General features: G+C 40.9%; 3 protein-coding genes across 5 annotated transcripts in view; 2 read left to right on the top strand and 1 right to left on the bottom strand.

Moving 5' to 3' along the window:
* Nucleotides 1–18,107, top strand: part of NDP (norrin cystine knot growth factor NDP) — a 20,329-nt gene extending 2,222 nt beyond the window's left edge. For all 3 annotated transcript variants that reach the window (XM_082776119.1, XM_082776118.1, XM_082776117.1), the window contains 2 exons: nt 8,528–8,879; nt 15,592–18,107. In XM_082776119.1, the coding sequence (XP_082632245.1) occupies nt 8,706–8,879; nt 15,592–15,819 (402 nt within the window). In that variant the 5' untranslated portion in view covers nt 8,528–8,705 and the 3' untranslated portion in view covers nt 15,820–18,107. The remainder of the gene's footprint in view (nt 1–8,527; nt 8,880–15,591) is intronic.
* Nucleotides 18,108–38,509: 20,402 nt separating this feature from the next.
* On the top strand, nt 38,510–91,987 carry LOC309885222 (amine oxidase [flavin-containing] B-like). Its single transcript, XM_082774936.1, has 15 exons — nt 38,510–38,635; nt 56,252–56,346; nt 57,321–57,458; nt 69,873–69,977; nt 71,025–71,116; nt 74,016–74,157; nt 75,383–75,532; nt 76,201–76,360; nt 77,797–77,893; nt 78,720–78,773; nt 82,898–82,955; nt 83,936–84,033; nt 85,215–85,326; nt 86,895–86,957; nt 87,362–91,987. The coding sequence occupies exons 1-15, from the start codon at nt 38,590–38,592 to the stop codon at nt 87,515–87,517; spliced, it is 1,566 nt and encodes a 521-aa protein (XP_082631062.1). The 5' UTR covers nt 38,510–38,589; the 3' UTR covers nt 87,518–91,987.
* Nucleotides 91,988–97,867: 5,880 nt separating this feature from the next.
* On the bottom strand, nt 97,868–136,277 carry LOC309880851 (amine oxidase [flavin-containing] A-like). The gene is made up of 15 exons (XM_082766208.1): nt 136,144–136,277; nt 124,532–124,626; nt 121,598–121,735; nt 114,374–114,478; nt 113,904–113,995; nt 110,150–110,291; nt 108,549–108,698; nt 107,081–107,240; nt 105,668–105,764; nt 104,232–104,285; nt 103,227–103,284; nt 102,704–102,801; nt 101,162–101,273; nt 99,622–99,684; nt 97,868–99,236 (listed from the first exon to the last, which is right to left on the bottom strand). Exons 1-15 carry the CDS (start codon nt 136,217–136,219, stop codon nt 99,081–99,083), a joined length of 1,596 nt encoding a protein of 531 aa, XP_082622334.1. The 5' UTR covers nt 136,220–136,277; the 3' UTR covers nt 97,868–99,080.
* Between the last annotated feature and the right edge of the window lie 7,902 nt (nt 136,278–144,179).

The raw sequence follows: 144,179 nt of genomic DNA, 5'->3' as shown, positions 1-144,179 counted from the left end.
TTTAAAAGCAAAAGGGGAAGGAATAGAAGACGTTTCAGGCTTACAAAATAGAATGTGATTTGATTTAGTTAAGGCATATAATTAGGGGCTACTGCTGATTATTCCAATTACAAACTCAGATCACTACGTGAATGTGTCCTGTGTAAGTTTCCTGGTTTTGTTCAGCACTTTTTCTTGAGCAGATGCATGTATGCTGATGATTCCTCCTTGCAGAGCAGGACTCTTGTTATGGACAGTCTTGTGTACAGGTATCAGTAGCAATACCCCAGGTAGCCACAAAAGCATGGCTGATGTTGGCAATAGCCATCCACACCACCAGAACAACCTCTCATGTGTCATAGGGGACAACTCCTAACGTGCCATAGGGAACAATCCCTAATGTGCCACGTGTATATTCTTGCTTGCTTGAGTTGCCAGCATTGCAGTGTTTTTTGCCAGGGTGGGAGGGAAGCGAACCACCTCCTTGGAGGTCTGGCACCAATGCCCCTGTGACTCATTTGACAGGGAATCCTCATGGAGTGACTTCATTCCCCATTTCCTGCAGCTGATCCTATCTCCTCCCCAGCCCTCTGCTCCTAGATGCTCTTGGAAGTGACCAAGGCTGTCCTTGGATCTTGAAAGGAGCTGAAGACCTAGGGTGCAAAGTTTGCGTGAAGCCACTGAGACATTTGTTTTTGCAAAAAGTCTGGCAGTTTATTTATTTAATTGACAGTATAATTTATTTATTTATTTTCCAAATACTACTGTTGTAAATGCAATTACAACTATCAGGCAGTTATATTACAAACAGGACAAGTTCCTTTGCCTCTAATGTCCCCCTGAGTACCGGGACAGACTTGCTGCTCTGCGGCTTAGGAAAGTTTTGCTACATGAGCCCGCACCACAGCCCCCTGTTATTTGAGTAATCCACCTCTTGAGCGTGGCTGGAAGCGGCCACATCAAAGCAAGACACAGAGACCCCGGGGCAGGCAGCTACAGGGGAACTTGCTGCTGTGAAGGATTTTCCCCTAACCCCATCAACTGAGCTCTCAGAGTCCCAAGAGTTTACAACCCTTCCCCAAACTCTTTAAAAATAAAACCCTTACGGCTGCAACCCTCTCATACATATCAAGTCCTTTTGCTGCGCCCTGCTAAACTTTTGCCCTCTGCAATATCTTGTTCCATTGGATTGCTGTGGGTTGTGTAAACACGTGTTTCTTTTCATCATGTTAAGCGTTCAGCCTCTCCGCTCCCCTGCCCTTCTACACACCCTGGTATCTTGGGATGGGGTCAGTAGCCGTGCCTGCTTCACCTTTTTTCCATCTCTCTTTCGTTGCTTCCCATTCAACAGCCCTTTCACCAAAGGCCAGCTTGGTGGCAGGAGAAAAGTGGTGCTGCTGCCAGGTCAGCTCGGTTGGCCATCTCTCTGACCAAAAGCACCCCTCTTTGCCCATTCTTCTGTGCAGGCATATGAAGAGATGCTTCAGGCTCTGCTGGCTATGATCAGCTGTTATTTCCTTTTTATATGTGTCAGCGTGGAACATATTAAAATTTCTCTGCAGTGGTATGCGTGGAATCCCTCTGATGCCCCACCTCTAACTTAGCTGAACAATAAAAGCAAGGTTGTTGTAAGCCTTTGAGCAGCTGGTGGTCTATATATTCCTTCTTTTTTCACATAATCTAATTCAGACCATTATCCGGGCAGCAGTGGCACTACCACTTCCAGACACCATCAGCTCTTGTCCCATTTACTGGAATTTCGCTGTGTAGTGTGGCGATCCTTTCTACCACGGGCAAATCCAGCCTTTCTCCTGGTGTCCCAGCACTTGGCTGCTGATGCCATGGAGACACCGCTCCCAGGAATTCCACTGCATCAGTGTTTTTTAGCTGCTCTTTGTTATTTTTTCTATCTGCATCAATCATTGTTAGGGCTTACGCTTGTCACATTTTCATGCTTATTGTTACGGGCCTGTAGAGGCAGCACAGGTTATGTTGCCCTTTAAGACATGTGAGTTGAAGATCTGACTTAATGCCTCAGCTCTGGTTTGGCAAAGGTTAAGCATACCATGGCAGTGACAATCGCATTACTGTCATAGCAGCACGGCTCAAAGAGAGTGGGACCTAGGGGAACGCTGTTCCCCTTGTTAGAAGACAAAATTGCTGCCATGAGCCAAATGTTTAGGTTCCCTAATTATCCGAGGTGTACGGATGGTGGCTGGAATTTTTGCTGTGTGTAAAAGAAGAGAGGACTCTGTCCCTATGGCCAGAAAAGAGGAAACATCCCCTTCGGCTGTTGGTTGTCTCTAGCATGCATAGCTCTCTACTGGTCCTGGTGGCAGGGATGTCTTCATATTAAAGAGTAAGAAACTCATTCCTGCTCCTGCATCTATTGATAACTATGGTTCTTTAGGCTCTCTAGTCAGTGCCTCAAAGCAGCCTCTAGTCATCAGGCATGCAGAATAATAAAAGCCAGAGAACCAGAAATGCCCACTGGTTTGCAGCACACTCCAACAGGTAGAGGACACATACCCGAATGCCCTAGACCTCTCAGCAACTTGTAATTTGGCCAAGAGTCATTCTGCCTTATGTTGGGTCATAAGACCAAAGCAGAGGTAATTACTGAAGCAAATCCTATAGCTAATGCTCGGCTGGGAGTATTTGCATTTACCCAGCAGCCACCACCTTGCCGGTCACCTCCTGAGAGCTTGGCTCTGCACCAGGTGCTTCTCCAAAGGGTGATGCCATCCAGCACCCACTGGATGAGCAAGTGCAAAACTGTCTTCCTCTCGATTCCTGTCCCAGACTCGGGATCAGGACTGTTCTCCTATTCAGCAAGAATAAAGAAAGAATCCGAGGCTGGCATCACCTTGCCATTAAGCGGCGCACTTCAGAGCTCATTAGAGACGGATCCTATGCATGCCTCTAATCAGTCTATTTAAAGTTTCCTGGAGGCAGGAAAAGGAAAGAACAAAAATACAAGCGCTCTTTTGTCCACCAGAAGCTATTCTTTGCGAGTGTATTAAAAACCTTTCTGGATTTTTTGTCCCTGTCTGTCTGCTGGCCGGGCGCCAGCCTGCAGCACCCACTAGACTTTGTTATTTCAACCCAGCAGAAACCTACCGGTGGCTCTCCCCCCTCTCGTAGCTACCTGGAGGACTGCAAGTACGCTTGGAAACTTCAAGAGGGGGAGCCAAGCTCAGGCTGCTCGAGTACCTAATGTGTTCCACCCTACGTGCCGGGTCCCCCATCTTGCCCCCACTCGTGGGGTCTTGCGCAGAGGCCACATGGGAGCGAGCCCCATGCCTGCAGCACTGCATTCTTCCTTTGCACATGCTGCAACTACTGTCTCATTGTTTCCTTTGCTTTAATTACCATGGTCTTTTATTCTTTTTCTTTTATTTGTTTATTATTTTTTTCCAGTCTGCTTACCAGCACAGTATTTATCTCCAGAAATATTAACATACTAGCAAAGCCTCAACAAAGAAGATGAAGTGTAGGCATTTCTCTGGGCTGCCACCAGTGTGCCTGACATTTCTGGCTGCCCAGAGGCAGTGCCCATTTTCTCTTCTTGGTTTTCAAGGGTCAAGGCTGTAGGACAGAGTAGTCTCAGTAGGATCAGAAGATGTGCTTCCCTTCTGTGGGCATCCAGATGGAGAGGCTCCAACCCCTTCTTTTGAGCCTGTTTTCCTTTTCATTGTTTCCTTCCTTTCTCCTTCCTGTTGCCTACAAGCTGGTACCGGCTCCCGTCAGGCCAAAAAAAAAGCCTTGAGGCTTTTTTCTATTTTTTTTTTCCTCCCTGCGCAGAGCTGCACTGCTTTTATGCTGTGGGCATGCAAAGCCCTGTGCTGTGTCTGAGGCTCAGCACCCACTGCCCCTGTGGGCCCACTCCCCAGCCCCATGCCCCGATGGCCACCCCATGGCCCCTCTGCCACAGCTGAGGCAGAAGGGAGGAGAAGAAAACCATCTGAGTGCTGTGTGGAGACATCTCCCCCCCAAACTCAAGTTCACCTGCTGCCATGTGACAGCTCAGTGTCTTGATCAGGTGTTTTGAAAGGTGGCTGTGGAGCAGAGCAAGGCTTTCAAATGCAAGTAGAGGCCAGCAGCTACTTCATTGCTGTACCAGAAACAGACCCAACGAGAAGAAAAACACATTTATTTGCATAGCACAGGTTGCCCATCCCCACCTCTCCAGCCCAGCCCCTTTTGTGTCCCTTCTCATGGCAATGGAGAACTTAACCCTGCAGAACAAATCCTGTAACACTGGAACACAGTTTGACCAACACAGTCCTTTCTGTTCCAGTCCAGATCTTGGTAGAGCGCACGTCCCCCTAATCCTAACCTTTATGATTCAAACTTTTCCAGGTATGACAAAGTTCTGGAGAAATCCATTTTGCCCTCCTAAAGATCGTTGTGGCATTTCTGTCCAAACAGCAGTGGTAATCTATACACACACACACACAGAGTTTCATATGTGGATAGTGACACTTTTTTTAGGGCTGGAGTTGGAGAAACTGAGTAGTCTTGTAACTTTTGTGTTTACATAACAAATTCAGAATGAGGGAACCACATGGCAGGATCCAAGTAATTGTGTTTACTAAATATGCACAACATGCAAGGCCAGGCTTAGTTATATATACACACTGCTGCTCCAACTGGATTTTGGCAGCCTCTGAAACATAAAAGACATTGAGTGAATTGAACTGCACCATTGTCGTCAAGCAGGAGTCTCAAGCATGGAAAATACATGGCAAGTGAAGGCCAAGCTGAACATACGTGCATGCCTAATTCACAGGGCTCATGAGCAGGGAACAGCTTAATAGAAGTACACCAGAAATGAGCTTTTCCACTGCTCCCTTCCTATCTTCCAGAGTAAAAGCTGTGCAGATCCAATAGACCTTCAGAGAATTCCTCAGTTCCTGTTTTTTTCCAAGATACATAGCGAAAGGGAATTTCTGTTTACGTTCTCTCAAAGCAACTGGCTAAATAATTCCAGATGATGGAATTTCTCCACTGTCCTTAAAGAAAACAAAAACCTCCTTAACCTTCACTACTCTTTGAATTATATTAAGACAATGGTGAAAAATCTTTATTTCAGCATTCAAAAAAACAGTTAATGACAATTAAAAGTTGGGAAAGTAACCTTAACTCTGCCCTGATGTTCATGTGCAATACAACCTTGGGTTACGTGTTTGTATGGTCTTGCTTTGGGATGGCTTCTATTTTTCCCTGCAGTTTTTAGGTAACAGCTGTAGCAGTTTTGGATAACAGCTGTAAGTTAGCATGCTATGTCCATATGAATTCCCCAAAAGTACTTATAGGGGAAGTGCGTTGTAAGCCTTTTATTAACAACGTGTATTGCCCGTATCAGTGAATTCTGAAAGAACGGGGAGGAGTGGTTTTCATCCACTGTTGGGCCAAATATTTTTGGAGCCAATTTTCAGCCTAGGAAGATGAAGTCACCGTTGCATCTTTTTCTTTATTGGATGCTGTAAAGCAGAAGTGTTTTAACTTCCTCTTTGGTAGCTTGGCAGGTTGATTGTTTACCACAAATTTTCACATGAAAAGAAACCAGAAAAAAGGCAGCTCAGATAAAATAAAAATTTTCTGTGTGAAATTCTTGATTTTGATAAAATGAAAAGAACACAAAATGTCATCTTAGGAACATACATATTGATTAATGATTACATATGTACTTCTGCTTTTGGATAGAAGGATAGACAGGAAGCTACAGATGCCACTCCTGATATCATGTACTGTGTAGGATTTTATAATTTCAGACAACATTTCAAAAGGATTACAACTTTTTTTTTCTTTTAAAGAAATAAATTTCGAATGCTAATTTAAAGTGAAATGCCAGTGCATAATTTCGGCTGGAAATGGAAATGTCATGTCAAAATACTCACTATGGTGATGTACCTGAGGGAAAATATTTAGACCCTTTTTACCCAACCATTTTTTTTTTCTGCTGCTCCAAATGCATACTGACTTCTGTATGTTTAAATATACCTGTGAGATTTTTATTTATTTATTTATTTTTTTCTGTATAGCTTAATTATATGTGGTATTTGTACTTGAGAAATGTATATGTATGCCTCATATAAGTATGGCAGTAGATACTGGATGTGCAAACATCCCAGTATTGCTCGCAGACCTGCTTCCAATGCAGACAAAGTCATATTGCCAATATGCCCATCAACAGCAAAACCCAGCTTTTTCACAAAAGATGAGTCACAAAAGACACCTCTCTTTTTACTAACAAGTAATGTGATAGCACCATTCTTTTCTTCTTTTGGAGTTTTATTATCAGATCTCACTACACGCCTTTGCCAGGAAAGTATCACAGAGATTTCAAAAGATTGTGAGAGCGCTAATACTTTTTGTACAGATTTTGTGCTGTACTTATCCTAAAGAAGGTACACACATTTTCCTTTTCTCACATTTTTCCCTGCTCCTTTCCAGCTTTCTCACAGTATTTTCATGAGGCAGACTCTGTGTCATCCAATTATTTCCTGAAGAAAACTAGAAAGATAAGCCTTTGAAAGCTGAGCCAGGAGTCCAGATTTCTCTCACTGTATTAGATCACACTGATCAAAACCATAGGAAGATAGAGAAATAAACAACATGATAGTGGGACAGAAAGAGTGGGAAATGGGGATCCCTGGACATAGTGGTAAATGGGATGAAACCATCCAATATCAAGTAAATTTACTTGGACAGAGAGGGAGTTACTGGGTGTGTAATACTGGTTAGCTATGCTGGAGAGAAACCTTGCCAAGCCGAGTGTTTTGGTCAGCCTCTTTATAAAGAATAGGAAAGTAGGTAAAAGGTTAAACACAAAAAAGTGCATCACTCGTCCTGTTAGCTAATGCTTGGACAGCGTCTCCATGAACCACAGTTGTACATCTCGCTTCTGTGGAGGCTCTGTCCCAGCTCCCATGACCGGGAGGTTTCTGTCTTGCCTTGCTAAAATGTTTGGAGGAATATTTGTTGAGATGAAGGAGATTGTGCACAGATGTATCCCAAATCTTGAGTGTTTAATGTTGCTTAAACTCCATATACTGTGAAGATACGGTATTTTTTTCAGTGCCATATCCGCTGAAAAACATTTGCTTAAGGAAATACAGCAGGTCATAGGTAACAGTCTGGAAAAAAATATATATTGTCAGTTAGATGCAGTCACATAATTTTTCCTTTTCTATTTAGGCACTTGGACAATAGTTTGAAACCCAAAAAAGGCTTTTAAATCTGTCTAACACACAGAGTATCCCTAATTACATTTCTTCACAGCGTGAGACTTTGTATGTCACTTCAGCCCGACAAGTCCCGACTCCCAGCTTGGACGAGCTCTGGAAGTGTTTACCACTGCTATGCACTCCTCTTGCAAAAGTGTTGGAGTGAGCCATCAAGCAGTACACAAATCATTAAGCACTCTGGTGGGGAGGCCTCGCAGTTTCAGACTGTTTGGGAGATGAGTATCAGTCGTTTTAGAGCATCGCCAGCAAAGCAGAGAGCAGTTTTGAAAGAGCTTGTGTAAGGCAATAAAGGCACACAGCATCTCTTTAAATAGGCAAGGCACTCGGGAAGAACGTCTCTGCATGCGCGGTGAACTTTTTTACCCCAATTTTCTTCAGAAAGTCCTCACACTTTTAGCTGTACTGACAGCTGCTCTTTGCTCAGTCAGGTTATGTTTGGGTGGGAGATTCACAGCTCTTTCAGGACATAGCTGTCTGTAGTAAAAGCAAAAGTAAATCGCCCATTTAAGACTACCAGCTTTGGAATAATTCCCCAGGGCCTGTGGTGGAGCAGCCCAGGGAGATTCCCACCTGGGGAGCTTCTCAGGGTTGTCCTGTGCCTGTTTTGAGGGGATGGTCTCCAACATGCATCAGAAACTAGATGACCAAGTGGCAATCTGTGTGACCCCACCTGCATATCTATTTTTTCCCCAATCAATAGCTTATTTTGATATACTTTGATCTTAGGGAATATAATGTGATTTTTAAGATCCTGCTCTAACTAACAGGCACTGCTCTGCTCATGCCTGGGCTGGGACTCAGTGCATCCCTTGTCCCTGCAGGAGAGCGGCACACGGCCGTGGAGCATCCTGTTTACTGCCTGGGAAATTCCCCCTAGGGCTGCAGGAGGCAGCCTGGCTGTGCCCACCCCCCCCCCCAGCTCCCCAAGCATCTTTGACGTTTTGAGAGAATAAGCTCTCCTTGCCATTTGCAACATGCTCTGATGTGTTACTGATCACCAGCTTTGAGGGGATCCCATCAGGGACATCACCAAGTTGAAAAGATGGGTGTTGCAGCACTGATGATATTACAAGTTAAAAGGTTCTCCCTAGTAGAAAGACAGAGCAGGGCTTAAAGGAACAAGGCCTTGACATCTCATTCCTAATGTTGCATGAAGTACCTACTGTGGGAATGATGCTTGCTCAGAGAGTGTATTTTGGCAAGCAAAAATCCTATGAGCCTTATTATTATTTATGTCAGTTTTTCTCCAGAGCTTTTTTTGGTTAGGTTTGTGATTTATGGTGTTTTTATTCCAGCTACTCGGGAGATTCTCTGATGGATTACAATCTCAGTAAACTCTAACTCCAGAAGAATGACAGCTAAGAGACTTAAACCAGACTTTTTGCTATCCTGGAGAGGAACTGGGTCCCACGACTTGGAGTTTTTTTAATACTCTACCTCCCTCTGCTGTTATCACCGCGAAGTTCCTCAACAATGGGAAATCATGTACTTGCGGCTTCTATTTCTATGCTCTCGCTCCTGGCAATGATGGGAGATGCGGACAGTAAAACAGACAGTTCCTTCATGATCGACGCTGACCCCAGTCGCTGCATGAGGCATCACTATGTGGACTCCATCAGCCACCCCCTGTACAAGTGCAGCTCGAAGGTAAGGGCTCCTCTCACCCCCCTCACTGCAGGGGAGTTGTTAAAATGAGCCATTTTGTGTGAGTCCCTCTGCATCAATTCCTTGTGACCAAAATGCAAATGCAGAGATAGAGACACCTGAGCATACATGTCAGGTGGAGAGGAAGTCTCCTGGGTCTTTTCTTCTTCACCTTTTCAAAACGAGAAACACACAGTGATGGGTCAAACTAACACGCACTAAGTGAATCAAGTCAAAGGAGCAAGTTCGGGGCTCAGCTGCCAGCACCAAGGAGATGGGCAAGTTTGGAAGAGTAGATCATCCCAGTCAGACCTCTCCTGCAAGTGAGTCTTTAATCCAGAGCATGTAAACTTACAGCTTGTGAGACTGAGCCCTGAGATAAAGAATCAAGCTATAAAGTGGTAATGAAAAAAGAATGTGAAAAACACTGCTGATTTTTTTCCCCCATTTAGTTTCAAAGCCTTTGTTTTCGTGAAGAATGCCAATTGGATGTTTACTTTAGGGCTTCACAGAGAGAAATACAAGCTTGCCTTTCCTTTGAGATTTCAAGCCTGAAAAATCTTGTGTTGAAACGGTCAGTATATGTAGCCCACAGTCATTTATTTCATTGTGAGGAGAAAAAGAATAGGGAGAAACAATGGGAAAATCCTTGCTGGTCCCCTTTGTCTTGTCCTCATTTGTTCCAAATGAACTAAACCAGTGTGTATGCTGTCTCCACATTAGCCGTCCTTCTGTCCCTCAGAAAGGGATTTGCCTCACACACCCAGCTCCCTGGGTTGGCAGAAGGGAGCAGCAGCACTTTTGCTGGCTCTGGGACACGTAGGAGAGCAATCGAAGATGAGTGCATGGTAGGTTTTAGGGCAGGAAGGCTAGCTGTGGTGTTGCCTAGGAGCAAAGCCCAGCAGCATCAAGCCTGGGAGATTTGAGAAGGGAGGAGTCATGCTGGCTGCAGAGACCCCTCTTCCTTCACCTGAGTCCCTTTGCATGCAGAATATTTGTTTCTTGGGCTCAACATGTGCATGAGGCAATACCACTGGCAGCAGAAGGCCATAACGTGTAGAATAAAGCACAGAGAGAAGCATCAACAGAAAATCATCCCAGCCCAGTGCCCAAGCACCAGGAGGTGCCTGTGGCAGTGGCTGGGCACCATCAGTGGGGCTAGGGGGCCTGGCAGCCTCCAAACTGGGCACGTGGGAAGGCCAAGCTTGGGGCTCCCTTACACCCATCTCACAGCCTGCTGGGCTGTGTGGAGAATGGGCTCCCATGTCCCAGTCTGTCCTCTCCTGTGGGCTGGCACCCCTGTGATCCCTGGCTGCAGTGAGCTCCCACAGCACGGCTTTGCCTCTGCTTCTTGCCTCTTCAGCAGCCTCTCCTGTCCCCAGGACTGGTGCCTCTGTGTTAAACACACTCCTGCATCCCTCAAAACAGCCACCGCAGCACCCCATCTGTGGTTTTCTTATTTGTTCAGGGCATTGCTTCCTGCACAACTCATGGGCTGGGCGTCCCTGTGGCTTTTAGGGTAACTGTGTTAGGTAACAGCCAATTCCTTGGCTGGGCGTCCCAGTGGCTTTTAGGGTAACTGTGTTAGGTGGAGCCTGTGTTCCTGTGACCAGGAGTTGTGACTGCACCTCTCCAGCATGCTGTCATTTGTTTTGCACCATGGCTGAGATGTGCATGCTCCTGATCACCCGAACAAAGCCCTTTTACTGTGTTCCTGCCTTCCTTGCTCTGTTTCCTCTCCTAGTTTTTCTTAAAATCCCAGCTGGTGCAGGCATCAGATAGGGCACTGGTTTTGTGAAGGAAACACGAACACTTCCTTCTCTTTGAGAGACAAGGAAGGAAGGAAGGAAGGAATCCCATCACCAACTCAATTTCTTATCATCCCTATGACAGAGAAAAGCAATCAAGCTTGTAGGAGTAAGACTGATGGAAATAAGAACAAGGAAGACAATCTAATGAAAAACATATTATTTTAAAACAGGGCTTTGAGAAAAAAAAAAAAAGAAAAAAAAAAGCTGTTGACATAAACATGATGTAACTCTAACTGCGAGAATGTCCGTGACATTTTTTTGAAATCAAACCTTTAATGGAAATCATGTTTGAAAATATTATCACATCTTTTGTCTTCCCAAATTCCACAACAGTTTTAAGAAATGTGTTTTAACAATACTGTAAGTTGTATGGATTTTCTCATGAAGTGGAAAATGAAAACAGTTGAAAAGTTTCCATACAAAGCAGAACAATTTTGACTTTTCCTAGAAACCTTCTTTCTGCTTGTTAAGTCAAGCTTTTTTTTTTTTTTTTTTTTTTTTTTTTTTTTAAGGTCTCAGGAATCTGAATCATTCTGCTAGACATATGGCTTCTGTTCTGGATTTAGCATATAAACGCAGATCGATATTAGACTTGCTAATGAAAATTAGACACAATGCCTGCTCCTATATATATATTGTGATAAAATATAAACAAGCCAAAAAAAGGCAAGTTCTGCTGGCATAGCTGTGGGAATTGTGGTACCTCTTGTTTCCACTGAGTTTCTATTGTGGAGCTTGGACAGACAATTTCTGTCAAGCAGAGACTTTGCCCATTTTTGGCATGACACATTGGTTCCACCAAGCCGTCCCTTTTCACTCTGTATGTTTTCCCTTTTAGTGCAGCGTAGAATTACAGAAGTTAAAAATGGCTTCAGAAATTGCAAGATGCATTGCATTTGCTGCCTGTCTTGGTTAAAAAAGGATTGTGTCCGCCATAACTCTCTGTGGAGGCTGCCAATTGTACCCACATGGGAAGTAGTTGGGTTACATTTGGAAATGTCCAGCTAATGTAATTTAGCCATTGAAATCCCTCTTGCTTGTGACTTCGAGCAGATGTTGAAAACAGGTTTCCAAAGCCTTCGGAAATGTAGTCCATTATAGTAACAAAATGTATAGAAGATGCAAAGGAGGGATGAAAGAAAGTAATTTGTTCCTGAAAAAACGTGTTTTCCTTTGACTTCAAGGAAATATGTGTGTCAGCCTATGAATACTGCCTTTCCGGACCATAATGGTTTCTGCCTGACCTCTGTCACTGATCTTAAATGTGCTGGATCATCTCACCAGTGCAATCAGATCCTCGTAAATTACAGTATTGGCTGTCACAAGTGCTTCCTCCAGATGTGCTGGAGGAGTGCTACTATTGACAGCCTAGGAGCAAAGAATCCAGGCCAGAGAGACGTGCCAGATGAAGAAAGATTTAGGAAATGGATGAAGACGTTTGCTCAAGAGGTGGCTTGTGAGCTTTGCAGCTATTCCTGTTTGTGGCTAGGCTGTGTGCAAGTCAAGCCTTTGCTTGTGCATTTCAGCACATCTGTTCTCTAGGCCTCGGTGTGCTGCTGAAGGGTGTGGAGTAGAGGACTACAGACACCCACTGTAACAAACCAGTTCTAAATTTCCAGCACATGGTTGCTCTACAGCCATCAGATGCTTATGAGCTTGCTGACTTTAAGTGTGAAAATATATTTTTCTAGCTGCCAAACAAGCATGCAAAATCCCTGCTGCTCTTGTCTTGCATCACACTGCGCTCCCGTGAATAGCACCGCAAGGTGACATGCACAGGCTACTATGTGCGGGGGAGCAGGGGAGCCGAGAGGCACAGATATCAGGTTATAAAGTACCCACACATTTTTACTATATATACACTTACTGTATTACTGTGCTATGCCATCAGATCATTACTAATTATTCAGGCGATAATCTCTATTGCGCTATGCTATACGCTGCAATAAACAGCTGGTGCAATTGATTAAATGGCAAAGCAAAGCTTTTAAAGTACATGCTATTTCCAGCTCATTTGCACACCTGCTAAAATCTGCTGGTGCTGTTTGGGATCTATGAGGAGGAGGTTAAATTATGCCGAGGGCTTCAGGTTAGTCCAGAAGTTTAGAAAGGCATCAAAATGGGAAATCTGAACAGATTTTCTCCTGCAAGCTTGACTAGAGGGCCATGGAGTAATGCCTTTTGTAAAAATTTACACTGTAATCCAAAAATAAGGTGTAAAACCAACACTGTGCAATTTTATGTGATTAATTCTAACCATCCTCTTCTGAGGTATGGTAAAACTAGGTAGCCAGAAAAATCTGAGGTTGAAATTAGAGTCTCCAAAGAATGAAACATGTTTTAAAAGGCAAAGCTCACTAAGCAATTATAAATGCAGTGGTGTATTGAAGAAATATTGATTGGTTTTGCACTAGAAACGCTGAGATAGATATTGATATTATTAGATTTTTTTATTTTTTTCCCCTGGTGCTTCTGATAGTACCTGCCAATACAGGAGCAGATGCATGCTATAACCTCCTTAGGATAAAAGTGCCAGAAGTGACTAATTGTTCCGGCTCCAGAGGCATCAAACATTAGAAGTCATGACCATCATACAGAAATGTGTGCTGTCACGTTCAGTCCGAAATCACAGAATCATAGAAATGTTGGTTGGAGGGGACTCTGGAGGTCCCCTAAACCTTCCAAAAAGCAGCTGGTGGCCATTTTATGTCCCCTATTGCCACTCCTGAAGACCATTTGTCTGTGTTGTCTTTATAACTCTCCTTTGAGTGGTTGCAGGCTGCAGCCGGATTGCTTCTCGGTCTCCTCATCGGCCAGAAGCTGGGGAAGAGACTGCTCATGTTCTGATGACCTGCTCAGAGTGGGGGGCCTAAGGAGGGCTGTCAAGATGCAGGGAAGGAAACTGATTGTCTTAAATGTCCTAATCTGCTGTCTTTCCTTTGCAATGCACACAAGGTTAGACACCCATGTCGCTCTTCACCAGCCGCCTGACTCACTATGGGAAGGGAGTTTTGTTTGCCAGGGGATAAAAGTGGATGTTCATCTGTCAGTAACGGGGTGCTAGGACTGTAGTAACTGTCCCTTGCCCTCTTCTCATACACACTAAATACAATGGTATGATGGAACCTGATGTTGATGATACATCCAAAGCTTACATGTGGCTCAATATTGTACAGGAATTTCATTCCCATACCTGTATTGCTAGCAGTTGAAGTGAATTTTCTTATGAATAGGCAGAATTAAAGAAAGGGGACAATAAGTTCATACTAAGAATCAAGAAAGATGGCAAGTTTATTGGAGAGCAGCAAGAACCTCTTTCTTAATTAAACTGAGGAAGAAGGTGGTAGGTACCAAGCCAGCACATCAGCTCATGAAGGCAACTTCCTTGTGATCAGCCCATGTTGACTGAAGTGTAATTGTTAATATATTAGTGCATTTCCAAGTAACCATTTTAGCATGCAACTATGCTTGGAAGAGACATTTTAAAGTACTGTACAAAGTGTGTTCATTATGGATGATAAGTGCCTTTCCCGAGGACACCGGCAGTGATGGTATATTGTACTTGGTGTTTTGTAGCCAGTCAAGTATGAGCAGTGAAAGAATTTCAGAGGTGTTTAACATTGTAAAATATTTGCTATCATATCTGTAGTTGTCCTTTTGGATTGTCTAGAGAAGTCATGAGATGTGTGCAACAGAGTTAAAATGCAATTATCTTCTTTGGTTATAGGATAGAGTTACTACTCTATTAGTGGATATTTTATAACCTTTGCTACATTTTTACCTTGCTTGGATGTTACAAAAAGTTGATATTGAACTTTGTATTCGTTAGCCAGAATTAGCTGATTTGGACTTAAGTAATATTTAATTCCCCAAAAAGGTATGAGAGGTTGTTTATAGCTCTACAAAACTTAGCTCTGCAAGGTGATACCAGTTGTTTCTAGCCACATGATCACCTGATCATGAAGACATCATTTCTACATTTTATATAGAGCTTGGGAGACTGTAGCTATCTCACCTGCTCAATGAGGGATTTTTGGGAAGGGAAGCAAGTGACTTCCCATGGGATTTCATTCCTTAGCACCTCCCATTGTACAGGTTATCCTATCCTGGTTACAGTTCACTTGGTGCACCCAGGAGAAGATCCATGGAGCTTGTACTGCTTTTGAAAATCTCACTGGTGAACCCTCACACTTAGCAAGGAGTTCATATCTCTTTACATTTTCACTGCCTTATGCTATGCAGTGCATTTTATACAGACACAACTGATATAATTATATATAACATACACACACTCAATTGCAAATACATCTTCCAGGTGATCTTTGCAGACAACAGAGCTAGAAACTTACTGCTTTAGAAGCCATAAACTAAGCTGCTTCTTTATATTGCTAATTTATATGTTTATATATCTAAGCATTTGAGAGATTTACTGGCCCTGAGGACCAGTTCTGCTGATCACTACTATATGAACTCAAAACATTGGAAAATATCCAGCTGAAGCATCGGTTTGGCTGATGATTTAAGGGCTTGGCTGCCCCAACCCCAGGATTAACAAGCCATGCCTGCAGTCACTGTGCCTGGAAAATGGGGCCGGCTGCAACTGTTTGGAGTCCTCAGGTCAGCTTTCAGAAAGCCAGGCACTGTATTTCTTATCAGTAATGGTGTCTGGGTGCCCAGAAGGACCTTTTCCTTTTTCCTCCCGTCCACGTTATCTTCTCAGCTCACTCGGGCATAGCTCCAGGGCAGTGTATGCATGGGGCCGGGTTCCACCACCCCGGCAGGGAGATGCAGGAGGTGAAGGAAGGTCAGCCAGACTGGAAGGACCTGCCCTATCTGCAGGTGCTAGCATGTGCTCTCACAGCCACTGAGGCATGTTTCCTAACCCGTTGTCTCTTCCTTCGCAGATGGTGCTGCTGGCTCGCTGCGAAGGACGCTGCAGCCAGACGTCGCGCTCGGAGCCGATGGTGTCTTTCAGCACCGTCCTAAAGCAGCCTTTCCGCTCCACCTGCCACTGCTGCCGGCCCCAGACCTCCAAGCTGAAAGCCATGCGGCTGCGCTGCTCGGGTGGCATGCGGCTCACCGCGACCTACCGCTACATCCTCTCCTGCCACTGCGAGGAGTGCAACTCCTAGGGGCCTGCCCGCCACAGCAGGATGCTGCTGCTGGGGAAGGCTCCTGAGAAGTAACCCTGGGTGAGGCCAGTGCTCCCAGCATGGGGTTGCAGGAAGGACACGACTAACCAAGCTGGGCTGGAGCCAAGAGCTAACGCAGAAAACCTCCTGGGGCCCTGGATGCTGCCAGTACCAATGCACAGTCTGTGACAAAGGCAAAAGCACGTGGACTTGTTTTTGAGAAACCTTTTTTTTTTTTTTTTTTTTTTCCTGAAAGGATATTTTTGCCAGTTTCTTCTTTTTCAGGCCCAGCCCTGACGACAGAGGGGTGCCTTCTCTATAGGCCCAGGGCAGCAAGGGAACAGGGAGGAAGGTCAGCTGGATGGCAGCACTGCTCTCTGGAAGTCGGCATTTGGGCAGAGGGTGGGCATCAGTCCCACACACCACCTCTTAACCTGTCAGTGTATTCTCAGTCTCCTCATTATATTGGTTTTCAGACAAACTATGTCGTTGGCAAGGGTTACCTGTTACCGATCTAGCAGACAACTGCTGGATAACTTTAACTGTGGTTTAGCAGAAATTGCAAATATATAATTGAAAAGTGAACCCGGTATGAAATGTAGCACTGGGATTACCCCGTGCCAGCTAAAATGATTATTTGTGGTATACAGCACCACAGTTCAGTGGCTGAGGAACTCTCTAGAAATGAAAGGTCATGAGACTCATTTTCGCCCTCTAAAAACCTGGAAATGTGACACATGGCAACTGTCACAAAAGCCATTACTCGAACACTAGAAAATAAACAAAAATTAAAATGATACATAATAAGTGGAGTATTTTCTTAACTTGGGTAGAACTCTTGATGTGCAGAGCCACTAAAGTAATGACCAAACCTAGAGTTTATTTTCATCTATAGACCACTGAGCATCACTTTTGCTTGGTGTGCCCATAGGAGTTTTAAAGCCAAGTTTGAACCCCAGTGTTATCCACTGGACCACAAGGGTTGTGTTTTGAATTACCTTATGATCTGCTACCTGGGGCGCTGGTGGATTCACCATCCAGCTTGGCAGCTGCTGGATGGGCTGTAGGCCCACAATGACCTAGATAAGCCATTATTTGGGTAGAAATGAAGATGCCAGAGGCATCTCTATCAGGTAAGGACTCAGGTTCAGTGCAGTTTCTGTTCTTTGGTAGGATCGGCATGCACTGTCCCACAGTTAATCTCTCAGACAGGCTGGAGCAGCTCTCCTGCTCAGCAGTGTCTGACGCACCGTGGTGAGGACGGAAAGTCCTACCCAAGCCCAACGTTTGGTCCATCTGTTCAGCTCTATCCTGTCTGTCTGTAGCAAATGCCACATGCAGCAGCTCAGAGACACACACTGATGTAGCAGGAGGTCCCCGAGGTCTGCCAGGGATGGCAGCTGTCCTGTGGTCTACACAGGAGTAACTGAGACTGCTAGGGCAAAGCCAAACTCCTCTGCGACTAACTCCTTGTGGCGAATAGGCTTGGGATGTGAAGGCAGGTGGGTGACAGACATGGACCTCACAAGCCAAATCCTTGAGCAGTATGGCAATCAGTCCTAAGTGGAAAATTAGAGGGGACAAATACACCTGCAGACATTGGTTAGGGAGGAGTTTGTGTTGCCTGAGATGAACTCTCTTTGTCATCATGAGATGGCTTGGAGGTGGCCAGTTCTTAACATCACAGTACTGCATGCAAACAAACAGGTGAATCAAACTGTTAGAAGCTGGGGGGCTCGGATTAAAATGTCAAAACCATGTGTAACAAGCCCCAGTGAGCTCATTAGACACCATGCATTGTTTCCACGCTGTCAGCCATTCTTCTCACCTCTGAAGAATGGTTTGAACATCAAAGGGTGAAGGCTGGGAGCATGAGCTGGGCATTATCAGCAGACTGCTTTATATAGAAGATCATATGGGCACCCCTTTTTGACTCTTTCAACCTCCAGCAGCTAAAAACCCCATCATCCAAAAAAGCACCAACCTCTACTGTTCATTAGATAGAGAAATTTCCTGTCGTTATCCAAAACATCAACAATAACCAAGTAACTGCACTGCAAAATATGTGAAACCTCAAAGCACACAAGCAGTCCTAAGGAGCTGTCTGAGGAATGGGAAATGTTTTAAGGGTAGCTGCTATATCTAGCCACCACTGGCCTCCTCTGCCAGTGCAAACGGGAGGCCACAGGGCTGTGACACAAGGTGTAGGTGACAATTAGCCTCCTGGTAGCTCTGCTGGCTGGGTGGGCAGCATGGCACCCTGTGACGGTCCTGAAATGGGGTCAGAAGAGGACTTTGAGAAGAGACCCCCCCGCTCCTGGGCCAATTTAGAAAATAAAAAAATAAAAAACTATTTATAGTAAGAGAAGAGTTTGGCTAGTATTTATTTCCACATCCCTTCACTGTCACAGTGTAAGAGCTATAATTGCTCAAACAGGTCGCACAGAAGTTATTTGTGTATTGGTGTTTCAACCAAAGATATTTATTTTTTTTCCCCTCTCACACCCTACATTCCTTCCCCTTTTGCTTGATTCCTCTAGTGAAATCATCACCTTGTGATCATAAAGTCTGTTGCTGGGCGTAAAGGTGAAGTGAATTCCACATCATCTAATTTAACTGCTGAGTCAAATAAATGCACAGAAGCAATAAAAACAGAAATTAGGCATCATGAGGCAAAACATGCTTGTAAATAGCTAGAAATGGATATTAAATAACAAATCAAACTTCCAAATTCTTCTTTTAGCTTTGTCAGGCAATCTTTACATTAACATTAACAAAAGGTGGAGCTATTCTGCCAAAAGACTCTCATAAAACTATATTTTGGTACATTTTCATAAGAATATTAGGCAAGTGAGTGCTGAATGAAGCACACAAGGTTACTCATGGTAAAAATCAATTTTTGATTCAAAAATCATTTTGAAACAAAGGAAAATGAGGCTTCAGGTAAAAACTACAGGGTTTGGCTCAAGAGAAGGCGTCTAAATGGTGTTTGGAGATGAAGCTTTTCTTTGCTTTACCCCACTCTATGTACTTAAGCTCTGCTTTTCAAGTGTGACTACTGTGTATGTGCTTCTTAAATTGGGTTGGTTTTGAACAACAAATGGAGGGAGAGGTTTACTTGTCCAGATAATACCGTAGAGCTTTTTCTTTGCTAAAGCATCTTCTCCCTGAGACTCCAATGACACAGCTTTCTCCTTTCCCTCCCCTGGTTGTGCCTCACTCTTCAGGCACAGAAAGGCTGGTTCAACTGTGGTGGTCCTGCAGTTTGTTCAAGATGTGATATGCAGATTTTTAACTCCCGTGCCCTCTATTTTCTCAATTAAGTTTCTGAGTCCAGCTTGATTTGCTTTTGAAAGCCACCCATCCCAGCAGTGAGGGTGTTACATTTCAGATGCATTGAATGCACTCATGGAGACCACAGGAAACACTAAAACGTTGCTGACCTCCTTTGCTTGCAGAAAAAAAAAATATAGTCCCACTGCCTTTTGTGTTTATCAGAAATAATCAGTGATTTGACAAAGAACCCATGATCTTGCATATTTTAAGTATTCTGCCCCTTCTCTGTAACAGTGTGTGTTGGGTCAAACATTCTGTTTGTGTGTAGGAAGGTCTGAAGTCAAAGTCTCTACCAGCTTGGGTGAGTATGCATTGTAGGCTTTGCAAAAGAGAGGCAGCACAATCATTGACACAGTTGTCACTAAATGCAGTGCAGTCTGAGTAAGCTAAGAATATCCTGGACATTGGCAGAAAATTCAGTCTTCTCTTTGGGCTTCAGTGTTCTGTGTGCCAAGTGACCTCATGCAGATGCAAGTTCCTGGGTAGTCCCTGAAGAAAAGGCAGAGGTAACCTCTGCTGGTCAGAGAGGCTTCTGTCCAAAAGGCTGAGGGCTGAGAATATCTCAGGCAGGTGTCTGAGTATATTAGAAATTCTGGTTGCAAAATTCACACGAATCGTATTGAAAATGCATTGGAAGTATTTCAAGTACTGAAATTGCTGACTGACCTCTTTGCTCTTTGAAAATGAAATAAATATGCTCTTGCAGAAGTTAAACATTAATAAGGGTGATCAGCCCCACAGATTTATCAAGGATGAATCTGGTGCTATTAAAATTAAGAACTCTTGATCTTTTTGTTATATCAATGTGTAAATGCAGATGTATATATATGCATAAAACAGCTCTATTTCACAGCCATGTCTCTTCAACCTCACAGCCTTCTACCCCTCCTTGAGAGGCTGCTAGTTAGAGAGGACCAAGCACATCTCCTAGCTCCTCTCTACTGTTCTTGGAAAGGAGCTACTTTTCACAACCAATGGCATGGACAAAATTTAGCAAGCAGGTGGCCTGAATCTCTCTCATAGATCTCCACAAGTGAGACCTCAGAGTAGGAACCCAAGGCCACCAAAATCCATCAGCTGCCTCTCAAATACAGCTCTCTGTGGTCACGTTAGGAGATGCTTGCTGTAGCCAAATAAATATTCCAGGCACAAAGCCCTGTTGCTGCCTTTATAAAGGGGATCAGGGTCATCCCATATGAAGCTGCGTGTCTACATTTACTCTTTTCACCTGTACATTTTATTTAAATTAAGATTAATATAAATTGCAGATTTTCCCAACTCTAGCTTTGGTCCATTTGGGATATGGACAGAGAGAATTATTAGCACAATTAGTTTTTAGAAGGGTGTTTAGAAATTGTGTTATTTCTCATTTCTGGAATTTTTTAAAATTTTAGTTTTTTTCTACAGGATGTAACTACAGATGAGAATGAAGCAAAGCAGAGGAAGTTTGGGGGAACAAAGACGCCATATTATGTACTTTGCTAAAACTACAGTAGGGCCAGGGGGGAAGTGAGGGAAAAAGGATCTAGCTCTGTAATGCACGTGCTCAGGATGTTGTCAGCCTTCAGCATCAGATATTCATAAATCAGCTGCCATTAACTAAGGGAAACTCAGAGTTTTGCTCATCAAAGTTTCTTCATTCCTTTCCCCTGCCCTGCTTCCATTGAACCTCTAACCCAAGGGAACAATCGTGATGCTGGGATCTAGGCGCTAATATTAGAGACATCTCCACAGTGTCACATAGAGGGCTCATCCAAACACTCAGTAACTGGACATGGAGGGTGGCAGAAGAAACCTGTGACCTGCTGCAGCAAGACAGTGCAGACTTAAAAGCCGCACATTTTAGTATTTAACCATGATTTTAATAATCATAGCTTTGTAGGAAATGGTTTGTCTTACAGTCTTTCAACTAGGTGTAAAAGAGAAAAATACAGAGACACACAGATCTACCTTTATATATTCATAAATGCATTTGTATGCATTTAAACCTTAATAGTACCATTGCTGCCAGACAAAATTGCTGCGTGAATGACCTTGAACTGCTTAGATACCGAGAACACAATAAAATCAAAAGCCATAAATACAAAATGACGCTGGATCAGCAGCATGCCCAGTGCGAGGGAGGCAAAGGGCATTACTGACTCTGCTCCTGCGTTTTGCAGAGTCATGCACGTTTTCCCCTCGCACATCGCCAGGTCCCTGCGGCTTCCCCCTCCTTTCCTGGGCGGCAGCTGGGGCTGGGGCTGAGCCTTTAGGTGGAGCTCACGTACTGCAGCTCCTGCTGGCCACAGCCCTGCGAGGAAAGAGCCAGGCAGCAGTGCTGGTCTCCTGATTTTCACAGTTTGTGTTAAAAAAAAAAAAAAAGGCTTCTGGAAGCTGTTTGCGGAGGACTTTTGTCCTGACTGGGCGCATAGGGATGCTGGTAAATTCTTTATTTAACTTGGTAAAGTTCAACGAGGCAAAGTGCAAGGTCCTGCACCCAGGGAGCTGCCACCCAGCTGGAAAGCAGCTCTGCAGAAAAGGCTGTGGGGTCCAGGTGGACGCCACGCTAAACATGAACCTGCAACGTGCCCTTGTGGCAAAGAGGGCTAATGGTATCCTGGGCTGCATTAAGCAAAGTATTGCCACCAGGTGGAGGGAGGTGATCCTTCGCCTCTGCTCAGCCCTGGTGAGACCACCCCTGGAGTGCTGGGTCCACCCCTGGGCTCCCCAGTATAAGACAGCCATGGTCGTAATGGAGAGAGTGCAATGCAGGACCACCACAAAGGTGATGGAGTGTCTGGAGCACCTCTCCTGTGAGGAGAGGCTGAGAGAGCTGGGGCTGTTCAGAGGGGCTCAGGGGGGTCTTATCAATGTCCATAAATATCTGAAGGGAGGGTGCAAAGAGGAAGGAGCCAGGCCCTTTTCAGTGGTGCCACAAGCAAGGCCTGTGGCAGCTCAGGAGAATGAAGAATGTGGACATCCTGAACAGTATCAGGGGATAGCTTAGGACAGCAGAAGGGGATAGGAAGAGTCCTTGAACCTGCAAGACACGAAAAGGCAAAAACACTGCACTCCACTTTTCTTATTTCTCCTAAAGCTGCCAGAAACATCAATCCATACTCTCAGAAGAGCCTGACATAACCTCGAATCTTGCCTACCATGATTTTATACTCCCCAGCCTCCTGGGATGCAGCACTTTTTTTTTTTTTTTTTTTTTTTTTTTTTTTTTTTTTTTAAGCAACTTTATACTGAGGGCATCCTCTGGTATCTGTAGAGTGGTGAGAACCTTACATGGGCATCCAAGAGGTATCAGCAGGTGCCCTGTGTCCCATTGAAATACTGGCAGCAAATGGAAAGGTGAGGTTTATAACAACTGACCCTAGCTTGTTGCCCCAACAAACTAAAAAGTTTGATGGCTAGAGTGAGCCTGGGCTGTGGGGTCAGCATGCAACAGACTCTTGCATTTGTTTCTACAAGGGTGGTGGCATGAAATACCAGCAGTGTTTCTCTAACTCCACTGTCATTTCATATGAAGTACTGTGACTTTGAGCTCCCGCTCCTTCTTGCACCTAACATAAGTTGTTGTGAGGTTTTGTTGAGCGTCAAACAAGGTTGATACCACAAGTCTCAGACAATTTCAGCTGGGATAGTCTACCTTCCAGCATCCTAGCTTTATGTAGCTGGGAAAATAAAAGTGAAGCAAAGCTCAGACACTCAGCAGCCAAGGCTTTTGAAGAGCAAATTTTGTGATACAGCTTCAGTTTCATACTTAAATGATATTTGAGCCTTTACAGGTGAGAATCACTAACAGGTAGAAGAGGATACTTAAAGTGATGCCTCCATGGAAGAATTGGGTGCAACCACATTGTAGACAAAGGAGAGTCCAGAAGGGTGAAAGGTACTTTGAAAGCAAAACAAAATAAAATACAAAAACAAACAAGACAAAGACTAAATCCAAACTAAATAGGCTTAATAATTCTGCATCCTACAGAGTTGCTCTTTCCTATTTTGGCGTTTATTTATTTCAGCCGCATTTTCATGAATTCCTGGCCTTATGCCACTTGTGCAAGAAAAAGAAAAAACAGCAACAAACAAACAAAACCTGATGGTTGTGAATAGCCATAAATATAAGCTGTTTTCTAGACAAACTTGTCAGCTGAAACTACATTTGCACCATATAACCTTCTGCATTTTGTGATCTCTCCTACCAGCATCCAAACCTATTTCTCATGCATGTGGTAAGAATTTTTAAAAGGAAATCCAGTTGTAAGGAAAACAAATTTCAACTTTAACATTTTGCTGATACATGCTTTTCATTCTGTTCTTATTACTTTATTTTCTTGCCTGATCCCCTGTTTCTTTCACAGGATAAAGCCCAATTATTACAAATGTAAACACCATTAGTAATTTAAGATGATCTCATAGGTCATGGTTAGAAAGACTTACTATCCCTTTCACATGACTACTGCTAATTACTGTTAGGGGTTACTCAGATCAGCTTAACAAAAATTCCAGTGTTGCAGCATTACCTCTGTACTGTAACTATTATCCTCCTCACTTCTTTTCTCCTGCACTCTAAAAACATGTACCAAAACATGGCTAGAATATACCAAATAGTGTATATCATCCTGTGTGTTGCACAGAACTTAGCAGGTGGGATTTGGATCACAGACCAAAATACCTCGATTTAGACCTGTGTCTTAGCCAGATGTCTGGCTTCCCACCGCAGTCAGCAGAGATCCAGCTGAGATGACCAAGTCTGGAGTCAACTCACCTGACATGGACATGATATGAAGCAGGAGGGACTGCAAATATACTGGAAGAGAGGATTGGTATTCAAAGAGATCCTGACAAACTGAAGGTGCTGCCTAAATTAGAACAGAATTGTTCAGTTGGAAGTGACCTTCAGAGATCAATTGCCTGACCACTTCAGTGCTACCCAAAAGTACATTAAAAAAAAGCACATTACTAAGGGCATTGTCCAAATGCCTCTTGAATATTGGCAGGCAATAGGCATCAACCACCTCTCTAGGCAGCCTGTTCAAGTGTTTGACCATCTTCTCAGTAAAGAATTTTTTCCCAATGTCCAACCTGAATTTTTCCTAATCTCCAGAACAGAGACCTGCAAGCTGCAGCAGTCATGAAAGAATAATCAGCTGCACAAATACAAGCCTTCACAGCAATTCTCCAGGAAGAGATAAAGAGCTTATGGTGGGTTACTCCAAAGCATTATTCAGTAACACCATGTTGTTATGAGAAAACTACATGTGATACTTGAAGGCATTGTGAGGCATCTGAAGCAATCCTTCCAGTTTACTCAGCATTAGCAAAGCTTCATCTGTTATAGAGGAGAGAAATTCCAGTAGACAAAGGGAATGAGAACAGCCTATAAGAAAGAATGCAAAGACGTGGGTTGTATAAACTAGAGAAAAGAAGGCTGAGGGAAAATCTGCTGAAAATATTAAAATATGCAAAAAGAATCTGCAGAGGGTAGATTCCTAACATCTATAACGAATAAAATAAAATAAAATAAAATAAAATAAAATAAAATAAAATAAAATAAAATAAAATAAAATAAAATAAAATAAAACCTTGCACAGAGGACAATGAGCTGGAAAAAAAATGCAGTAGGTGGTTGTGAAGAGATATCCTTGTGTGTCTTTAAGCACAGTTTAGATAAATGTCATTCTAGAGATGGTTTAAGTACTGCTGATCCTACCTTTGGATAGTGCAGTGAAGTAGATTATCTCCTTGGGCCTCTTTCAGGCTCCTGAATCCATGCCCCTGTATGTAACAGGGCAATGTGACAATTTCATCACAGTATCTCTTCTCCTGGATGAGTTCATGATACATGACTCCTGAGAAGAAGGCTAAACAAACTGTGCCACTAAATCAAGCAGGGGAGCTCAAGGCATTCTTCCTCATCATGGAGGCTCCCACAAAATAATCACGTTGACTTCGAAGTGATTCTCTGATCAGCAGGCAGAGAAGGAGAATCGCTCATAAGCTGCATTCAAAACTGAGATAAAAAGGCAGCAGAGCTGCAAAGTTTTGAGAAAGTAAATATACCACAAATTTATTTCACATAATGGGGCAGCCTACAGAGGCCCGGCAACATTTGACTTGTTAAAGTGTAGGCTAAGTAGAATATTTGTTCTGACTGCTCCTTGGCAAGAGGAAATCGAATGTTAGATTGCAGCTGTGAGCATGAGCTCTCAGCACCCACTGCAGATGCCTGAAGAGCTGAAATAGACTGGATTCAAACCCTTGAACATACCTTTCTGCATCTGTTTTTACCTTTTTTTGCCCTACTTTCTCTCTCGAAGAGCGACTTAATTCTGTTTCTTCTGGTTTTCATTTTCTATTCCCATTCTTCTTTGTACTCTGCACTTTCCAAAGTCCTTAAAACTCTTGTCACGTAGTCAGGAGGCTTCGAAACCTCTAGAGGACTGAAGTCAGGGAATTCCAATGTGTCCTTGACACAGCCAGTATCAGTGCTAATCCTTCCTTACTATGATGCTCCAGCAATAAAAAGATATGCTATTGGTCTCAAATGCACTGTCAAGGCCAACAGAAATAAGATATCTTGGTTTTGAAGACAAGTGTAGAGAGGCTCAGTCTTTACGGCCATTAAGGTATACAGGGAAGGCAATGGAAAAAAAGGTAGGGGGAAAACGTGCCCTGAAACCTCAGAAAACATTCCCCCCCCAAAATATTTTGATGGCAGAAGGTACTGGTGAGGAACAGGGATATGACCTGTAACTACAGTGCAAGAAAAGATGGATATGCAGGTTCCGCTGAGAATAGACATCCTGAACTACAGTGGGAATCAAGACAGTAGTCTGCCTGGGGTCTCCAGTAATAGCAAGGAGCCCAGGTTGAGATGTGTGAGGAATCTCCACCTTTCCCCACTGGAATACTTTGCTTGTATCTCATTTAATTGCCATGGCCTTTTTAAATGCCAGCATTGAAAATTTTTCTGTACTGAGATCTAAGTACTGGATGTGTGTTCAGACTCTGAGGCTTCCAAGGAGTGCAGTAATAACCATAATATCATTTTAATTGTATTCCAAGGTTTATTTCTGATTTCACTGGATTATGAATCATCATTGAGTGGCAGGCAAAACTACCAAAGCTAGACACATGTAGGAAAAAATAATATCATTGCTGAGATTTTCCATTTTGCTGCCTCATACATTTAAAGTATGTAGTTCTATCACTTTCATTATAAAAAAAAATATCCAGCCTCTCTGTCTCCTGGCAGGCAGTGTATGAGTGTATGTGCTTCTAGCCCCCTTCCCTCTCCCTCAGGGAGTGATACTTTGATGAGAGCATGATTAGATATTGGAAAAAGAACAGAAATCTTGCTACAACAGAACCGATGTCAAAAAAAATGTAATAAAAGATCACACTGTTCACATGAAAGAAAACAAACAGGTTCTTCATAGCATAGCTGAGACACATCAACCATTTCCTTGCTTTTTCAAACAAATAGTGACAATACAATTTGTCTTACAGTGAACACAGATCAAAATGCTAACAAGATGAAATAACTAACAAATCATGAAGCCTGAAATGTAAACTGTTGCTCCTGTGATATTCCCCTTTGGTATTTATTGCTGTTACAAATATTTAGAGGGAATTTCTATTGTAGAGCATTGATAATGTTGAAATATATCTAAAATTGCAACACCTAATGAATAATATTAGCACAGAATAAGATAGCATTAATGCTAGCTGCAGAATATATGCAGCGAAAACTCTCCTTTGAAATAAGCTATCTGATTTTGCATGTGTCATGTATGGAATTCATGCTGTAGTTTGCATCTGTAAGCACTCGAAATATTCCTTCGCAATAAGACATTGAAGTCTTACACTGTTTCTAGTGGACAGAACTGAGACATGCACTTCTCATCAGCCAAAGAAAGTCAGACATATATGGACAGAAAAGCTTTCTTTTTTTAAAACGTCTAATCATAATCAAAACAATTCCTCTCAGAAAGAATGTTGTCCCATACTTAGGAATTAATGACATCATTTCAATTTTATGCTGTATCGTTAAGCTGTCCACAGACATTAATATTCATTTATATTTTATTGTCACTTTTCTTTAGCACCCAGCGGTTAAGGTCTCTGGCATTTTTGCTCACTGATTTCCAGATCTTTTCTCCTTCAGGCCCATGTCACCTTGCACAAGTTCTGTAGGCAATCACATTTTCTGTAGACAATAAAAAAAAATAAATAATTCTCAATGCTGCTTACAAGGCATGAGTATTGTTTAGTTAACAAATGTTAGCACAGAGTTCTAACTGCAAATTCTGCAAATGTGTTAGCTCAGTAATCACTTGCCACAATCTCACAGAACACCATGCTCTGAAGACAAACAGTTCCTCAGAATTCATTTACAAGTTAAGGAGAGTCATTTAAAAGCTTTTAAAATTCAGAATGACATTATTTGGTGACTTATAAGCAACCCTATTACCTCTGGAATAGGTCCCTGTTCATAATGCATTTCATAGTCAGTGGAATGATAAAGGCCATCAGGCTATGAATTTTGGAAACCATTTTTTTAAAATTGCAGTTGATGCCCATGGCATCATATTATCTAACCTTTGTCATTTGGGGAAAGATTATTCTGAAGAAGTGCTTGAATGCTCAAAGCCATCTTAAAATATAAACCCCAGAGCCAGACTCCAATGTCTCCAAGGTTGAAAAGCTCTCCAAATCCATCAGCAAGTGTGCCCTGGCCACAGAAGACCCACTATATGCCCACAAGGCATATATCCATAGAGGAATTATGTTCTGGGCCTGCAGAGTCTCCACAGTTATCTTTATTAGAGCATGTCCTATCCACAGGTGACATACCTGTTTCTGTGGTCAACAGTCCTTTGGAGCTCTGGATACTTTGCACAGGCTGGTATCACGAACACTTTTCAGAGGGAAGTGAAAAACAAATTACAGCTCTTCCTAATGAAGAAATCAATCAACATCAAACAGCTGTCATGTCTCTATCCCATGTCTGCATCAATTAAAAGTCATTATATTCACACCTCTTCATACCTGTGCCAATAGATGTGCTATCTTAAACTCCTGTCACCATGAAGTCCTTCACCTAAGCTTTACGTGTACTTCACTGTGTTCTGTTCATAGCCAAAGACTTGTACATCTGTGATCTCTTCTTCAAGCACAGCAAGCCACTGTGAAATTAGGTATTACAACACTGCCGTATCATAACAAGATGAGAACTAGAAACAAAATTTCTCAACAGTTTATAAGGCATGCCTACTGTTTACTTTACAAAGGCTTATTGCAAAGGAAAACATGCCTTGGAAAATTCTCGATGTGATCTTGAGAGATGAACTTTTAAGATACAGAACAGCGCCCTGGAAGGACTCTCTGGTTTAAGACATCACTGCCATCTGCCTCCCCATTCAGAGCAGCAGGAAAGATTGTTAAGGGGAGTAACAATAATGCATATTTTCCTGAGTTCCTCTGTACCTTCTGTCTTACTAGTTCCTCACATGAAGTAGCAATGTATCAGCAGTATCAGCAGTACCAGCACCACCTGCAATAGTATCAATGTGGCCATCATCCTGCCTTACCGAGGATCACTCTGGTCCTCCATCAACACATTGGTAATGTAAAACCCGCAAGTTTATTTCTGGCCTTTTGATCAGCCCAAGTAAATACAGACACTACTGGTCAGTCCAGATCTGCAACACAGTTTGCACTAGCACTGCAACCTAGAAAACCAAGGTTTTAAGGTTCTAAGCATAGTGATGCCCTAAGGGCATGAAAATGGTGCTGGCTTTCTCTGGGATACAGTTCAAGGGTAGAAGCAGAGGGTTTTAAGAATTTGATTCGAAGGTGTATAAGGAAGTGGTTACATGCTGGATTCTGCATGATCTTTCACCATGTACCGTGGGACCAAGTCTACAGAGCACAAAGCCTCACAGCTGTAGAAAGGAACGCTAATCCACATTGTGCAACACCTTCTTTAGAGGAAAACCGGCAGCTGTTTCTCAAGGAAGTGCTTACTTGTAATGCTGTAAAAGCCAGCGTTCATAGGGATGCTGGTTAAAAAGGTACAAGTGTGTCAAAGAATCTCACTTCAGAATAAATTCCACCATTAAGCAAGCCTTGTGGTTACAGTTCCAGAGTCTCCTATGAAAATGTCAGTTAATTAATCGTGGTGTGTTTACTTTGCTTATTCTCTACTATTTTTATTAATCAGTCAATCCCAGACAAGATAAAGACTATTCTAATGACCTCAGGGTATTTGAAATCACTAGCCAATATTCAAAAGGCCATTTCTTTCTGCCATTGACAATACATATCCTCCAAGTAGGAAAGTATGCAAATATACTTGGTTTATTAAAATCTTAAGTCAGTGCTAAGGCTTTTATGACCGTGAATTCATAAGACCTGACTGACATAACTGCTTCAACTGCTTCACCTGATTGACACAACAGAAAAGTCACATTTGTTTGCCATAGTAATTACCAGATGTGGTATTTCTTGTATGTCTGTCCAGGTATCTCTGGGCAGGTATCAGTTCCAGAAACCTGGCTTAAACAAAAGTCTGTCTAACTTCAGTTAATTGCTTGCACACATTCATATTATTTTAATCTAAAATAATACAAGAGCAAATAATTTTATTTATTTATTTATTTAAAGCCAGGAGTTTTACAATAGCAAGAAAGACCCCAACAAAGGCTATCAGAAAATAGTCCCTGACTCCAGTATGAATCTCGCACTGACTCCAGCAGTCAGTGGAACAAGATTTCAAAATAAGTTGGTCATTAAAAAATATGACAAGCAAAAGATGTGGCAGAAGTTGCAGGTGACTAGCACCTTCATACTGCAGCCTGCAATACTAAAAAAAATGCGAACAATCAAACTTATTTTATGACCTGTCTCCAAACTAGCAGAGAGTCATAGCAGGTGAAACAACCCACACCTGAACTAGCTATATGCACAACATAAACAAAAGCAGTAAGCAGTGCTACTGTGCTCAGAACTCATACAGGAGGAGTTTTCCTGACTGCTATGCTTACACTGCAGATACACACAGGTAACAAGAATAAGACTGAGAAAGTTCAGGCTCAGTCAGCAACAATAGAGAATGCCAATGATGGGGAACCTGAAGACAATAACACAAAACAAGACAGACCAAAAGGGTGTTAGGGAAGCAGACAAGATTTCAAAAAGTGTAGAAACTCAAATCAGTGCATGGTCTGATCCCAGAGCATCATTTGGGGTTCCGATAAAATGCTTAAAATAAAAAGATGTCTGTCTGAACAGACAAAGCAGATGCAAATAGCCTTGCTGAGCACCCTACTGAGGTGGCTGCAAGTACCTGCATATGGTGAGTTACAAAGGAGAAGCCCGACACACCACCACTAGATATTAACCACCCCCAAAATGGCATGAGAGAAAGCAATGGCCATAGCACACTGAAAGGGGGCAAGCAGTGAAATCCGTGTGGTGGGCCACCACACAAGGTTTAATTACAACAGAGAAATCACAGAAGGCATGCCTTGATTTTTTATTTCCATCTGCTGTTAATTGATAATTGCCAGAAGGCGAAGCATCACTGCAGTTCTTCTCCCAGACATGCAGACAGTAGGATTAGGTATGTGAACATGACATGCTTCACCCCTCAATATCAAAAGAAACTGTTTTCACACCACAACCTATCTAGATGATATTATAAGTTAAGAATCTAGCTTATGAAGATAGAGCTGGGTCAGGAGAGGTTTTTAGGTAAAATAGTTGAACATGCTCTCCATCCTTGACAAATCCATTCAATGTATTCACCAGCAATAAGAAATTAGATTTCCTTGCACTGAGAAATAGGAATGAGTCCCCTAGTGTGGTCCAGCTGGTTTCTCACAGTGAGAACTGTGATACACCTAAATTCAAAATATTTTGAATTTATTGAAACTAGAAGAGAAGATGGGCTTTGGAGATCTATAAACATAAAGTGAAAGCATCAGGCTCATTTTGCAGAAAAAAAAATACTTATGACTGATCCTGGCTGCAATGCAGGGCAGTTTCAATAAAAACTTAATCTAAATTTGCAAACTAGACTTATTAAAATAACCACGTGTTTCAAAAGAAGCAGGCTATAAAATTGAAGACAATAATGCAAAGACAGACCTAAATACATACACAAAAGTTAAAAAGAAGACAGCACAATAAGCCCTACTCAATCTTAGATTTAGATTCTAGATTTTAAACTATTGTACAGCTAGCAAGTGCATATTTATTTATTTAATTATTTATTCTCTGGAGGAGGTTTGTCATTTATGAAAATGTTTTAAAGGAAGCATATAAGGAAAAACTGATGAAGAGCTGGACTTGGGACTTATAAGGCAATTAAAGATTTTGAAGAAAGCCTAGGCCTGAAAAGAATAAAAACTGCATAATGATAGAAAGAAAAATAGTATGAGTATGGAAAATCTATCCAAAACCTCAGGGAATGGGATCAAGTCCTGACCCCACAGGATTTAGCACAGAAATACTTGGATTAAACTCAGCATTTTGCAGGGCTGGGATTTTGAGTGTTTAGAAAATGCAGAGTGCAAAGGGCAATTACAAGATAAAAATTTGACTCTGGTCCAGCGTACAGCTAATGCTGACTGTCTGCATCATGGGTGCTTAAAATTTTTGCTATGATGTTAGTAATTAGCAAGGCCCTTGCCTTCCTGTATAAAGGGGATCTCCACGCCTGTTTAAGAAGCTGTATCAACTTTGCCTCGGGACACCAAAGGACACTAATGAAAGGCATGGAGGGTGACCAGCACAACACAGAGCCTTTGCAGGGGTAGTCCTAAAGTTCATGGAAGTGCCAGGAGTTAATCCAATCCTGAAATCACAGCCACCTGATGCTTTTCAGGAACAATGAGATCCTATGGTCTATACAAAATAACCCAAGCAGTAAGTTTCCAGGGAAGATTTGCACTGATTTCTCCCTTTGTTCTAGGTTAGAAATATTAGTTAGCACTTCTATCACAAAGAGCTACTCTCTGAGTAGCTCTTTACTCCCAAATTACATACTTGGCGTGGAACTTAGTTTACTAGTTTTAATCATCTGAAAGGTTCACTAGTCTAACTCAGTTAGGTGTCCTTGGTGGTCAATGGAGAGAGACAGGAGTCTTGGGAGGATGCTTGTCTCATCTCTCTTGATTAATTATCTTAGCATAGCACAAATAAGTCTCAAGACCTATGTATCTCTTCCATTTCACAGAGACGGTGTTTGTCAGCCAGTACAGGTGGCTAGCATAAGACAAAATGAACTCTACCTCTAAAAACTATAACATTTTAACCCTTTCCTCTTCAAATATAGATTTTGCACTAGAAAGCTAGAAAGCACATTTCCCTAACCATTAATTATTTTCAGAGCTCTTCACTGAAGCTATTCCAATTTACACAGAGCATTCTTGGACTATGGAAATGTGTATGGAAATGTGAACAACATCCCCCTAGTAGTCACAGCAGCATTACCATATAGATATATGTTAATATTTCATATATACATACATAGTAGCCTCCTCAGTGATAATAACCCTCATATTGATATATATATATTTAATTTTTTTTTTCTGCAGAAGAAGAACATGAGTCTTGTTACTGATGCTGGACTATTTTACCACTGCTATAACATTTAGGGAATGAAGTGTTTGAAGATTTACTGGGGACAAGACCTAATTAGACAGCGAGGATATAGGACAATGGCTAAAAGTGTATTATTTCCTTACGTGCTCTGAGTTATGTCATTATTAATTAATGCATGTTACATAGGACACTGTAGATTTATGTGAAGAAATTTCACTGCTGTAATCTGCTTTGCATCTTTAGCCTTTGCCCATCTAGGTCAAGAAAACAACAAAAAAAGTGCTCAGACAGAAAAAAAAAAAAGATGTTACATAGCTAAGACTGTTGATCTTTAAGTCAGAAAATATGTCTTCTGCTTTCAAAACTCTGATTATTTTGGAGTAGTATCCTTTGATTACAAAACTAAATCTGTCTCTGTCTGAAGCAGGAAGATTATTTATTTGGACCACTCTCTGCCATTCTAGGTCATGCCCTGCCTGATGGTCTCTTTAACGTCATTTAGGCTAGAGGTAAACTGGAGAGCTTGGGGCACCTCATTCAGACTGATACCAATAGCAAACATCACCACAAACTTGCCAGTGAATTTATTTTGGAGTAAAATTTTGCAAAAGACAAAAATAATAGGAAATTGGACCACCCTGAACTATAGCTAAGTCAGAAACAGATTAACATAGTGAAGGGATGATCATGTGATAATGAAAATAATTTATGTTGGAGTTTAATGTTTTTTCCTTGCTTTATATTTATTTATATTTATATTATATATGACTAAATATGTATATACATGTATCATGTATAATTGTTAATTTATACCCCAACTGCCCATGCCCAGGCCCCCATTTCAGCCCCAGAGATGCCAATCCCTGCCCCAGCGAGGCCGCAGCAAGACCCAGCTCCAGCTCCCCACAGCCCTGCTACACCATAGGCCCTGCCCAGCAGGGCATATCCAGGCCTGTCCTTGACCAGCCCTTGGGGAGGTGCATGGTGCTGGGGTTGGGGCTGCCCCAATGACCCCAGCTGCCATGCTCCTGGTGGGGTGTTGGAATGGGCCCCGGATGCCAGGCTGTGCCCTGATCAACCCCATGGGGACCACCAGTGGTCCTGGCCCCAGGGGAGTGGCTGGCCTTGCTGTGCCTTAGTACTTGGACCCTTGTCCTGCTCTTGTGCTGTGGCTCTGTGTACTCCAGAGAAACAAGTTTATATTTGTTCATCACATTTACTAATGGGATTAATGCTATAGTTTTATGTTTAATGATCAGTCCTACTTTGAATGGAATCTGGCTGATAAAATATTCACGTTTTGCTTATTAGCTCTAGATTAATGTCAGACTGTTGTATGTTGGATTAAAAATCTTGGCTATTAACATTTAGGCTCTTAGGTTAACATTCTGTGTTAATCAAAATACATTTTGGTCTTGGCTGATGCTGCTTTAGGGTGAAGTGATAGACCAGACAACCTCCTGAGACTCCTTGCAGCACTTTTCATTTATTGGAAAGCCTGGCATGGAGCTTATGCTCATTTAATTGCACAGCATTTCAAAAGCACTGACATGTGCTCTCACAATTTCTACACTGATCGTTGTAGAGAAATTTGAAATTATGTAACATGTATGCTTAAAGTGTATTTAAACATGCCTGTCTTCTGTAACATCAATACTGAACAGAAACAAAGGTGCTAACTGGAACAGCTGCATAACCTCACTGCAGAATAGCAAGAGGTATCAGGCAATGTTCCCCATGCCTTCAAAGGTAATGAACCATAAGAACCAAGTTTACCAGGTGCCTGGAAGCACCAAGTCTCAGTATACGCTCGTGGCTGATGGAAGATGTAGTCTCACTCTTCACAACCAATCACTTTGTTATCTTTCTCTTCACGCAGTTTTCCTGTACATGACTGTGACTCCTTAAGACTGTGTCTAGACTTACGTGTGCTCCTAAGCCTGATCCTCTGACCTTCAGACAGCTTAAAACCTATTGGGTCCTTGTGCCCTGTCTGCAGTTATGAAGGTCTGGGAGCTGTGCCAATAGTGTCCATCTAGCCTGTGTGCTTGAGCTGCCTCCCTGTGCTGTAGAGGATGGTGGGAAAGGGTGGGAGGCAGAACAAGTGCCCAAGGCTCAGAGATATGGACCTGGTACACTGAGGGTTGACATCTGGACCCAGGGTTTTAGAAGAATTCTTGGCTCTGATCATATTGCTGGTGCTGAAGCATGCTGGTGATGCAGGTGCTAATACAGCTTGCTGATAATGGAGGAATCTATTCTGCCTCTTTGGTTAAAGGCAATGTCAGTGTGTATTACCTGCCAGCAGGACATTTCAGCAGTGAAAACTGTCTCTTCCTAAAGCAGATACTTTCCAGCTAAAGACGATGAAGAGCAACGGTAACATAAATAACAGAAGGCTGGCATATTAAAAGCACTGCTATATAAGGAGCAGAAGCTGAGAGAATGTGTAATTTAGAATGCCACACTGGGTTTTCACCAGCCACTGACCAGACGGTCATGAATCATGAGCCTAAATTCTACCTCTTAGTCTTTGCAAATTTGGAGATCTTTGGCTTTGACCTCTACTCCATCATCTTTCCACTAATTTCTCAAAATGTAGTCCAAGGCTGTCAGTACATTTTCTGCCAGACAGTATAGCTATTTATGCTACCTCATTACCACAGTGTCTAAGCGCCTAACAAAATTTATGGTAACAATACACTTTGTACACATCTCAGACGAGTTCCCTTCCAAGCTGAGAAAATGTGGAGGCTTTCAGCTGCTCTGTTTTCTCAAAAAGTTTTGCTTTGCTTGTAACATCATGTATTCAAAGGATAGTGCACCAAAATCCAGGTAGAGGATTCTTTTGTTTGTTTAATTAGTTAGAACCACATGGGATTTGAGAAGTAATAGGGCCATTAAAAAACAGAAACAGAATACTAATGTGATTAGAAGGGCTGTTTCTGTGCATAAGCAAATCTTTTTGCCATCAAAGAGGCTTCATTAGAATTACATCTCCTGTTCTGGTCATATGTGTCGAAGATAAATACACTTGGGCTAAGACAGGTGTAGAAAAAGTTTGCTAGGATCAGCAAATGTGTCTACCTCCATGGGAGGATACTAATGGGTTTGACTAGCAGCAACCTTGTGAATAGGAAAACAGAAGGGAGAATATGATCTCTGTTTAAATGCATCGTTGTGTAAACATTTTTGAAGCAGAAGAGTCGTGGATGAAAAAATGAAGCTTTGAAATGGATTTATTGCAGGAGAGAGGAGGAAAAACAACCGACCTGGCTGTAGGAGAGATTGGCTTGCTCTAGACAGAGATAGATTTATTCACTAGAAGGATTATGTGTCCTTGTTGTTAGGAAACCAGACTTAATGACCCAGATGTTCACTGTATTGTACCTCAGCAACAGCCTTTTGATGGCTTGTGCTATCAAACACCCCCATGGACCTGCACATGACTCTAGGGCATGGACCATATAACCCAACTGCAGGCAATACAGCCCTTTCTTGTTCCACATACTCACATTTAAAAAGCATTAATTATTCCTTGACGTTCCATGAGGAAGATAGAGACCAGAAGAACACCAGTCCTAAGTGCTATGTATAGTGGACATTGGGAATCTGGGGCATTTGGTATTAGGCACATAAATGTAACCATAGCTATCCCTGCTTATTGACCAAATAAAATGATCCACTTCTGCTTTTGCAATAGCCTCCCTCACATATCAGTGTTTCACATGGGACTTGAAATAATCTCTGCAACTATTATTTCTGACAACTGTTTGATAATTTTATGTCTCTCAGCATGAAGAGGTCTTGGAATTTGATTTCTCCTTGAATCAGAGAGATTCTTTTTTAATCAGAATACATATTTCTGAGAAGAAACTCAACAATGGCATCTTGTGTTAATTCAGCCTCAGCAGCTTCCCATGAACTTTTTGTTCAGGTTGCTTGAATTTCTCTCTTCAATGTTAATCACTTCTCTCAAAAATAATGAACTTCTCATCAGTCAGGCAGCACTGTTTCAGACATGGCTTGTATCACTTGGAAAAACTGTTTTCAGAGGGAGATATTTATGGTACTTTTAATGAGGTAAATGTTCATATCTTCACATAGCTTCTAGGAAGAAATAAAAAAATAAAAATAAAAATACATAGATGGTCTCATCAGACTACTTCCTTTTGCAAGATGATAAGTATATGGCTTTAACAAGGAAGAGTTCACTTCTTAAAGGACACAAGGATGGTAAGTAAGCAGCTAGGCAAAATCTAGAGAACCTGGCGTAAGGAAATAGAAAAATAGAGAAGAAGTGAGGTGAGGAGCTGTGAGATTTTTTTTTCTTATTTATTTTATTTTATTTTATTTTATTTTATTTTATTTTATTTTATTTTATTTTATTTTATTTTATTTTATTTTATTTTATTTTATTTTATTTTATTTTATTTTATTTTATTTTATTTTATTTTATTTATTTTTACTGCAGGAGATGGGCACATTTACTGCTATCCATGCTCGCAATGACGTAAAACTGTCAGAGACAGCTGATCAACAAGAATGGAACAGAAAATTTCCTGGGCCCCACGTAGGGTATGTGAAGGTGTCACAGCTCTGCTGGGCTGGCAATTAGATGCAAACATCTCACAGCATCTCTCTGAATCATACACATGCCTGTCTTCCTACTGCCTCTGACACACACCAGGATCCAGTGCCTCCTCAGCCCCCCTAAAACACCACATCAAGGCCTCACCAATAAACACAAAGGCAAAGGGAAAAGAGAAGATGAGTCCATAAGTGATGAACTTTGTAGGTAATTGACCTAGACCCATCTTTATTCTGCCTCCAAACTCCCACATTTTCCTCATTCTCCTTAAAAAGGCAAGACTGCACCTGCTGTAGTCAATATTTGTGACTCCTATCATATCCGTCCCTGTCTCTGCACACCACAATCTATCACTCGAGTTATTATGGAAGAGGCAGAGGGAACCCTGTCCAGACTGCCTTTGCTTACTTCCAATGTATGGCACCAAGAAAGAAGGAATGGCATAGACTGCCAAGTGTCTTTGGTTCGGAAGGGTCTTAGGGCTGGATCCTTTCTGCCTTGAGCTAGCTGAGTGTGGAAGGTCAAGTATAACTGACATAATTTCTAGATGTAATCTGTATGGATATATCTGGGGAAGCATGTTTGCGCACACCACCTCCAGTCTCTTGGAGCCTCAGTTATCGAGTAAAAACCCAAGAAATGGAAAAGCCTGTTGGATCTCTAGGGAACCAGCCTAAAGGCTCAAGGTGAATTTGTTGACGGAGTTATTTCTGGATGGGCCAGCCTTTTTCTCTCCGGGTCTGTCTCCTGAGGGTCTAGGCAGACGATGCTCAGCATATAGGCTGACCCCACCTCTCAGCAAGGCTCTCTTGCACAGGTCAAACTGCAGCTGGCATGAGGTGCAGTTTATTTTGACGAGCTTTCAAGGAAAGCCCTGACTGGGGAGCGCAGTCACTTGATCCTACAGGTCCTCCAGAGGCGACAACTCCAGTGTTGGCTGCCGCAGGTTCCCGCTGGTGGCCCTGGTGCGTTGAGCAGATGCCGAGGACCCAGACCCCAACATAGCCTTAGGAGAACCAGCAAACCCACGGTGACTACAACCTTGGGGCTGCGCTCTGCTACACCAGGGGCTTCTCTCCCCTCACCCTGCGGGAGATAGGCGAGGGAGAGCTGTATCCACCCCTCACCCGGGGCGGTGCGGTGCGGTGCGGGGCGGTGCTGCCCGCCCACCACAGCCGGCCGGGAGACACCGCCGCCGCCACAGGGCGGGAGAGGAGCGGCCGGGCCGGGGGGGCAGCGCCATGGCAGAGAAATGCGACGTGGTGGTGGTCGGGGGCGGCATCTCAGGTGGGTCCGGAGGGCCGGGGTCCCGGTAGCCACCCTGGGGGGATGAGATGAGCCCCGGCGGCCGCTCGGTGGGCTGCGGTGGGGATGGCGGCGCCGGGACTCCGCCGCCCCGGGAGCTGGGCGCTGCCCGGTGCCGGTGGGGGAGAGGGGCTGCGCTGGTGGCTTGATTTACCTGTAAAGTCACCGTCATCCAGGCTGAATGTCACATTGTACAGGTTTTATGTTATTTTATGTTATTTTATGTTATTTTATGTTATTTATTTTATTTTATTTTATTTTATTTTATTTTATTTTATTTTATTTTATTTTATTTTATTTTATTTTATTCATTTCATTTCATTTCATTTCATTTCATTTCATTTCATTTTTTTTTTTTTAATCATATCTTAGCCTATTTTATCCTATCTTATCTTATTTTATCATACCTTATCTTATTTTATTTTATTCTTCCGGTTCTTCCACTGTCCAGCCCCAGCATCCCCCAAATCCCCCCCAATTCCTGCCCCTGGAAGTTCGGGGCAAACAAGGGATAGGTGCTTCTACACTATGCCCAGGAGCATTATGCAGAGCACCTCAGTCACAAATCACTAGTTTAAAATCCTGGGGTCTTTTCTGTTTAGAGCATTTTCCCATAAAGGGAAAATGCCAAAAAAGAGCTGGATCATTTTGCAAGTTTCAAGTTCCTCCCCCAGCACAGGTATGATGGATTTAAGACTGTGAACGGCCCTGCAGAAAGCAACAGCAGGCCTGGAAGCCGTGTTGCACCGGGTGGCAATCTACTGCTTTTAGCCTAATCCTGCTGGAAGACCTGTGCATGCTCACAAAGAAACTCTCGTGCATTTTATTCACAGATGCACGTGCCCAAATAGATCGTGTTATGTGCAATTGTTTCTTTCTTCTGTGCCTTCGCCATATCAAACAGCTGCTTTTTGGCCTGTGTCTGTTGGGAGGTATGCAATATGATAGACCTGGTGCTAATGAAACGTTAATCTCATTAGTGCGTAGCGAATGTGCAGCTGTCCATGGATCCAAACAGCATCTCTTGCCAACCTGCAAACAAATTACTCAAAATGTGTCACCAAACATACGATTTAATTCATACTTTTTCTTTAATTGTGGCTTTTAATTTTTCCACTACTTATTCCTATACAGAATTTCTATGCAACCATTATATTAAGGTGTGCAGCATGGGATTATGTAGTGAATAATGCTGTGTTAGTTCCCCAGGCCTTACCCACAAGCTGCCAAGCCACTGATTATTTCCATAGACAGTTTGGTCCTTTAAACTCATTAGCATCATTTTCTAAGGATGGTTCCCAGATAAGAAACTGCTGAGTAATTATTGAATGTTTGAAGTTTGTTCATGTGGTTAGCAAAAATTAACTGACACTGTTTTGTGAAACATAACTGTAAGCACAGCATTATGGCTAATTTTTAACTTGTTTGACAATGACAGTATTACAGAAAATTAACCACTGGGAACTATCTATTCATGTCTTCTAAATGAAAACATCTTCAGTGGCATGTTTTTGTACAGATGCAACGCTACAGGTTCCTTCTCTTTAATGAGTTGGAGTCAAAGAGTTAGTGTAACAGATTTTAATAAATCGTTTTTCATTGTTGCCATGGGAATATTTTCATGGCAGGCCTGCGCTGCCTCCGTATGTTTTCCTGAAAACACTCTTGGAGCAGAACAGAGCAGCAGTACTGTGTCGTGTTCAGTTGTGTGCTTTGCTCTTCTCTACCTGCAGCTAAAAGCAAGTGGCAGGGTGTTGTGAGGAACCAAATTTCTATTCACTTTCTTCTAAACAAAATCTTTTCCAAAGCACTTTGCTCTCATGGTGTAGCAACTTTTCTCCTGCCCCCACACAGAGGCTGGAAAAATAGATACACATAAAAATCAGTAACTGCCTTCAGTGGCTTTCCTTCACCTTTTATAAACCACTCCTGATTCACCTCTGTCTTCTATCCACAAGTTTCTTTGTAAAAATCATTGGTCTGGCAGCCAGGTGATAAAAATATGGTTTTCCATCTCGTTGCTCTTATTGAAAACTCCTGCAGACATGCCAGACTGCTGCTGAGATCTTTCTCCTGTTGACTGGAAAATGAAGCATATGATTTTTGAAATGGGTCACTCTTTGGAGACCAGGTTTGTTATTGCTCCAGATTTGATTTGTGCATTCCTTTGGAAAGTCGCTGTTTCTAAGCTGACTCAGGAGCAGCCAACTGAGACTTTGCTGTTAGTGCCTTTAGGTGAGGGAGGCATCAGTAGCTGCACTGATGTAAAACAGCGGACTGCTCCCTTGACCTTCAGAGTAAGTGTTCTTGAGCTAGCTGTTACTGCCATGAGCACAGAAGTTAATCACAGAAGAAACAAGAAGTTGCTGTGCTGATGTGAAGATGTGAATAAACATGCCACAGACACACCATTCAGTTTTCTATTTGTTTACTATTTTAGGGTAATACAAGCTCCATTTGCACTGCTCTCACCCTCTTTGGCAGCAGTTCTGTCCATCTATTACTCAGATTTAGGTAGTATCATTTAATATATTAGGGAGGAAATATATTTCCTATATTTCCTATGTAGGGGAGGAAAAAAATGGCTGTGAAAAACCTAACAACATAGATGGTGGGATTGGGTGCACCCTCAGCAAGCTTGAGGACAACACTAACCTGAGTGGTGCAGTTGATACGATCGAAGTAAGGGACCACCCAGACCATCCAGACCACCCAGAGGGACCTGGACAGGCTTGAGAGGTGGGACCACGTGAACCTCATGGACTTCAACGAGGCCAAGTGCAAGGACCTGCATCTGGGTCAGGGCAGTCCCAAGCATGAATACAGGCTCAGTGATCAACGGATGGAGAGCAGCTCTGCACAGAAGCACTTGCAAGTAGTGGCGCATGAAAAATTAGACATGAGCTAGCAGTGTGCACTTGCAACCCAGAAAGCCAACCATATGCTGGGCTGCATCAAAGGAGGTCCCGTTTTATTGGTAAAATGTCTTCGGAAGGCTTTGACATCTTTTGTGAATGGCCTGAATTAAAAAGTAATATTTTATAAGAAAACTTCTCAACTTAAAAAATGCATATATATACAAAAAAAAACATATCCCACAAACTGTATGCAATATGATAGGTACTAAGGAATATTTAGTTTGGAAATGTAAAAAGTAGTTAGTTCCTCAGAGAGTTGAAACCTGCATGGTGAAAAAAAAATAAAAATCTTCTGTTTGTTCAGAAGCATCTTTTTTAATTTTTATTTTTTATTTTATTTTTACCATTATTATTGTGAAGGACTCCTGAAGCACGAGGATGGAAATGATTGAGAAAAGTATGGGGTTGTGTCATCAAACTTGCTTATCTTCTTAATTAATCAGACACTGGTGACAGAAATTTTCTTAAATCAAATTTTGGAATCTGTTCAGATATTTCATTTAAAAACTTCCTCCACATGTTTTCAAAACTGCCTTCCCGTCCCTGCTTTTGCCATGGAGACCTCTTTCCTTTGTTTATTTCAAAAGAACTTAACAGATTTTAACCTAGTGTTGCTCCAGTCATACTTAAGAAAATGCTTCTTGTAAATTACCAGTGTGTAGATTTTGCAATCAAAGTGAGGTTAATTTATTTTTCCTCAAAAGTGAAATCTTTTTTGAGTTATTCTGGTGAATAGCATTTGTATGCGTAGTGTTTTCCTGTTCTCAAGAAGCCTGATGTGTTCTTGTAAGTTTAGAACCAAAACCTACTGTAACGTAAAATATTTCTGTTTAAATGTTAGGTTTATAAAACATTTACATACCTATCATTGTGTTACTGAGATACAGTTTGCTCTGTGCTCTTCGTAAGTCTTGCTCTTCATTTGCATGAAGGCTTAATACACTGTAATTACTGTATCTCTCACTCCATCTGTGAGACAATTTCAATTTACTTAAATAAAACAGGTCAAGTGTTTTGGGGGCTATTATCTGAAGATGTTCAATCTGTTTTAAAAGAGACTGAAGCCAAGGGCAAAATTCTTATTTGAAACAAAACTGAGATGTTGCAAGAAAAGTATCAATGAGATTCATAGCCTGCACTACTTAATTGATGTTTTCTTTTTGCTCCCTGGAAGAAATTTATGCTGTCATAGTAGTCATCCTTTGGAAAGATACAGTTTGCCAAACAAAGCACTATTTTTGGAGAACATACCTAATATAGTGGTCCTATACTAAACACCTATTTAAAACAAAACAAAATAAACACAGGCATGGATGAAGTAGCGTAGATGATGCATTGGGTGGGATGATGCATGTGGGAGGACTGTGACCATCTCCAAGTCCCTCTCAGAGGGATGCTGCTGTCTCTGGGATGCATCAGGCAAAGAGAATCTGGGATGTTTCTCTATCAGCTGGCACTGTGAAGGTCTTTGTTGATATTTTCAGTTGCCTGTCTCTGCTACCAGGAGTTCTTCCTTTTGGTTTCAACTATGTTCTTGGCTACTGCAGAAGAACATGAGGCAATTAGCTGGAGCTTACCACTTGACTTAGATTTATCACACAGTCCTTGGCAATACACAGCAAAAGTACAGAAGGCAGCTGTGTAATGTTTTGAGATAGTTTGGTAGCCTAGGAAGCAGGGGCAGTAGTTGTAAGTCACTGGCCGATAGATACCTCCTAATAGGTTTGAAAGTTGATTTGATAAGAAGCTTTCTGTTCTGTCTGCAGGAACAACCTCATCTCCTAAGGCTCAAAGCTGTACATCATTAAGAAAAGCTTTTCCATTAACTTATTTAACTGTTATGAAAGGGTGGTATTAGGGAAAGTTTGTTGTGTTTACTCAACAAAATGTGAAAACCACCTTGAAAGGAGCAATAAAGGTAAATCGGGATAACAAAACTTTGTGTAAGCGATTCCTGAGTAACTAGTATGTGAAGAACTGCTGGAGAACCCAAGTTTGCGCATAGCAGTTGATGTCAGTGTTACAAACTGCAAAGTTCACAGGGTTTTCTTATCTGTACTGCTGAATTAGATGTTTTTGACAAACAAGGTTAGACAGAGAGGCTGAAAGTCCTTTGTAAGAAAGTTCAGTGCATTGTTTACTTAGGCAAACACCTGCAGTGGTGCTTTTAGTTCAGTAGACTTGTCTGAGTCTAGTTTAGCACTGGACTACCACCTAACCACACCAGAGGTGGTAGTAGATATTCATATACATTAATGTATGGGTCCAGCTCAGTTGTGTGCCTTGAGCAGATTTCCTGATTGACCCTACTTACTGCTCTATGGCATGTATCACAGAGAAAGCTCCAAGCATGCACATTGGATTCCTTTTTGCATAAGACCACATGCTCTAGGAGCTCACCATTTGAACTCCAAGCCCTAATGGGATGTTCAGCCTGTAGTCTATGAAGTCTAGTCTGAAATAAAGCACCTTTCATGGATATGACACCAGGTATTCAGGATACAACTGTTTTGCTCTGCAAATCTTCTCCTGTTGTCCCATATTATTTACTAGCATAAACACTGCAAACTTGCTTTCTTGGAATACTTTAATTTTTGCAGTTCAAGTGTAGTAACAAGGAGAGAGAAAACTGTTCAGTTTAGTGCTCTTCTTCAATGAAGGTGCAGTCAAAAGTAATTTAATTTGCCATCCTAACCACAGATGTGCACGTGCATCCCGTTTCCATCCTTAGTGTCTTCTCCTTGCCTACTTTTTTCTCTCCTCCCCTTCTTCCTTCTTTCATCTTGTAACATCAAGAAATTGCCAAAAGATCAAGTTCTGCATATTTATGAATTCTGATTTGTCAGTTTTACTTCTTGCCTTCATCAAGGACAGGAGTAATTTTAAAGACACATAATTCAGCCTGCTTACCCCCAAGCAGTGAGTGACTGTAGGGTCTGTCTCCAGCAAATGGAAGATGTTACTCACCGCAGAGATAGAAGTCCAGGTCAAACTCTGGTGCCCGCAGTCCCAGAGGTTGTGACAAGGAGCTCGCTGCTCTGGCTCCATTCTTGGTGTGCTCAGGATGTCTGACATTTGTTTGGGAGTGTGCAAGGATTTATGGATAGCAGGTGGGTGCTGGTTGTCTTACCAAAAGGTGGAAAACTGTGGCAAAAAGCCAGATAGGCTCATTTTACTGCTTTAGTAGACAGAAAGCCTGAGCAATGTAGGCTTGCACAGACAGCCCCGGTAGTCCCAGAGGTAAGCTTATAGCACCGCTTGTAGTATCATAAACCAGCAGAGAGTTTGCTCTATATTTGCATATCTCACACAGTAGCTAATGACAATGAATTAGGTCTTATGCATAATTTAGTCAATCAGGAAGGCTTTTCTTCTTCAGAAGTTACTATTGTGTATGTAAACGATCTGTGTGATTCTGGCATGCTTCCCACCACTCCATTTTGCTTCTCTGTAGCACAATTGACAGCTGTAGTGAAATAGTTGTGTTAATTAAAGATAAAAAGCAATAATGTGTCACTGCCCTTCTCCAGGAGGAGCTTGCCTTTGTGTTTTGTCTCCCTTCTGCAGCAGATACTTCACAGAGTAATACAGTGTAAATTTTACGTTGGTTATAGAAGTTTGCTAAGCGAAGCCATTGTGCATTGAAAACCTTTCTTTAGTTTCCCTTTACAGAGAACGTATCTTGATGTACTTACAAAGCACTCAGTTATACGATTTCTGAAATCAGTCATCATTCAGTTGGGCTTTAATTTCATGAGGAAATTGCATTCATTTCATTACAGTTTCAATCATTTAATTTTTATATAGCCATCTTCGAACTTAACGTGATTTTCCTCCTGGGCCGATAACCTATTTCATCCTTGGAAACTTATGTCAGATATTAAGGTTCTTGCAGCCTTATGAGATGGTTTTTCAAAATGTGATCATTCATCCAATTGACTGGTTTATATACAGACTGATGGGTCTAAGGTTTATAATTTTGTAACGTATGATCCTTGTTTAAAGACATATTTTGCTGATTTCAATGGTCAGTAGGAGCACACTATAGTACCTTGTTATATGAATCATTAGTGTCTTGTATTATTTTAAATAACCCATCCATGCACTTGTACGTTGCCCAGCTTCTGTGCTGTCAGTTTTCTGTGTCTCATTTGTGGAGATCCTGAGTTCTGGGTGGCCTAGCAAAAAAGTTAATGCTGGAAAGCGCCTGTCAAGCCACAGAGAAGTTGCCTTGCAGCTCTGGGTGGAGAGCAGGGGAACTGCTTAAGGACATGATGGGCCTCAGAGTTTTCTCAGGGCATTTGTGTCTGTTTGCACAGAAGAAGGAAGGGCAGGGGATGGGATGAGGGAACACAGAGTATAGACCATCCCTGGAAGAAAAGGCAGTCCAGTCTAGAGAGTTGAAGCTACTTTTGGTCATGTTATATATGGCTACATACATCTTAGATCTGCCGATTTTTAACACCGGCTTTTATAATGATGTTATACTCCAGAGATTGCATTAGTGAAATGGTTGATTAATTCTTTATTTTTATTTTTTACTGTTTATTGGTGCCATAGCTAAGAATAAGGAATGCACGGTGTAACACCTAGTCTCAGTGTGAGACAGAATGGTCCCTGCTTCGGAAAGCTTACTATGTAAGGATGAGATGAAACACAGACCTAAGCCAAAGCATATACGTCATCTGTGAAGTTGTACTGGCCTGGTGAACAGGCAGCACTGTTGGTGAACTGAAAAGTCTCTGGGTGAAAGCTAGTGGCTTGGTTAATTTCCATCTGAGTGTGCCTCAGATATGTCTTAAAAAAAAAAAAAAAATAATAATAATAATTTCAATGTATAATTTCAATGCTAAAGTTATGCTGTTATCTTGTATAATGATTTATATCTGAGCAAGGTGAGTATGTAGCTTTGCCCTTACTGCCTTACCTTTGCTGTGCTTACTCTATGTGCTCAGCAGCAGATGGAAGAGTCTGGCCTTGGTTCATTAGGGCCTCTGGCACCTTGCAGTTACAATGATTAGTTTATGATGGTGACCATTGTTTGACATCTCATACTTCGAGAGGTTAAAGAGTTTCATGAAGTTTTAATCCATTTGAAGCCTCCCTATCTATTAGTTTATGTCTGTACTGTTCATCACATTTTCTACCAATATACTCAGCTGAGAGTGAGAAGCAAAAAAAAACCTCAACCAAACAAAAATCCTTTGTAACCTCCTGCTGCTCAGCCAGCTAGTTTTTATATATGAATTATACCATCAAGCTAGAACATCAAATGTAGTCTTCTTGGTTGACTGCACACAGGAACAGCTGATTAAACAGCCAGTTCATACTATACATCCTGATGACCTGGGTAGTGTGCGTGTAAACTTGCAGTGTTTGCTCTAGTGATAGATCTGTGTTTGAACACATTGAATACTGGAGCAAGTCACCTCTTTTGTTCCAATATGAATTAATATTTATGAAGCTAGATTGCCCAGAGGCTAAATCAGTAACTTATGCTAAATAATGAGCACAGGTGAGGAGAGGAAAGAGTTGTAAAGTATTTTATTTTATTATCTGGGTGCTTCTTTGTACCTCTGTACTTCCTTCACCTTTCCCCCCCACCCCCGACATGTTCTATCAGAATGGTTCAAATCTGATGATAGTATTTTTTTATGTCGTAGCATAGATGTAGAATAAGTTGCTTAGCTCTTGTGCTTTCTCTTGCCTGCAGTTAGAGATGGAGGGAAGACAGTCACTTGGAAATCTTACTCAGTTTTTGTCTTTTGTGCTTCTCTGGATGACATCTGTGTTCTTAGCCCTTGGTATCTCAGCCCAATTGGTCGTTTACTTCAGCCTGGGAATAGTTCATCCTGAGCTGGCCCTCAAAAAATGAAGTGATCTCTTGGAATATCAGCAAAGAGCTGGCAGGCATGCATGGTGTTTATACAAGGATGCTGGTCAATAGTGGGTTTCTTCTTCATTTTTCTGTTGTTTAAATAGATAAAATGTTCACTAATCCTTGTAAACTGTAAAGGCTAATATTATCTAGGCTGTGTGTCCATGTGTGTACCTTCTTGTACACGTGTTATGTATAAGTAGATGATACAAGCTTCTATAGAGTTGCTAGGGCATGGCACAGTGAATATTTCAAAGTGACACTGACACTGGGACATGCTCTGGAAACATAAATCCATAATTATTAGGTGCAACTGAGTGACAGAAGTTCACTGAAGATCAAGCAAAAGATAAAGTAAAATGAACAGCCACAGAATGAGGATGTAGTTGCTTAGCTTTGCTATCTGCCCTGTGACTTGACCTTCTCTAAATGGATGCCTGTGAGTAACCAGCTGTGAGAGCTGTGAGAAATTATGTGCTACTCCTTAATGTCAAGATATGAGAGTGGTAGTCTGTTTTTTTCTTTCTTATTTTTTTTTTAACATCTAAATTCAAATCTATTTGATCAAGTGTTTTGAGCATTTATATTTTTCCTTAGGAGACTGAAAAAAAAATAGAGAAGAATTCTTTGCTTAAGAACATGCAAGATTTAACAAAAAAGCATTTCTCTTTTGAGGCAGCTGCTCATAATTTTGCAGAATTTTCCAAACTTAGGTTAGTCTTTTTTTTTTTCCCCATTTTCCTGTGTATGGAAGGAAGACGTCTTCTCCAGAGTAAATTTGGCTGGTATTTTATTTGCTTTTATATCTTTTTGTAACAGTAATACCTAAAAGGGTACTTTTAGTAAGCTATCTTTGTAGTGCCTCAGCCAGGAAGGGACTGAGTTATGCCCCGGTCATTGTGCTAAGCTTTGTTTGTTCTAATGCTAGGATATGTTTGATGTAGTACTACCTTGTCTTTCAGTTATCTGCGTCTGCTTTGCTTCTTTCCTCTGCCTGTTGTATTCAGAAGCAACCTAAGTTGTAAAGTAGTAGGATAAGGGATGATTTAAGCTGAAGGAGGTCCTGGCGTTGAAATTGTGAGATAATACTGCACTACAGATAATAATAATAGTAATAGTAATATAATAATAATAATAATGCAATTGACATGAGCTCTTCAGCATATCTTGGGGCCGTAACAAAGGACATGCAGAATATTTATATTTATAGCCCATAATATGAACAAAATACTGAGTATATGATTATTCATCCTAGAAATATTCATCCTTTGAAATGCTGGAGTGCCCAGTTTTGTCAAACTAAAATTTCACTGAAAACTTTGAGTGTAAAAATATAACAGGAGCTTAAGAGAATTCCTGGTCAAGGGCAGGACAGATATGGTTTCAGTGTTTGAGCTGAGGCAGAAGTGCACCAAAGGCACTGGGTTTCCACACAAATGCCATGAACTGTCCTCATATGGCAGTGTTTGAGCTCAAGGGGCTACCACTTGGCTTGTCTCACTCATCGCTGGCTAGGCTCTGTATCACTTCCAAGGTGTGATGCCTGGAACAAGTTTGTATAGAATGATTTTAATGTTAAAGAACTCTACTTAATAAACACAGCTCCCTGCACTATGGATATGAATCATCTAGAAGCACTGCCAGAAGGAAAAGATCACAGAAAGCTGAGGGCTGGGACTAGAATTGATGCTCACGTAAAGTCGCATTAACTCAATGGGATGCTCATTCTGACCTCAGTGACAGGTTACAGAGCCAGCTCTCAAATGGAAAATCTCATAGCCTCAGCTCGACAATGAAATGCTAACAAAAGTAAATTATATTTATTCATGGAGTTCTGTATCCTAGTCAGAAATGTTATGTCCTGTGTACAAATATTTTAAGTAAATGTACGTTTTAAACAGATAGGCAGATGGATAATGTCTTTTTTTTTTTTTTTTTTTTTTTTTTTTTTTTTTTTTTTCGTTGGGATTTCAGAAACTGTTGCTTTAAGATCTTCAGTGTTGTAGGTGAATGATATTCATGTTAATGCTATCAAGCATTACTACACAGTGATAAAGCTTAGGAAGACAGAGTATCTCTCCCCACACTACAACTACTTGCAGCAGAAGAGTTGCTTTGATACCTTTCACTGTGCTGTTCAGTGCACGGAGGTAAGGTATTGAGAATAACCAAGTTGACAATTTACAGAGACCCAGCTCTACCTTGTGCTGAGGTTCTGAACTATGATTTTGTCTCTTTCTTCCATGAGATTGAGTAAAATATCTAAAATACCTTTGTAGATATAGCCCAAATTGGAGAGGTGAAAAGGGTACCTTCACCCTGAAAGCATACGTGATCGAAGAGAAAAACTAAGTTAATAAAAGGTACTGTTGGGTTGCGGTACCTCATTATCCTTGTTGCCCTTTGCTTTTCAGAAGGATTACCATCAAGAACTCCTAGAGGGATCTGGATACTGCAGACCTTGTCTGCACTAAGGATTAAGGTTGCAATGAAGAAGGAAAGCTCACTCTTGTGCATTCTCACTGTTTCTGAAAGCACTTTGTCGGTCTGATGTGAACTGAGTTTCAAGCATTGTGCTCTTAGCTGTCTCTGTAGACCTCCCATTAGGATTCTGAGCATGTCCCTTGAATTTATAAAGGGAAAGTATTTTTCACAAAAGCAAAAATCCCTTGACCTTTCTGTGAGGCGAGGAAAGCTGCAAAAAACGCCTGTATCACCTTATCTCACCGAGACCCGGACCAAAGTCTTTTTTTTTTTTTTTTTTTTTTTTCCCTTACAGTCTTTACCTATACTGCCTTACAGGCATTACATTGTCTGAAGCCATTATTTCAATTAAAATATTTTAGCTGACTAATGATGAGTGACGGAGTTAAAGGTGACCAGTGCCAGGTTCAATCTCTCAGCAGCGGAGCAGTAATCAGATTGTGCTCATTAGAGTGGTCAACACAAACAAAAACAATGCTATTAAATTGCAGTTTCTGACACACTAATGCAATAAAGAAGCCATAGAAGGTTTCAAGGAGAAAAGCCACTGGTGCAAAATGGCTGCTTGGATGCAGATAAGAACACGTCTCTCCTCCGGTTGTAGTCTCCATCCCTTCTTTTACTTCAGTATCGCAGTGACATGCAAACTGTGTCCTGCTAATGGCACTGAAAATACAGGATGAATTGGGGACAACTCTTAAAAGGAGGTCAGAGAACCCTAAGGATAAGCAAGGAGGCTTTTTTTAATTTGAATTTTAGAGTAATTAGTTCTAAGCAGCAGCAAACAGAATTTTTCCATTAACTGATCTAATTTTTAGATGCTAGGAACTTAACACAGGAGATTTTCTGGTTGAAGGAGTGTTTCTCTTCTTCCCCCAGGATTTACCCTAACCGCTTAGGGCATATTCTTCTTTATTTCTTCCTATTGCCCGTAGTCAAACATGGCAATTATGCTAACCACCAACAAAGGAGTTCTCCTTGAAATGTCTTCTGTGGTGTATTTTGATAGTCAGGTGTGTTTTGTTTTACTGGACACAGAGCACCATTTTGGTCAAACTCATTTATTTGCCATGTGCATTTTGTATGTATTCCTGAGAAATACAACACCAGACCAGGTAGATAAGGGTTACTGTGTGAAGACATCTAGAAGCAGAGCAGTTGTTTCCCATTTCATCCCACAGCACTGTTGCTACCTTTGTAACTTTGTGGAGGTTTTGACAGATTTGATGTTTTGTTTGTTTGTTTGTTTGTTTTTGTTAACATTTCAGCTAGAATCATAGAATCATTTAGATTGGAAGGGACCCTTAAGATCATCAAGTATGACCATGAACCTAACAGTCCCAAGCCCACCATGAAACCATGTCCCTAAACACCCTGTACACTTAAATACCCCCACGGATGGCAACTCCAGCACTTTTCTGGGCAGCCCATTCCAATGTCTACTCACTACTTTCACTCTTTCTGAGAAGAAAATTCTTCCTAATATCCAAGTAAAACCACCCCTCGTGCAACTAGAGGCTGTTTCCTGCTGTCCTATTGCTCCTACTTCAGTTTTCATGATGATCTGAAACTCATTGCTTTCATTAGGAAAATAAAATTTCTGTGTCTCTGCTCAAAATAAGACTTCAAATCAATAAGACAAGTGCAAATTTTGAGGTTTCTAATGTAGCAGATTTTGAATGTCCATGGACCAAGGTGGTCTGACTAATATTTTTGAATGTCTCTGTTAAGAAATACTTGAGTTCATTGACCGTAGCAACCCTGAACTCAACTTTTACTAGTTTATATATAATCAGTTATGGTATTTTTTTATTTTTTATTGTTTTGTTTTCTGTTGGTCTCATGAAGAAGAGGACTTAAAGAAACATATCTTCAGCTTTGGACTGGAGGATGACTTGCAGTGCGGGCACACCTGCAAAAACACAGTGGAAAAATTAGAATTTGGCCCATGTTAAAACACCCATTGTCAAGGAGTAGGTACACTGTCAACAACGAGCTGAGCTAGTGTAGAGCTTGTTTACTATGTATATCCAAGTTGTGGGGGCTCAACAAAGGTAAAAATCAGCTCCTTGCCTTTTCTGGAGGCGGTGAAAATTTCTAGCTTACCTGTACAGATAAGGCTTGTATGCAGTGGCAAATGTCTGGTATGTGTTACAAATTTTAAAACTCCCCTGGCCAGTAGTGTGTAAACATACCTTTGATGCCAAAATAAATAAGTAAATAAAGAGAAAGGAATGTCAGCGATATTTATGAATTCAGGGAAATCCAGGTGTGAGTTGTGTAGGTGACTATGCAAAATCAGCGTTACAAATTTTCCAAGCAAGTACAGTACAAATATGATGGCAGCTGTTCTTCATTCTCAACCTATAGTTTTAGTTGGAGAGAGAAATTTTTAAGGTTATAAAAATAAACAACTTTCTGACAGTCATGTTGGAAAGTATTAAGTGAATGCCATTGGTTTAGAGACTTTTTTTTTTAATGTCTCCACACCCGGAATAAAAATTAAGAATTTGTGGGTGATTTTTACGATTATGTATATGAGAGAAGATAGATGCTTTGTTCCTAGAAGAGAGATAATATGATCTCTCATAGGATGATTTTTCATCTTATGAAAAAAAATAATGGAGGAAAAAGCAAATGTAATTTGGAGAAGTATCAGAGATGCAACTTCTGACATTGTCCTTTTATTTTCAATTTGTTTTATTTTATTTTATTTTATTTTATTTTATTTTATTTTATTTTATTTTATTTTATTTTATTTTATTTTATTTTATTTTATTTTATTTTATTTTGTGGAAATGCTAAGGTTTAAAAGGTATTTCAGTAAATTTGCTGATTCCAAGCAGAATCACAGCAGTGATACAAGATTCGGATCCATTTTTTAAACATGTGCTTAGAAATGCTTTTAAATAGATCTGTTTGACTCTAGGACTTCATTGCAGTCCATAATTCGTGAGGTCCAGAGGAAAAATGTGACTCTTGTCACACTTGTCAGTCCAAATCTAAGTATGGATTCTGTCCTAGTACAGAAATTCAAGATTACCATTTAAAAGACCAAATACAAATTAATTGCTCTCTTACTGTAAGGAAGGTGTGAAGGTTAGGAAGTGAGGTGGTAATGAAGCCGTCTAATCCAACGGTGCAGTTAGGGTGCTGAGTAGGCACAGAGATACCAGAGGGGAAAGAAAGAAGTTGGAAGTGGAGATGAAATAATCCTAGCGATTATTACATCTGGGTAAGATCTGCATGAATGCTAAGTGCTGCGTGATGGAGAAACAATTTTCATGGCTTGAACTTACGTTATAACATCCTCTGGAAGGCAATCGCTTACCAGTATCTCCAGTGGGAGCATTTAGATACCGGATTGCCATGGTAGCTGACGAAGGCTTCCCTGCTTTAACATAGTCTGAGGCTTCAAATAGGACCGTGCATCTTTGCTTCTTCATTGTCTGCATTAATTGCCTGCATGTTGCTTCTCTGAGCGGAGCTGCAGCTGGGGCTGCTTAACCATATACCATAACCACATACCATATACGTATTCTGTATATGAGGTTATGTTGCACTTCTGTGAGCTGTCCTGCCATAGATGCTGGACCAAATTCCTGTCCTCGGCCAAGTGGCAGAAGTGGTCCAGGCTTACATTGCAATTCAGATCAGGTTTGGTAGAAATGTTCCCGGGGAGGAGAGCATGGTGTCACTGTGTGGCAAAACATTATATAAGAAATGGGAGTAACAACAGCACTAGTCACATTTTTGGATAAGCTTAGCATTCAGATGTGGTTGGTTTCATCCCTTTTTAGCAATGTGGACAATATAAAGTATATAAATAAATTTAATCTTCCTCTTGCTAGTGATGGAGAGTGACAGGTGAGCCGGGGACAGCACTGAAACATCTGAAAGATGTGCAGGATTAAACTTCTCAGGATGAGACCTTACCTACAGGACAGTTGTGTGACAGATTTTTCCAGACTTCCTGACAGGCTCGGTGCATGCTTTATGGTTACTGGAGTATTGAGCAGAGAGAAGCCTCTCGCCCAGCCTCTGGCTCTTGGCCAGAAAAGAGATTGTAGTTTGTAAGGAGTTTCCCACAGCAATTCTTAATTTCTGAGGAGTGAGCCCCAGCCACGTGCCTGATGCTTGTCCACCAGTATTCATCTCCATTTTAATAAGCTTTTTTTTTTTTTTCTCTTCTGCCACCTTATCTGTCCTTGTATCGCTGTGGCTGAGAGCTCTCTCTCTGCAGCACCCAGCCCTCTCGCTGTTACTGCAGAAACACCCAACAGCCCCTTTGGGGGTCTATGGTCCAGCTCCATGAGAAAGAGTGAAGGGGCAATGTGGCTGTACCTTGGCAATACCAGGATGACAAATGTATGAGATATGAAAAACAGCAAGATACCTAGCTATTGATACTGTGCTGAAATGTATTTGCAAGAGCAGTCTTGCCTTATCCAGTCTTGTCCTGCACATGCCGCAAGGTCTGATCTGGTTCTTTGTAGTGCCATCGGGACCTCCGGAGCCCCTGCCTTCACTTCTTCCCCCTTTATCCCCGGTGTTATGTGTTTGGCATTTCTGTTAGTGCTGTGGGAAAGGAGCTGGAGGGTGGCTGTGTCCCCTGCCTTTGGCAGCAGTTACCTGTGCAAACATCGACTTGAGTCTAGCCAACTCTCCTTTCACATGCTTCTCTGTTCAGCTCCTGGGAATAATCTTGCTCTGTTCCCAGCTGTACTGATATGTTTATTCATTAGATTTTCATAAAGAAAGTCAAATCTTATTCTGCTTAATCAGTGTTGGTCACTGACTATTATTAATTGATTAGTCAATATCAGTTAGCGTGATAAGCCAGCAGAAGCCTTTCCTGATAGCAGCCTTCAAATTACGTATTCATTCTGTAAATTATTAATAAATACTATTGGTCTTGTCCTGGCTGATCAAATATTTGTCTTTTCTAAAAAGCAACATTTTTACTTCTTTCTTTGCATAGTAAGCAATATTATTTAGGAGTTTTGTTGTCTATTTTTCCTTCTAGAACCAATCTCTTCTCAAAAGTTGATAGGAGATCTTTCCCATGTTTGCACACCATGACTATTTTAACTGTATGTTGTTCTTCCTTGGCATCCTCAAATATTTGTGAGGGTCGTCAAGACTACTGGTTCAGCCAGATGTTTTTATAATATAATTTCCTCAATAAGGAAGTATGGAAAGACCTTGATAGCAGTGTCATTATTGATTTTCTCTACTCACTAGGACTTCTGTGAAAACCTAAGATAAATAAGTTCATGAAGCTGGAAATAAAAGCAGGATAAAATAATCTTTTAATGGAAACATCTACTGCCTTTATTTATTTTTTTTTCCCCAGAAAATGCGAAAGTCCTTTAAAAAGATAGGTGTACAACATTGTCTTTCTTTACAGGTGGGGAAGCGAAGAGCTTAAGTGATTTAACCAGCTTAGCTTGGTTGGTTCACTGCAAGTGCTGGGAACAGGACCTGGGTCTCCTGGTCCCAAGCCACTGTCTGACCACCAGGATGTTCTCTAGCACCTTTAGTAGCTCTCATTAATACTCAGTCTATCTAGGGTTGCTATATAAAGGCTGTATCATCGTCATGCCATTTCATTCAGTCGTGCCATGCTAGCTTTGCCCATCTGTTTTTCCTGCCAGTGCTTTTGCTGTTTCTTCCGTGGCTGCCTTACGCTTAGAACAATCTCCTTTGACTCCACTTTTACCTCCACCTCCTCAAAAACTACATGTACTAGGACATCAAGAGGAAACCAATCGCCTTCTGATGGTGACGAAGCAGAGACCCAGAAGGGATAAATAAATTATGCTGTGTGAGTGTGGCTTCTAGCCTGGTCTGTGCTCAACTTTATTCAACGTATCCTACCAGTGCAAGAGGACCACACTACCTTTCAGAATGCATCTCTTGCTGTCCCACCAGAAAGTCATCTACATGTGACCAAAATGAGAACCTTGGTTGATACAAATCTCTGTTTATTTGTGATGAAGTGGAAGACAGATGTGATCTTATGGAGCTGAGAGATGGCAAGTTGCATTCCCTCCGTGTTATACATCCTGTGTAGTTCCCATCATTCCCATAGCGTCTCGACTCTGTTTCTGGAGGGCCTGACTGATATTTTCTCTGCAATTGTAAGGATTTATGCCATCAAAACTAAAATGAGATGTTCCCTCATGTATTTCCTTTGCTTCTTTTTTTGGTGTCTCAGCATCAGGAATAACAAGATGAAAGAAAAATGTGTGGAGAAAATGGATAAGGAATGAAACCAGTTCCTAGCCCAATTTTTAATTGTTTCTTTTCTTTCAGGTCTCTCGGCAGCCAAACTGCTGACTGAGTCAGGCTTGAATGTGGTGCTGCTGGAAGCCAATGACAGGGTTGGGGGAAGAACTTTCACCGTAAGGGTAATTATCTCCAAACCCATTTGTGCTCTATTTATACACACATAGTGTATACTATACACATGTATAATGAAAAATTATGCACACGTATGATATATATCTCTATATTATAAATATGCTATGTGAATAGTGTATATAATTTTATTCATTCATTTATTTAACTTCCCTGCTAGTGGTCCTACTTAAGGGAAAATTGCCAGAGCACTAGCAGGTGGGAAATTTCCTGATACTGTACAAGCAAGAGTAGAAAAAGAGAAGCAGAGTGATGGGACAGACTGTTCCCATGTGATCTGCAGGCTCTGGATTCATCACTCTGTTCCTCTGGGAAGAAGAACATGATTAGCTAAGTTTCAGAATCCTCTCCCAGGGAGAGATTCAGGTGAAATCCTTATGAAAAGACACCTTTAAAGCCAACTGTGCCATGAAGATACTCAAGCCGAACTGTAACACACCCTGTGGGGAGCAATGTTGGTTAAAGGCATGGCAGAGGTAGCTGGTGATTAGAACCAACCTGTCTCCTTCACTCCTTTACCGTGTGCCCTACCTGGACTCAGGAGACCCTTTCCCATTCTGCTTGCCAGAAAGCCTCAGCTTTGCTGTTCCCCAGTATAGTCTGTTTGAACTAGTCGCTGGTGAGACCAAGGAAGAACTGCACAAACCTCTCTAACTATTTCTTTGTCTGCCTGCCAGGGTCTTCTCATTTTTGTTGAATAACCCAATTTTACATTACAGTCTTATAACAGCTGGTTATGAGCTCCATATCTGAGATTCTTGGTAATTGCCACTCCCGAACCCTTAACAAGAAAATGGAGTTTTCCATGGGGAGAGGAATCTTTGCCAAAATGCTCTAGGAATGTTTCCATTGAGTAATTCTTCTGGAATGCTCTTTTAATTTGTCTGGTATTTGCAAAAGGCTTATTTTTCTAATCTTTTTTTTTTTTTTTTTTTCCTTTTGTGTGTTGTGTGTGATAAACTAGAATAAGCAAGTTAAATATGTGGACCTTGGAGGAGCCTATGTGGGGCCAACACAGAATCGTCTCCTGCGGTTATCTAAGGAGTTGGGAATAGAGACATATAAAGTGAATGAAGTTGAGCACCTGATACACCATGTCAAGGTAAGATGCTCTCAAGCCTGCTGCTGTAGACAGACAAGTTGTAGTGATCCCCTTTCTCATCATTTACCAGCTGTGCTACATTGGAGTATACCAGTTTCAGTATGCATCTTCTGAGTTTCTTGGAGAAAAATAAGTGTGCTGGTAAGGAAGAACTCGTACAAATTACTATATGCATGCACGTCTGGATGTATATGCATCCTGGTAACTGATGTTTTGGTTCAAGTCTGAGCTACTAGTTAAAAGCTATCAAAAATCTTCAGTGTTTCTGAACAGTACAACTGTGACTGTTGTGTACATGCCAGCTTTCATATAACATGCACAAGGTATCTGAAAGGTCCTTTCACAAGTCTGGGAAATGAGAGTATCTGGAATCAGGCTGAAAGTTTCTGAGGGTAGGCTTTCTAAATCAAGGGCAGCTATTATCCTGACTGAAATAAACATGTCAGGATAAATCTGTTTTGTGGATGGGGAAACTAAAGTCCAGAGTAGCAAAAGGCATTGCAATTGGAATAGTGAATGTCTCTGGCAATCCAGTGTTCTTGCGTGGGCAGATCCAAACAGTCTGGGACAGGAAGCTACAGTAAGGCTGATAAAAAGCCTACATTTTCTTAGTCTTCATCCTATGTTTTATCCAAAAGTGGATTCTTCCTCCTTTTCTGTTACAGAGCAGTGTTGCACTTCCATAGAAAAGATACTTTCTAAGTTAGTTCTGAGGAAGTTAACATTGAGTTTCATTATATCCTTATGAAAAGACATTGTGCAATGACTGGCAAAATATTTGTCAGATGGTAGTTGGTATTTGATCAAAGGTTAAGGAAAATGTTGACATATTTAAACTGACAGTGATAGAGAAAAGGTGTTTTACCACCTGTTTTCAAGAACTTTTCCCTCTCAGTTTTTATATGTATAAAAAAAAAAAAAAGAAGTATGTTCTCAAAGCACTTTGGTACGATGACTACCAAAAATTACTCCTGGTGTGGTAGAACTGATGGGTACATCCTCACTGTTCTGTTAAGTGTGCTTCTGTTATCATCCTCAAAGACAATTTTTCTGCTTGTTCACACTATTTAGCCTTCAGAGTCTCCTCCAGCAGGAAGTTGTGCCATGAAGGGAAAATTAATGATAGAAGACAACTGACATGGCCAGTTTGGATGACCATCTCTTAGGACAACCTTGCTGTCCTAGCATGGGGTTTTCCAAAATACTACCAGAAGTCAGAGAATCACAGAATCACCTGGGTTGGAAAGGACCCACAAGGATCATTGAGTCCAAGGGTCATTGGCTCCACATAGGACCACCCAAAAATCAAATCCTGTCTGAGAGCATTGTCCAAATACTTCTTGAACTGTGGCAAGCTTGGTGCTGTGACAACTTCCCTGGAGAGCCTGTCCAAGTGCCAGACCACCTTCTTGGTGAAGAACCTTTTCCTAGCACCCAGCGTGACCCTCCCCTGTCCCAGCTCCATGCCATTAAGTCACTGAAGCATACTTGGTACTGCCAACTCTGAAGCTGACTTGTGGGCCTCATCTGTTGTCAGCAGCAAGCACAAGCATGGCTGCTAGTTTTGTAATTCAGACCCCATTTCCTCTTTGGGTCTCTAGGAAGTAGGTTTTTAGGAGGGATACTGGTATTAGCATGCTGGTTGAAATGATGTTTTGTTTTCCAACAGGCTTTTAGAGTGAGGAAAACAGAGAATGGCACAAAAGTAGGAATTTGGGCTCTTGTCAAGGATAATCTGTCTTTCGCTTGATCACAATTGTCTTATTACATGAATTGCCAGAGGCAGGTCAGGTTGTGCGTAGCCTTTTGCCATCATCTGTGGACACCTTTTAGCCTAGGGCTGGGAGTTCTGGAGTGAGTCAAGGCTCTCAGCCTTCCTCTCTACCCAGCACTGACAGAACTTGCTGGCATTGGGGGATATATCCAGGCTGGCAGAGGAGGATATGCCTTGGCTTTTTCTGTGTGTTGGGCAGAGAAAGGGCTTTGCACTGCTGCACTAAGGCTTATCCCCAGCTGAGGACTGAGTCAGCAGTGTCCTTACAGGCCTTAGGACTCAAGTCAAGAGAACCTATGCATCAGTACAAATCCTGTCTGGAAATCCAGAGTTGAGAGAAGACACTGCTCCAGGAGGCATTAAAGTCATCCAAGCCTGGGGTATGGGATGTTTGTCACTTTGACTGATGCCTGCATCTGTGAGTTATAGCTGCAAGCAGTTTCTGGAGGATGTATGAGGAGGGCCTGGACTCACACAGACACCCATGTGCTTGTGCTGAGACCTGCAGGTAGATGCTGGTAGGACATGGGTGATGTCCTTAGGTATAACAGGGCGATGGGGCATCTGTGATAATTTGGTATAGGCAAGTAGCTTGGCAGAGTCCTGGCAGGTATGTGTGAGATTGGCACCATGGCTACACAGACACAAGAAAACCTTCAAGGTTTCCATTCCAACTTGGGCTTGGATCAAGGTCTACCTCACAATTAGGCAGGTTTCTTGAAACTGTGCCCAGTCAAGTACTGAAAATCTCCAAGGAGAGACGTCTCACCTTTTGGTGGTGGCTGCTTGTGGGAGAACTCCTGAGGGGAGGCAAGAGAGAAGTGGTCAGAAAGAGGAGTGTGTGCCAAGACTCCCTGGTAGCCAAGAAGGAGTGAAAGAGGACATACTACACAGTCAGTAGCTACTCATTGGAATCTCCTAATTCCATTCATTTTTAATCTATTTCATTTTTGCTACTATATTTACACAACTGTGGGGAAAGTATTATAATAGTTAAAGAATTGCAGTTAAAGAATTAGAAGACAAACTCTATACAGTAAATATATGCATCATTGTGTGGCCAAATGAGTGTAATAACCTTCAAACGTCTGCATTTCATGTTACTGTAATCCATTCCTTGCAGGTCTTTCACTTTCAGCCATGTGGCCTGCCCTTACTTTCCCTGCATATGGACAGTACTCTTATGTGCTCCCTGAAATCCTAACGGTACTCTTAAGTCATACCTTATAAAACAGATTCCAAAATATATAATGGTCTGTCACTCTGGCATGAATTTGAATTCACCTGCTGACCCAAGCTTTATGACTAGGGTCAAATTTAATTAAATTCTGGACCAAAAAAATCTCTCCGAATCCAAAAAGGCAATGAAACCTAAAGGTATTAATTCTTCTCTAACTACACTATCAGGCAACACAGTGCATCTTGTAAAATCAGCTGCTGTTTTTACATATACCCCAAGGCAAAATCAAGCCTTTCATAGTTAATTAAATTCATTTTAGAGGCTTTTTAATACAAGTAATATATGCAGCTTCTTTGTACTACAAAATGAAAAGAGTGCATTTTGTTGATCTCTGGGAGGGTCTCTGCTAATTAGGCTTTACCAACTTGATTAGGTTGTGTATTTTCTTCCCCTTTAATCCTTTTTAATACCAGGTTCTATTGCTAGAATATTTTTGGTCTTGCTTATGTTGTGTTTGATATCTTCACAGAAACTCAAAATTATATTTCTTGCCTTTTTTTTTTTTTCATTCCCTCCACTGGTTAAATGGCCTTTTTCATGGTCTTTGAAAGGAGATTAGTATGTTCTTTTCATTTGTGTAAGTGCTGGTTCATCAGCCTCAGTGAGAAAATTAGGATAGCTCTGCAAGTTGTATTTGGTAGGCAAATTGCTGTCTGAACACCATTGCTTTTTGATAGCATAACTGAAGTTAAGTTTGTAAATCCAGATTAAAGAAGTAAAAGCAGAAGTATCTGAGTTGTCAGCATCTCCTAACAGTGATCTCACCGGACTGGTAAGCAGATATGAAATGCTCCTTAAATCAGATAATTTTTCCTTATCTACCTAGGAGAGGATTCAAGGCCCTACCTTAGATAGGTAGATCTGCAGCTTTTGAGCACTTTTTATTTCCCTCTCCAAAATGTCTTCGAAAACCAAACTAAACTTCATGCAGTCCAGGTAACTTTTACCTTTGCTATGTAAAAGTCTCTGGAAAGAGGTGTTAAAATATGAAAGCATATCAAATCATTGTATAGGTTTAATTGAGAACAGATTTACTTGGTTAATCCAAATTGCACTTCACTTTTGTGCAGTCCAAATAGCTATGCAAATTTACTGCACTTTAAAGCACAGACCTTGTGTTATCAAATGTGACACAGGTTCCTTTGCAAAGCAAGGTAACTATGGAAGTGGTTTGCTCTGCTACCAAAACTCTGTGTACAGAAACATTTGTTTGTATGACTGGATTGCTGAATTAATCTTTTTAAAGCTTGATTCCTTCATATACAGTAAGGTTGCTCTGCCTTTTGTCCTGCTGTGATGCTAGCTGAGCACACTCTGATCCCATTTTCACTGATGGAGAGCTTGCATGAAAACTCGGCAACACAGAAGGACGAGACTCCTCTTACTGCCTATGTGAGACCAACAAAACCTGTTTCTCAAAATCTGATCATTAGTCTGTGGTAGATCCCCCACTGCCATTGATGCTCATTGTCGTTTGTTTTTTCCAGATCTTTCTTCCACCACAACTGTCCATGGGGTAATACCGTGATCTTTTCTGGAATTTCCCCAGACAGCAGCATTGTTTTTAGAAAGTCACTGTGTTTTCTCAGTGCAGGTAGTGCTAACAGCTAGCTAGGTGGCTAGTTATTTGGACAGTACATTGCAGGTGGAACATTCATCACGTGATGATAATTGATATAAGCCCTGCTAGTTTTTTCCTTAGCATCGAAAGGCAGACGTAAATACTGTGTATGTCCAGGGAGATCTTTCAAGCCAAAATGCTGGGTGAAACATTAAACATCCCCTCTCTAGTCAGCAGACAGGATCTTGGCAGAGAGTTGCTGGTCCCTCATTACCACAGTTCAGTTTTCGTATGAGGATGGACTTTCGTCATGTTCCTCTGCCAGCAGCACTGGCTAGAGGTATCTGAATGCATGTCATGCCCTCTCCAAGGTTAGCGCAACCTTCATGCGTGTAAATACAACCTGGCAACTCTGAGGAGATTGCTAAGGTGAACTGAGTCTGCAGGATATCACTGGAGATGAATATTTAGTCTTATACACACAATACTTTTAACTAGGACCACAAATCTGCTCTAATGTTAGCAGGCTACATACTGATCTACAATAGATATGCAGAAGAAAAAATTTACAGCCCTCTTGGGTGTCATTCATTTTCAGCGCTATTGTGTTTATTAAAATGCAGTTTGCTGTGGTCTCATTCATGAATAAAAATGTGATGGCCCTGTTGTATTGGGATTTAATTAGCAGCAAGATAAGTGATTGCTGTATCTAAAGTTAGAGAATTTACTGAGGTTTCTTCTGTGATATCACTGATACATGCACTAAAGCTAGGCAACATGATTTATTTAAGCTTCAGCCCTGCTTCTTTGCAAAGCATCTCTTGGTATAGTATATAATACATACTGTAACAGCTTAAATGGATTTTGAATAACTGCATAAAAGCTCTTTCATTTTTCTTTTGTGTATCTTAATTAGAGTGCATTCAGAGAAGAAAAAGTATGAGAGACTGAGTTACCATCAGTTTAAGTGAGGTGAAGTGTCATCATATCTTTTTCTTTTTTTTTTTTTTTTATTTTTTCCCTGACAATTTGTAAGCAAGAACTTAGGGAACTAGGGAGAATCATCTCAATCATGAAGAAGCTGGCCATTCGGTGTCTTGAAAAGGAAGCTAAGTAAATTTGAAGACACTGAAATTACTACTGGGCTTTGGCACGTTCATGTGTACTTGCTGGAATATGGGTCTGCACTGCTTAAACTCTTTCATAGATATAAGTATGCAGGCATTCCTGTCACAAAACACCATGCCATTATTCACTCACTGATAGCCTCAGGAGACGATCTGAGCATTGACTAGGCTGAGGTAGGTGAGAGTATGTGCTAGACTCACAAGGGATGTCCTCCATGCTGTGAATGAAAGCGATCATCAGCAGGAATATAGAAACGGCTGGTCTTGTTGGACCTGCCCTGTACATAAAGGGACATTTTCCCTTTTTTTGTGCCAGCCACCTGGCAGTAATTGCAACAACTTAGTTTGTAATTAGGCCTTTTTCTAATTAAAAATGGATAATATTTGTATTACAGCAGCCTAAAAGGGTCAAGATAACGTACAGCAAATCTGCAAAGCAATCTCTGCCAAAGGGGACCATAAAAAAGGGTCTTACAAGAGATGTTTATTGATCAGGAAAATTGGCTGGAAGGCTGACAGCTGTGACCTCATGGCAGCATGAGGATGAAAGCAGTAAGGCAAAATGAACTGGAAATAAAGTATGCATTTCTTAATTAAAACTGAATGCAAAGAAACTTCCTCAGTTTCAGCCCTCCCAGACCACAGGGTCTGTTTCCTAGGAGATAAGGAAAAGGAGCTCTGCTTCCACCTAGCTTATTTAATTCAGGCTGCTGGGAGAAAAGCTTCAATTGCATTTGATTACAAGAACTGATTTTTGTTTCCCTTGGGAAGCTGATTGAGGTCTACAGAAATACAGAATACATGTGTATTTCATACTGAAAGAACTGGCTGACACTGCTGGGTTTCATATGTCTGTAACATTTTATGGAAGGTTTCATTTTTTAGGTAAGAAATTTTAGAACCTGGAATATCTCAGAAACAAAACCAGTGAGTCCAATATTTTCTCCTGTGTTAAATACAGCATTCTTACAGCATTCTCATTTTGAGAATTTGTGCTCAGTTATGCTATCTGTGGGCAGGCAGAGAGCTGGCTTCATTGTTTTCTCCAAAATAAAACTCCTCTTTTCTCCTGTTCTTATGTATTTTTGTGCACTTATCTGCTTTTGGGAGGGGAAGGAGCTGTGGTTTTTTTAAGACAAACTCTAGAAATACTCAGGAAAGGTTTCTATTGATTTTATCCACTTTGTTGGGAGGTTTAATTCAGGTGTTGAAAGTCTTGTGCAGGTCCACTTTCAAAGAGCATTTAGAACCACAGTCCTTTGAAATATGTACTTCATAAGACACTTGAGCACTTTTTGTAAAAGTGTGTCTTAAATCTGTAAATAAGAAGTCTGGTTCTAGTCAACTTTTTTTCTCAGCTGGTTGGATCAAAGGATTATATTCTGTTTTAAATTCAGAGCAGAACCTCAAGTTTTCTTTCTAAAATACCTCATTGCTATTTGTTTTCCTTATTCTGCCTTTTTTCAGACAAGACGTATTCGAGTTTTTGACTTATGTGGTGGCAGAGTGAAGATGGACTTCATAATACAGAGGAAATACATTGTTCCCAATTAGCTCCTTTCCTTTTCAAGAGGCATGTTTCAGACCAATGTGTCTGGCTATACTACTCTTAAAATGAAATTACTTTTGATGATCAAATTTCACAAAACACACTGGCATCCAGAGCCGATGATCCAGAATTAAATACTGAAATATATTTAGAGGGTATTTTGGCACATCTTAATATTGCATATTTGCACTATTAGTTATCTGGATTTTCTTGCACTGCATTTATATTTTCTGATCTTTGTATCTTTTTATTTTTGTGATACCTGCCAGCATAGTAATCAGCTAAGTTTATGAACAGAACAGTTTCTCAGAGAAGGGAACTATTTACCTATTACTAACGGGATGCTATTTACCTGTCTCAGCTGCTGGAGATTTCATTTGTTCCAGCTAGTTGCCACGTTTTACTGAGAATTATGATTAATCAAAGGCTGAGCCCCAAGGACATGCTATAGATAGTATGGATTAAAAAAAAAAAAGGGAGGGACAGTTTTCCATGGTGCAGCAGATGACAAACTGAGAGTGAGAAGGTCCTGAATTCCAGCCTGATGTGACTCCTTGCTATTTCTCTTTTTTGTTCTCATGACTTCGTATCTTACCATTTCTGCACTTTACATGAATGACAGGATTTTAAGCTGAGAAAACAAGGTGTGTGATGCTTATGAATCAGCAGATGGCACTACATGCCCGTGAAGCTGTGTAACCGCAGATTAACATGCAGACTGACATACTGGTGAAGTTAGAAGCTGCTACTCCAAGGCTTAGAGAGCTTAGCTGAGGGGGTATCTGTGCTCACTCACCGGTGCAGGGATTGCATCATGTGGTCTTATTTCCTACACTGAAATCTGGCTATATTCATGTTCAGTTCTAAAAACTTCACGGATCATTGGCATGAGGGGCTGCAAGTTATGATGTGGAATACAGCTTGGGTACTGCCTGGGTACGCAACATTTAGGGGAGCACAAAGTGGTCTTGTGCCTGCAAAACCAGTCTTTCTTCTGAGATCTCAATGTGCAGTGAGATACTGATGACACTTTCTGTCAGAGGATGTCCTTTCTCCCCTAACCATTCTCTCACTCCCACTCTCCCAGGAGGAGGTGTGTGGGACCCGTCCCTATGACCTCCCAGGTGCTGGGGCTGATACTCAAGGGGCTGCTGGTACTCAGTTACCATGCTGTATATTTTCCCAGCTCTGTAGTAGTAAGCCATTTCTAGTTATGTTATCTGTTTGCCCTGAGGCAGAGCTGATGTCTGTAGAGAATTTATTTCCATACCACTTGGATTACATGGGTCTAGTGTAACTAAGCCAAACACTGGTTGACGTGATATTCTTCAAAACAGATAAATGAGAAAAATCTTTCAGGAATTGTAATATTTGTGACATCTTACATTGGATTCCTCATTTCCCTGTTTGTTTATTCCTGAGACAGCTAGGTTACTAGAATTTGCTCCCTATTGTTTCAGCTCCTTTAGCATGCTTTAGCCCATACTGCGGCAACAATCTTCTTAAGCAGCAAGTGACCCGTGCAATAGCGGGTAGACCTCCAGCTGCCAGTGCTGGTGTTCTGCTTTTGGAAGCATTGCACGTGGCATTATGAATCAGTTTCTAAAAACTATATATGCCTTCTATTAAATGCCACTGAGTGCACAAACAGTATTGGCATTAGAATGTTTTATCAAAATGTTTAGATGGGATGGTTATTATTACGGTTTATATACTGCTCTGATTTGGGTATTAAAAACATTTGAAGAGTAAATGTTTTGTGCATTTTTGAGCATATTTTTCATCCACATGTTTTGTTTTTCATTAGAGATTATGCAGCACCAATAGTTTTGGAGACTGCTATTCCCAGCAATATGATAGAAATTGGCAAATTTTGCCTAAGTATCAAAAAGCTTGTTGTACCTGCAAAAGTACAAATTCATCAGCAAAGCTGAAATGTTTTATTTTCTCAGAAATTACTCAGAAATATGTTGTCTTTCTTTGGTTGTGTTCTTTTTGTTTCTGTATAGATCGTAGTCTTACACTCTCAGACTGAGTTCTGCCTGGCAGCTCCTGGAGTTTTGTCTACATAGGAAATAAGGATCAGGCCTTACATAATGTCTTAGGAGCTCTTAAATGTAACATTCACAGGAGACTCCCTCACTTTAGTGATTATTTTTGTTTTTCCAGGTTGAGATTTGTTCTTGTGCTTTATGAGTATTGTTGCCCCAGATTTCTGCACAAGAGACATACCCAAGTTTTCCCTTTCAGCAGTTCAAATGCAGTGAAATAGAAGAATACTAAAACAAAGATGTGTTTTATGTGTCTCTTAGTCGTGCACTCATGAAAAAACACCACAGGGAATTCATAAGACTTGAGTTAACTCAGAGGGGATAACTCAGGTAGGATTGCCTCTGGCAGAGCAGGAAGCTCAGAACAAAATCAATAATTGGAATAACCCATTCTGATGCTGTCCTGGTTTTTGTGGGCACAGCAGTATACATGTTTCATAAACCTGAATCTGGGAAATGTTAGGTATTAAAAACCAAACCAATATATTCTTTCTTTGGAATACCTATGCAGGTTTGTATGCGTGTGAAGGGTAGCTCCAGTGCTCAGAACAAGGCACAGCAAAACTGACTTCTGGCTGCTATGAAATCTGTATGTGCCCAAAAAAGCTCATTGGTAGTTGGTGTTGGTAATTACCAACATGGTTCAGATTTCACTCGTTGGGGTAGGAGGTTATTTAGTCTGTGACCTATTGCTCTTTCAAAGCCCCTTGACAGTAGATCATGAAGATGTATCTCAGTTCAAATTATTTTCATTTTAACAGATTCCGTAATAGTACCAAAATGTCTATTTCAGGACCAAGTGAAGGATAAACTTGCTGCGGTTCATGATCTCCATCTATAGGCTTGACTCCAATAAGATGTATTTTCATATGGCTGAGCACAAGAGCTGTATAGATACACTTTGTTCCATGTTGAATGAAAGCAAACCTTTCCTGACATCTTCTGCAGTATTTCTGAACATGTGCTGTAATGTGCATTCCAAGATTGGAAATGCAAGGTTTTCAGCCTTGGTACCTCTGCTTCACAGAGTGACTGGGGATCAAATCCAACTATTATGAAACTGCGGATTGAAAACTTTTTTAAAATTGACATTTTGGCATGTTACAAACCATAATCTCTCCTCAAAAGCACTGCAAAATGGAATTGTTGTTTTGCAGCTACTTCTTCACATGTTCTGCAGAATTAATTCCTTTGTTCCTTCACTTTGCTTTCTTCCAAACTTTCATTACCTTAGTGTTTCTTACAAGAATTTCATTACAGTCTCATGGCCTTACAAAGACTACATGAAAAAAAAAAAGCTTCTTCTTAATTTACTCTAACTTGCTGTGTTTTTTGTTGTTGTTGTTGTTGTTGTTGTTGTTGTGTTTTTTTGTTTGTTTTTTTTTTTTTTGTTTTTGTTTTGTTTTGTTTTGTTTTGTAAATTAGTTTCTAAGTTGCTCTTACTCTTATCCCGAGGTTTCATTTCTGGAATTTCTGCTTTTTAAGTTTCTCTCTCTTTGAATTAGAAGTCCTCAAAATTATAAGTCAGCATTTTATAAGGTTGTGTATATTTTTGTTATTTCCAGACCAAGTTTTTAGTCTCTCAAGATCCTTTTACTCTCTCTTCTGGTGTTTGCAGGTTTGAATAATGTACTTTCTGTCCCTTCTTTCGCATTATTAATTAAGTGGCTAAATCAAACCAAGCTTGATGCTTCTTCATGTAAATGGTATTTGTATACTTATCTTCAATGAGACACAGTGTTTTTTGTTTGTTGTAACCTGGCTCCAAATATTTAATCCTGATGCAGCATTTCTTCTGAAGCCAGAGTGATCAGTTGGTGTGGCACTGTATCAATATCTATTAAAAGTTAATGATTCTACCAATTGGCGTTCATACTGATGCAGTGCCCTCTTAAATAGGTAATTTAAGTTTTGAAAAATCAACGATGGAACACAATATGGCCTTTATTGGTCATCAATTTTATGGAGTCCAGAATGTGTTGTGAAGAAATGAGTAGCCATACAATGCTAATGTGCATTTAATTGTGATTTTTTATATCTGTTATGTTGCCATACATATAGTAAGCCAAGGAAATCCCTTGCAAATAAAAAAGCTTTACAAATTAACTGTTGTCTTTTGCCCTTAATTAAACTGGACTTTCTGGACTGATAGTAGTGGCAACATTTATTGAATGTATTAAAACCTAACTATTAAATATATAATGATGAAATTAGGACATTCATGTTGGCCAGACTGTCATTATCGAGAATGTATGGCCAGAGGTATGGTTGTTGAATGGGAGAAATAGTGATCATTAGTAAATACTACATTTTCTATAGGGCTGGGGATGTGCATGTTAGCTGGAAAGAGTTTGTTCCAGGAAGGTCTCTGAGCTATGATTTTAGTGTATAATAAAGCTCATCACAGCTGCTTTGGTCTGATTTTGAAAGAAAAAAAAAAGTCACTAAATGCAATTACCAATTAAGTTTTTTCATGAACAATTAGGAAAATATGTAACATATGTTTCTTGTTTTCAGGAAAAAAATAGCTGTTTTTTCATCTCAGTTGAGCAATACTGTTCTGTCTCATTTTTTCCTCCGATATTAGTGACTCTCCTGCAGGATATTAGTTTTATTGCCCAGAAGTATCCAATTTAAAACTTTCAAGATACAAGGCACTACCGGTTTTGCACACAACTGACTTAACTGCGTGTCAAGTTTAAGTTGCATACATACAATCCCAGAACGGCTGAGGTGGGAAGGGAGGCCACCTACTCCATCCCCTGCTCAAGCAGGGCCACCCAGAACAGGCTGCCCAGGACCATGTCCAGGCAGCTTTTGGAGATCTCCAAGATTACACAACCTCCCTAGATAACCTGGGAGATTGCTCCATGACCTGCACGGCACAGAAGTGCTGCCTGCTGTTCAGATGGAGCCTCCTGTTGCTCAGTGTGGGCCCACAGACATCATCTGTCAGAAGCCATTACATGTATTGATTCAATTTTTGCTTTCGTCTAGTCAGAACTTAACCATTTGGTGTGGTTTCCCGCACGTAGAAACTATCAGTACAGTGATTGTATTTTATTTTTTATTTATTTATTTATTTATTTATTTATTTATTTTCATCTTGTAGGGTAAATCTTACCCCTTCAAAGGTGCATTTCCTCCTCTGTGGAATCCTTTGGCCTACCTGGACTACAACAACCTGTGGAGGACTATGGATGAAATGGGAAAGGAGGTATGGCAGGAGGAATTGCAGCTGACCATTTCAGCTCAGCTTTGTCTCCGTGTGAAGCAGATCAGTGGGGCAGAGTGCAGATGGGACTAGGATGTAGACAGGCAAAGCTGGTCTAGCTTGAACATGCCTAGCTCTTCCCATGAACAGTATTAAAACATGTAATTTGGTATACATTGGTAGTCAGAGCACATTTATAAATGGCATCCTGGCATTCTCATTCTGAAAGCCATGCTGCTAAGCCTGTCTGCAGTCCTACCTCTCTCTTTTTTTTTTTTAATTTTATTTTAACGAGCATCAGGGTTTTTGCTTGTGATTTTAGCATTATGCTAAATTGAGTAAGCAGCATTTTAAGAGGCTTGTAGGCCTGTAAAATATGTCCTTCTCCACCCTCAAATTCATACCAACCATTTTAGTTTGTTACCATTAGTGCATATTTTCCATTGAGCTACAAGATTTTAAAAAGAGGTGGCTGTTACTGGCACAGATGAACAAGAGAGCTATAGAACAACCCAGAACCATTCCTCAGCACTGTGCTTTATCTTTGTAGCTCTTAACTCTAAAATTATTCTCTATTCTTATACCTAAAAATACATATATGAAAAAGAACAATCCTTAAAAGCATCTTCTGTTAAGTTCACTGTACTACCTGTCAGGAATTTGCAGGCAGAGTTATCATGTAAAGATGAGATTATGTCTGCAGTGTTGCAGATACTGAGGATAAAGCATAAATTCTGTTTGCTGCCTCTTGTGTTGCATATTTCTCTTTCATGCAGTCATTCAGCTTCTAATGTTAATTCTCTCCTTTTTTTCTTTGCTTGAACTTTTAATTCTAACCCAAAGAGGTAACTATTTCTTATGAAAATAACACATTCAGAATGAGTTATTAAAAAAAATATACTAAAACACTATATCAAGGTTATTTTGACAATAGACCTAAACAACAGTCCAGACCTCTTATTTTAACCTGAAATCAACCTGTTCATTTTGTTGTCTTTTTCTTATGCCACTCATTCATTTGCTGATGAATACTATTTTATGTTACCTTAGATTCCTAATGAAGCTCCGTGGAAGGCTCCACATGCAGAAGAATGGGACAAAATGACTATGCAAGATTTCATAGACAAAATTTGCTGGACAAAGTAAGAAACTCTTTAATATGGAAGTAGATACAAAAGCTTATATTTATATACCTTAGAACTCCACGTAGACATTACTACTTGGCAAACAGGTATAATTACCACTAGGATACAGCTTTTTGAAGAAATGTGATGAGAAAATATTTTTACAGTAGAACACAACACCTATCAGCACACACAATAGTTTCTGTTACATATCCGTAACTTTTTAGACTAATACAAAGATATAAGGAAAATGGGTTTTGTGGGAGAGGTTACTTCTGAATACTTGGGTAATACCTTCATCTGTTACATATTACTATGTGTTTAAGTATTCAAGGAAAAATGCTCTGGCTACAGAAGGTTTTTGAATTATATTTTTGATGGAACAGCATACATCTATTCTGTAATGGACCAGCTGATTTTTCCAAAGTACTATAACATTTGTCTTGAAATGGCAATAAATCACTCTAACATCCATTGTTCTATTGTTTAACTGCTGCACTATATACCACCCAGGGAAACTGAGAATGCTTCCTGTTTTTATGTATACATCAAAGCAATTTTTCTTTACTTGCCATTCAAGAGCAGTTTGATTGGTTTTCTTCACACTGAAGCAAAAAAACATGAATTCAGCCTTGCTGTAAAGCAGATTGATTTCTACAGCAACAGTGTTAGAATTTCTAAGCATCAAACACCCTGCTGCAGGGAGCAGGCACAACCTTAGTGCAAAAGCCTGACAGCACCCTCTCAGAATGACACTGCCAGCGGTATTGGGGGGCATGTTTATGGTTTCAGCCAGCCTTTAGAGAGGAACATGGGCATTGCTAAAGAACAGGAGGCTCTTGTGCAAAAGCACTCAGTCTTCTGGTCATTTTGCTTTCATTTGCAACAAAAGTTATAGCTGTACACAAACATTTCTCATTTATGCCACCATGCATATTCAGTGAAAGGAAATAGAAATGTATACTGTCCATCCTGCTGGCCTTTTTAACCTCTGATTTGGTAAGGAACTATGCGGGTTAGCAGAACACTGCACGCTGGTAGCTATTCAATATCCAATAGGTCACAGGACTACAGTCATATTTTTTCAGACTCTCTGATGGAATAAGACTTGACATTTTACCTCAATATTGGCATAACTGTCAGCCTCCCTTAATTCCAAGATGCTTTTCAAATTTCATATGTGCATCTCAGCTTGATTTGCCCGGTTTGCTCAAGATGTAGATAACGTTCTGTAGAAACTTCCCACCCCAGAAGGTAGTCATCCAGAAGGGTAATCTTCTACTATTTTCTCTCATCTCTCAGGCTGTACAGATTTGCTTTTGGCTAGACTTGCATGCTGGAAATGCCCTGTTGAAATCATTCTGCCATTACTAGGTAAAACACCAGAAGAAACTGGGAAACTGAAATACTGAAAAGCAGTGGGAGAAGGCAGCAGAAACAATGAAGATTTAACCACTGCCTAGTACCTTCCGTCTATGAAATATTAATAAGTACATACACTAATTCTCCCATCTTTCAGAGCTGATCATATTTTTCAGTATGTGTTTATATAGATAAAAAATGATAAATATTTTCTGTATTATTTTTGGCTGTCAAGAATAAAGCCAGAATGAACCCATATTTTAGAAAATGAGGCAGCATTTTACTACAGCAGGGCTTTGTACGTTTTTAGCAAGGACATTAAACCCTTTTTTATGTGTAGAACTACAGCTGAGTTTGAAATATTATGTCTGAGTTATGCTTTTCTCTTTTTTTTTTTTTTTTGGAAGTTCAAAGACTGAAAAAAGGAAGAAACAACTGAAAGTGAATTCTGTACTGGCTTTAGAAGTTATTGATTACCTAGTGCTTGGCATATGAAATACCTATAGGTACTCAGTCACTGTAGTTCACAATGCAGTTCAGCTGAGCATCTCCTGGTCATGTTCTCCATGTCACTCTTAAATCTTTCTCAGAGTGAGGGCAGAGGAAGTGTTTACTTTTCACAGGAGGAATATTTGCCTGAGCCTTAATTAACTGTCTTAGTTCACCTCAAAATATTGTACAGGTTTATACAATAATTTCCAGTAGAGCTGCCATTTTGCTTATTCCTGTAATGAAAGCACCAACTAGAGAACATAAAGCAGTGATTCTTCTTCAGACACAGGCCACTTTTCCACTTCTGTGTTCATCACCACTGGGTACCAGACCACCATTTAAAATACTGAGTTGTGTGACCAAAAGTATCCTTTCATTATTTATTTATTTATTTGTTTTTTTGCCAAACTTATGCGTTAATCTGTATAAACTGCAACCTCACTTATGGCTTTCTACTCCTCTTCTTTCCTTGGTTTGTTCTTGCTGCAGCACCCTCCCAGAGCACAGCAGAGGAGAGAGCAGTAAGGGGTGCTGACTAACTAGAGAGTTTAGATAATTAGCTTAGATAAGATGCTTAACTTTTTTCAATGGCAAATGTTGAATAATTCATATGCTGAGTGCTTGAGGGACAGGTATTCAGGAAGTGCAAACAGAACAGCAGATCTTGAATATCACCCAGGAGCCATGGGAGGACGCATTGGTTTTGCAGTCCAGTGAAGACATCAGAGACTGCTTCCCTTAATCCTGAGTCTGGAATGATAAACTAATTTTGTATTGGTAGCATAAAAATGCTATAAGCTTTCATTGGCCTTTGTGTTTCCTGGAGCCCTAATTTGGCTGGTCTACAGCAGCACTTAATTAACATTTTTTTACAGGGTTCACTGAAAAATGTTCCATAAAAGCAATTGATATTTTTTCCTGTTTCCACTGAAATCAAGGAAGCCTTTGCCCTTATCTTCAGTGGAAGAAGAGATTGCCAAAGACAGTCTCTGCCCTACTAAAGAATGCGATTGTTACCCTTTTCCAAACTTTACATTTACTTACTTTCTTGTCTTTGCTGCAGTGCTGCCAAGAGTTTTGCAACTCTGTTTGTGAACGTGGATGTCACTTCTGAACCCCACGAGGTCTCTGCCCTCTGGTTTTTGTGGTATGTGAAGCAGTGTGGGGGGACAGCCAGGATCTTCTCAACAACCAATGGGGGGCAGGTATTGTCAGCCATCACCTTCTGCGGCTTGCAATGAACCCTTGTTTAGCTTCATTCTTCTGCTTGTTTATTTAAGTTCAGAGGGTGAACGGATACACCCATGACTTTGACCTAGTAGCACATTGGTAACTAGTTGCACGCATTTACACATTAATCAAACTCTTGCTAAACTCATGTTGAAGGCTGTTCCTGTGCTGAAGGCATTGGCCTAAGGGTCAGTAGATTTGTAACTGTTCCCGACTGTCTTCCTTTTGGGCTCTGGTTCGAATACATATTTTGTTTATTCATTTTTTAAACAAAGGAAAATATCATGTTTCCTTCTGGTATAAGGCTGAAGACAGACTTACTGCTTCAGAAATACTTCATGAGGATGGTAATGCTAGCTGCATCAGTGTGCAGAGCACTTCAAATCAATACTGGAATTGTAGCCTGGAGCTGGGTTCCTAAAGACACAAGCTTCCAAGAATTAAAACTGTAAAGATTTTAAAATCAGACTGAAGAAAATGAAGAGCCCTGCTTAAGTATAGTATTGCTCTAAAATGACTGCAAAACTGGTACCTTGGTGCTGCTTCTACATTTCAAAAAAGTAAAGACTCTGTTAATGGTCTTCTACTTTAGAAATGCAAATTTTAGTGAATATGTTTGAAATAATTATATTTTTACCAATGTAAGTTATTTAATCACAAATAAATACCCAAAGACAAAAAAAAAAAAAGATTAAAAAAAGATAAAAAATACAAAGATAAAAATTACAACACATAAAAATGCAGATAAACATGCATAGGTACATCAGTAATTATAGATAATTTAATTGTAAATACAATGCATAAAATATTATTTGAATCCTCCAGTAAGTTGGAGGTTATTTGAGTTTAAGTTAAGTTGGATTACATACTTCAGGATATGTGATCAGTGTTGCTGATGCACACAGGTTTGTGGAATCCATTTGAAGATCACATGAGAGTGTGTTTTTTTTTTTTCTCATGAGGTTACAGATACTTCTAGTTTTGGCTGGTGGTCAGACATGGGAAGTGCAGGAGTTCACTGAAAGAGAAAATAATGTGGAGACTTTTTCCAAGACTGCTAATCTTCCTGAAGAAACTTTGTTAACAACAGAAGAATGAAGTTTGTTTTGAACCCCAAGCAAAATATTTGTCATTATATGAGCTCTGCATGCACAGCTTTGCTGATTCCTCTGTGCTGAGTCGTCATTTTGTGTCTTTCAGGAGAGAAAGTTTGTTGGAGGCTCTGGACAGATCAGTGAGAAAATAATGGAGCGCCTGGGAAGCCGAGTGAAGCTGAGGAAGCCAGTAGTCCGCATTGACCAGTCGGGTGAAAACGTCGTAGTGGAAACCTTAGATCATGAATTATATGAGGTGATGAAACCTCATACATCTAAACAACCATTTGTATTGGGACAGATAGAAAACTTTCAGTTTTTCCTTTTTGTCTTTTACAAAATCCTGTAAAAAAATGTAGCAGAGACCAAAGCGACTATGACAGAGGGTTGCGTTTTCTGACTGTTCCTGCGTAATAGCACTGACGGAACTGTAAAATGATATCTGAAAAGCAAAGTGTCTGTTGAAAGTTGTCATTCACTACCATATTTTCTTTGTGTTCAGTTACCTTCAGAATTAAAGGATAGTGGTAAGGTGAACATGATACTGTAGCTTAGTAATAAACTTCCTGTGAAAAAAGAAAAAATCAGGCTTTGCTTCCAAGTTGTAACAGAGGAGTCCAGATGGAAAGGCGACCAACGGACTCCTATAAGACAGAAAATCTCTCCACTGGATTTTTTCAAGTGCTGGGAAAAGAGCAGCTGCCCATCATTGGAACAGATGGCTGTTTACATAATGCTTGTTTGTTGTTTTAACAACCAGGATTTTGTGAGGGTTCAGTTTCGCAATTCTTGTACTAAATGCCAAAATTGCTTTAGAAGATACACCCTGCAACCTCTCCAGATGTCTGCTGAAATCATTAGAGCAATATAGTTAGGTTGACGTATTTGAGAATGTCGTTGGCTTATGTATAATTTCTTCTGCAGGGCAAATATGTGATCAGTGCCATTCCCCCAGCTCTTGGTTTGAAGATTCATTTCAACCCACCTTTGCCCCCAATGAGAAACCAGCTCATCAACCGAATCCCAATGGGCTCAGTCATCAAATGCATTGTGTACTACAAGGAAACCTTCTGGAGGAAGAAGGGTATTACATTTTAATTAAAGGGAATAGTAGCAGTAGTAGCAGTGGAATAGAGAGGGAGAAAGTACATAGTAACAGAGTGGACTTTGAGTTTAGAGAATGGTGGTTCTTAGAAGGAGATTCCATATACTCCCATGCCTTTCCTTGAGAAACTTGAGGGAGAGTTTTGGAAGACTGGGAGAAGAAAAAGAAAGGGGTAGGCATGAAGGGAGAGGGCAAGGTACAGTCACGCTTGTTGCTTATTGCTTTGGTTGTTCTTTGTTGTCCTCTCCTTTTCCGTTGGAGATACCTGTTTATGAGTTTCTCCCACTCATACACTAATATAAAGGTACAAGAAACGTATGATGGAGAGAGGTTTTATCCCATCAGCTGTCAGCCTGCAAAACCTCTGCCTTCTGACTGTGTTGGGCAGGATTCAGTTACGTTGTCTTCCTTGTCTTCCAGTGGACATCTCCACCTGCACCCTTTATATGCTGAATACTTCCATTATGTTTCCTCAGATCTCTTTTATAACTTAGTCTCAGACAAACTGTGATGTAATAGCACCCATTTCTCTTCTGTGGTTATAATGAGTCCACACCTATTTGTCTACAAGTGTCACACACCCTTCATCTCTGTGAATGATTTTAAGAGCTCTGGATTTTGGCATATACTGGCCATTAAGTTTTGGGATGGATTGGCAAAAGGTAACTCTCATTTCCTGGTACAACCCATAGTTTGTATACTGTGCTTTGATAGCACAGTTTTTCTTCTTTTAAGAAGAATTTATTTTCTTCAAATTCTTCTTTTAAGAACAATTGCATTTTCAGAACAATTTACAAATATCTCTTCCTTTGTCTGACATAAATGTCACATATGGAAACAATTGTGCTAGAGGCACTTGAACATCTTCAGTATCTGAGAACAATCTGTTTCTCTGCAATTTCTGTGCAATCTTGCTAACTGGGTTGGAGTTTATTTTTGTATTGTGAATTCAACAATAGATTCCTTTACTGTCTTTCTGCTTTAAAGAAGAAGACAGAAGCTTTTCTGTTTCAAAAAGACTGCTAATTGTCAGCACATCTCAGATGCAAAGTTTCTCTTCAAGATAGGATCTAACACTTCTGTGAGCCAATGTGTGCTGCCTTGCAGATTGGTGAAGGTTATGTGCTAATTTTTGTCACTTGGTTAGGATCACTTTCTGTGTTTGTTTGGTTTTGTTTTGTTTCCTTCTTCTTTCTTTCATTTTCATATCTCCTTATATTAGAAACACAGAGTCAGAGAACAATATGGATTGGGAGGGACTTCTGGATGTCATCTAGTCCAATTCCTTGCTCAGAGCAGGGTACCTTTGGATCAGGTTGTTTAGGGCATTTTCCGGTCAAATTTTGAATATTTCACAGCTCACACATGTGTCCAAATACATGGATCCTAAATTCTTTTCCTCCTTGTGCTTACAGGGTATTGTGGTACCATGATGATTGAGGACGAGGATGCTGCAATTGGTTTAACACTTGATGATACTAAGCCTGATGGTAGCTTTCCTGCCATAATAGGGTAAGAGAAAAGATATCTACTTAATACCTCTTTATTTTGTCTTAGAGGCAACAACTGAAGCAGAAAACCTGCTACTTTTGAAGGAAAATCCTTTAATAAAATAACACTCCACAGATCATGTGAATCGCTTAAAACTCAGAATATTCTGATAGTTAAAGGGTTATTTCTCAGTGTATAGTGATTTTTTTTATGAAATTTTCTTTCCAAAAAATCCTCACTATGATTTAACAGGAAATTTTAAATGATGAAATTCTATTGCTTCTTCTCTTTTTCCGCCTGTCATATTTTGCCTTGCCATGCACCAAAATATAAAAATGGAGAAACAGAATGAAATGAGAAAGAAAAAATGAGGTTAATGCACAAATTTACAGCTTTCTCTAAATATTTTGCCTCCCCAAAACTTGCAGTTCTTTAAATGAAAATTTGTTTTCTAGCATTACATTATTTTTATTAAAAAACTGCTTGATCGATCTTAGAAAGTTATTAATTTCCATGTCAATCCCAGCAAGCAATCCCAGGTTTAACCTCTTGTTATTATATGCCTGCACACACTCTTGTATAAAATTTAGGTCACTGGGACCTAATAACTTAGCTCATACAAATGAGCTCTGAACTTTAGAGTGGGTTCTTCCAGATAGTTTTTTTCCATAGTGAGTATAGCATATAATGTTACACAACAAGATAAAATGGATAGTTTGGATAGCGACCCAAGAACTAATATTAATGATTACATCATCTCATCAAAAGGTTTTGGCATTTTAAATAATGCAGGGAACATAGTAACATAATGGAAACAAATTGTTTTGTGGTCTTCTTTTTTTTACAGTTTCATTCTTGCTCGAAAGTGTAGAAGACTGACAAATCTCACAAAAGAAGAAAGGTAAGCACAAATGATAGAGATTTTATTAGACTCAAACTTCTGTTATAAACAACCAGAGCAGGAAAAAGTGCCCTAATCTGAAGGAAGCTGTAACCTTGTGACTGTAGGTGGATGTGTCACTTAAAGGAAGTAGTCCTCTTATTTGCGGTGGGCTTTTTTTTTATTTTTTTTTTTTGAGAACTCTGTAAGGTCTTCATCCAAACTGGCAGCAGATGTGGCAGCCAGTCCTTGTCCAACAGATGAACTGCTCTAAGCTGCTGACTATAGATGTAGTGTAGATATCCTGCTGCCCTCACTGGGAAGGGTCAGGGTAGCCTCATCCCCGCTGCTGCCTCTCTGGCTTAATGCAACTGCACTGTGCAATTACAAAGCTTGTCAGAAGAGTTAGGTTTGTCCACTCTGCTTGATTTTGCTAGTCACCCTGGTGGGTCATTTCAGCATCTGTAATTTAGCACAACCCTTGCACTTCTGTAGCTGCTGTGAATGAGATCTCAGTATCATGAAGGGTTCAAAAAGCTGCTTCTAGCTCTCCATCCTCAGCTGCAGAAAAAAAAAAAAGCCTATCAGGCAGTGTTTTTTTTACTGTCTTGTTAAAACAAATCTGTGCATACAGTACTCCTCTTTTGTCTGTTATTAAATTAGAATTTACAAAGTAATGAGATTTTTTTTTTTTTTTTCCATCACACGGTTTCACAGTATCTGATCAAATTAAAAGCTACACATAGAGTATGGATGTAAGAAGAGCCTTATTTTGACATGGAAAAAAATGCATTTGTATTTCAAGCATGCCACAAGGAATACTGTGTCCAAGTAAACATTTTTACGGTAATAGCCAGCCTAACTAGAGAAGATGTAGTCATCTCAGATTAGCTTTGCAGGTAGTCTAGCCGTCTGTGGATAATGGGTCTAGGTGGGCCTGTTAATATCCCAGGCTTTTGAAATGACAGCCAGGTACCACAGAGCTCCCTTAATTTTGGCAGGAATGGACAAGGCTCTCTTTTCCTCAGCACTCAGGCTTTGAAATAGACCCCCAGCAGGTGACTGACGATAAAAGCGGTGTAGGTATTCTGAAATCCAGCATGCCTCGCATTTTAAGCCATCATAAACACCAAATGGCATCTTACACTGTGTGTCAACATACAAGATATTACTGAGCATTTGCTGTACTTGAGAAGAGCTTCTATTTCTGTGAAATGAAGGGCTGTCCTAGCTATTTGTGAGGTACTGTTGAAGAAAGGCTACTCTTCCCTGGGCATTAAAAGTGTTAGCATGACCAGCTGACCACTGCTGCCTATGGTCAAGCTTTAAACAAAAGGATTTAGAACTCTTGTCTTTTGTGCAATAAATCTTAGAATAGGAAGGACTTCATTTTGGTAAAGAATGGACATGAAATGTGCGACGGTTGGTAGATGCACCCTGGTGCCAGGGCTGGGGGTGCCTCTCTGCCCCCTGCAATCCTGGTCACAGTCAGACAAGGCAGGAGCCTCCTGAACTGCAGCTCCTCCCCTGAACATCAGTACAAGGCTTCTTCACTGGAAACCAATCTTCAGGAGAAGACAGAGTGCAAAGCTGGGTCTTCTCCCACTGTAAGTTCAGGAAGCAAATGGTTTGTGTCATTTAGATGGGGCTTTGGTGTTTGCAAGGAGAGACTGCAGGAGCAGGGTGGACTAGCTGCCTTCCTGAGACAGTGCTCTCTTATCAGCAATAGCTGGGCTCTCCCTTTATCATGGCATGGACAATAGGGTTAGGTTTTCAGTACTGCATATGAGGAGTTGGATGTAGAGTCCATGGAAGCTATTTTAATTCCTGGCTGAACAGCAGTGGTGGGAGGGGATGGGAACTGCTTTACAGCTTAAGCCAGATCCAAAGGAGTGAAGCCCACCACTGCCTTCCAGCTGGCGTTCCCAGGCCAGGTGCCAATGACTAATTACAGTGTTTAAATTGTGCCCTACCTTTCGCAACTGTGCAACAAAGGCATCACACACAGCCTTGGCATGAAAGAACAGGGAGGAGAGATGAGTGCCTGCATGTGCACTTCATCCTCACTGCAGGGAGGAAGCACTGGGCATGGTGTCGGTCTCAACAGGATCCTACCTTAGTAGCTCCAGGCATAACACTCCGCCTATTTAGTTCTGGTGGTAATTTCACAGCTGAGTTCAAGGCCCAGAAATAAGGATTTTACTTGCTGCATATGCCATATATTCCATACGGGCATTAGCCACAAATTTATAAATATGAATTTATTTAAACTGCTCCAAGACAAAAGGTGCAGATGGTGCAGAGAGGCCACTGCATCTGCAAGGATTGCTTCTATTAAGGGGGATGTCCTCAGTGAAGGCTTATTGTTGGTACAATTTAGTCCTTTGGAAACTGCTTTTCTGTGTGCATTGTTGTTGTTTTCTTTCAAGTAATATCTTGTTATTGAAAAATAATTCCTTCCAGGGTTGAAGTTTCTTTGTAGTCTGAAGATGCCCTTGACCTGAAGCTTAATATTTTCTTTTACACAACTATCTTAAACTAACTTTATGCGTGTTTGCAACATAGTTGGCAAACAGCAGAGGGCTTGCAGTGTCTTGGAGCCCTGCTTGTGTCCATACATGAGAATCCCTACCAGTTTCTGCTGTGCCATTTCCAGGCTCCCTGGAGGGTCTGCAACCCACACGTGGAAAAGGGGCAGGGCACAGGCAGACCTGGAGGGATGCTCCTCATCCCTGTCATGGTGCTGGGAGGAGCAGAAGCAGATGGGTCCCAAGGTGATGCTCACTTTGCCATGAAGCCCTGTGGTGTTACTGAGCTGCCTTGAAAGCAGTAGCTGGTGAGCATTTGTGAGGGGCAGTGGGCAGACCCTGGCAGGGGGCTTTGCTGTTAAAATGGCTTCATTTGGTTCAGACGCTGTGGGGGTGCTGGCGCTCTGCAGGGCAAGGTGGTCACTTCACTTGGGGAGAGAGAGACAGAGGTGGAGGAAATGGGCCCTTCCATTATGGTTGTTGCTGGATCCCTGCCAACCCCTGACTGCAGAGAGATGTTCATAGTTAGATCCCGCAGCTCTCTGAGCCCCCTAGCCAATTTATGTGTCACCACACATTTCTGCTTCTGTCCTGGGGCTACAGGAAGGGGCTGCTTCCCTTCAACGCTGCCGCTGGGCCTGTCACGTGCCAGCAACAACACCACGCCAGGCCCACAGCTCTTCCCAAACAGCAGCAGCCTCCGTGTTTGCTGCTCCAGCCCCAGCCTGCACAGAAGGACACCTTCATTAAGGGCCTTCAGACCTTCCTATTCTTTTTCTCATCTTCTTTCCATAGCATTCTTTGAGCTCAGCTGCTTATGGGTATAGCTGGGCTGTGTTGTATGTCAGCATAAATATGGTTTCCTCATAGGCTTATAGAGCTGGAAGTATGGTCCCTGCAGAGCTGGGACTGCTGTATTGCTGTCCCTTGTGCCCAGCATGGCCCTCTGTGGAGGGCAGAATTTGCTTCCAGAAGTAAACCAAATAAATGTCTTTCCAGTGTTGTGTTTGTGTGTTTGCTTGGTTTTCATAATTGTTCATCATTATTTCATCTTGATCTTCTATTTGGAAATTGGTGTGGTACAACTAGCAGTAAGACCCAAAAGCTCGTAGGAATGAACTTCATTGCACTTGGGGCTTACTACAGCATGAAGTATATTCATGGATTTATAGACTCATAAACTAAAACAGGAGGAGATTTTATAGATACAGAAATAAAGTACTGATTCTCTGAGCCTCAGGCTACCAATACCTGCATCGTTGTAGGAACAAATTATATTTTAGACTATGTGCCAAGACCAAAAAAAAAGTGCGACGTCTTCCTTATTTTCCTGACAGTTTAGAGAATCTTTGTGCAGTATATGAACTTGGTCTGCTAGAGATGTCTTAAAGGAACTGCTTGCATAACTGCTGGTGAAACTGGCACTTACGCAGCATAGAAGTTTGACTGAAAGATCTCTGAAGTCATCTGCTCCAGAGTCTGAACAATTAGATCCTCAAAAGCTGGAACCTCAAGTTTGAGCAGATACTAATGCTTGTTCTCTTGAAACTGGAACATTAGAGGCAGTGTATTTTCTCTTTCCTTACACATAGGTCTTCTGTTGCTTTTCTCTTGCAGGAAGACGAGGCTGTGTGAGCTCTATGCAAAGGTTCTGGGATCAGAGGAAGCTTTACATGTAAGCACACAGTCTAAATCATGGTGTCTCTCATCAGTTGTGTTACAGAGGCAAAGGGGAGAAAGAAACTGGAATGCAGAAGTGCTCTGGCACAGCACTATGTAGCATTTTGCTACAGAAGTACCTGCTCCTCTGGAGTGGAGAGAACGTTACAGCAAGCCTTGCTTTGTATTCGACAGTGAAGATAAGAAAGAGCTTATGAACCTGTTAAAAAGGCAAATCTGTCCTCATTCTCTGCCTTGATGAGGGTGGCATTCATTATGGTTACCACCATAAATCTCAACTGTTTCAAAATTCTCTCATAGTCCATATTGAACATAATGTTTCTTCTGTCTTAGCAGTTGCTAAGATCCATTGCTGCATCTGTTTTTCTTTTTGACTTTCCCTTGTCTTCTCTTCCCTGTAATGGTAAATAACTGATAGGATTTGTGTGAACTCACACTTAGATTGTGTGATCAAAGCCCTATATCGTTTAAGGGAAATTCTATGTGAGTTAAATGTTATAGACACCAATCTCAAGATTGCATCATTTTAAACACAATGATAATTGTACACAGAACCATGCAAGCACCACGTCACATTTTCAACAGTATGTGTTTGTATCCTGTGCATATATTACAAGTATTACACCTGTTTACAGCAGAGGTTAATTTTTCTTTGCATGGCCCAAAGCATAAATTTGTGCTCAAAGTGTAAATTTACATTGACAGATTAAGAGGATTATGTTCTACAGTGCCCAGATTAGCTTTAAAATAAATAAATAAATAAATAAAAACATCAGCTAGCAGTGTCTAAAATTAAGGTTTATTTTATTGTTTCCGATCTGTGCTGCATTAAGAGACTTGTTAAATGTGCTCATTATGTCAGGCATTGTCATGCAACAAATCATAAACTGTTCTTCACTGCTGTCTCCTCAGTTCTTTTATTAGCTTCCTTAGGACTTTGTCCTTTCCTTGAGTGAATTAATGTCTGTTTTACAGCCAGTACATTATGAAGAGAAGAACTGGTGTGAAGAGCAGTATTCTGGAGGATGCTACACAGCCTACTTCCCACCAGGCATAATGACTCAGTATGGAAGGTATGGTGTCTATTTATAGTGGATTTCAGAGTAGCAAGATAAGACCAAGTTAATAAATAATCTCAGAAAGGGTCATAAATCCTCTGTCATTCTGTTGGCTTTATACCTTTGAGATTGCTAGAGAATATTTTAAACAGATATTATAACCTTCCACTTGTCTCAGTTGGGCTTTATGATGGATGAGTACAGTATCATTAGGGTTCTTTTTTTTTTCTTTTTCTTTTTTTTTTTTTTTCCTTTTTGTTATTTCATGAATACAACTTAGTAGGCTTTTGGAAAGGAACTGGGAAGTTTTCATAATCTGTTTACAAAACAACCTTTGGGTATTTGAGATCAGTGTTACCATTTCCAGCACATCTTTAACTGGTGTTTTGTAAATACTGGTGGAGAGTTAATTCCTGTCAACATTGACAGTCAAGTGATTTCTTTGGCCTGTTCTTTTAGCAGACAAGGCTTAATACAGCAATCAGTGTGCCATTGTTTACAGTCCTCTCAGGCATAAATTTTTGCATGGAAATAAGATTTACCAAGAAGAAAAAGACTTACTGCTCAGACCAGTGATTGGCTTTCAGATATGTATTTTGTAATGCCTACTTGAAATACAAGTTTTCACAATTCAAAACGAATTTAGATCAATAAAACAGTTGTAATGAAGAATATATGGAGGCCTTAGTTTTTAAGGTAATTTTAATGACACTAATTGTGAATGCTCAAAAAAAAAAAGCTTTTTTTTTTTTTTTGGTTGTTGCTTAGATATTATGGGTATATGTTTTAGAATATTTTTACATTTAGAATGTATATATCTAGAATGTTTCACTAAAAAGTATGAAGAACGAGTAATACCTAGCACCGGTATTTAAGACACTGGCTAAAGTCTTGAGATATAAAAAGTCTCCTCTCAACCTAATTGTCTTTTACACCTACATGAACATTAAATTCACATCCAGAAATAGCACTGCAAGAAGTGCAGTGTAAATGTTTAGAAAATACCAACACTGTTACACTTACTGTAAGAAATGCAATGTAATGCAGACAGCCTACCCATCCATCTCAACTCATCCAAAGTTAATATCTTTAAGTACCCATTGTTATTTTAAAAACTTCTATTCCAGTGTTCACCCAAGGATTTAATTTTCTTTCCTGATCTGGCTGACATGACTTATTGCTTCTTCCCCCTTAAGGATTCTTCGGCAGCCCATTGGCAGGATCTACTTTGCTGGCACAGAGACAGCCACAGAGTGGAGCGGATACATGGAGGGGGCCATACAGGCTGGAGAAAGAGCAGCCAGAGAGGTACAGGCGCAAACCCAAAGCAGGCAACACTGTCAAATATCTGATGGAAAATGAAAGATCTTCTTCTGATTGGAGGCAAAATGAGACCTTCGTGTTGACATCTTCAGGCATTCTGGAAAAGGGTGAAGGGTGAAGAACCCTTAGACTTGGAGTGCTTAGGAGGAACTCTGTCCGTTTGATCAAACTCTATTCTATTTCCAGCAACAAAATCCATTATTCTTCTTTAACAGAAATCCAAGATTCTCATCTAGTTATCATTCCCTCAGATGGGCACTTCATGTTAGTCACCATACTGAGAGATCACGGCTGTTAGCCTCACTGGGAACAGCTCAGTTCTGCAGGTTTGCAGACCAAGCCAGTCCCTTCAACTGTTTACAACATCGGCATTTATGTAGTGAAATACCATCAATATAACCTTACATATAGTCCTTAAGCCAGAATTTAAATACTTCACTTCTGAAAAAAAGCCAATTCCTCAAATATTTTAATAAACATTAGGTGTGTAGAGCAGCAAAAGGAATTTCATCTTTGTTTAATGAGGTGAAGGGGACCTTATGGCTAAAAACTACCATCAAGACAGGGATCATCTGTCCCTAAACTGTCCCATTTGTGAAGGTTATACCTGTTCTTGGAAAAAAATGTTCTTGAAAATCTCCAGAGGTAGTGCTTTATGACCTCTCTGATATAAGAATATACATTGCAGCACAATCTTCATGGATGTCACCAGGGAATTTGGCAAGTGAGCTTGACTGGTAAAAATACATTATCTTTCTTTCCCTCACTTGCTAGTGGAGAGAAAATATGTGTAAAATCCAGTACAGAGACGTTTCTCACTCTCTTTTATTGAAAAGTTGATAATTGTTCCTGAATCTTGTCTAGAATAAAAGCCCATTGTAAATGATGGCAGATCTTTTTAAATCTTCTAGTGGAATAGGAGAAACTTTTATATCACCACCTCCATTTTATTTTACTATAGAAGTTCATCTTTCTGTCTTTCATTACTGTCATTTCAGATAATTTGCTTTCCCACTCATCTCTGGTGTGTTTGGTGCTATAAATGGTCAGTTTTCCATTGTGAAGGTTTCCTTTTTAATCTTGCTTTTCTCTGGCTGAAAGTGGTGGTCTGTCATTACGCACAGGATTCTACATCCTACATCATGGTAAAACTTGGAAAACAAACCACTACTGGATATATTGGTTGCTCTTGTAGTAGCTGGTTTATGCATACCTCTCTTTGCCATGAGTGGATACTTAACTCTTAGTTGTATTCATATTACCCTATTCACATGAGACTAGTCAAATTCTGATATCACATGGAACAATTAAACATAGAAAGCTTTTTCTGTTACTGTTTCTATTTTCTTCTAGGAGCAGTGTCTTCTTAAATATCAAGTCTCTCTGGAAATGTGTTGTACAAAGATTGCATTTTCTTTAAAGTTTGGATACAGAAAGATTTATATGCTGAATTGTAATCTTAATCATGCTATTTTAAAACAAAAATTGAAAACAAGGCCTTTTCCCTTTCAAAAAATGAGTGGTGCTTACTAGAAAATTTTATTTATTTTCAGATACTGTTTGCTATGAGGAAAATCCCAGAAAGTGAAATTTGGAAGCCAGAACCTGAGTCAATTGTAAGTTTTTCTGTTAAGTGGATTACTATCTTTTCTGTGGTGTTGTCGATGAGTTAAAATTATTTATTTATTTTAAAATATTTAAATTAAAATAATCTTTTTCTTACTTAGCAAAACTATCCATCCCTAAACAAACAGGAACATAACAGAAACCAAGAGAGGGTACCAATGTGACAACTCTGTAACATGGGATTAGAAAGAATTGCACTTTTAAACTAGGCTATGAATCCTTTTCATGTATCTCTTCCTATTCCTCTTAACTGAGTAGAAAACTTTGATGCCCTGTACTTCTTGGTAACACAAACTGCTTCAACCCAGTTCTTTCTCTGCTCAAGAATCTTTTGATTAACATTCTGCCTCTCACTGTGGAGATGTTATGATGGTAATGCTTGCTCTCTCCACAGGATGTTCCAGCTTTGCCCATCACTACAACCTTTTGGGAGAGGAACTTGCCATCTGTGCCAGGACTGCTAAAGCTGATTGGATTTTCCACTGTATTCACCTCTGTGGCTGTGGCAGGGTTATTTGCTTACAAAAAAGGACTTCTGGTTCGAAACTGAAAAAGGTGCCAACACAAAGCCTCACAGTTTTGTTTTTGTCAGAGGTTTTTTTGGCATGTACTTCCCTATCTCCAAAAACAGATCAGGACTGGGGAAGAGGAGAAAAGAGTAGAGAGAAGACACTAGAGTGGAGAGATAAATGGAGATCCATATTCAAAGGATTCATGTCCTTTGAATCCAAGCCTCCTTCTATCAGTAACTTTTTTTGTTGTTGAATTTCTAGGAAACCCTGCCAAGAATTATCACCTTGAGATTTTTATCCAGATTTCAGAACACAGGTGACAAAATGCCTCAATAAAGCCTGTTCTAATGAGTTTTCCAGTGTTTTTTACACTTCTGAACCAGGCCCTGAACTCCAAGTCTTCTTAGTACTTCATACCTAGCTGGAAACAAAGCATTTCTGCCCTCATGTGTGACTGAAAAAAGAAATTTAACTTAAAGTGTAATTGATTAGTTCACACAAATTGCTGCTAAGGACCTTTTTAATGATTTTTTTTTTCTCTCCCAGATGTCCAGAGCCCAGGCAGCACTTAGAGAACAAGTCAGGCTACCACCTGAAATGGCCATAGGTTGTTAGTATTTCCAATGGCATATTTGTCATTGCAAGTCACATCTGTCATTTGTCAGTGAGTTAAAAGACAACATTTTTACTGTCTCTGACAAAGGAGTTGCAATTCAGGCTCCCTGGCTATGTTCACACTGCCTGGAATGGCAGACCTCATGTCTCCGAGTTCGTTCTTGTGAGGGATCAGGTCTTCACAGCCAGCAGGCTACAGAGGACAGCCAGTATGTAGAGCAGCATGGCTGGCCAGGCTGTTGGGCCTGAGTGTGAACTGGGAACTTTGTGTAAATGTGATGATACAGATAAAGACTTCTGAATTTTTGTCATCTTCTCTGACATCTCTTTGCCTCCAGGGTTCACCTTTAGATCCCTAAAGGGAGCTGTAAGATAACAAGTGAACAAATTAACCTCTGCTTATCCCAGGAAGCTGTAGAGCTGCCCATACAAACTGTTTTACACCATTTTCTTATCTTCTTCCTTTCTTTTATCTGCTTATGTTTATACTTTGAACACCTTGAGGGTGTCTGTTGCCTAGTAGGGCACAACAGGCTTGGAAATGTACCTTTAGCATAGTAAATAATACCCTTATCTGTCTCTCAACGCTTACTTCATGCTGAACACAGCTCAGCTGATTCAGAGCTCCAGTCTCTCCTAACAACCATATTGATGTGATTAGCACTGCCACTTCTGCCTGCTGTGTGGTGTTGTACTGACTGTGCACTTTTGGTGACTAATCAAGGATCTTAATAATGAAGAGATCAAAGGTAACTGGGGATAGGAGACTCACATACCAGTGCTTCTGCCCTCCCTAGTTCAGAACCTTTCAAACAACGTTAACCAGAAAAAAAAAAAAAAAAAAAAAAAAAAAAAAAAGGAGGGGGGAGAGGGCAGAGAGCAGAAACACATACACACACAAAAACAGCAGCCAAAAAAAAAAACACCAAACCACCCATACCGTAGGTGCCCAGCTGTCAACTAGGTATTTCTGCTGTTTAACATCTGTGCAGCACAAAAAAAGGAAGTCACAGGTGTAACTGGGAACAGGATGAGGCCCACTGCACGTGGTTGAGGAAAGTTACCTGGATGGAATTTTTTGGACCCCGTTTGCTACACTTCTGTCTTCAACCAGCTGTGATTTATATGTAAAAAATAGCATTTCAGTAATAAGGTGTGGAGGGAAATATAATAAGTATAGGGGTGAGCAGACAGCAGAGGAACTTTACCATCAGTCTCATGCAGACTTTCTGGGCTAGCATCTGATCTCCTTGCTTGTGCTGAGTAGTACTTTACTCTCCAAATAGTCCCATGGAAATCCACTGAACTGCCTATAAAGTTGTAATATTTGTGAGCAGCGCATCAGTTTCTGGCCCTTAGGTTTCATTCTTTTTAACTTGATGTGCCAGTTAAAAATCTTCTTGTAGCAGCAGCTTGGATTTTATCACAAATGAATATTCTCATAACAGCCTTTTAAAATGCATGGGGGAACTTTTCAGACATAAAGATCTTTAAGTCAGAAGAACAGTGCAGCACTGTACATATGGCCTTTCTCATTGTATCACATTGAGCACTAATTGGCCGGGACATTTGCCTACCACAGAGTGCTTCTACGTGGGCTTTTTTTCTCCGTGATTTATTTACTAAATGAATTAAAAACCCAGAGCTGAACGGGAACTCTGTGAGTTCAGAGCTTTTTCAACTCAGACAATTCTCAGGCTGAAGGTGAGTGTAGGAGCCTAAATTTGGGAAGGGATTCTTGAAGTCTTGCTCCGGTATTTCTAAGTGTTAGACAGTTAATGAATACTTAACATATAAAGTACAGCTGCCTTTGCAAATAATTTCCCTGCCAACAGTGGTTGGAATTTAAGTCCCACTTCTGCCCCAGAAATACTCTGCAGGTCTGGAAAGGGTAGCAAATCCATGAGACTGAAGAGGATAAATTTGTTTTGTTCATGTCCAAAAGGTATCTTCTTTTTTGCTCCTGAATCTGACAGAGTGTTTTCCTAGTCTAACAATAAAAAGCTGCATGTCATAGGAACAGAAAATGCAAGGAAAAGAAGAATTTAGGTGTAGTTAGAACTGGATTGAATCATAACAACATGAGGTTGTTATGATTTATGTTATGTTATGTTTTATGAGGTTGGTCTTCCTTTTTTTTTTTTTTTTTAATGAGTGTATAGCTATAAGCCTTTCTTGTTTTTAGTTTCAAAATGAAACAAAAATGGAAAGAGGAAAAAAAAACCAAAACATTTTTCAAGTTATTTTGCCACTACTAAATGTAGGGGTGACATGGAATCCCAAATTAAATTTGGATTCCCTGAGGTTTCTAACCTATACTTATGGAGCTAAGAGGTCTGAATTGCAACATTTGTATTAGCACTCAGAAGTCTTTGACTTCTTCATTCCAGAGTACCTAAGTGTTAGGATTGGTCTCTTTGTCTCCACAGCCACATCTCTACATTGTGCTGTGGAGCTTGTGACCATGGTGTGATTAAAAATATATATATGTTTGCTATTGTTTTCTCAACATCTTCTAAACAAAATGAGTATGTGGCATGCTGAATATGTGTATGCCAGTGTGATGAGAAAATTGACAAAGGTAGGTAGAGAATGAAGCTGCTTTCCCATGAAGAGAGGGAATTGCTAGCATTGGCTTATACTTTAAAATTCCTTCGTGCCAGCCCTTTAAAGAGAAGGATGAAGTCGCTTAACGGGTAACCAGTAGTGCTATATTTTAACTTTTTAACACATTTGATGAGAAATGAGTTTACCAGATTAGTAAAATGTATAGTAGGCCCAACTATGGAAATAATTGTATTTGTCTCTTACAAACTAATTTTTGTTATCACATATATTTTTAAGGGTCTTAAGAGTTTGCTACAAAAAGAGGTTTACTTGCTTATATGCTGCTGCAGCAGTAACTGTATACTGCAAAGGATGTCAAGTCACGGAAGGAAAATCTGTGTTAAACAAAATACTTGAAAGTTAATTTTACAAACTACTGAACACTAGCAAGGAAATGAGCACTGTAAGGTAGCCCCTCGTCCTTCCTTTAACCAGTGCATTTTTCTTCTCATGCAACTCTCGATTCCAGATAGCATATCTGCTGTCAATAAGACAATGACATTAATCACTTAAGTAAGTGTCTAAGCATTGTCCAAATTGGAACCCAAGATCTGGTGGAGCAGCTAGGGACTTCTATTAAAATAATCTTCCCATTTCCTCGGTGGGACTATTTTTCACTTACATTGAATTCACAGAAGTGCAGAAATTGTAAGATTTTTCTTTTGAGACATGAAAGAAAACTCTTTTTGTGGAAGAAGGAATTGTGTGTGCTACAGAAGTGCTTGGATGCAAAAGGGAGCCAGAATTAAATGACAACAGAACTGCTACTGCTCTCAGGCAAGGAGCAGACCCACTTAAATTGCAGATTACCAATGCTCAGGAATAAGCCTGACCTGTGTTTAAATAGACTAACATTCTCTCTCACATCTCCACCTTAAGATCACCTTGATCTCACAGTCCATTCTTAGAGATAAAAACGAGATGGCCAAAGCAGTCTTGTTTTCAAAGTAACTCTACAGTCAAATCATTTAGGCGTTGTTATAGACTGCTTCTTATAGTGTGTCTCATGTGACCGTGTGCGGGTCAGTGTTAAGTGATGCCTGCCTCTGTGTTTTGGGAAAAAAAGAAAAAAAAAAGTGACTTTGCTTTGCAGGAATATATATGCTGTGTGTGTGATGAATTTGTGCCTTTTATAACTGTAGCATTTTCTCAAGTGCCTCTGTGGTGACTGTCTCTATTGGGTTACATCTTAAGTTCACTTTTCAATTGTATCTGCAGATATTTTTATCTGACAGCTGTGAACCTTTTTTTAACCTTAATTAGAATCAATAAATATTGTCATGTCACTTTACTGTTTGAGGTGTTTATGTTGTGGACACAGAACCTCCCTATCGATTTGGTTGTGATGGTGAGTATTATTTAGTAAAACAGCATTTCACATTTCATACCGAAGACAGTGAGATATCTTTAACTCTGTGAAGAAGGAAAACAACATGATTTTACCAAACCATCCAAAACTTACTTTTAGTATGAGAATTGAGGTTTGGTCTTGGTGGGCATTCTCTGCACGTGAAGGGGAGAGATGGACTCCTTGCCTGGCAGCTCAGCCCATGCAAGCCTGGAGGAGGCCTTTGAACACATCCTATTCTTGCTCTCGTTGGAGGACACCTAAATGGACCAAGTTTCCGGCTTCAGTATCTTGGTTCTGCACTTCAAATACATGGGAACATGGAATGAAATCAGTATAGGAGAAGGATTTTATACCCAATATGTGTGTTTCACTTGCTCTGCAAAGATATTAATAACAGATTTAGTTATTTTCAAGGAATATGTGATAACTACTCACCTAGTGAGCAATTCAGGAGCTGAAACAGTTGCCTGGTGATGTTCAGACATCTGAGGGCACCTTTTCTGGCCTCCAGCTGCTTCCTCAAAAGGCTGCAGGTCTTCCTGAGGCCTTGTGCCATCAACCAGCCATGTGTAGGTGGCACAGATGTGCTGTGGATATAAAGTAAGGCAGCTTCTACGTTCCACCAAATGCTGATGACAATTAGGCACTTAAATGCTTTGTTGGGATATTTAGCTTGGGAGAAATGCAAACAGGAATAATGTAGGTGCTGTGAAGCTTCTGTGATCCCAGTTAATGAACTGAATGTTAAGAGGTAGCTGCATATGCAGGATGTTAACACATAGCTACCCTCTGTAGAAAGGTTATACAATGATTTAGTTGGTCATTGGAAAGAAAAATAAAGGCATGGTATTCCAGTAAGCTAGGGTGTTTGTGGTGCTTGCTAGAAAAGCCATCAGTAGCTAAGTGCTAAGATAAGCTGTAAAAAAATACAACCGTGTAACAGGATTTGTAACTGATTTCCATTTGCATGATTTATACAGACAGCAGCAATAACCTATTCTGCAGCTGGACTAAGAAAAGCTCAAAAAAGAATTTTAAATAGCTCTGATAAATTGTAAAACATACATTAAAGATCTTGTCCATTGGGTCTTTACTTGGCATCATGCTAGCTCATCCCAGCTTTCCATTCTTCCTGGCACTGCTGAAAAAGGTAAACAATTGTTTTGAGCTTTTGCATCCACTGTAGGTTAACATCAGTCTTGCTGTGTTTTGACAGAATGTGAGAGAGACCTTTTCTGTTTTAGAAGTGATGAGCTGTTAGCTTTTACTCAGGTTTGTTTTTTGCTGTGCACATGGAATTTTCTGTTAGGAATTTTTACAGTCACTCTGTAGTGGAACTGCCCTAGTGAAATAATTACTACTCATCCAGCTCTATTTCATCTGGTGTCATCAGGTTCTGCAGACTCCAGCCCCATCTTTGCAGGGGAAAAAATTTCATCTGAGTCCAAGTGATCTGTTTATTTGACCTCTGGCAGAGTGGGGCAGAGCAAATGCAGCCCAGCCTCTTCTGCACGTGGCCATATTGTCATTGAAAGCCAATGGTAACTTTTCAGGGTCTCGCTGGTGCCATTTCTGTAGCACAGAAGAGACTTGAAGAAGTGCTTGAGGACATGGTACCCAGCAGAAACAGCAGCCTTGGGCTCATTGGGTTTGTCAAATGGCTGCTGTCTAATGGCATTCAACACTGCAATCAAATATGCTCCGATGCTTAGGTGGGAATGAAGGGAGAAAAGGAAAGGTATTAATAATGCACTAAGGCATCCTTGTCAGCTCTCAGGCTGTTCACTAACAATTTGCATATGCTCCAAGTTGTAAGAAAACACTTTGCACAGCAGTGTTGCATTTAGCAGAAATTACATTATAATTTCAGATGTGGAAACTACTATTCCAGATCCGAGCTCCATTGGGCTGCGCAGTCATTATCTGAAACAATTGAAATGCGTGCTCGCACCTCATCAAAATCAAGGAGAGACATTGCTCCAGCCTGGGCACCCTCAAACAGAATGAGAATATTAAACTAAATTAGAAAGTGTGTTATTTCCCAATCACTTCTTTATGAGCTGGAGCTTGGCCAGAGTGCTTTCCAGAGGTGGCATATTTGAGACACTGTCTCTGTCTATCCTGATAAAGTGCACTGCCCCAAAGTGATCCCTTCTCAGAGGAGGGGAGTGTTCAGATACATTTAGATCCGTGCTCATGCTTTTATTCCAGCTCCTTCACGCTGATGAGCAGCCGCAAGGACATAAGCGGCCCCTTTTGGGGAAGCCTTGAAGCTGGGGACCACTTGCATCCCTTTCCTTTAGTGTTTTGATTCCAGAGTTTTTGGTTACCTAACAGGACTTGTGAGAACATGCACAGAAACACCCACTGAGACCTTTCTGCTAAGCAAAGCTCCCAGATTTTCCTGTGAGGTGACAAACCGATGGGGTTATGCAGCCACCAGATGGCAGCCTTGATTTCAGCCTCGGCGGCGGCCAGCTTTCAGCACAGCTGTCTGCAGCTGGTGCTCATCAGGAGCTGTCCCCCTCAAACGCCAGGCTCTGCCTCCTCTCATTCACCGGATTTAGCTCATATTTGGATGAAAATGATGGCGTTCAGGCTATAATTGAAGGAGTTTTCGAGTGAATGGTCTGGACATGGAAGGCCAAACCCCAGCACAAGCAGTAATTACATCTTTTGCTTCCTTGTCAGTCCTAGAGGGAGGATGAGCTACCTGTCCTGCTGCACTGCACATGGTGGTGGAGCTTTTTCCTTTCCTAAGTCATGTGTTCTTCCGAGGGAAACACTTTTTTCCTTGCTACTCCTACATGTCCCAGGCTAGTCTGTCTCTACTATGTAAGAAAAAGCCAAAAGAAATTTTTTAAAAATGTAAAAAGAGGCAGACAGAGAACAGAAACTCAGAAGCCAAGAGCTACCAAAAAAAAAAAAAAAAAAAAGCAGAACCGCAAATACAACTGGAGCTGAAAACATTGATTGCCAAGTGCAGGGGCTGAGTGGGAAAATAAAAAGTTACAGTTCACTAACAGCGAGCATATTTAATTTCCCCTTCTGGATTTTCACCAAGATGAAATTTGCTTTCTCTGTGTGTGTATGTGGAAAGTGACTCTTGCAAGGAACATTTACAAGCAAAATTGGTTGTTTCAAACAGCTTTGTGGAAGAGAAACAGTCCAAAAGGAAAAAGTGAAAAACCAACATAGATTATTTTTTCACAGAAAAGGACTCTCTGGATTTGTACATTTTTCTATTTGTTGGTGCTGCAGTTAGGAAATTAGAGCTGTGTTCTGTATAAAGCACACATAACCAGCATCCAGCTTGCCCATCGCATGGTTTGTAGCCAGAGGAAAGCACTTGGTGTTAAGCAGCAAACCTGATCAATAGGGCACAGGAACAGAGTGGCCAGAAACCTGCATGTTATAAGTGGGTAACATTGGGCACAGCCCTCTGGGCAGTATTTTTGTTCAAATATATAATCATAGAATCATAGAATCATAGAATAATGGTAATTCGTGCCTACAGTTGGAGGTGTGTTTGATCTGGGGAAGAAAGATCAAACAGCATGAAACTGGAGACTGGATCAAACACGAACTGGAAAGTCTCTCTGATGAATGACTATCAAAGAGACCAGGCTGAAGGCTGCAAGCACTTGCTTGTCCAGCCTGGATTTTAGACCTGGATGTGCTGCGTTTAGCATCCTGGGTGAAGGTGGGCTGACCTCCTCTTTGCCCCGTACAATGAGCATGGCTAGAGGGATGCTGCTCACACTGGTGGGAGGTTCACATCCCCCGAGCTGAAGCACACAGCCCCTGCAATCCAGTGCTTCATCCTTGTGAAGCTGGCACCTTCCCAGACCTCTCACATGGTGGGATTCCAGCCTCACGGGTCTGAGTTGCCAGCTCATCCTGCTCGGAGCTCCCCAGCCTCATGGGGCTGGTTGGTGGCAGCCAGGGAGGGGATGGCAAGGCCACCCTGCACAGGCAGGAGCTGCAGCCAAGAGGAGCAGGACTGAAAGGAGGTGAGCAGCAAGAGGTGGTTGGTGGCTTGCATGGGAGAGCTGGAGACTGACACCCAAACTGGGGGTTCTTGTGCCCTTAGAAATGTGCAAATGCAATTTAGGTACTTGGTGTGCTTGGTGTGCACCTTGGCTGCCCCATCTTTGCCTGTCTCTCCCATCTCACCCTTCGCTCAGAGAAGACAGAGCATCCCTCACATCTGCCATGGGGGTGCAGGGCTCTTCCTCCAACAAATGGTGCCCAAAGCACCCCCAGCCTCAAAGGGTTGTCAAAGACTTTCCCATCCCTTGGCCTGGTGAGATCTCCACTCCATTCCCAGTGAAAAGAGGTGTTTCCACGGTGTTTCATCCTTTTTAACGATGGCAACAGCTCGCTTCTTTGGGAGCTGTCAGTAGTGATTAACTCAGTCCCATTCTGCTTCAAAATTGGTTTAAGAAAGATGCCTGGCTGTTTAATATTTAAGCTAGATGTTTAATGTTTAAACAGGGAAATTGTTCTGATAGTCAAAAGAGGCATGAAAGCAGGTCTGTGATCTCTGACAGTCACAAACGTTGCCCTTTCCTGTAGCAGCACGGTGCCTGGGAGCTGCAGGATTTTCAGAAATGCCAGTTTTAATCACTCTCTTTCATTTCATTCACCATTTACCGCTCCCACAGCAGTGAGACGTGCTCTTTTCCTGTGCAGAGAGGAACATTGTACCTGGCCCTCTTTGCCAGTGGTTCAGCTGGATTGCACTTGCATGTCAAAACCCAAACAAATTGCAATGGAAACGTGCAGGAGCGATGTGGAAAGCGAAGCTGGACAGTGTCAGGCCATGGGCGTATTGCATAGAAGCTGTTTATGGCCGTGAAATTCAGAAGAAAGCAGCAAAATGAATGGCTCTACCTGCCATAAATACATGTATGGGTGAATGTTTTGGAACAGGTATGAGCAATATTTTCCTGGTGGTGGGAATATTCCCAGGGGGAGCATGCATAGCAGTGCATAACCATTTTACAACGCTGAAGACGTCTCAGAAGACCAGCCTGTGCTTCCCCCCAGAAGCCTTGGGCTCACACTACAGCAATGCCAGGCTGCATGCACAGAGACAGTCCTGGTGCACAGGAACACCTGCATGGTAAGGGCTGGGTTAGGGGGAGAAAAAATGACCAGCTAATACCACAAAATCCAACATTGCTGCTTCCTATTGAAACTACTCTCTTCTTTTCAGTGGAGAAAGGAGCACAAAGTACATATATAAGTTCAAGGTAGATGTGAAAGCTGAAACTCAAAACATAGACAGTCTCATAAATAAACTGTCAGGTTTTCTTTCCCCCAGAGAAACTGGTAGGGGCTGTCTGATCCTCACGCAGCATGGTTGGGAACAATGAAGAAAGTAGCTCAGGAGATGCATACCAGCTGTACCTTTTATGTGTTGTGCTTGACTCCAACACTCTGAGCACCTGCTCACATCTGAAAAGAGCCTGATGACAAGGGGCCACCTGAAGTTCTCCTTCCCTCTGGGAAGAGCTTCTGTTGTTAAGCCTGCCAGCACATAGGCTGAGATTGGTCTGCACTGAATTACAGGGTCTGCAAAGCTTTTGTACAAAAAAGTGAGAGGATATATGAAGGTAGTTGAAGAGATGGGCAGGAGTGACATCATCTTGCTGGGTAGGTAGGTCTGTTTTATGTAAACTTTGTGTACACATACAGACCACGTTGAGCAGAGTGAGCGTTTGTTGGCTGCTGTATGTGATACATCCTGTGATTTAACACAGGTGCAGAGAAACCTTCCACAAACTCACAAAAAATGACACAAGAGAAAGAATATGAAGAAAAGTTTATAGAAGAGATCCTCTTATCAAGGTTTCAGGACTATTGAAAGGCACATTTCACTGATGTTGAATGACAATTGAGTCCATGGACACATACAATGGTCACATTTCATGGCAAAAAGACCGCATAATGACGGTACATTGTGAAACATATATTCTAGACTTCAGTTAACACTAAACTGATTATTTTAAGTGTGTCATGTACATAATAAGAGCGGAACAGGCAGATGCATCCAATTACTGTAATTTACAAGGCAGTAATTCAAGCCCCAAATATATTTCTCCTTATTGTAGGAAGGCAGTACGGAGTACGAGTGAAATGAGGGACAGTGAATTGACAGGGAGCCAGGAAACGGCTGATGTTCTGAAAATCTGCCAGCATCTGCTGCAAGTCAGAGGGGCTTCAACTTTGCTAATTCACTTCTTTCCACTTTAATAGACAGTGGCCAGCCTGGGTCAAATGCACTTGGGCCAGGAAGCGACTTGAGAGATGCTCTGTGGAAGAACTGCAGCAGCATGAGGCTCACTGCCCAAAGCACCTTTTGCAACCATAAAGTGTAGTTGCTCGTTCAGCAGCAGGTGGAACAAAGTCCACCCATGCTTCTCCTCTCGCTGTTTAGCGATCTACTTCATACTAATTATCTCCTTTCATCCCGCTCACAGTTAAGTTTCAGTTGTGATGATTAATAATTAATCAAATGCCTTTGGAAATTAATTTAGCAATTCTGTGTCTGATTGGCATGCTAATCTCTTGCGTGCAGCAGGGATGCTGCAGAAGTAACCTCAGATATTCTGAGACACTAACTGAGGTGAATACATAAGGGTACTTATTAACTCGTGTGGCAAAAAATAGAGCAGCAAGTGGAAATGAATGCATGATCCAAAACCTCTTTGCTTTTTGGAAAAGGTCCAATCTGCATTTTGTTTTCCCTATGTTAGGAATATAACATTGATATTAATGGGTCCAATCAAAACAAATGGACAAGGAAAAGGCAAATTTAAAAAATACCCCCACAGTTGATTTAAGTTTGTTTTGCTGGTAGCAATTGCAGTAGATTTAATGCTTTAATTATGACACTAAAAAGAAAATCACAAGGAGAATACCTTTTGCCCTTTCCAGCTCACTTCATTCCAAAAATAACCCTCATCTGGTAAATGGGATGAAGAGTGAGTACTCAGCTTCAACTGGACATTTAGTCCACGCTAATTTCGAATTAATAGTCCCTTTTTATAGGCAAACAGCCCTGCAGCAGCCACAGAGGTGAAAAAAACAGTATTCCCAAGCAGACAGAACAGTCCTGGCGCAGACGGCAGGTTCCTCTCCCAGAAGGTGGTGGTAAATGGTCGGGATGGGACGTCCTGGAGGAGAGAGGGATTTGTATGAACACAGGCTCTCCCTCACTGTGTGAGGGGTTGCAGTAAATGTCTCCTACTAGGCTGGGGAGATCACAAGTTTTTCTCAAGAGCCAGATAAGGTGAGGGAAGGTGTGTCATGGTTTTGAAACGTGTTTTGTGTTGGCCTTTAAGGCCACAGGACAGTCAAGGTGGAGCTACCTATGGGTCTTAGTCATCCACCTCTTATGCAGAGGTAACAATACACCACGGACAAGTTGAAAAAATTAGTATTGTCAACACAAAAGGTAATTAAAATCTTGTAGAGGGACAGGTCCCACAGGAACCACCATCACAGAGACCACAGCCCATTCAGGGGGTTCGCTCTTGTGGTGACAAGAAAGTTACTTACCTTTGACTCTGGCTCTGGCATCCAAATTTCATTTTCAGAGATCTTCCCCATACGGTGTAAAATCTAGAATTAAAATTGTTGGAACCACATGTGAAAAACCACACCAACTACTTTCTGGTTTGGAAAAACACAGCAAGTCAGAGCAAGCTGACACTGAGAAAAAGCATAACTATGACTAGCTGAACCAGAAAACGTGTAGCAATTTGTCTGCTTATATCAGCAAAGAGCGAAGGATGGAATTTTAATAGTTTGTGTAAAAATATGATAGCTGGTGATCAAATGGCTGTGTGTGGCTAACCAATGTTTTAAGAACACAAGGACAGTTTCACAGAGTCTTTCACCCTGTCTGTAAAAAGTAGGCCTTCACACAGAAATCCAAAGGAACTACAGCTTTTCCAGATGTTTATTTTTCTTCTTGAGTACAAGTAAAAATGCTTTTTCACATGACATTTGAGAAATAGCATAGTCCCACGTGCTTGGGACACACAGCATGTTGGGAATGATGCTTCCTGAATCACAAACTAGAAAGAGGAGAGATTCAAGTCCTGGGTTTTCGAAGCATACTCTGATGAAGTTATCTCTTGGCTACACTTAGAACATACAAAGTTCATTGAGGTTTTTTTGACCATGGACTGGTTGTAAAAATCATGGAGGCTCTTGGGGGCAAATTAATGTCTCCAGAAGAGACAGCTAACTTTGTAACAGCTGCTCACAGGCACAGAGAAAATAAATGAGATATTAGGTTACTTAAAACAGAGCAAGCAATGAAGATTATAAGGTGAATTTGATACTCTGTCAAAGGAAAGCAAGGGGCTGATTTTCCATTATTTAACAACTCTGTGGCTCTGCCATACAGCAGTTTTAATTGTAATGTATACCCTTTAAAGATGTTTTTTTCCCCTCCATCCAGACTGTTGTTAAGAGATTTTACTGTGACTGGGAACCCAGCCCAATGTGTGTCATTCTGAGATTTAGACATTATCAGAGCCACCCGTTATGGATTCATAAAGCCAAGCTCACTATATTCTCTGGTGAAAGGAGAAGCAGAAGGGATAGATCAAAAATCAGAATAATGCTCAGATTTCCAGATTGCTGCACAGGAAATAACCACACACATTTGTAATGTCTGAAATTGCTTTAAACAAACAAACAAACAAACAAAAAACTGTGATTAATGTGATAGAAATTGTGGTGGAATATCTAAGGGATGCATTAGTTTGGAGGGTTTATTCATCTGGACATGAGCTATATAGCATGAGCTTTGTTTTAAGTCTCTAGTGCAGCAACATAATGTGTGATGTTCAGTTTCTTGTGAGATTTTGGCTGCACATTATTCAATAATAAACAAAGTAAAGTTTAAACAGTTTTTGAAGTTAAAAAAAGAAAGCCTTTGGCTCACTTTCCGTTCCAGGATTTTTCCCCACCAGTTCTAGGAACCCCAGCACAATTACAGTGTGTGATAGACCAAATGAGACCCTCCAAGCTGTACTTAATTCTTTTTAGCCTTTTAAAAGAGATGACCCAAGCCAACGGTCTGTACCTCTCTGGCTGCTCTCTCTCCTGCCTGCACGGCCCCCTCCATGTACCCGCTCCATTGGGTAGCCGTCTCCGTGCCAGCAAAGTAGATTCTGTCAACTGGCTGGCGAATGATCCTTCAAAACAAATGGAGAATATCAGATGACAAGTAATAAGAAGCTGATGATCCTTCTTAAAGCAATTCATTGGCTTTGATGGAGCACTCAACTTGGTTCCTCCAGAATCCCTGCAGACCAGGGCTTGGGAGCACAGTGCAACAAGATCTCCCTGCAAAACCACCCACCTGCCTCTCTGTGCACAAACACAAGATCTGAGAAAGAAAATCCAAGGGGTAAATCAGCTTCTGTGCAAAGTAATACAAGCCTTATTTTAGTGCTGGGATAAGGGATAATCTTAACAGCCTCCAGAAATGCAGTGCAGCTGATAGGTTTATGTGTTCTGCATGGCAGCTTTGTTGTTATCCTGCTATTACAATGGGATGTGAATGATGTTTTCTCAGTGAGGGATCACCAATACCAGCTTCTCTTTAGGGTGTTGGACTTGCCTGGCTGCTTGCCAAAAGGGGCTGGCAGCTAAAGACATGCACATTTATGGATTTGCATCTGGCCCTGTAGGGTCATATAAACCAGCCCCTCAGCTGCACAAAGCTGCACAAGGATCCGGGTCAACTCAGCCATAGGGAGTGAGCTGCCTTTCCCAGAGAGGGACATGCTTGCTATAACAGTTCCCATCCAACATTCCACCCATGATGGGTGAGGCCAGAGACCCCACCCATGGTGGGTGAGGCCAGAGACCTCACCCATCACTACCCAAGCTTTCAGTTTAGTTGATACAAAAACATCGGTGCATGGGATGACTGCTTCCCACTCGCATCTTGGCGCAGAGACAGGGTGTAGCCCCACAATGGACAGTCTGAGGAGAAAAAGCTAAAGAGCTCACACTGTCATGTGCTACATGATTTGCCTGGTCTTTGGTTTTGGATACGTGATTTGTCTGTTTGTTCCCAATAGGTGCTGAACTGTGCTTTCCACAGGCTTTTCAGTGATACACCACATATTAGTTGGTATTATTGAACATGTTCCTTTAGGAATACAGCAGTTCTGTGTGGGGAGGGCATTTTATGTCTTCCCCTGGTTATGTGATTCAATGGGCATTGCCAGAATCTGATGCTCCACCTACACAGTCAATGGAGACTCCTCCTGTGTCCAAGACGTGTGTCCTGAAGGCCTCAGAAAGCATTAAAGGGTATAATGAAAACATGCAAATACTGCATAGTGGCAAATATTCTGAGTAGCCTGCCTTGTGGGGAAAGGTTTTGTAGCTGTAGCAGGTCCCTTTGTGACTGTGTTTTGTTTTCATGAAAGTCACAAGAGAAACTGCTCTCATTAAAGTCGAAAGCAAGAGTCTTATTAGCTGGGTGCAGGGGAGCGGAAAGAGGGTTGGAGTTCCCCCAGAGTGCTACATGTCCTAAGTTTGTTGCACAAAGGGCATCATTGTAAATGAGCTGAGAAATGCAAAGTAGAAAGCAAAGCATTTTATGTTTTACCTTCCGTATGAATACATTATGCCAGGTGGGAAGTAGGCTGTGTAGCAACCCCCTGAATATTGTTCCATGGTCCAGTTCTTTTCTTCATAATGCACTGGCTGTAAGTATTAGCAAACATTAGAGAGTAAAACAGTGGCAAAGATACTGGATATAAAAGAAAGAAATAAACAAATTTCCTTTGAAGATGGAAAAAACTGGTTAAGGGTACAATGTCATATCATCTGATTAATGCTATCCATTAACAACAAACAAACATTTACACTTCTAGAGAAGCTCTATCCTCCCACAAAGAAATGCAGGACAAATTAAACCATGCACTGCCTTTTCTTTTCTTGCAAAGAGTGAGACTCCCAGGTCTTTTCTTCCTGTACTAGATGCTGTTGCCCTCACCTCTGGTGTACAGGTTCTATGGCACTATGGCACAACACAAAATTTTAGGTCCCAGGCTATTTGGCTTCATCCTCCAGAACAAAGTAGCAATGTTACCATACAACAAAGGTGAAAACAAATATTCATGTCTTACATGTAATGCCTCTTCCATCTCCATTGCCTTGGCATATGACTCGCAGATTTTCTTCTTCCTATATGAGAACAAAAATATTCAGGAAAAAAAAAAAAAAAGTGGAAAAAGCCTCTAAGCTATTGCTCTTGATATTAAAAATAAAAAATAAATACATATTGCAGCACATTGGAAAGAAAGTTGTTTTTTGCTTTGCTTTTAAGTCTGATTTCCAGTTGTTATCTTAGTGTGCATATTCAAATGCTGAAGCATAACCGTGATATACAAAATGGACCCTGGAATGGGAAACTAAGGCCGATTTTGGCAATGAGCTCTAGAAAATAAATCTCTGTGCAGTTATTTTAGGATGCGGTGCCAATTCATTCTCCTGTTCACTGATGTAAGAGCAGAAGAGAAGTAATATAAATCAATGAAATCCTTACAGATTTACTACACCTGAGAACAAAATATGAGCCGGAGAATGCTACTCACATTCCTAAGCAGAACTCCTCTTTCACTTGCATGTATACTAAAATCACATTTAGAAAGTACTGTTTGTTCATATCACAGACTAATAGAGAAACCACACTGCTGTAAGCACGGAGGTTTAAAAATTTTGTTGCCCAGTCCGAATGTGAAAGACACCCACAACTCTGAGTGTCAGCGCTCCATCTCTCCCTGGGGTGAAGCATCATGCAGTGGGGTGCAGCTTGGGAACGTCTTCAGGAAAGTCTTATCAATGCACATGCAGAGCTGATAAGTCATAACATGGAAGCGCAGGCAGGAGTTCGAAACTCAGAAATAACCATAACTGCATGGATATCGGTGTTAGTGACTTGGCCAGTTTATGCTAAAATCTAAATTTTCACCCCGATTTCCAGCACTTGTAGTTGCACTGAGTATGTGCATATTTACACACACACACACACACACACACACACACACACACAAACCCACATACGTGCCTGTGGGGAAGTATTCCAGACAACCGTTTTGTATCTAAAATATTTACAATTTCTGAACTCTTACCTCTCTTCCTTAGTGAGACTGGCCAGCTTAACAGCCTTCCTGGTAAGGATGAAACTGAAAAGAAAAATATGATACACAAATATCATACAATGTTGACACTCCATCTGATTTGCAAGATTTTGCTTGAAACAACTCTAAAAAAAAAGTTGGACAAAGCATTTTAATGGCATGTAATGGGCCTGACAGTTTTTCATATCCAATCCCTAAATTAAGTATAGGACGTGCAGGTGTAAGGCCCCTGTGGGATATCCTACATTCAACAAACTAGTCAGCATCGCCTCCCTTCTTACACTGAGTTCTTATCCAAAAAGTCTGAGACCCTGAGTTTTCTTGTGCTGTTGATGTCTCACAGGCAGCTGGCCATACCACTGTCCATGCTACTTGGTGTTAATATGTGCTGGTAGCCTGCTGCTCTGACAAACGCTGCACAGCACCATGGACCAGTCCTGTAAGAACTGTGCCTGATTTTTACTCAGCATGAAAGAAGCAAATCTGGTGACCAGTTCCTTTGACCTCAGTAGAAATACTTCTGGGATGAATTCGGTTCCTGCACTCCTTTAGAATGAAGCTGCAAGGAGAAATCCACAAGGAGAATGCAAGAAACCATTTGCCATTTGGAAGAGGTTTACCACTTGCAAGACGGAAGTTTTTAAGCCTTGAATATGCTCATAAGCATGTACAGTTTGGTAGAAGTGGCACGCTTTCCTTGCCAAACACTTCACAAGTGGTTGCTTGACATTTATATTGGCCTTTTTTGGCAGGTTCCCCTCAGATTACAGTGGAAACATTTGTAAAGATTGTTTGTTCATATTGGCTTAATTTCATTTTTAAAAGCCAATAAATGCTGCTACACATTTTGTCATCTGTTTGTCCAAACTCCAGCTCCTCTATTTTTTTTTTTTTTTTATTTCCTCACTGAAGAATTCCGATTTCCTCACTGAGCAGCTGCTGCCTAACTTAACCACAAGCTGATGTTCTTTGCCCCTCCTCAGCTAGATGGGGAGAGGATGCAAACGATGATATCTTGGACAATTGCATTTTCATTTTGGCCTAGGTGTAAAATACAAGATCCTGACATAAGCAGAGTACAGGCTCATAAAACTCTCATAAAACTAGGTAAGTAAAGGATTTATTTCTAAATCTACTCAGCAGCAAAACACTGTGTGAATGCTTCAAACAAGCAAAGGTGAATTCAGCAACCCCTTCCCGACAATCACCATTGTATCAGGCTATTTGTAGCACAAGTTTCACATAAAAGCTTAAATGGACTAGAGAGGCACGAGGGGGCTGTTAGAAGTACTCTCCACCCTCTACTAGGGCTGTGGGAGTGGGCACCACTGATAGGATCTGTCCATTTTTCCTCTTCCTCCTCCTTCTCTCACTCCTTTATACAAAAAGAAATGCATATCTGTAAGTATGGGCTAGAAGCTCCTAACCCCATAATGGCAGGAAAAGATCCATCTGGTTTTGTGTCATCCATGGTTATTCCGATTGGGCATTCTTCATCCTCAATGAAGAGAGCAGCACTGCAACCTAAGGGGAGAAAAGAAAGCAAAATAATTGTCAGAGAGACCTGTTGATAATCTCTATACTGACAGCAGTGAACTGGGAAAACTATCAATAAAAGGAATTGCACAGTAATTCCTTGGTCACCAATAATAACTAGAAGTCTGTAACAGTCTTACCTCTCTTTCCTCTGACTCTGGGAAATTTTGTACACAGACTTATAAAAGTCGTATTTAAATTCCATTACTACTTAGTAAGGAATTTTTGTGGCTTGTTGCAAGTCCCTGTGGCTTTCTATATTGGGCTCAGTAAGCATTAAAAATAAATTGATTTAGCAAGAACTACAATGGTTCATTCCATAAGTAACTTTGGTTAAAACAACATCAGCAGCAACAAAACCCAATGTAATTATATCTGCTCACTGTGGGCTCAAATTTACAGTCTGTATTGATTTTATTGATGAGACGACTGTCATAAATGGTGTCCAGTAATGGTAATGCAGCAAAAACATGGGTAATCCAATCTAGTATCACATCCTTGGCACCACCTACATGTTTCAGATGAACACACAAAAAATCCTGCACAGATAGAAATGTATAAACCTACCTGCATTTCTTTCTAATCCCATTTGGTGGTTGGCTTATGCCCTGAAACATGCAAAATTATATTCTTTCGATTAAGAAATATTCTCACCCAGTGCAACTTTCGGTGTCATTATATAGGAAGTGGAAACTAACCTGTTCATGCAAATAGCTCTAGAAATGGTAACTGATTTTTTGATCATTCTTTAACAGTTAAAGCTGAGAAAATTGTGATGTTGCAGTACTTGGAAAAATATCTCGAGTTAAACAAAAAGCTAACCTACTTTTCCCATTCCTCTGAGATACCAAGTCTGTAGAACAGAGGATTAAAAACAGGGAAAGGTCTCACTTACACCCAAAGATCTCACTGTCGTCTGCTGTAAATTCACTCTGGCTGCCCTAACTCTGTCTCAGCAGGGAGAATCAGGGACTTGCTGCTGCATGGCTGCTGTTTCTGTGCATTGCAGGTGGCCTCATAGCTTTCAGCAATACTTCCCAGGGAAACCTGGCTTCTTCTATCAGTGAGCAGCTGGCAGCTCTGAGACTTGGGATCCTGCTGGGGTTTGAACTCTGCTTTGGGAAAAGGTGTATACTTAAGCTTGGACAAGGAGCTCTCCTTCCCAAAGAGCTTTTGCTTTTCTATGTGCTTAATTTGGGTGTTTTGCACATTTAATGCCCTCCTGGATTTATTCCCTGATAGACAGCAGAGCTTCAAAATTAGCATAGCACTGGGTTCCTAAGTCCTTCGCTTTCTCCACATACCTTTCTTCTGCCAGAAGGCTTCCTTGTAGTACATCATGCATTTTATGACAGACCCCATAGGCATACGCTGAATTAACTGGTTTCTCTTTGGTGGCAGTTCTGGGTTGTAATGGATCTTCGTTGTCAGGATGGGAGGGATAGCACTGATCACATACTTGCCCTGAAAAGTAAACCACAGTCAGCAGAGACAAGGCACTGCCTCACACTGGGGTTGCCCTGCAGGACACATTTGAAAGATGCTCTTATCCATCATTAAAGAGCTTTCCCACCCCTGACTTTCCTAATTGGCTTTCCCATACAGATATTTCCAGGTGGCCAGAAGAATTCTGCCATTTCAGAAAAAGAAGGTAAGGAAAATATGTTATTTTGTGATTATGTGATTCCTGACAGCTTTCTGAACACTACAGGACTACAGATGAAACCTGGCTGGAGACAGGTCAGGGAATGGGACAAGAAAGATCTTACAGCATAGGTAAAAGTGCCTTTTAATATTCCCAAGAAAATATGACCCTTTTTATTATAAAAAAATAAATAAATCACTCCATTGCATGTTCACAGTATTCTACTTCAGGACAGGCAACACTGGTGGTGATTTCAGCTTTCCTGAACATGCTCCTTTCCTCTCACAGGTCTGCATCTGACCAGAGTGACGAAGGATGCTCTGCTTCAGGGTTCAGGCTGACACTGAATCACTGCACTCACTGCTGCTCCAAGGAGTGCTGATACTGGCAGGGCCACTGAGTGCAGGAAGCCTGTCTGCTCTGACTGAGCTCAGCTGGCACAGAGGAAGAAGCCTGTGGTTTGACTTTGTGGCTAATAATCCCTGGGGGAGGGAGAGAGCCCCTCCTCAGCATATCCTCAGAGCAGTTCCTCTGTCAAACAGTCCCTTCCCTTTCTGCTAACTCTCTCTAAATATCCTCTGCACACTGCAGCTGATGAGATGGGTGTCTTGCAGGCGGTGGCTGAGCCCCACAAACCCTCCTTGCCCCTGCAGCAGGCTTGACTCTGCATTCAGAAGGGAGCTACTGTCACTGCATGGGATGGGGCTGAGCCTTGGCCTTTCGTATCTCGTGACAAGCTGACCTCACAAATCTTACTAACTGGGTTTGAAATATTGCGTCCTTTTTTTTTTTTTCTTTTTTTTTTTTTCCTGCAAACCACAAAATTCAATACAAACAGGAACCTTATTTTTCTTTATCTGAAACAGTCTCAATGAGGAACTAAAATGTAAAACTACATAATCACAAAAAAAGGTCAGACAGACAAAGCAGACTAATGACCAATTAGCAGAACACCAAGATGTGACCCAGCCATAAATAAATCTGCAAAGCAGGATTCACAGACTGTCCGGACAGTCTGAGAAATAGACACACACAAATAGGTACTTCCTGATTACATCTGGCTAAGAGCTACAGCAGATGTATTCACCCACTAAATGCATACTCTACTTTTATTTTAATCAAATTACCTCATATATTTCATGGTTTAGAGTCTCCACAATGACATTATCACCTGTCTGATCAATACGGACCACAGGTCTCTCCAGTTTAACTTTGCCTCCGAGGTGATCCTTTATTTTCTCTGATATCTGACCAGAACCCCCAATAAACTTCCTCTCCTAAAAAACAAACAGAAAAAACAGAACAAAACAAAACAAAACAAACAACAAAAAAATCACAAGCATTAATCACAACGACATTGAACATGACTTCTGCTCATAATCAAGAAACTCCAGGACAAATGTACAAGTCCTAAGGACGCATAAAGTAGCCCAGACTTTCATAAAAGGTAAGACAGAAGCTTGAACCTCACTGGAGACTGATAGCTGAGACATTTTTACAATGGCTTTCTCAATTACCTGTCTTAGAGGCTCATGAAGCCCGCAGAATAAAGAAGTATAATGCAGCTATTTTAGCTAGAATAAACAAATCACCTCATTAAAAAGAAGTTTTTAGTATTTTAGCCATCACTGTGCTATCAAAACCCTCATGTGTGACAAAGATACCACCTTGCATCTGTACAGCTAAAGCCTTCTCAAGCTCAGAAGTAAGACAAATCTTTAACTGAGTCTGGCCTCGAGTGCAGCAGGCAATGAGCTTTATCTGTCCCTGGGAGGACACAGAGACAGTGTTGTCTGGAAAAAGCACAATTTGTGACACATATTTTTTGTGATGTCTGAGCAGAGGCCAATAGGAAGCACTAGCCCTCTTTTATCCATCAGCCACCATTGCTCTATCAAGCACCTCACTTTACATAGAAGATGCTGGTACAGGCAAGGAGGAAAGGAGCCACAAATTCTTGTGCTGAAATACTGAAATGACTGCCTGAAGAAGTTTTATAAGACTCATCATGGCTGCTAAGTCAGAAACACTTCTTTTTCTCAGCTGACTTTGATCAGGCAGAGGGAAGGAAGGCAGCAACCAAGGCCTGACACACCCAGGCACAAAGAAAAGGAAGCGCTCTTCTCAGCCTAGCTTTCCCCTCTCCACGTCTTGTCTATCTAAGGGTATTTATTTTATTTTTAATCCTTACCACAACATCTAGCAGTTGCTGACATGGAACAGCAACTGTGGGTGAGAGGACCCTGTGGTGGAAGGCTCTTGGGTTTTACTCCTACCTGAAGGGCCTTTTGCTACCTACTTCCAACTCTTGGCATTAGAGACTTCCACAAAGAAAATAAAAAATGTCAGTATTTCAGTCTCAAGCACACTTGCTTTGAACTGTTGAAAACATTCAGATGTGGTAAGTATCCCATAGAAAACAAATTGGCACATAAAGGAGGAGGGGAAAAAAAACAAATCTGCAACAAAAGAACTATGTTGAAGTGAATGCAGGACAGAAAAATTAATTAAATTGTCCCAATTTATCCCACAGCCTAGCTAATGAAATTCCTCATTACACAGAGTTAGCTGAGTGGGCCATTCAGCCCCACGAGAACATAACTGTCTTTGGTGCCCCATAAACTTGGTGTTTTGTTCTCCTTTCATTAATTGCAGGAGTTTGGCGGGTACGACACTCCACTTGCTCTTTAAGGTTTCAAGGGGGGGAAAAATAGGAGACATTTTGTACCTGGCCCCCATTGGTGACAGAGAATATCCTGGATGTGCCCCCACACTGCCTCACGTACCACAGGAACCAGAGAGCGGAGACTTCGTGCGGCTCAGACGTGACGTTGACATTCACAAAGAGGGTGGCAAATTCTTTACCAGCTCTGCATGAAACACAGGAGCAGAAACAGGTACTGAACAAATGTGGCTTCCTGATTGCTTTCATTATTTTTTCTTTATTATTCTCGATAAGGGCTGCTACCCCACTGTCAGAGAAGCCAAAATGATTTATATTTGCCTCATTTATTAGCCTGGAGCTTGATTGTTTCAATGGTTATATCAGCGCCTCCCTTCCTTCCTTCCAAAGCATTTACCCATGCAGTTTGAAATCCTACTGATTTTACCTTAGTTATTTCTTTAAATACTTTCCCAGTCGCCATTCCTTTCATCAAAACAAATATTTTTCTCAACAGGAGAATGCATTTGGTAACCTGTTAGCGAACTTCTTCTGCATTTCTCCTCCACAGGGAGCTCATCAGGCACATCATTTCCAAGGTCTGATTGCTCTTCAGGGACTCAACTAGCCACACTGCTAAAACATTTCCCATCTCTGATATAACAGTGCTTTTGTAAGACCAAGAATCACACACCATAAGTAACCCAGAAAAATCAAATTGTCAGTTATCGCCACAAATATAGGGAGAGGAACAGTTGTCTAGTGAAGTAAATCCTCTGAACATAAACAGAGTTTCACCAGCAGGAGGTGAGGACATTGCTATGTATGATCATTTGTTTCATTTGTAGCTACATATTACTAAAAGAATTGAAATTATTTTGCAAAGACAGCAAAAGGTCTTTGATTTAGATGAAGCTTCATAAAACCACATGGATTTATAACCATCTCCTAAAGGAAACAACTTTGCAAGTTGTCCAGGCTAAAATATATAACTTTTAAACTTTTACAAACTAATTTCCCTAGGCATGAAGTCCAGTCACCTTTATTACATTAGCAAGAATATGAACACATAGAGCACACAATAGCCCTCTGTAACAGTCCTAAAAGCATTGAGATGCCAAATTTCTGTTGCTTGAGAAATATGAAGAGTCTTCAGGATTAGTAATGGTTGATCTGTGGCACATGACAAATTACTCTTACATTGCAATCTTGACCCAAGTCATATAGAAAATGTTGTAAAAAAGCTTTTCCATTTAGGGTGGTACCGTTTTTAACTATGTTTAGAAAAATCTGGCTTGGCTTGAAGATTTAAAATGGCTTTTTGAACATGTTTCAGCTGAGTGTGTCCATTAAAATTGGAGTGGTGTCCATTAAAACTGGAGTGCCAGAAAGCCACCAGCAGTAGAAGCAGTCTTGCAGACAAACATGTTCCCACGGAGATCACTATAAACGCAGTTTTGCTTATACTTCGCTGACTTCCTGACTAAGAGGAACAGTAAAAGCTAGAAAAGGAAGAGCCAGTGCACTTGAAACAGAAAGGGTAGCTCAAAGTGACTGAGTTTGCAGAGAAATGGCTCATGAAATTTATTGTAAAGAAAACTGCAGTGCATCAGAGAGCAAGAGAAAGTCCAAACTGCTGCATATTGTATCTCACAGAGCCCGAGTAAGATTTAACCCCGCAAAATCCTTTCAAATGGAAAGTTTTGGTTAGGAAGCTGCAAGTACAGTGCTAAACCACAGTCAGCATGAAAAGGCAAACAGAGCACAGCCAAACAGATAAGATGCTGAATGCAAGGGAGGAGAGAAGTACAAAGAAGCACTGGGGCCAGCACAGCAAGCGGGGATACAGGTGCTAGCATGACTGTGCTTCTCTTTGCCTAATAAATAGAATTTATTGAAAAAGGAAATGAAGAAAAGAGTATTTCCAGCTGTTGTTGCCCCATACTGAACATTGTTCTTTTTTCCTATTCATATAGTGGGCTCCTTCATAGACGTATGAAATACACCGCACATTTTTTAAGCAATAGATCACCTGGGTCCCTGATACTGAAAACTAGGGGAGACATTCTGTTGGACAAATGAGGAAGAACTGTTGGGTAATGCAAAGGTGAAGGGCACCCTTGGTTGCATGAGACTGTGGAGTCAAAGATCCTGAGAGGAGTAAGACAAACACTAGGATTACAACCCTGAACTTTGGAAGAGTGGATTTTAGCTTCCTCAAGGACCTGCTTGGCAGAATCCGATGGGAAACTACCCTGTAGGGCAAAGGGGCCCAGCAGAGCTGGCTGACACTCAAGGACAGCCTCCTGAGAGCACAAGGATGGTGCTCTGCGATGGCAGAGAGTTGAGCAAGCGTGGCAAAAGGCCAGCAGGGATGAAGACAAAGTTCCTGGCCAGGCCCAGGCATAAAACAGCAAGAGAGGTGAAGGGCAACAAGAAGGCCTTCTTTCTCTCCAAGGGTTAAGGCAGACACACACTATAATTACATAGGAGACAACATGGCCAAGAGTCAGAGGACATTATTCCTCAGCTCCTAGCCTGCCATCAGGCTGGGGAAGCCCCTTCTCTTTCTGCCTCCATTTCTATGCCTACAAGTGACTTCAATTCATATTTACAAAGTATAGTTATTTATGTGTTGCTTTCCCTAAAGACAAGAAAAGGCATGTTCTCACCTGAATTAAGTAGAAATATGGTGAGAAGAGCACACGCTGTCACTCCCATGTATGTGGGCCTGCAGGGGCAAACCTCAGGTTTCTCCAGCATCTTTAATCACATCTGCCAGCCAACACAAACACTGTGTCCTACCCTGTCATCCACAGGCCCTCACCCAGCACCTAACAACAGTCCATCAAAAAGATCAATCTCATCTCAAACATCTCCTGCTCTCTCATCTCCTTTGTATATTCTGCTGTCTCTCATCCTAAACCTAAGCACTTTGGGTGAGATGCCATACATTTCTCTCATGCTTGCACAGCACCTTACTCTGTGGGTATGGGGTGAGTGAAGGGGGCTCAAAGGCACTAAAACAACTGATGATAATAAAGCTTAGCCAGCTCAAGTCACTGGTAACTACTTCTTTATGCTTTGTGGATGGCAAACTCTTAAGTACTCAAAAATGCTTTGGAAGACTTAGCTACTGGAAGAAATAGCTACTGGTTTATGCCACTGTGATCTGTACGTATGCTCAAAGTAGATGTTCATACGCTAATCTTTTCTGCTAGTCCCTCATAGCAGAAACACTAACCGCACTGAAGACCACAGGAATTTTCCCAGAAGATTTCATGTCACACAGTGACTCTTCTCAACTCCTCTGTGAAGACTTTTTCCAAACATCTAGTAATTTTCATTCCTCTTTGAGTCTGTCATAATTTTGCAGCCCCCTTTTTTTTTGTTACACTAAGAAGAACTATTCTTTTTATTTCCTCCATAGCTCTGAATAAAAAGTAACAATTGCTTATCTTGCTTTACCTGGGATACAGTGTTACAGCAGTATGAACTTTAAATGCATTCAATGTACTGTCCACTGTACATTTATTTTTTCTACTATGTCACTATCTATCATATGTTACCGTCATTGCCTTTGTCGATATGAACCACATTTCATCAACTTGAGACATTTCTCAGGCTCCACAAGGTTTTTGCTGTCCCTCCTTGCCATGGGTACTTGGCTCAACAGAGATTTGATTATGCCCCATCTGAAGTCAATTGGAACATGAGAAAGCTCTCCACAAGAAGGTTTCATGCAGCTGTACTCCAGAATTTGCTAGGGACCCACTGTCATTCTGCATTCGGATTTCAGAATGAATGAAGAGTTACGTACTTGGTCCAGCAAGTCTTATTTATTAGCTCTTTCATGGTCATTTTGTCCCACTCTTCTGCATGTGGAGCATCCCATGGTGCTTCAAGAGGAATCTAGAGACAGAGGCAAATTATTCAATAAATTATTCAGCACTTTATCATTGCCAGGTCATAGCTAGTTTGTATCATTGCCAGGTCCCAGCATGAATCCCCAGGGGCTACTTTTTGTACACAGAGAGATCTGAAGTTGTACTACTTGAATTTTTGAGGCATTTTCTATTTAAGAAATTTAGAAATAAAATTACTCCAAAGAAAAATCAGAGCTCAGCTTGGCAAGCAACAAAGATGGCCCATCCATCCTCTAAAAGGCTTGAGCAGGGGAAGGGGAAAAAATCTTTCTACACCCTGCCAGAGAAGAAAACTATAACCAACACAGATTTACTTACGGTGACATGAGCTCTATAGGTAATTGGTGCAATTTACAGAACCTACCTCTTTTCCAAGTTTGTCCAGGGTCCTCCAGAAGTTATTGTAATCCAGATAAACGAAGGGATTCCATGTTGAAGGGCGAATACCCACGAAGTGGCGTGACTTTCCCTAAAACAACAACACAAGCAACTGAAACAACAGAGCATACCTGCATTAGTCAAGAACAGAGAAATCCCAAAGTTATCACATGGTCAAACTTCTGGCCCAAAAGACCTAAATTCAAGCCTCTTTTTTTTTCCCTGCATACACGTATAAGCAATGGAATGCATGAATCTAAGTATGAAGAAAAAAAAAAAACAGTTCACCTGACAATGCTGTTGGTTTTTCATTTGGGGTGGGAGAGTACATTTGTTCTGAGCAGATTCTGTCAACTTCTGGGCTAAGGAGTCTGAAGCAATGGACAAGGTGATATTCCTTGTTCCTAAGTATTCTTCTTTATTATATGTGAATGAATGTAGTGTTCACCCACCTGCTCTAATGTGCATCCTAAAATTTGCATGGGTTTAAAATTGCATGCATTTTAGATTTTCAGACTATCTAGCTGCCCTTATGATATGTAGCACCTTTAAAAATATATATATAACTCTTTATTGTTCCAAGTGCCTTGAGAGAAAATTAGCCTCCAAAAAATTATTTTGCCAAAAAGAAAGTATTTGGCTGCAGAAAAAAAATTCTGTACAATTGTAAAAATAGTTCCAATAATTACAGTGTGTATGACACATAGCTGCAACAGGAATAGAGACTGTTTGCAGATAATCCTGTGATATAAAGATAAGTGAGACAATCTAACAGCAGCTGGTTCTCTCTGATAACTTTAATCTGAAAGAGGACTGGATGAGCGGGCAACATTTTCTCTTATTAAATTGCTTTGAACTTTCTCCCATGTAAGTCAATGGCAAATTTCTCAACAGATCTCTTACGTTTGCTTTTCTAGGTGTGTCATAAGTTTGCATGAGGCCATGTGGCAGGATGCAGTGAATGAGCTGGACCATGGCAGGTAGGAGCTGTGGTGTTATGCCACGTGTAACACATTTTTTAGTGCAATGCATACACTGTGCTGCACCCACGGGTGGGATTCCCAGGCCAAGCGAGAGGCTGTAGTGCTACAAGTGCATGAGGTGCAGACCCAGGGGCAGGGGGAAATGAAGCTGGAGCCAACAGTGCCATCTCCACACTCGGTGTGAGATGATTTATCCATGTTCCCCAATGATAATTTTGTATGTGTTCACAGCTTGATAATTGACACAGTGATAATTGTCTACGTGTATATGTACAGCTTTCTGATATTCTTCAGAACATTTTTCTGCAAAGATGGCAAGAAAATAAAAGATGTAAGGTGAAACTCAGAATACTGAACAGAATACTGAACTCCCCATCCTCATAGACAGCAGCACCAAACACGCTCTCCAGTGTGCTCTAGGCACAGCAACCTCTGGGCTGAGCAAAGCACAAGGCTGTGATCCCACATTCAGAGACAAGAGCTTAAAGGTTTGCTTTTAATTTTCAACAGATGTTGAGTTTTCTGTTCAAGTCACCAGGAGGACTCTGGAGGTAGTTGGTTGCCTCTGGGTTTCTGGGTATATATAAATTGGAGGGAGAGGTTCCTCCAGCCTTCTTCAGGTGCATGTGTGCATGCAAAACACAGTCCTGCCATGGCAAGAACAGAGAACATGCTCCTACAAACTACAAGTAAGGGAATCCTCTGCATGATACTGCCTCTTCCTTTTCCTGGAGCAGTATGCCATTATGTCACTGTGCGTTCAGCCTTAGAAGAGCAGACCAAAAAATGCATGCAGAGTGATAAACTGCTTGCTTGCAGCTTTTACTGTCATAAACTGATGTTGTATCAAGCATGGTAATCTTCACACAAAGCTGTAATATATCATTAATATTTTTCTTCTTATTGCACAACATTTTGTTTTTCAAAAAGATCATTGCATACCACTCCTTCAGAGCTTATTTATTGCTACCCTTCTTATTCTTGTCAGGGATGCAGGTGCCAACAATGTGTCTTCCTTTATGTGCTTTAAAACTAATAATCCTGCCCTTAAGCAGAGACGAGGTGCAGTACTGTCAGGCCACCTAACAACAGGTGAAGACGAGTTATTACTGAGGTCTTGTGACAGCGATATTGCAAGGGAAAAGATAAACCCTCAGTTCAAGGCTATTTTCTTCAGTTTAAAAAAAAACTTTCCTCTTTTCAGTAAGACTTCTGTCCATTCAGCTTGTTGAAAGAGTGACTGTGCTGGAACTGAGTGGTGTAACTTGAAAACGCCTCTCCTGTCCTTGGCTTACTTAACTCAAAAAAAAAAAAAAAAAAAAAAAAAATCCGCACTTATTTTAATAGAAAGTCAAACAAAGTAATTTCTTCTAAGAATCCTCTCTTCCTTTTTTTTTTTTTTTCTTTTTCCCCCCCAGCCAAACCTACATCAGCCCAGAACATCAAAACATTAGCCCAAGAAAATCTCTCTCAGTAACTTTATGATGGGGTTTGTGCCAAAACATTTTTCCAGCTCCCAGTATTTACTCTACCATGTTAAACAGCTCCAGGTTCAGAAACTCCCAGACTATCCTGATTGCTGCAGATTTTTCCCTGCTGAGGCAGGGAGAACCTGCCCACTGCCTGGCTGCCTCATGTCTTCGTCCACATTTTCCAGCACTATGCTAGCTTTAAATCAGCATGACCACAATCTGTTGAGAACTTATCAAGAAAACTTACGATAAAAAAATACTCCCACTTCTTTGGTCAATGGCATAGCCCAGGAGGATCAACGGGAAAATGTATTTTAACCACTCAGAACTAGCAATTTTCTACTGATGATAAATACAGTCTAAACCAGCATTACTTACTGGTCTCTTCAGCATGTAAAACCATAACTTTAGTAGGATTCAAGATCAAGGGTGGGAAAACCTTGAAAAATACAATGCCAACAGACCTGGAAGTGGCTAAATCAGAATTTATAGAGCCTGAAATAGTTCACAGGCATGGCATCTCCTTGTGTAGGGGTCTGGATCTGTAACAGGTTGGAGTGGATCAGACAAAAGTCCCAATCTAAGACATTCCAGCAGAGAAGTTCCCATTGTCCACCAGACAGACAGATTGACTGCCTTGGTTGTATCAGTTTTTCAGCCCTCTCTCTTGAACAAGTATTTCCACAGAAGGGACTAAATCCAGCCCAGATGACATGGGGCTGGTAAATTATTCATTGGTTTTTAATATTGGCTCCCTGCGAGGCAAAGGAGCTCTGTCTGCATGCTTCACAGAGAAGCTCACTGCAGGCAGGCAAGATCATGCAATAGTCTACTTTTAAACAAGTTTATAATGTTCTGGGTGGATTATTTAAGAACTACTGTTTTCTTAACTAAAAGGCAAATAACCTCCTGGCTTTGTTCCCATGCTAACACAAGGCTGCTTGGCTGACCCACAGAGTTTATCTAATTTTTCTTCCATTTCCTGGCATGTTGATTGCTTTCCCGTGGACCTCAGATTTGCATCCTGCTGCCTGCCTGGATTAGGTACACCACACCAATCCAAAGGAAATGTTATCCCCAGGCATCGTAGTTCAATACCTAGAAAGAAGGCCCCAGAGAGATACCATGCTCTGCAAGGTCCATCTTCTCTCTGCAGCTTATAGTCATCACCACAGGAACACAGCCCAAGCTGTGACACAAGGCCAAGAACAGACAATTTTGCCAGCTGGAGAAAAGCAAACGTGGCTTCTGCTCCCTGTGCTGAAACTATGAATCAGGAGCACAGAAGCAGTTCTTGTGCCCCAAGAGCAGGACTGCTGCAGCCCTTAGGCCATGCACAACATGCCTAGCTGGAACAACAGCTCCTTATGGTGTGAGCCCTCTGGCATGCATCCCTCCCCACTCGGTGCTTCCTAACCTCGCAGGCTTTGCAGCGCCTGGGACCACCTGCAGTTCCCTTGTCTGAACTACAGATTTACAGCAATCTGCACAGACTTATCTGCTGCATGCTAACCTCTTAATGTTACAGCTAGAGGAAGGAAATAGAAAGCTAGATGGCAAATGTGAAGCACTATGTACGAAAACTCTTTTGCCTTGTGTTGCCTTGCTCTGAAAATGGTAAGCAAAGAAAGAAGTAAAACCAGTCCCTATTTACCAGGGGTATGTACACTGCAGCTGAGTACTGCAGCCAAGTACTAGAGGACTGCAGTTATTCGAGAAGTTTAATACTACACCAAGGCATGAATGCCTTTATTTTCTAACATCTTCTGCTAAAGAGAAAGTGAAAACGGAGCACGGTGTGAGCTTCAAGGACCTCTGTAAAAATAAAAAGCTATTTGCCCCTCTGGAAAGGGACAACTGCTGCACATTTGCCTTCTCTTAGTCCAAAAATGCTGTTTACGATCTACGGGAGAGCAGCCATGGAGCAATCTGGCTGGAAAGAAAGTGGAAAGTTGGAAGTTACAGATTTACCGTGACAGGACACAAACAATTTCCTGATTGATATCAAAGCAGTCCATGTTTCCATGTTAACCAATGGGAGAGAATGAACAAGCAGACCAAAAAAAGATAAACAATAATTACGTATTTCAACCTTCAAATAAAATGTGACTACAAAAGAAACCTGCCCACACGAAGCAATACAATTTCTAAAGCATGCCGCATGTGGGATTTTTCCACATACATATGGGAAAAATTCCTTTCAGAGCAGAGCAGCTCATGAAATCCCCCAGGGGATTTCCACTTTCCCTTGGCTGCTTCCGCTCGTAGGATAAGGCTTCCCCACTTTCTTCTAACCCAGCCCAAGCTGTATCCTGAAAACCTGCAGAAAGAGCCAAACTGAGCCGGACCAGTGTGGTAAACAAGTGACCAAAAACCTCTTAGTCTGGAGATGCTGTGGATTGCATATGATTGAATGAACGACTATCACAACAACATCTAAAGCCATGTTTAGCCATTCCTCAGCACAACTTTCCCTCTCACATCTGGCAAAACTGCTGCAGAGTCGCAGAGTTCAAATATATGCCCTTGGGATGAGACCTTCCTGTCTGCCTCTGGCTCCACACTCAGGACAGCCGCTAAGGGGCAGAAACAGCAGATGAGACATGAGGGGAGAAGTTTTTGGTCTCACTCTTCAAACTTCAAAGGCAGCAGCTGGCCCACAGCCAAGTGTCCAAGAAGCTGAACAAGTCCCTCTTCTAGATTAATATTTAATTTCTGGAGTGACAGTCCTCCAATATCAAACAATTTCTTCACTAACACATTTTCTATCACCTAGAAAATATTCCTTCTGGTTCCCAAAGTGCCTCTAATAAATATGAGAGGTGCACATATAGCCAGGAGAGCACACATCTCCACCTGGACACTGCCAAAGCATGACAACAGTATGTAGCTGGTAGGCAAAATGTACAAGTCCTAAGATCACTGAGCACTCATCAACCTAGCCAACAGCCTGGGTTGCACAGTTTGTTTTCAATAGGTTCCAAGAAGTGGGATTTAAAAGAAGACTTAGCAACAGATCCTTAAAACAAAGGACTTGGTGACTACATGAATTCTCAAGGAAAGAGTAAGGAGAAAAAGCAGTGAAAACCCATAGGGAAAGAAAAGAAAACAAAAGGCCTGTAATCCATGGGAAAATAATGTGGGAGGAATGAAACAGACTGCAGTAAAAGCATAATTATTATTTATTCAGTGCTTAAGGGAGTCCCTTTGCTGAACCCCTGTTCCAACAGCTATGCCTCCCTTGAGGATCCTGGTTTGCTCAGCAAGACCACAATGCCAAATCTAGAATTGATCCCCAGCCTGTGATCCAGATGAACAGCTCGTGATTCTGCCTCTTGCTTAGGAACATGCTTTCACTTCAAAGAAAACTTACGAAATTACATGGTCATTAGCAAGGACATGCATAATGTAATAAGGGACAAAAAAAGCTGTAGCTTCAGTGTCAAAATGGATTAAGGGCTCAAATTCATGTAACCCATTAGAGCCTTTTATTTAACACACCGAAGGTAAGTGCCTTTTAAGAAGCTAACAGTTCCATGTCTGAGCTTAAATTAAATACAGTGGGCCAAACACACAGCTGGTAAAATAAGCCCAGCTCCCTTGCTGTAGAATCACACCAATTTTACACCAGGTGGTGCAGTTTATTTTTTTGAGTATTGTGGAGTGGCCATACAATTGTTTAAGATGTGACTATCTTACAAGCATGGTATGAATCTCCACAGTATGGAGAAATTACATAGAGACAGATCATAAAACTGTCCACCATGAGCACATTGTTCTAATTATAGGAAGAAAAAGCAGGAAGATGATAAAAATTAAATCAGTTAAGGATCCACCACATAGCCTTGCCTCTATCATATATGTCAACTCTCACTCATATAAGCTTCAGGCCTTGTTCTGCTAATGTCTGGGAAGTACCCAAACAAAAGGATATTGAAAAAATAAATAAATGATGGAAAGTAGTTTGTGAGTTATGGACATAGACACTTTGCACCTTACACCTATGAATCTTAGGCCTCTCTTTGTCCTTTTCCCTGCCGCTCTCACTCTGTAGTTATTTTGGCAGTAGGTCCTCAACAGGACCTGAGCAAAAAAATGGTAGACTGAAGAACTAAGATAAGAGGCTAAAAGCTGTTCTGAAAATAGGTTTCATTCCAGTTCACATTAGCCATGTGCATGATAGTTGCCTACTCAGAAGCAGTCATCTGAGCTCCCTCTGTGCCACATCTCAGACATGAAGTTTATGGTGAACCTTGGGAGGTGTCTGTTCCTTACAGCTAGAGAATCACAACAAGTCTCAAATCCGACTTCCAACTTCTAGACATCCAATTTTTAACAAGATTAATCCCACTGTAAGGGACTGGGATCTCATGTGAAGCTAGTAAGTGGACCAGGTACTTTATAATACTCTCAGTCTGGTCCCATAATACTGTTGTCTAATATTGTAATTTAATATTATCCAACAGAATTATATTTTTTTTTCTCTATTTAAATTGGGCTTGTATTTCTGAACTAGAATTTTCTCATTTTTTAAGACTTTTCTCATTTTCTCATTTCTCATTTTTTAAGACTTTTCAAAAGAAAACAAGAATCATTGATCTAATTGCCAATAATAACAGAGTAACTACACTTCAAACAGGTGCTTCCTGAATTCCCAAAAGTGAGCTCTAAATGAAACCCCTTGAATAACTGCCAGCAGTTTCCAAAATTTAGTGTTATGTTTAGGTGTCTAAACATAAAAGATGTAATACTTACCGCCCTGTAATGGATGGCATAGCCATCTATATTCACTTTATAGGTCTCAATACCCAGCTCCTTTGCCAGACGGAGAATCCTATTTTGGGTAGGTCCCACATACGCTCCACCAACATCTACATAACCGACGTGCTTATTCTGTCAAAAGAAATAACACAGGAATCAAAAGCTCTGTGTGAAACTCCTCAATGTAAATACCTAGAATTAGGAAGAATTATTTCATGGTGAATAGCACTGTATCTAAGTGAATAGGAGACAAAGCATTCTGACTGGCTTAAACGTAGGCAGTGCTGAGCTCTGCAACGACAGACACACAAGAGATCACAGTGTCTTCACTCCACCGCATGCGGGTTTAACTTGTGTTTAAATCTCACTATACTTTTGAATATTGGCTTTGTAGTCACACAAAAGACATGAGAATATGAAGAAATATCCAACTAAATACTTTGGTTAAAAATCTAACACCACTTTCTCAGAACTCATGATACTTTTCTTGTCATCACAAAACCTTTCTCATGTTGAAACCACCTCCAGCACCAATGCTTGTTTTCCCTGTCTCTGCAGATACCTGCTTAGATTTAATACTGTAGATGCTGAGCATGGCAGTGCAGTATTCAAAGGGAGTAAGCTCCTTTCCAGCAGGGCACACCCTGGCTCTAGCCCGCTGCACTTGGGCTAGCAGCATCCACCCATGCCTGCCAGCAAAGAAACCCCACACACCACTCAGACCAGCATCACACTCACTTGGAAAGTGGAAAGAAAGCAAGTTTGAGGCACATACTATTACAAGCAGGCTGATTGCCCAAGACTGTAACTCTTGTGCAGATAGCTAACTTTTTAACACTGTTTATAGTGAGCAGTTTAAAATAGGCATTTTCAGTATCACAGCGGAATGCTGTTTATATCTCACGTACAATGATTTCTACTAAAACACCCCTGTTTACCTCTGGTTACCAAGCAATTGGCATTTGACTTAATTTAAAGCTCTCCCATTTTTAGGCTGGGAAGCAGAGGGAATATCTATATTACATTACCCTATGCCTCAGATGACTCATTGTTTCTTTCATTTTCTTTTTAATGGCATCATTTTAGTGGTGGCCCTTTGTTGGATTTTCTCCAGTATGTTCCATATTGGAACTGGCAATATTGAACATCTTTATTAAAAACATAGATTTGCATAGATTGGGTGCAACCTCAGCAAGTTTGTGGACAACAAGCTGAGTGGTGCAGTTGATACGATAAAAAGTAAGGGATGCCATCCAGAGGGACCTGGATAGGCTTGAGAGGTGGGACCACATGAACCTCATGGACCTGAACAAGGCCAAGTGCAAGGCCCTTCAAGTGGATCAGGACAACCCTGCTATCCACACACACTGGGGAATGAATGGTTTGAGAGCAGCCCTGCAGAGAAGGACCTGGGGATACTCACAGATGAAAAATTGGACATGAAACAGCAGTGTCTGCTTGCAGCCCAGAAAGCCAACCATATCCTGGGTCACATCAAAAGCAGTGTGGCCAGCAGACTGAGGGAGGTGATTCTGCCCCTCTGCTCTGTTCTTGTGAAACCCCACCTGGAGTACTGTGTTCAGCTCTGGGGCCCCCAGCACATGAAAGTCATGGACCTGTTGGGGTGGTTCCATGGGAGGGCAATGAAGATCATCAGAGGGCTGGAGCACTTCTCTCCTATGAAGACACGCTGAGAGGGCAGGGTTGTTCAGCATGAAGAGAAGGATCCAGGGAGACCTTAGTGCAGCCTTTCAATACTTAAAGAGGGGCTTATAAGGAAGATGGGGAGGGACTCTTTACCAGGATGTGTACTGATAGGACATCTAAAGATTTAGATTAGATATAAAGTGAAATTCTTTACTATGAGGGTGGTGAGGCACTGGAACAGGTTGCCCAGAGAAGGCAATCCCCAACACTGGAAGTGTTCCAGATCAGGTTGGAAGGACTTTGGACAACCTGAACTAGTGAAATATGTCCCTGCCCATGTCAGGGGGATGGACTAGATGATCTTTAAAGGTCCCTTCCAACCCAAACCATTCTATGCTTCTGTTTCTTTTTTACTGGGAGTCCAGAGCTGGGCACAGTTCACCAAATGTGACCTCGTTGCTCTCCACAACCACCTGAAAGGAGGCTGTAGCAAGGTGGGTGTTGGTCTCTTTTCTCAGGTGACTGATAGGACATGAGGAAATGGCCTCAAGCTGTGCCAGGAGAGGTTTAACAATGACATCAGGAAGAATCTCTTCACAGAGAGGGTCGTTATGCATTGGAACAGGCTGCCCAAGGAGGTGGTAGAGTTGCCATCCTTGTAGATATGTAAGAGTTGTGTGGATGTGACACTTTGGGACATAGTTTAGTGGTGGACTTGTCAGATGATGGTTGGACTTGATGATCTTACAGGTCTTTTCCAATCTAAATGATTGTATGATCATTAACAAAGATGTTGAACAGGATCAGACTCAGTATGGACCCTTGGGGTACACCACTAGTTAGCTGTCTCCAACTAGACTTCACAGCACTGATCACCACACTCTAGGCCCAGCCATAAGGCAGTTTTCAATCTACCTCACTATTTGCTCAGCTAGCCTATACTTCATAGCTTCTCTATGAGGATCTTATGGGAAACCATGTTGAATTATTGAAGTCCAGGTAGACAGTATCCACTGCTCTCTCCCTGACTATCATACCAGGCATTTCATCATAGAATGTTATCGGGTTGTTTAAGCATGACTTCCCCTTGCTGAATCAATGCTGACTGATGACTTTGTTGTCTTTCATATGCCTGGAAATTGTTTCTAGGATCACCACTCCAGAGACTGAGGCTGACTGGCCTGTAGTTCCCTGGGTCCTCCTGCCTGCCCTTCTGGAAGGTAGATTTGCAAAATCACAGACCAGCACAAGCGACAGTCAGGCATCACAGGAAGTGCTTACCCTAATAGTGAATGTCCTTCCTCCAACTCTGTTCCGGGCTTCGAGAACTACCACACTGAGCCCAGACTCAGACAGCAACTTGGCAGCCGACAAACCTACCAGAAAAAGAGAAAGAGTGCTTTAAAGCAAGTGGCAGCAATCAATCACAATGCTCAAAAACTGAACCAGAGCTTCATGGTCAGAGATTTTAATACTGTTTTCAAAAACTCCTGAGAGAATTCTGAAACTTGTCATGGTTCCTTATCACAGAAATCATGCGACTGCTGCTTAGTTGCATCTGCATAAATAGCATTCCACAGACTGAATTTTCCTCCTTTGGGCTAGCATTTTGCCATTTTAAAGAAAGCAAAATCTTGGTTATTAAGAGCATGCATCTTATTCTTCATTTGTGCAGTGCAGAGAAAAGCCCCACCTTGAGGGACTTGCATGGCTAATGTGACAGAAATAATAATATACTAAATACAGCAAAGTAGGCTTCTGATTTCTTCTCTCGCTCCTCAACTCTCCACTTTATTGCCACCCATTGTCCTCATTCATATGCAGAAAGAAAGTCTGCCTCACTGTCAAGATTAATTTTAAGCAATGGAGTTTGACCATGGCAATCAAATAGCCTGTATATAGATACTTTATAAAAGGAATTACCGTCTTAGCAAAAATCATCTAATTATGGGACTTTGTGATGGAAACACTAGAGAAAACTGAAAATTCGACAGGACAGGAGTCCTCTTTACTTTTGACAAATGTGAAATGAAATTGTAAAAAGCAATCATGAGTTTGTGAAATCAGATTATCCCATTGTCCTGCAGGCCAATTTGGCACTGAAGCATTGTTTCTCTGGAGTTGTTTCCCCTCCTTAAGTATACAAAAGCCAGTCTTATTGATCAGAACTTCCAAGATACCCTGCAGTAAGGAATAATAATATTATATTCATGTTTATTACACTACTTCTAAATGTGATTAAAAGCAACCGCTCATGTGTCCACAAAGAATGCAAGCCTTAAAAGGCCAGATGAGAGGAATCATTCTAAGGTGCCGGGCAGTGCTAAGTATACTCATTTATTCTGAGGACAATACAGAGTAGCCCATAAACTTCTCTGCACGTGATCTTTTAATGTGGAAGTTGAACACCACTCACTGGAAACCAGAACAGAGGAAGTTCAAATGTCTTACACTGACAAAAATGATAGATATTATTTCAGTGCTCACCAAAAAATGACTTCATGTCCTTTCATCATATTCTTTGGATTGTTGCTGTAGCAAACACATACTTAATTCTTACATCTATTTAATGTTTGAAATTTTAAAAATTCTAGCCATTTCTCAGGAGGAATGAACGTCTTTGTTCTAATTTCTTTCAATGGTTTTTGACTTTTTTTTGTTTCTGCATGAAAGACTACAGACAACACAGTTAATTATAGTTAATTCTTTAATTCTTTTGGTGAGTGTTCTCATCCTTGATGTAATCATAGAAAACACAAGTTTATAATGCTGGAAACACAAACTACAGCATATGCTTTTGAACACATGTTCATATGAGAAAAAAAATGTCACAAAAATGTGGATTTCCTACATATATAAAACACAAGGTGGAATTTCTCTGTCCTTTGTAAATACCATTGGACACTCAAACATGAATGATAATTCTTTTATAAGAAAGTTTAAATAGATAGATATTGAATAGATATTAGGTCTTCTGAAAATACATATGATAAGTAACATGAAGTGGAAAAAAATCATGTGTTCTAACAAAGAAGGGCAGCTAAGGAATGAAGAACATGAGGTAATGGGGCTGAGGTTCTCTATTCTGTTTGCTTCTTAAACTCAACTTGCACTCCAGCCATACAGATTTTTAGATTTGTTATTGTTGAACCCAACAATGCTGAAATGTTGAACCCAAAGATGTTGAAGCGTCACTGTAGACTGATCCAAAAAACAGGCTTCAGAGCTATAGAGACTGGGAAAGAGCAAGAGATACACCAGGACAGCAATGACGTAACATCAATTGACAGAGGGCCTGACTGAGAAAAAACAGTGCCGATTTGTAAATTCAGGTTTACAGAAATTGAAAGGTCAATGACACAGCATAAAGAGAGGTGGTTATTGTTTTAAACTTCCTAGCATTGCAGAACTTAAAGTTACAGTTTAGACCTGGAAGGTCAAATTTAAAATTATGCATATTTAAACAAAACATTAAAAAAAAAAAAAAAATAGAACAATCCAAGATGAAGATAATTTTGATTTCCCAATAGAATAAAACCACAAAAAAAGGCAGGGGATGGGGACTGGGGAGGAAAAAGTAGGGAACAAGTAAAATATGTCAATTGAAAATTATTACTATGCAATTATTTGTTTAAGGCTTAGACACAATTTTCTTTGAAAATGGAAGGCTAGCAAGAACACACATGCACACAGAGTATCTACATGCAGCTGTCTGTTGAACCCAACTCTTTGGCTCCATTCTGGTTTGAACTAAAGTGCACTGGGTTGAGATGCTTCCACATGCATCCCACAGGTCACAAAGCCTGTGTGCTTTTGATACGTGGGCATACTTAGCCTCAAAACAGATTGCCATGCCCCCCTGCTACACATGTGCTCTGAAAACAGACACAATATCCTGTCACACTGTGGATATCCACCTTGTCCTACAAACATTGCATACCAGGCCATGCCAAGCGGCGGGCTATGACATCTCATGCCACAGCCAGGAATCAAGTGAGGTATTTTGTGATTCATTTGTGTATGCCTGTAGGACAGCAGCACAGACATTTCTATCACTACCACCCCACACAAGTTCACAGCCTGTCCCCTCTCGTCACACCATGCTTGGAGATGTCCTCCTCACCTTCCCATCCACACTGTGGCTTCCAGTATTTGAGGCTGGTGCGTCTCCCTGTGTCCTCCACCTCCTTCAAGCATGGCCTAGAGATAAAGCTGCAAGCCACCTAGATCACTGGCCGTGTTCCTTCCACATATCACTCTCATTTTATGAGTTAGAAATACTATCTGCGTAAGTAAGATGAAAAGAGCCTGCCAAAACCATGCCTCATTTGAAGTATCTGGTTGGAGAAATTCACTTGTTATTAGATCAGAATAAACAAAGCAAGATGACTTATACATCCTCCACAAGGGTTTCTATGGCAATCTCATACCAAGCTCCCTCTGTCTGAAGACGCTGTACAAGGAAGCTCTTCTCCAATTGATTTTGCAGTGCTGTTAAGGGCCCGCAATTGCTGCTGTTGCAGATCATACTGCTGCTGCTTTCATTTTAGAAAATTGTCATAATCCTATCAAGCAAAGTGGTTTCAAGTGCATCAAAACACTGGATGCACCATTAAAAAAACAAAAAAAAAGAAAATAAAAAAAAAAATAAGATGAATTTATGCCGATCTGCAGAGTACCAGGCATACATCATGGCTGAAACTCAGTGATACTGAAGGATTTTATATGTAGCCAGATGGAAAATACAAGATAGCATGCCTGTACTTCATAGGAGAGAAAAGTTCACCCTACAGGTAGAGAACAAAACTGGGACTTAAGAGACTTGAGCTTGTCTCTCAGCCAAGCCGCATAATGTGGGAAGTGCTTCCTTATGAAATAGGGAGGCATTTATAAGAGAAGCATTTATGAGAATAATTCCAAGTTGCCTTAATACCGGGGTTGATAAAGCACATATAAACTGATACTGTAGCACAAATAAATGGGAGTTAAAAAAAAAAAAAAAGTTACCTTATTGGAAACGTGATAGTATGGAAAACTATAATAATTCTATTTTTCAAAATCTGCACTCTAAATCCAATACATCAAACATTCTCTGATACACCATGATGGGAAGCAAAAATCAAAACCATCTTTCCAAGAGACAGCACTTTTTACCTGATGGATGCTGAACATTTCCAAAATGTCCAAGGGCACTACCCATGCAGGGTAACAAAGGGTGGTGAAGGGAAGTGGTGATAATCGGAAACCACAAAAATACTACCACAGCAGACAGAGAACATTTCTGACTATCACAATAGCAGGCCCAGAAGTTTTAGAGTCTCTTCAGATTACTTGCATCACCCCAGCAACAATTAAATATTTGAACTGAAGATTGGCCCAGCTGCATTATGTATGAACAGGAGCTATGGGTGCTCTGCTCCATCACAAATATCCTGGACAGCACAGTGTGTCTCACACCAGGCACTGTCTTCTCAATGAAAAGTCATGACTTTTCACTGCAAACTCTATCTGGATTAGCTGCAGCCTGCATGGCGGTAAGGTTGGTTACATTACAGCACAGCCTTGCAAAGCTGTTAGAGTACCTCTGGACACTCGTATAGCTGGTGATGAAGATCATGCTATGGGTACAAAGTCTGAAAAGTACTATTGAGTTCACAAGGCATTTCAGTGTATTAGAGAAGCTTGATTTTTCAGGGACTTTTAACTTTTGAAACTGAGGCCTGCTACATATGTGTCCCATCGAGCAGACTAAAACAAAGGTGGAGAAAATTAACTGTTACTAAAGAAAAGGTAACTGTCTGCTGTTTTTCTGGATGTATCAGATGCTAGCTTCTTATAAAAAGTGCATTTGCCTTCTATGCCTCCAATGTTGGGGTGTTACCAATCTAATGTTACCATAACCAACCTAATGTGACATTCCTTCTTAAAGTTTTTGGTAATCCACCCTACTATACATAAAGTGAGATAATTACATTACATGAAAGTCTACAAGCCTATTATTGTGCTGTCCTAGCAATCTTTAGTTGAATAATGTAAGGACAAAATCTTTATAGAATGTCTCAGCATTTTCTTGATCTTAACAGCAGAATGATTTTTAAACTTTTTCATTCATTATTCTAATATACATCAGTAAAGTAAGGTAATTGTCAATATATCCTCACTAAAGTTTAATTACAATGGCATGCTGATGCTGTGGTTGTTTTTTACTGTTCCACTGATGGAAAATAAAACTTTTCCCAAGTACAATTGAGTAATTAAATCTGGCAACAGTCACCTTAGAATCATTTCTCATTATTCGAGTAGTAGTCTCTTTGCCAAGAAAACATGAACTTGCCAATAAGAGATGCAAAACATTTCTATCATGACTGTAGAGTAAAATCTCTGTTCCTCTCTTTTCTTCTACTTCTCTACAAGATTTTGCTTTTATTGAATTTTTTGGGCAAAGGACTCAAGTAAGTTTTAAAATATAGTCAGAATGTACTTGGTTACATCAGATCGGCTCCAGAAAGATCACTAAAGGACAACAACACACAGAAGGCTGATAACAAAGGAACTGTTTTCCTATCCAGACTAAAAGTTTGAAAGACCTAAAATTGCCACTGAAAACGAACAAAAGAACTTACTAATTAAATTACATACTTTAAATTTGCACAGAACAGCAAGAATGCACAGCACTGATCACATGTCTACATTCATTTCTCCTTTCAGTGTTGCTTAATACCATAACGACATTAACTTTCTAACTGTTGGAAACTATGTTTTGTTTTTCCACATGTTGTTTCATAATCCCTGTCATAGTGCAGTTGACAATGGGGATGATGGTGCATTTATTTAGTTTGTCATTTCCAGATAAATATTTTTGTATATATCTTTCTTCTCCCCATCAAACATAGTCCGGTTGACTGACCTAAGATTTCAACCGAAAAAAGACCAAATATTTTCTGTTACAGAGTACATTGCTGAATGAGAGCAAGCCACTCTAACTGGTTTCAATGGCACTACTGTATAAATGCTTTAAACAGATGCAAACCTTGTCCTGGAGGGTACAAAGACTGTTTCTCACAGACAGTGTTAACAGAAACACAGTGGACATGAAGAGGGAATTGTCCTTGGAGGACAATTCCACTCCTACGTACACACCCACTATGATTTTTAAGAACAAAGCCTGCTGCAGTAAACACCTCAGCCCAGCATAACTTCCTCTGTAATCCCAAAATAAAAGCAGAAAAAAGTTATGTAGTTCAAGCATGGCGTTAAAATAGGAGCATGCTTCTTCACCTTACATATGAAAACGAGTAGCACCAATTAAACAGTTATTAAGCTGATGGCTTAATACTACTTGTCTTATGGAAACATCTGAGGTATTTATGCACATTTTCTAACTATTGCTAAGTGTATTGATCAGCATGAAGAATAAATTCTTATCAGTTAAACAGTGATCATCAGACAAATAAGTTTGTGAAAAAAAATATTGCTGTGACCCTATGAACAACATAATTACTACAAATACCAAGAACATCAGCACTGATGTTCCTGGGAAGGACACAACAGCTGTCCCACCCCTATCCTCACTGTACTATGATATTTTGAGATACGCCCTAATGACTTGGCTAGTTCTTTTGCTCACTGGAGTAAATAATACTCTTAAGACTTCAGAGCTACCTAGCCAACAGGAATGTTCTTCCTCACCTTTCAAGAACTTGCAGCTAAGCTGGAGGCATGGTGCAAAATCTGTCCCTCAGGGAGGAACCATAGATTTACATTGCTCTCCTAAGAACTCTGAATTTGCTAACCAATGAATCACAGTGGTGTACATACTAATTTTTTTTTTTTTTACCAGAAACCAAACAAGCACATGCTTTATTCAGTAACAGAACCAGCTGTGACGACTCAGGTTACCACCTGGGTTAGATAATGTTCATAAATGATGCATTTACCATAGAAAACCATACGAAGAATGTGAAGGAAGATGAAGAGAATAGTATTTGGCTATATAAGGAACATATCCCAACTATGTTTGGGCCAAAACTAAATATCTGTTATGGACTATAACACAAAGGAGTGTCTTAACAAAAAAACAAACAAAAAATCATGCCCCATTGTCTCATGGTCAGAAGATTTCATATCTTTAGTAGCAAAACATTGGAACATATTACAAGCAAGGAGGGAAGTGGAAACTGGCATTTCTGCTTATTTGCAAGTATTGTCTATAATGCCCTTAACACTTTACATGGGGGTCTGATTGATTTGTGCCTGCAGTAAATTCTTCACGTAATGACATTCAGCTTGCTAGCAGTACATGGGGAACTGAGAGCCTTTTGAAACATTGCTGTTTATCTCTGCATCCAAAAGCCTGGCTTATAGGAATTTGTAGCACCAAGTGACAATATTATCACTGACTGCTGGATTTCCTGTTGGATACAGAAAGTGGCAACAGACCAAGGAGCCAGAGCCCAGCACAGGGTGCATGTAAAGAGAGACATGTCTCAGGGGGCAGCAACTGCATTCCTACAGGTCAAATTCTGGGTAAACGTAGAAGTAGTGTTAGCAAAAAAAAATCTATGGGAAACTACTACAGATTTACACAGGTGTAGCTGATTATATCTTCTACCAGTAACTGTGCGTTTGACAGTTTATCTGACACCACCACCCACCAGCAGGTTGGCATGCTGTCAAAATAAACAGCAGTATACAAGACAAGTTGTGCTGCCACTATAGCAAGCAAGGAAAAATCTGCATCTCCTCGTTATTCAGTATTTCACTCAGAGACCACAGCCAACGCGTAGGTAGCTCAGGCAGTAAGGTTGTCAATCACAAATTGTGGAGCAGGAGATGCCAAGGCAAAGTGCTCTTCCATGGAGGGGAAAAAAATAACCAAACTAATGGCATATCATATGCTTTACTTCAATATAAAGACTAATTACTATCATTTTTACATCCCAGCTTCTCCTACAGTTTGTGGCCCTTGGACTTCTCCTTAAGTACAACAGAAAACACTGCTGTTTTCTGCATGTGGCTGGCAAATCTAAGCATCTGTTTTCTTTAGCCATGAGATCTTCTTATTTCTAGCTATGAACAAATGTGGTTTTGTTCAGAGATAAGAACTTTCCCTGTCAAAGAGTGACGGTCCTCAGTACAAGCTTCAATTAGGGCTGTGTTTCCCTTGTGCCTTGTTCTCGTAACACAATGTGCTGAAAATTCTTCCAAAACATATCTGCATACAAGTTCCCTTGGACTTGCCTGCTCCTTTCTATATTTGTCCATATCTGACATATCTGGTTTGTATTACGGAGTCAATTAATCTTCATCCTCCACGCATTTTTATGATAAACTGGGCTTCCAGTGTCTAAAATTCATGTGTGAAGAGAGGCTGGTGTATGCATATACCTCAAACTTCCCACTGAAAAAGTATTTTGTTTAGACTTTTTTTTTTTTTTTTTTTTTGCCAAATATTGAACTATTTAAGCTTGAATTTTCAGGGTGTGGTTCTCATGCTGATTTTTTTTTTTTTTTTTTTTTTGAAAATCTTGGTCAAAATTGGCTGGCTATTCCTAAATCTCTAGGAACAAACATTCTTCTATGGTTTTGAAATCTTGTTTGTTTGTTTTCCTATTTTGGAAGTTCTAGCAGCAACTTGAAATTTGGCAAGGAGGTAGCCTTTGAATCAACACAGCACGTTTTGTTATCCATTGGAAAATATGGCCCAATAAAGTTAGTTAGAAAACTTTGAGGAATTACAAATCACATGTAAACTGTGGTCATTTTCTAGATCTTAAAAGCTGAAATACCTGAGTGTTTGGTAAACACAAAGCTTGGAGCACTCAGTGCTGTACACAAGGTGTGAGCAAACATGCTGGAGCCCCTTACAACCCACCTCACACATCAGAGTAACTGAGTGTGCTCCATCCTAAGGATATGGAGCCAAAATCTGAATTCCCTGTAATCGTGGCTTTAGCTTGGGGAACAAGTAGTGGGGCTGGGATCGGGACGATGTGTCAGGTGTGACAGTGATTTGCTTCATAAAGGGACAACTTCTGGAAACTGTCAATACAGTAGTTAGTCCACACGGAGGATGGCCATCTACTAGTCCTCAGCTAATGAAACCCTTTAACCAAAGAAGCTGAAGACTGTCTGATGTTACAACCCTGCCAATTAATTGGACGTGTCCATGGCACACCACATGCTGTCAGCTTGCTTCCTGGCAAATGGAGGAACGAGAGCCTAAACCAAAATGTGTAAGCGAACTGTCAAATTCACCCAAAACTGAGCAGCAACTTCAGTTCACTAGAAAATCCTATAAACATAAAATAGGAACAGGATTTGATTTGAGGCATATACATAAGAAATTCCCATGGGTACGAGGAAAGTCTTTAATTTCAGGTATCAGTTTTTTTAAGATGCTTGAGTATAAAATGTTATAATTACCATTAACTGTATTAGGGAGACACTATCCATTAACCATGATACAAACGTGTTCCTAGGGCTTTTTCTGGCCACCATCCACACTTTCAACATGCATGCCCATGTAAAAAGATGAATTTAGCCCAAGCTCTGCAGCTCCCTCCCTGCGGGGGTCCAAATGTACTTGCTTGGGCAGTCTGGACAGTTTGAACATGACTCCACAGCGTATGGCAGAAAGATCTCAGTCGCAGAGGCCACCAGAGCAAACTTCTTGCAAGAAGTGAAGTACTCTGTGCAGAAGCTTCCCTGGTCCCCAGCTTGTACTGTCCTACAGGCAGTCGATTCAATTCCCCTGTCACTGGCCACATACAGATATGTGTGTACAGAGTACAGGAGGATGGGCAAGAATAATGCATTCAGCTGTATAGAAACTGGCTCTCAAGACTGTTCCTTGCTCTAAGGAACAGACACCTCCAGAGGTGCCAGTCAGGATCTGAGCTTCATTTTGCTCGGTACTGTACAAATATTTTTAAAAGCCACAATCTCATCGCTGGGAAGCTCACCCAATATAACAAGCAGCCTGCTTATCCCTCATACACTTTTCATGTATTTCTATTAAAGAACTGGCTTATCCCAACATTTTCTATCCTTTCTTGTAAGCATTGGGTAATGTGTATTTAAGATATAACAGAAGCAGAAGAGACAGTAATTTTATTAGATGAAGCAACTGCAAATGTATCTTCAGAGGAATAAGCAGCAGCAAGTGTCAAGACCGGGATCACAGAGCCATAAAGGCAGAAACCTTGCCCATACTGGAGCATGTTTTACTATTTATCTCACTAGAACCAAAATTCTAGACCAAAAAAAAAAAAAAAAAAAAAAAAAGTTAGGGCTAGAAATCAGCACTTCTTATGTAGCTGAGGTGTAGGCATCTTGGTACAGAAACAGTAGTGGCAGAGAAGCTGTGTGCAAGGCAAAACAGACCAAGAGCTGACAGGAATTACTGTGCACAGCTATGAATGGTACTGTGTATTAAAGATGGATTAATTATGAAATAAGGCATTTGTTGTTCATTTTTATAAGGCTGTTTACTTAAAATGGTGTCTGTTCTAATTCATAAGAGGTAAACACCAATTTCTATGCCACTGGCATGGCATTAAGGGTTTCCACTGGCAAGAAAAATGTTCCTATATCCCAAGAGTGCTGTGATTTGTCCTCCTAATGCCACCGTCAAATTTTCAGGGACTGCAACGCCTTGAAATTTCCTGCTTGGCTCCATTTCAGACTTGACAGTAGGCTTTAATCCAGGGAATAAGTGTTCTGAAGTAACTTACTAATGCTCTACTAGTGAGTAAAGATACCAGTTAGAAGTGCCCAATGCAATTTCCAAAATACTACTAATAGATCAAAAAGCCAGAGGAGCACGGTGCCCTCTGAGGACAAAGGGCTTCTTGGAGCCCTAGAAACCATTATAATATCACATCGCTATCAGCTGCACGCAGCATGGACAGTAATTCCCCAAGGGAACTGTGTGCTTTACAGGAACCTTAAGGATGAAGACCAAATGATTTGTGCTAGCAGGAGAATGCCCAGGCATCTGGTAAAACCAAAAAGCAAGGCAATCTCAGGTCTAAACTCTTTCTGTTTTAGGATACTACAGATTATTTACATAATTGCATTTTACAAGCAAATATTAGGAAAAAAATAATTGTTTTAGTAAATTAAAAAAAAAAAAAATAAGTAAGTAAGCAACATCCTGGTTTGTGCATTAATTCATTGCAGATTAAGGAAAGGAAAGCCTCCAACTCCCCAACTCTAACAAAAACTAATTTCACCTAAAGCAATAGCAGTAATGCTTGCATTATTCCCGAGGTCACTCAGCCACATAACTCACTTTTTCTGAATCGTTAGTGAAGTAAAGATCCCTGAAACCTGTCCAAAGCTGCTAACATGGCATTTATCGGATGGACGAACCAAACACGGATTTTCCCCAACTGTGCAACAGGCTCACCTTGCAGTACCTTTGGGTGCCCTAAGGGAAATGACTTCTCTTTTTGAGCACGAGGACCGGGGTTAAAGTAGATCTGGGAAGTGTTATGGGATGCACCATCCTGTCAAAGTGCAAAGAGCCCGTCGCACCTGGGGAACTTGGCTGTCTAGGGTGCAGCTCGTCTCAGGGTACCAGAACCCAGCCTGCCTTTACAAGTACTCCCCGACGCCTTGCTGCCGTATTTATCAGCGGGACACAAACCCCAGCACCCCAAGAGCTACCCAAAAACACGCGAAAGAACCCCACTATCCACCTCGGGACGCACAACCGCCACCCTGCACCCGAAAGCAACTTTTCCCTAGGGTCCCTCCCCGACGAGCGGACGCCCCCCGCGCCCCCACGCGGGATATTTCCCCTTCATTTATCCCCCTCCCTGCACCCGGAGCCCCCGGCGGGCACCCACGGGGCAGCGCTGCCGGAGCTCAGCGCCCACCGTGCCCACCTGAGATGCCGCCCCCGACCACCACCACGTCGTAGCTCCCGGCCACGCTGCTGCCCCCCGGCGCCGTCGTCTCCATCCCGCCCCGCGCCTCCGGCTCCTGCTCCTGCTCCGGCTCCGGCTCCGCGGGGAGCGCACGGCCGCACCGCCCCAACGCACCGCCCCTCAAGGCGGGGCCAGCCCCTCCCCGACCCGTGGGCATCAAGAATATGGGAGGCAGAAGAATAAATCTCCTTCCAAAATAAAAGCAGGTACTTGGGAAAGTCTGGTAGTTGTGCAGGGCTAGTTGAGTTTGGTGCGCTTGCTGCAGACACGCAAGTGCCAGGCGCTGTAGCAAAGCCAACAAACAGCAAGACCCCTATTTCTCTCAGGGAAACCATCTACTGACACAGGAGCTCATCATCACCGACATTGCTGCTGCTTGCCTACCAAGGTGAGCTAAAAGAGGACAGCCTAAGAGGGTGAGATGTATATTCCGAAACAGAAAATGCGATGCATCAACAGCTGGTTGTTCTTATTGGGGGAAAATGTCTTTGCTTCTTGAGATTGGCAAGGCAGCTCTGCTGGCCCCACTGAACAGGTCACAGGCAATCTAACAAACAAAGAGCATCGCCAAGAGGCACCTCCCTTGTAATCCAGAGGCCAAGTTTGAAGGAAAGTAACAAAAACATCCTCTTGAATTACAATAGGAAACTTCTGTGTGTCTAGATAATTACCTGATAGATGAGCTTGGCAAAAAATCGCTGTTGCTAAATGAAGCCGCAACAGGCTTGTTAAAGAGCAATAGAGATTCAAGGAGATTTACCTAGAGCAGCTCTAATGATGAGAACTGACACCAAAGTATGAAATAGACACGTCGGGGTTGCTTCAACACTTGGAGTAAAGACTGAAAAACCTATCTAAGGGGCGACCAGCATTTACCTTGGGCATTAACAGCCTCCAAGCATAGCAATTGTTGTCAAAACTGTCTATCTGCTAAGCACTTAGCATCTCTATAATAGAGACCTTGGAATACTTCTACTTCAACCTATGTAGATCTGTGGACATCTAGGACTTGAAAACAAAATGAAGCAAAGCAAAATGAAGCAAAGCAAAGTGAAACAAGTAGATGCTGAAGCCTTGCTTGAGGCCAGGATGAATCCAATGGGAGATGATCAAGTGAATCTTGCCAATCTGTCAGCAGGGTCCATCAGGATGTGCTAAGGACCTGCTGAAAATGCAAGGTCCTTAGGGGAGGAAGCAGGTGATGAGAGTGATCCTCCTTCCAGAAATTTATGACCACACTTTCAAATATAAATTTAGAAGAGCTCAGAAATCAATGGGAAACAAATTAATTGAAAAAAAAAAATACAGTAAAGGAAATTTTATTACAGCTCAATAAAATTTGATTTGGAAATAAGTTAATTGTTGCTCAGATCAGAGAGATTAATAATAAAGAAGTGCTCACCAATGGTCCTTGTTTCTTACGCACAACAAAACCAAACAAAACAACAACAACAAGAACAAAATGGGGCAACTCCGGAGGGTGAGTATAGGAAACCACTGTTGCTGAAATTGCATCCCAGCAATCTGTCTAGTTGAGTTATGTCTGCTGCAGTAAATGAGTTGTGGTAATGATTTACTGAGTTTGCAGAATGTACTTGATTGTTAATATGGAGGTATATGAAGTCACAAGACTGACACAGATTTTTCATATTCACAAGAAAAAATTTAAAAAAAAGGGAAAAAAAGAAAAAAAAAAAGGTGCCAAAAAGCACAGTGGAGCAACCGAAGCAAGGCTTTCACTTAACATCACATCTATGTCAACAATGAAAAAATATTCATGTAAGAATGAGCCAAGATGCATCAATTTATTGGTCAAGCATCAGGAAGAATACGTATGCAAAGATAAATGTTGTCATAAAGTTCTTTATAGTACTAAGTGTGTTTTGCCTATTGATTACTCATGTGCAGAAGTCAAACTTCTCAGGTCATGCCATCAGTATTCACAAGCAAGTGTTATTTTTCCATCTGCTTGGTACCTCAGAAGATGAGTAGAATCAGTCATAAACATTGGAGAAGACATACATAGTGTATATTTCCTCCTGATTCCACTGCTGCTCTATTTTGCCAAAGCATTCGAATACAGGAACACAGACTTTCACAAAAAATGCTGGCATTAAAATAAATTACTTTTGTCAAAATAGAAAACATTTTCTATTTCACATTCACATGCACCATGCAATTTGTGCCTTTCTTCAAATATTGTTCAAATAATTTCTTTATTAGTTTTATGAACGTCATTTGGCAGGTAAATACAAAGAACCTTAGTGCAATAAGGCAAAAAATGCATTATTACTAGAACACTAATTGTCATTAAGATCATAATTACCAACACTTAGCTCCTTCTAAAGCCATGTAATTCCTGTGTCTTATCAATATCAACAGAGTTAGCTGAAATATCCTTGAAGTTGTCATCTTTGTGCCTGCAGAACAGACTGCTAATCAACAGAGATCATGAGTTAATGGCAAAAATGTGAGCTGGTAGTATTAAGATGATCTCAAGAGAATATGAGAGCTTTTGCAAAGCTCAATTGACCTAAATCTACATTTACACACATTTTTATTCTGGTGCTTATATGATTCGTTCTCTGGGTGACATCAAGCTGGAACATGAAAAACTGCAAAAAATTACCCAGACTCTTCCAAACATCAGACTTTGTAGTTCTGATGAGAGCCTATTAGCTGGGCAACAACATGCATGGATATGTGGTAACTTTGAGCCTCGGCTGTAGGTAAGACAGTATTTTGTAAGGACAGTTTTCCATTTTGGAACAGTATCTTAGACAATATCACACTAGATTTGGGTTCTTCAGTTAGATTACAATGCTAATTATGTTTACAGAGTCATTTGTTATTTTTTTTTCCAAGAATTTTATCAGTAACAGAAATGATGAATGTTAATATAGCACATGTAAACATACAATGCTGTACAATGTGAGTAGGAAAGTAAAGGAAATGATGTTCTATAAAATGCTTCAAGCTTTTGAGCACTTTCCTCTGAAACAAATAAAATCCAAATAAACAACCCTAGACCAAAGTCTATCCAAGGGATTTATGAAAGCAGGAGGGAAAACATGTTCCCAAGTTGATCAATTGGAGTAACCCTAATAGGGAATTTGCGAAGAGATTGTGTTAGAGGTTGGTAAAAAATGGTAAGAATCAAGCTGTGAATGGTGTTGTAGAGTATTAATGAACATTTTTATTGACTGTGATATATATCCTTAGCTTTTCAATCCACTTTCTTACTTAGGCATATATTCAAAGCTATCAGGAAACAATCACCAGTCTCATATGGTAAAATAGTCTTAACTGGTATGAAAAATGTTTTTGTACACAAAGATGACTATGATGTTTATTCATCATTATTCATTTTTATTGGCATGTTTTCAGCAATTATGGGGGCTTTATGCTTCCTGGCTAGCTCTATTTCAGGCACCACACTAAGCTTTAATCAATGAATCAGCATCTTGAAGCAATTTATCATCGCTCGTGGTTATTAACATTTGATTAGTTCTTTTTACCTTATAGTCATAACCTTCTGAAGAATAAATGCAGGTAATAAAAATTCAGTGCTCACCCTCTCCTTGACTCATGTTTCCCACTCCCTCAATTCCCAAGCACCCAGCAGACCTTCTGGTGTACTGTGTGTCCCAAGTGCAAGGCGGTGGCAATGGGACAGGACCCCACAGGGCTATGGGGAAAGCTAACCCTCACCTCTGGCAAGGTTTCTGCTCTTTGGTGACAAATTCGTACTAGACTTAATTATTTGTTTTCCATCTCCTGCACTGTTCCAGAGATCTTGGTCCCTGCTGCAATGCTGAATGCAGAATGAATCATCGATGTGGCTGTGCTGCATTTGAGGTCTTGGAAAGTTTTTGTAGGGATGGGGAGAATAGGGGACTGGATGTCAGGAATTTTCTTAAGGCCATGTAGAAAAGGTTGACTTTGATGTCACTAAGTAAATCTACTAGATTATATTTAAAACGTTCATCCAAATTTCAAAGTTCTGCTCTACAACAGAGGAAATAGAATAACAAAATACAAACTGATACTTATAACCTACAGGGGAATGCCATCAGCCACACACAATGAAGTTGGCTGTTCCCCCAAAGAAAACTCTTACATACTCACTGGATAAAGTCTCACTACCTCAGGCCATCAGAAGATATTTAGTCCTCACAAAGCTGTGATCTAAAGTTACAGGTTTTACGTATTTTTAGCCATCAAAGAGTTACATATACATTGTCTTTCTGCGAGAGGATACCATCAATAATTTAATTTTGTAAAATATTTCCAATTCCATGTTTCATTTTATAATACAACATACCCAGGCATATGAGGCACCAAGATTCAAAAAATAGTTTGGAAAGTAAACTGAATTACCTTATTAAAAAAAATGTAGAAGTAATCTTCCTGAATGGTTGTCCGGTCTGGCTAAGGTGGTTATTGATCTTTTAACAGAACCAAATTTTCCTCTTTGTATAAGTTTTAAAATTATCATAATTTTTTAAATGATGTAGATCTTGAAATTTTAAGAAACATATTATGAGCATGGGACAGGCTGCACCAATGGGTGAAACAAAGCTAAAATCTCTGTATATTGGGAAAACTCCAATATTCCCAGGCAGCTCTTGCACAAAGAAGTAGTTCTTTGATGTGTTTGCGGGCAGAGCAAGGATAATCTGCATTTTAGTATTAAAAGATGTGTACACACACTTTGGGAAGAAGTGGATGAAGTGTGATAAGCTTATTTTTCTTTCTGAGGACTCATCACTCTCCTATTTACAGCTTTTCTGAAAGAAAACAACTATTTTTAGGTATCTTTATTTAATACCTAGTTAAGTTCCATTGTAGTGGCAGCAACAGATTTCAGACAACCTCTTGATAAACATCTTGTGGGGGCTGTACTAGCAGATCACAAAATCTTATTGACGCCTTTAAAAATTTACAATTCCCACATGTGCTTTTTTAATATAAGATGTGAGAGAAACGTAGTTTCAGATATATGACTCATGCTAACTGCACAAATAGAAGCAATTCAAGTTAAAGTTAGTATGTGTGACTAAAAACATTACGCTGGAAACTCATTTTTAATCTCCTTAGCTCTCTAACCTTAGTCTTTAATTATGGATGTTAGTTCAACTGGTGGTGCTAAGACAGACATGAAGTCTTTCTCCCTCTCTCTAATTTATCTTCATGACTCATTTTCCTATAAAAGGATTTTATTTTAATAACTACAAGATAAAATATGTTCACTAGTTGTAGAAATAGGAATCTCAAACGTATATGCATGTCTTTGTTTGCTTTCAAGCAAAAGGAGCTCTGAATGTTTCAACAAGCTGAGATTAAATAAATGCATCAGGATATTTAGTTCTACTAATGCTTTCAGGGCTCCAGACTCTACTCAGGCTGCTGGAGCAACTTTTGCCTATCATCTCCACAAGAGAGGAGCTGGCAAGGTAGCAGCTGTGGTGCTTTTATTGCACAAGAGAAGGAGCGAAATGGAGGAGAAGTGGCAATGAAAGTGGTTTGGAGCATTCGATTGTGTCTGAAAGGAGCTGCCCAAATAGCTGCTAGCAGGTGATGTCTGCAAGGGTTTTGACCAAAATGCATGCAAAGACCCCATTGGGTGTGTAGGTGATGGCAATGAACAGCTGTGGTGGTGCAGCTGGAAATGAGGAGAGTTGTTAAACCAGACGTGGGTTTAACATTTAACCTGTACGTTTTAGGTGTACCAAAATCATACTGCTCTATTTCTGAGGGCATAGTAAACTGACTTAATTCCATAGTTAGTCTTGCAGACCCTGCTGATTTGCCTAGAGTCACACATCAGACACCATATGCATTGTAAGTGCTTCCTGACCTTTGGAGGGGTGAGTGTTGGAATTACACAATGTATGCACCAGCTAGTAGATACGGCTTTATGCAAGGATCTGGACTTTGCTCACATTCGTTAAAGCACATGAAACAGGCTATACTGTATGCTGCCACAGCTGTTATTCTTTGTGTGCCCTTTACCACCACCAAGCTATCAGCTCATTTTTATGCATCATGTTTTACAATGCACTTTCAGTGATACTAAGAAAATGTTCCTCTGATTACCAGCTCCATAGAAAAGTAGTTCGTACACAGCTCATAGATTGCTGGTGTAATTCAAGATTAGATCAAAGCTCACGTAAGATATAACTACAATCTGAATATGATTGTGCATTTGAAGCATGAGAGTTGGTTAGAGATCACAGAACCTGACTGCAGTCTGAACAGGATTTTAGAAGCAGAGCAGCCATTATAGAGATATTGGGAGATCAGAGAAGATCATTAGTGGATACAGTTAAAAAGCAAATAAGTACAATAAAATCTGATCTGAGTGAGGAAAAGCCTGGTAGAAACACTAGTCAGAATAAAGTATCCAGTTAGAGCCATTGAACTCCAGCTTTTGATACAACAACAACAACAAAAAAAAAACAACATCAAAAACATTTGCTAGAAGTAGGTCAGAGAAGTTAGTCATGTCTTTTCACTTCCTATCAGGTAAAACAGAGTTGGAAACATATTGAAAGCATCCAGAAATAGTTAAAGACTGTTCTCTGCAAATCCTTTATGGGACGTAGGCAGCTGGCATAAAGATTTGTCTCCCTTTTACATTAGTGAGTAATTCACTGTATACATAGAACCTTCATTGCACCTTTCAAGAAGCAAGCTCACTGTTTGGGAGATTTCAGACCTTTCTTCTCTGTCTGTGCAGTGACCCTGGACCCTGGGCACTTTGCAGTTGAACCAAGCCTTAAGTACTATCAGGTAGAAATCCATCACACAGACATTTTCCCATCTCTGTCAGGCAGCTGCACTGAGAAGGAAAGGTTTAGTTTAACTTTTCTGACAAGTCCTTGACTACAAGTTACCCTGTGGATTGAGCACTTTTTCTAGTGTGACCAGAGGATTCACATTTTTATATTGAGTAAATAATGTCATTCGTATGTTTTCCTTTTTGTAAACCCAAACAGAGAACTTCAGATCCTAAAACAGTTCTAATCTTGTAAACAATAATTTTGGGTGTTAAAGCAGGCCCCGGAAGTTACAACATACCTATGCATAAGACTTACAGAAGTGCATCCTTGTGCCCTGAATAATTACTCAAATTCGAATAAATTACTAGGAATTGACCAAAGCAACACATTAGCAGATTTTGTTACTAACAATTATGAGAAGAAAAAAAAAAAAAAAAAAAAAAAAGGTTAAAGTTAAAATCATAAGAAATTATAGTAATTCTTATTGTCCTCTGGTGTAACACATTTGACCTCAGCAGTATTTACGATAGTCACTATCACTTATCTGGTGATATCAAAACTTGATCTAGAATATTGTTAATTGCTTTACTTCATGCCAGCTGATAAACTATTAAACTTGTTGAGTGCTTTAGAGAAGAAGTGTCTCAGATATGGTGGTAAAAAATGAAAAAAAAAAAAAAAATAATAATAATGAACTGAATCTCTGCTCAAGACAAGCCTGGCAACATGCTTCCTGTAAAAGAACAGAAACCTGACTGTATTCTGTGATGGGTACCCACTGGCATTGCCATTTTACCTAGTTTCTCAGCTGCCAGCTTACTAAAAGATCATCTGAGAAGGTGAATGGAGTTGCCTGGCTGCACAAATCTTCTTGATTAATAAATGGGCATGCAGCTGTGCTGATGCCCTGCTGCATGCAACTCTAGACAGCAAGCAGTATGAGTCCTCAGGGCTTCAGAGGGTTATTCAGGGTACAGAGGGCAAAGGAATCGAACTTCAATTTGTAGCATTGGGGCAACAGAAGGGGAGGACAGGAGCACTTTCCTCAAAAGGGGGCTGCTTGCTGCTTGCCACTGCGGTGTGGATTTGCTTAGGGCCAAAATGCCATGCGCAGATACAAGCTTAATGAACAGCAGCAGCAGGAGGCCACTTTATTTATATGCTGCTTCTGTCTTTAGCACAGGTGTGCAGTGCAGTACTTGTGGTACC

The sequence above is a fragment of the Aythya marila genome (assembly GCF_965140915.1).
Source record: "Aythya marila genome assembly, chromosome: 1".
NCBI classification, from domain to species: Eukaryota; Metazoa; Chordata; class Aves; order Anseriformes; family Anatidae; genus Aythya; species Aythya marila.
This window is presented reverse-complemented; position numbering and strand designations above follow the sequence as displayed.

What these genes read in the sequence shown, in the direction of transcription:
- LOC309885222 (XM_082774936.1), top strand. Translation starts at nt 38,590, where the DNA reads ATGGCAGAGAAATGCGACGTGGTGGTGGTCGGGGGCGGCATCTCAG. An exon ending in ACCTGATACACCATGTCAAG is followed by an intron (nt 57,459 to 69,872) that starts GTAAGATGCTCT and finishes TTCATCTTGTAG; the next exon opens with GGTAAATCTTACCCCTTCAA. An exon ending in GAGAAAGAGCAGCCAGAGAG is followed by an intron (nt 85,327 to 86,894) that starts GTACAGGCGCAA and finishes ATTTATTTTCAG; the next exon opens with ATACTGTTTGCTATGAGGAA.
- LOC309880851 (XM_082766208.1), bottom strand. Translation starts at nt 136,219, where the DNA reads ATGGAGACGACGGCGCCGGGGGGCAGCAGCGTGGCCGGGAGCTACGAC. An exon ending in AATAAGACTTGCTGGACCAA is followed by an intron (nt 110,292 to 113,903) that starts GTACGTAACTCT and finishes TGTTTCATGCAG; the next exon opens with AGCTGGTAAAGAATTTGCCA. An exon ending in GAGAGAGAGCAGCCAGAGAG is followed by an intron (nt 99,685 to 101,161) that starts GTACAGACCGTT and finishes TTTTAATTCTAG; the next exon opens with ATTTTACACCGTATGGGGAA.